A 142,334-nucleotide genomic window follows, 5' to 3' on the forward strand; every position below is an offset into this window, starting at 1 on the left:
ATACGACATACGTTATTGTTTTAATAATTTAAATAATACAATTATTATTTCTATGTATTTATTTATGGAAAGAATGATATGTGGATAACGAGCTGATTTGTGAATAAGGGTAGACCCCATAAAATTGGCAAAGAGAACTTGCAATGCTGGGTCAAACAAAACTTCCTTTTGGATTCCTTTGGAGGCCCGAAGCGTTTAATATAGTCAAAATTAAGAGAGAAAACCTATTAAAAAATTTAATATCTGTTCTAGAATTCCTTGCATAAATATAAAGAGAACGCGTCATGGACTGTGGCAAATGGGAGAAAAAAAGAGAGAAATAAAAAAAGTGTAATTTTCTGTCGTGCTTGATTTCTTTTAAATATTCTCACTTTTTTTTAAAATTTATGATTTAGTCAATTACATTAACTCACATTAATTTGCGTTAATTTTAGGTCTTTATTTTAAAGTTGAGTGTAACTAATATTTAATAAAATTAATCTTAAACCACTAAATATAGTTAAATTTAATTTAAACCATAAATCAACATTAAGATGTTACTTTCTTATTATAAAGTACACTTTTCAATTATAATTATTTTTGCTAAATCCTTTTGTAACGCAACGATTTTGGAGATAAAAGAAATTCATTTAATCTATCCTTTTGTAAGAAAAGCATGTGCGTCCCTTATTTTGTTCAATACGGAAAATTTTCTGTCCACTATCTTCACTAGAATTTTAAGGATTTTTCTTTTCATTACGTGGTTATTGTTCAATTTTCCTTTCTTTATGGTTAAATAATATATATATATATATATATATATAATCATATTTAAATAAAAGAAATATTTATAACTTCAATTTATAATTTAAAGTGTATTCACTTCACTTCAAAGTTTTTACAATTAAAAAAAACTTATTTTAAAGATTAAAAGAATGGTGACAAATATAATTAAGATTTGAGTAGAAGTGTTATTAATTTGTAGAATGAAGTGAAGATAATTTTTATGAAATAATTAAGAATGATTTTATTAAACTGTATTTAAAGTTTGTCGTGTGTAATTTTTTCTTGAATTAACAATGGTATGAATTGCGAGAAAATTTTTCTAAAGAAAGACGATTTCAAATACATATTTGACAGTGAATAAATTTTTTTAATGAATTAAAAATTCTCAAAAAAATAATTAAATGCCTTATAAAAATTATGAATCTCATTTGTTTAAATAATCACAGAAAAATGGAATTACAATATTGCATATCATGTATCAGTAAAATCACAATTGGGTCCACTGATGTGGAGGCAATGACAAATTTAATAATATACGAATATACATTCTTTAAAAAATTGATATTTATCAAACTTTAATGTATCAAGTTAAATTTTCTATAAAGTTAATATTATTTTTTGAAAAAAGAAAAACCAGTTTTTTTTTATAGAAAGTATATTATTAATGCAAAAGACACGAGGGTATTTTGGGATGGTAAAAAGTTGCTTTTGTAAAAAGTAAAACATGTAATAAGATAGATACCTTGTTCTCTGTCCCTCTTTTCGAAATTGCCCTTTCCAAGTTTTCAGATTTAAATATGGGACCTGCGATCCTTCCCCAACGGTAACAAAACAATCATCACAAACTGAAATTTGAAATCGTGGGTCCCACTTTTTTGATTAATTGAAACGCGTTCACCCAAATGCACATTCACCGTGATTCGGCGGGCCCTCCTTTCCATGCGAAAGCACTTACCAAAAAATATTATTTTTGTTTATGAAAATTAAATATGGATTTGCTCCCCTAATAAAATTGATTTCAAATTCGTTTGCTATGTAAATAATACAAATCTAGTTCCGCATGCTACTTTTTTCATATTAAACTGACGAATGTACTCGTGCTTCCTCTGGATCGATTTATCCAATAATTACGAGCAATCCTTGCCATTTGGAAGCTTCACAAGTGGAGGAAATAACCTTGCTACATTATTAAAGTGGCCCTTACTCATCCATACTAAAATCTTAATTTTAAGCTGTTAGCTAACCAGCAAATTAAACGCTAATCCTCCTGCCTCCTCCTGCTACTTGCTACCCACGATTTCACGAAGAGAATTTGAGATCATTAACGAAAATAAATATATGGGGTTGGAGAAAAGATAAAATTTAGACAAATTTTTTATAGTTTTACCATAAGTTCACAAATAAAATAATTGCAGGTGGATATATTTTTTAAGAAGTGTATAACATTTTTAAATTAGGAGGTTTGATATTAATTGGGAAAAAAACCATTTAACGATGGGAAAAGAATACTCACACCTCATCATTTGATTTGAAGAACTGATTATTAGGACAAAAATTTGAATTAAGTTTTATAATTATGGAAATTAATTATAAAGGTGTCGTTTGATGGTGGTGGGATTATTTTAAACCATGGTATTTGGTGGGGGTTGATAAGGAAGTTATTCGGTTAGATATATCAAGGAAATTCTATCCAAGTTGAGTTTGGTTTAAGCTATGGCTTATTATATTAACCCCAAAAAGTGCTCCGATTGAGAAGGGAGCAAAGCATTCATCCCCTGTGAATTTAACTGTTTTGATTATGAGTGAGAATTGGAAGGTATCCTAATTGAATATTGACGTCTTACCTTCAAAGTTCATGCAAATATCACTCAGGTTAAGGTCACAAAATATAGATGTAGGAAAAAATATAACTTTTCAGGTAAGGTGGACCATATATAACATAAGCATAATGCTCTTTAAAATAACACTTGGATATAACTCCCATTTCGAAAGGAGCATATAGGCTAATGTATCATAGTTTGATTGTTAATTGATGTCTGGGCTGGTGTTGGGTGCTTTCTCTCCCAATCATCCAAAACTTGAAGCAGCTTCATGTGGGTTAGGTCTCATTCAGTTGCTTTAGATTAATTGAATGTCCATTAGAAGCCATTTCTATTTGCCCGGGCTTCACGCACCATCATCATCTTCAGCCGTTGTTCCACTAGTGAAGAGTTTTTGACACGGAGATATCAAAGGAATCAAGGTAATTAATATTCCTTAAAGCCCAATTTTCTAACTAAAATTGAATCTCAAATCTCATTTCATTTCAACAACTGGTAAGTTCCCCAGCCCCAACCCTTCATTTCTCAAAGCCTTTTTGCTTAAGCTAATAATTAAATTTAATTTAAAAAATCTAAGTTAATAGTTCAAAAAACCAAATTAAGTAACTCAAAGATGCTCAGATTATCTGGTGGTTGCATTGTTCTTTCTCTTCCAACGTTTCTGGCATTTGATTGGTAGAAGTTCCATGTTTAGGTGTACATATTGGTAGCAATGCAACTATCAACGAATATTTGACACCACACTCCCAAGGAATACCTGTTTGTATTATTAATTATTATTTTCCAAACAGAAAAACCAGGTTACACTATTTAAGTTACTGTTTATTGACAAATCATATATGGTGAGCAAGTCCTCTCTATCCGGATAAGAACAGCAATAAATAATAAGGATCAGCTTAAATTACATTGTGTCGTCCATGCATTGAAAAAAAAGCAGATACTATATAATGATCATTCTATAATTCCTTTTTATTCTTTATTTTTTTAATATTATCTTCTTTGTTTCTTTGTTTCAAAGAAGGGTAACTTCCGCAAGCAAAATTAATTGGGGTGATTGTCCATTTTGATGGGTTTAGATTCTCCCAATTCATTAAGCAGACAAGAAAATATGGTTCTTTCTCACTGAAATAGACACCGCCGTCCCACTCAAGTTGACAGACAAATACGCATAAGACAATGGCAGACGGCAGAATTGTATGCATAATTACGTTGTATTGACTATTGAGCCACATATATACAAAGAAAACGACTATTTAATAAGGATAATTGAACTAATTTCTTTTGAAGAAAATATTAATTATACTTATGTTTTATTTTAAATTATATTTAATTTTCTTACATTATTATTTTAAAAAATACTATGTGTAAGAATCAAATATATATAAAAAAGATGTATATAATTTTTTTTAAATAACGATTATCTAACATACAATAATAACATAAGAAAACTAAAAGAGAAAAAGTATAATTTTCAAGCAAATAAATATAAATATAATTAATGTTAACTTCAGGATAAATGGAAATAATTAATAAGTATGTTCAATATATAAAAGGAATCTTCACAAATAATGTGAATGAATGTTTTTTTTTAGTCTTAGATCACGACATATATTAAAGTCTAAAGACTCAATATTAATATTTGCTCACAATTTATAGTTGTTGTTGATTAAAAAAAATTATACACACGGTGAAATATAGGATAAAAAAACACATGCAAGATCTCCTGGTGAATTTTTGTTTGAATAACACACTTATTTTTAAAGATATATTAATAATTACGATTGAGTGCAATAACAAACAACTTGTATTTTTAAAAGGAGAATTATTATTTAAATAACAAAAAATGTATTTATTAAAAGACTAAACCTTTCACGACGAGTTACTGATATGACAATGATGCAGAGGAGAGTTTTTGTTATCTGGTTTGTGAGCATGAGCATGACACCATTGGTTCTTTATTTTTCTGCATCTTAGCCAACATTATTCAGATATTTGTATTCCCATGCCAAAACAAACAGATATTTGTGTTGAAAATCTCCTTTTTTCTATTTTCTTTTACAACAAATGAAAAATACATTATCCAACAAAAATATATAATTAAAATTAACATATATCAATTATATTTATCAATTAAAATTATTTTTTATTAAAATTAATTATATTCAATTCTAAATGAAATAGACATAAAAGATATTAATTGATTGATTATTGTAGATTAAATTGTATGGATAAAATTTATAAAAAAACATCTTGTGATATCTTTTCAATTATTTTTGTAAAATTAAACATTAATTTAGCCATTAATGCATTTTTTTACAAGTATAAATAAATAAAAATGTTTGTCCACAATTCAGAGAGATAGGGTCCAAGTGAAAGTTACTCCTAGGATATTTCAGAGAATGTTGAAGAGAGAGAGAGAGAGAGAGACTAATATATTTTAATAGTCTCCGAAAGATATTTACAAGATATTTTCAACACATTTTTTAAAATTTTCTTTTATCATTAGATAAATTTAATTAAATAATTAATAAAAATTTATTAAAAAATAATATTTCTGTAACTTTTATTTAACAGTATAAGTAATTTATATTATAAATTTGATTATAAACTTTATTAATATAAATTAAAAAAATATAAAAGTGACAAATTATTTGCATAAATTTTATAAAAAAGTGAATGCAATCATAACTTTAATACATAATTTTTCAGTAATTAATATCAATTTAATATATAGGTGTCGTGCTGATTTGATTATTTGACAATGACATTCAGCTGCAGTTTGAAAACAAGGATAAAGGAACAATGGGTACTGTTTGTTTACATGGTTCAGAAGAATCCACGGGTTTATAATACCAGTTGGAATTATCCTAGGATCAAGTACATGATTGAGCTTCTACAAATATATAATCCCAGTTGCTTCCGTGATCTGTTATTGAAAATTCTGGAGGCATGGAAAAGAGAGAGCAAAAGATTGTAGTGGCTATAGATGAGAGCAAAGAGAGCATGTATGCTCTGTCATGGTGTATCACAAATCTCATTTCCGACACCACCAACAAGCTTCTGCTTCTTTATGTTCGTCCACCCTCTGCTTTCTACTCATTGGATGCTGCAGGTTTCACTTTATCACTCTTGTTATTTTATTTTTATACATTTTTTAATTCTTCCTTTAATTAGACTAAAGTTTGTAACCGTGGTATGATATTTTACAGGGTATATATTTTCCACTGACGTTGTTGATGCTATGGAGAAGTATAATATGCACTTGGCTAATTCTGTCATGGAGAGAGCCGAAGCTATTTTCAGAAACTTGAACGCTACTGATGTAGGCCACCTTATCTTAGTCCCTTTCTTCTATTTTTCATTCTTTGAAATTGAATGTGCGGGACTGACTAGGAATTTGCAGATCAATATTGAGAGGGTTGTTGGTATAGGAGATGCCAAGGATGTAATATGCAGCGCAGTGAAGAAATTAGAAGCTGATACCTTGGTCATGGGAAGTCATGGCTATGGATTCTTTAAGAGGTAACTTTAACAGAGTTTTGATTTTTATTTCTGAAGTTGAGTCTGGATATGTTAATTGGAAAGGTTAAAAATTTAAAATTTTGTTAGATATAAGATTTTAGTTTTAAGAAAACATAAATCAAATTTTCGATTTTTTTTGTAAATACGTACAAATTTGGAAGATTAAATTTTTAGGATCAATATTAATGTAATTAAAAAAAGCTTACAAGTCATGTTACAGTATAAAATGAAGTATGTAATAATAGAACTATGATTTGGAGGCAGCTGTTATATATGAAAAGAAGTATGTAATAATTGAACTATAGCTAAATTGCTTTCTTCGTTCCAACACGCAGGGCACTCCTTGGAAGTGTGAGTGATCATTGTGCCAAGCATGCAGAATGTCCTGTTGTAATCGTGAAGCACCCATAAGAGAATTAAGTACCATTTTATCATATCTCTTTCTCACTGATGTTCTGCTGATTTGCTTTTCGTATGATCTTCTTTCTTAGTGGTTGATTCTCAAGAAGCATGTTCGAGGGCATAGTTTCACCAGTTACATGCACCCTGTTGTTGCCTTGCCTACTATTTGTGTATCTTGCATTTTGTATATATAAAGTAGAAAAAAAATTACAATTGCTCAGTGCTTTGAGGAGTTGATAAAGTAGTCCTTGGTTACATATTTTCCACGGTGCGTAATCGATTTATTCAATTGGTTAAGAAAAAATAGTAGAAATGAACTAAAGTGTGAGAATGATAGAACTTGAACTCTTTCAATAATTTATATACAAGGGATCAGAATCTATGAAGTAATGCCAATTAATAAACAAAGTGTCTGTAAAGTAAATCAAACTCATCTCCCTACAATGCAAATGCATGATATCAGAAGCTTCACAACCCACCGAAAAACCGAAGCCGCACTGTTTCTTATAAGCACACACAAGTCCAGATATTGCTGATTTGGTGGAAGCACATATTCATATAATTTAACGATTTCCTTCATTTTGGACACTTCCCTTATCTTTGGAGACTCACACAGGCTCGTACCATTCGAAAGCAATTTGTACCAAATAGAGAACATTACAAATATTTTAGTAGTTGTGAAATAAGAGAGGATTTATGAAGTGAAGAGATAACATGCCCAAGGGAAATGGGACAAATTTTCACTAGCTCATGTATAATAAACAAGCACTAGGTGTTCCTAATTGGCTGCTGATGATGAGTAAACAACCTAATTCCGTAAATCAACAGATATAAACTAGATTTGCTGGATAAGCATTGAGCTTGAGAAGACCTTTGAAATTTTATGATTGCTATCTAGCCAGATATATACAAGGTTGAATTTCACTCTGAGATCAAATCCAGTCCAACATAAATCAATTTTAAAAGTCAGTTGAAAGATTACACAACAATTCTGTATTTTATTCTCTAAAATATATCTCCCAATTTATATGAGCTAATCACTCATGGATTAAAATATAAACTTGATTCTTTACTGAAATTTCTTCCGATTCAACTCTGCGATGGAATCAAACAAAGTGAACTTGAGGGATACCAACAGGCAGCATAGTGCCACCACAGTTGAGTATTCTTTGGAATTTGGATTTTATCCATTTTGGAAAGCAGTACTTGTCAACTAGGGATCCTTTACTCATATACTTATTCATCAGACATATTCAGGAATCTAAAAGCAATATAATATGATTACTTTGACTTGTGTTTTTTCTCCTTAAATAACTTCAAAAATATTGCAATTTTTACCCCAAAAAATACTTTAGATCGTGTAATGCTATATTACGTGGGATTGTGTCAACATAAATAATTCAATATTTGCGTGGACCACAGACGGAAAATCAACTTAGTCTCAGTCAAAAAAGCGTGTCACTCTTATTTAGTGTGATGTAATTCATGTGCATTATTAGGTGAGAAAAATGTAAACAATTTATATTTTAAAAAAATATGAGTTATTGTACTTTAATAAATAAGGAAAAACATCATCAGAAGACTAATTACTCATTAGGTAGTACTTTCACTCTCTTCTGCCACCTATCGTTTTTTAATTTTAGTTTTGAAAAGTATTTACTTTTGAATAAAAAATCATTATCTAATTAGTGAATTAACATTTAATTAAGACAAAATGAAACAAATAAAAAATTCAAGAATTATTAATAGTCAAAATTATGGGTTAAGATATGACGCTCGAAACTTGAAAAAGGGATATTTATTAGACATACAATTAATAAATGTCTAAAATTAATTATTATAATATTACCATATTATATATACATACATCAAAGTAAGTTTCTATCTTTATTTTACAGTTATAAAAATTAATTTTCAATTTTGACTTTAATTTTGTTTATTGCTTAGCACTTTTCTCCCTAATTATTAAATATGTTATTCAATTATTATTCATATAATTAAATAGGGAGCATATTTACGGAAAATACTTTTTAAATATGAGAATGAAGAAAAAGAGTAAATCTTGACTATACAATCATACTATTTATTTATATTTTTATTTAATTTTTTAATGCAAAACAAAAGATATTTTTTTAGACACATTAAACACATTTTTCCACGTTTAATATAATTTTACATTATAAAGTCAATATCATGACAATTTAAAATTAAATATTAAATAATTTAATGATTACATAATTTTTTAATAAAATTGCTACCAATACTTATATTTTAGTTTTATATAATTAAAGTTTTCAAAGAAAAATTAATTTATGTAATTTTTAAGCATAAAAAAGATATTAAATTTTTGAGAATAATATATGAAACAATATATATAAATTTATCTTTTCAAACAAAGAGTAATATTTAGGATAATAAACACTGGCTCTCAGTAAATGAAACAGTTTTTCTTTGCAAAAAATTAATTTTTATAATATACATTTAAAGACAAATAATAATTTTTACTATGTACTATCTTTTAATAGAATGACGGCACTACTTCTACTTGGAAGATGAAGGGGGAAAAAACGAGTTGGGTGCGCTTTTTGTTTTACTGATGAAAGCTGGCAAAGCCAAAGTGGCGAATAACCAAACTCTCACGTCATTCCAAAATCGCGTCCTTTGCACAGTCCTTTGACTCAACTTTACCTCGTCACTTGTGTGCTATATAAACCCTCACACATACCCTTCCAATCGCACACATCAACCATAACCACCACCTTCATATATATAATATCCTCTTTGATTCACGTCACGCACATGGGCAACACTGCTTCTCATTCTTGTTTCTCTCTTTGTATTGGTCGGACACAGAAGAGTAGTGGTGGAAGTAGAAAAACGGCGACGCTTTTGGACACACGAGGCAACGTTAGGGAGATCAAGTTACCTGTGAGATCCGGGGAGCTCATGATCGAAGAACTCGGCCACGTCATCACGCCCGTCGAGGATCTCCGCCGAACACGGCGGATTTCGGCCTTACCGGCCGATCAGGAGCTTGTGGCTGGGAAGGTTTACCTGGTGGCACCGGCAAGCAGGCTCCACTGCAAGGCTTCGGAGTTTGAGATGGCGATTGCGGAAAGAAAAAAGAAAAATTGGAATATGACGAGCAAGGTTTCGCCGTTTAGTGGAACTGACGGAGAAATTGAGGTTTGCAGTTTCCCAGAAAAAGGGAAACTTGTCGGAATACACTGTCATCATTTACCGACCCAACGACGATGGAACCCTGTTCTCCACACTATTCTAGAATCACCCTGAGATTCATTTCACCCGTCAATTCTAATCTAACACTCCAACTTACATTTCGTTTTTTTTTTCCCTTCATTTTAATCTTGTACGCTAAAATGGATGAAATTCATTGCGTAGGAAGGTAGATGAGGAAACAATCGTTCTTATTGCCAAATTTTTCCCTTTCACAAATTTTGTAGTCGACAGAAGACACTTAAATTACTTGTGTTTCGATGAAATATAATGAGTCTAAAACAATGTTATTAAATTTTGCCTTCCTCCTTATCTCCATCGAAGCACTAGATCAAAATTTAATTTACGAGTGATTTTGATTAAATAGATCGGTTTAATTGGATACACATATTATTGTCAAATTTGCCAGTTGATTTGTAAACTCATTCGGGTTTGTATGATTCTAATCTGAAAAAGCATATGGTAACTCACAATATACAGCAAACGTACGTTCAACTAAATACAACATATATAGCTTATGAGTTAACGTGAAAATAGAACGTGGAAATCGCGCACACACACAAGCTAATGCCAAGAACAGAAACAAGGTCCCAAAATGCCTAAACAGCGCCGTTGTGTGGGGATTTCTCTAATTTTTCCTTCTATTCGGTGTTTTTTTCTGTCCACTTTATGACACTTCTGTCATATGCCTTTTTCATAATGAGCTCTTACATCACTCTTTTGCATCTGCTAATTGCTACCTACTCCAACCAGCCTCTATTGATTAGCCTCCAAAATTGGTTAACTGACATTGATATAGATCAAATTTCGTTTTAGTTAAGGTGTAAAAGGTTAAATAAGGATAAGAAATATGCTGGTTGTATGGTAAGTTTGTACAATTTTTGTGTACAAATCAAAAAGAGAATAAAGAAAATTATATAATAAAGTATATTACGTGACGAAAAGAGTTGGATAATATTTTATATTATAAAAACATACAGTAACGATAATATAACTCATAGAATGATTGCGAGTAAAATAGAAAACAAAGTACTAAGACACAAACCAAGAGTAGAAGAGTCTGGTTATTGGAAGGAAGCATTAGAGAAATCTTTCTGGCACACTATTTCTTCATCATCCACTGTTGAAGGGACTGTTCATGCAATGACGGGTTTAAGACAACCAGAAAACACTTGTGCCATTTCATTTTTATTTAAAAAAAAGAGGAAATTTATTTAAATTATAAAAATAACATGGTTATTAAAATATTGTTTTACTTATTTAAAAAAGTAATTAAGCCTTGTATAATAAAAATTTGTTGAATAAATATTTAATAAGTTTATTTGAACTATATATCAGCCCAATTCTCACATGGACACAAGTCACATCTCTTATAAGCTATTTTACAAGTTAAAAACTCGTTGACCAAAAAAATATAATACAAGTTTAAAACTCAAATGTAAATATGTAAACACTTTATGACCTCTAATTAAATATACTCTGGATATTAAAAACATAACTAGAAGCCTAGACAATGCGTGACTTGTTCCTTCAGAAACTCTTAATTTTGAAAGACTTCCAATTTAATATATAACTTATTCTTAAAAGAATTTATTGTTGACAACTTTAGTCTTCATAAAATAATTAGTCTTGCACATGTAAAGGGTTTAAAGAGTCATATTTTTCACATAAATTTTTTCAGGTACTTTAAAATAGTCTTTTTTTTTTTTTTTTTGGTCTTTTCCTGTCAAATGATTTGGATACAATAAATAGTGTGTAAGGGTTAAAGGGTTTAAACTAAATTTTGATGTGAACTTTATGTTTCAGATTGTGTATGTTACTTCATATAAAATGTAAAAGTTAGATGTCGCGTTTCAAGAAGATAAAAATTCTCATTTTTAATTTCGTCAAAAGCAAATAATAACCATCGTTAAAACTGCACGCGTCATGTGATATAGCCAAATTAATTATGAAATGGACATTTATTTAAACATAATTTATTTTTAAATGTTAAATTGACAGTCAGCATGAGCATATCACTTTGATCTAATTAAGATTCAGTTGAATTGATCACAGTAATGGTTTAAACCAATTAATAATGAAATTATTTTTTAATATTTTTATATTTCATAAAATAATTTAAATTTTATCCTATTAATTGCATGAATTTGAAATGTAATTTTATGACGTCACTTGATTGGAGCAATTAGTTTAAATGGTTATAATCCATCCAGAAAATTTTTCAGTGTTCTTAGAATACATACTCCTTTTTTATATAATATCTACTTACGAATGGATTTTTTTTTATCTATTTCTTTAAATTAAAAAATGTAGTTCAAATCTTATATTAAAGACTAAAATCATATAATCAGTGTAATTTTTAAAGTTTAAATATAATCGTATTTTTAGTGACAAAAATACATTTAAACCTTATAATTCATTATGTTAGGATGAGTATAAGTAGAGTTGCAGACAAACAAAAATTAAATGCGTGATAAATAGACACGTTGATAATACATATAGATTAGAGATAAGTCAATTAACTAAAAAAAAGAGTCTTTTTCTAAATTTATGTTGTAAATCTTTATGATTCATTGACCAACGAAATCTAAATATCACCGTAATCTTATCTTCTTCTTCTTCTTTTCTTTTAATTTTTCTTATCTAACTATTGTCTATTATTACGATTTGCGCGTTAAGTTTGCCTTGAATTATGGCACATATCTGGTGCTTCCATCCAGGAGGTCAAGGTCATGACCAAACTCATTCCTCATAATTCACGTCGTTGATGGCTCATCAGATTAATTATAGCGTACAACATAGGGTATCCATTTTAATAGATGCTGTGCACGCATGTACGTTAGCTGTTGACTACTACCTCTCGACAGAAAAAGGTTACAAGGTTGCAATTATAGTACCCGCAAGCAACAAAAACTTCATTTTAATAAAGTAGAACGTCACTAGCATTAGAAGGTAACACAATCTGAAAGAGAGAGAATTTGGAGTGCTCAATAAAATTTTACTACATCACATACCTGTTCACACACCACACCCCCAATAATCTTATCCAGTTAGTAAATGAGTTACATCTCAATATATGTTTCTTTCTTTTCATTGTAAATTGACTCCTGATAGAACAAATCTAATTGGGTATCCATCAGTTTTAACACTTGTTTAATATAAAAATATATTTTATTAAAAACAGGTCAAATATACATATTTTAAGTAGATTTAATTTTTAAAATTAATTTAATGAAACTTTAAATTAAATGTTGTTTAACTTTTAAGGTCTTGCTAACTAATATCTTCAGGATATTCATTAAAAAATGATATTTTTAAATTACACAAAATTAAGTTAAAAATATAAAAATTCTACTGCTAAATACATAAATTATTTTAATTTAACGTGTAATCTTGAATTTAAATTTGTGTGGCTTGTTATGTTTTTTAATTAAAAAAAATAGAATGGCGAATTAGCATTTGGCTAACTTTGATGTCAATCCGAATCGCCATCCCCGGCTAGAATTAACAGTGTGGCATTGATTCTTTTAAGGAAATAAATAAATGTGGCAGACATCCTATGCCCCAAGTCAAAGTCTGAAGTAACGTTGTAACTGACATAAAAGTTAACGACTCAGCTAAATCCAAACTACCGAGTCCCCCATTATGTGCGTCACAAGATGGTGCGGTTTAACAAACATCAAAAAGCCTGTTACGTACTTTTCCAAACCCCAATATAACACAACTCAAACCCAAGCTTCTTTTTATAGTTCCACTCAGTTCAAAATCACATTTTACTCACAAAAAGTCTCAGATGGGAAACCAAATCTCACTTCGTCCTTCAGACACCACAGGCAAAATAGTTTTCTGGGATGGGTCGGTTCAGCAATTTGAGCAACCGCTAACGGTGGCAGAGGTGATGTTGGAGCACCCAGAACAAGTAGTTGTTGAGTTCAATGCAGCAGTGAAACAGAAAAGGCCAATTCCATTACCTGCTGACAAGAAGCTAGAGATGAACAAAGTGTATTTGATGCTTCCAGTGAGGCGAGGGAAGCCCCTTGGTTTGAGCGGCGAAGAAAGTAGACGCATTCTCTTGATGGTTAATTCTGCTTTGCAATCAAAGTATCTTGTGTGCTCTCCAAGGTTTCTTCCTTGGCTTACACGTCTATGCCAAACCACTACCATTGTGGAGCCTCAGAGAAAGGAAGAGGAAATGGGCAAGAAGGAAGAGAGGTGCGATTTTTCTGAGTTTTTGCCTGAATTGTTAGAAGGAAGACCAGAGTATTTGAATAGGCAATTATCAGGGAAAGGGTGGAAACCTAGCTTGGACACCATTAAGGAGAAGCATATTGAGAAAAAGCTCACTCACTGGTTGTTCCTCAAGAATTTTTAGTTCTACTTATCTTAATTATGGTTATTAAATCGGTGAAGATGTTTTGGCTTTGTGTGGGCTTTATACGTAACAACGTAAAAACAGAGTTGTGGTAGTGGCATGCCTGTTGAATGCATGTATATCATAGGTAAAAGATTCTCGTTTTATTCAGAGCAGTCATATCTTTACACTCACCTCATATTTATTCTCTATTTTTTCTTTCTTTCTTTTTCAATATTTCTCTTTGTTTTCTGTTACATTATATTATTTATATATATATATAGGTTCTCTCTTTCCCTGTCCAAATCGCACCTCATTCTATGGGTGTCAAGAAAACACTTCAGTGATTGGATAGTAAAGACTGTAAAGCTGCCCGAACGAAATCGCGCACTAATTTCTTCAGTTTGTTCATTTTCGCTACTTTAGTTGTTTTTATAACGTATCTTTAATTAAATTATATAGATTGATAAAAATAATTAAAATTAATTTTCTTGACTATTTTAACAAAATTATACTTTATCTTTATTTGATACCGTCAAATTTAATCTCGATCACTTTCTGCATTTTAATTTTAAAATTCACTTTTTTCTTGCTATTTTCAAAATAATAGCTTATAATATGAACTAGACAGAGTAAAGTGTAATTTAACAGACTCAAAAGCTTCCAGCGGAAATCGCGCTTCCCTTAGTTGTAACTCACTTACATTATAACTTTATATTGCCTCACCTAAGCTAGGCTTGTGTTCTATTTGGTATCGATAGTGTTTTCTGCAGTTATTTACTCCCATACTTCATGGCCATAGAAAGGAATGGTACCATTGTAGGGACGAGATTCCACCTAAATAAAGTAGTTCAGCTTGTAGCACCCATGTTAGATATAACAAAAAGAAAAGTCAACCCACAACTCTTAGTTCATACTTGTGCCCATATTCTCTCTTCTTTTTAACTTTTAATTTATGTTTCAATTGATAAATAAAACTAAATTATGTTATATTTTGTTATTAATGAATTTTCTATCACACTAATTTAAGGGATATGAGATAAAATTAACCCCCTTTTTTTTGTAAAAATATTCAAATATACAATATAGGTTAAATATTTAAGAGTACGTACAAAATTTGTATGTAAATTCTTTTTTTTAAAAAATAAATTTATCATTGAACTCGGAGCACAGCTCAACAACAAAAGAAAGGGAGGAGAAAGCTCCAATGTTCAAGCATTATGTTCTTCATCATCTTCAAATTGTTTGAGTAACTCATGATATGTTGATTATGATGAATTTAACTTGCTTCGTATTGTATTATAGTTATCTTCATTAACTGTTCATGATTAATTTGCTAGAGGCTTACAATACTTCTAAGGGACATCTATGTTAATTAAAATTGAAGAAATCGAAAACCTCTTAATTGTCTTGTATATTAACTTGTAAGTATCCTCCTCTCCTCTATACCTACTTTAATTTCTTATTATTATAATATTTATTTCCCACCATTCTTGTTTGAACTAATGAAGTAATCTCTCCTTGTAAGTGCATTCTCCCGTACTTGAACTCTTCGTTCTACCTCCATGAAGCAAGGTAGTTTACCCACAAGTTGCAGGGTTTTAATTTGTTCTCATATATTGTTGTCAATGTTATTAATTTCTTTTTGAATTTAATATTAATATACTAGCAGTGTTAAAAAAAAAGTATAATGTATTAACATTAAAAAAAAGGTTAACCCTCCTACACAAACAATTAATCATTAGATAATGCAAGATTCAGTGATAGCATATTCTTTTCCCATTAAAAATACATCAAACTTACTTCATAATTTATCTGATAGTGCGAGCATGATTGAGTGCAATTTTATTTTTTTTTACTTTGACTCTTTATAAAAAATTTAAACAATTTTAATATTTATTTAGATGGTATGTCTTTATAGTTGTTTATTTTATCGTCCGAATAATACCTATAACAATATAATTTGGACAAAAAAATATCACGAATTCTTATTTAATCTCATGCTTTATAAAAATTATAATGTAATAGTTATATATATTTTTCTCATATAATATCCTCAATAAGTCTTTTATTTATTTTTCTATCCAGTAATTTTTTCCTCACTTTTTCGTCCCTTTACATATTATTAATTTTTCATATAATTTTGTATTTCTATTGTCGCATGAGCACCTAACAAACAAAATAAAATGAAGACAAGCATAAAATTTACATAAAAAGAAAAGGTATATATTTTTAAAGAAACAGGAGATAAAAAAAAATCATCATATTTATGTGTAAGAGAGCTTATGTAAATTTTTTTGCCATGTTTCAACCATTACAAGCGACTAAGTTCCCTGTCACGAAACCATTTGCCACTTTCTCTATGGAGATTAGTTATGTGTCTCTTGGAAGCATAATAAAACTTCATTCTCCCTGTGATGTGTGACATGTGTCGACGCTCAACCCTTGATCGAGACTCTCTGAAGTGAATACAGTTCACCCAACTTGCTCAACTGATCCATATTTTCAAGTATACTTTGAAAATTCCATGCTATTATGATCATCCCCAAACTACAGGTTGATAGCTCAACCATTTGTTGTTATCTTTAGTTTTGTATTCATCTTAAGCATCAGAAAAACTAACTCATATTAATGATTATAGATAAATAAGCTAATCTATCTTTGATTTTGGTCCTCAATTATATATTTTTTTTAAAAAATTAATTATAAATGAAAAGTCTAACTTCACTTGTAATTAAAGAATGCTAAATAATAAGAATATTATTTTAATGCACAATATAAATAAATAAATAAATGTGTATATATATTACCTATTACACATGCTTAAAACTAAATATAAATTAATTTTATGAACTTTAAAATAACAAAATAAAAATTATATCATTCTTCTTTAACAAATAATCCAACAACAAAAAATTATCCGAGTTACATATGACTAATTGATTTGAGATAGTGATGTTGAATTTGACATTGTGGTGTGGTGGAGCTCAAGCAGCTTCAACAAAATTTGACTGTAAAGAAGAAAGGAGTCAGTAATTTAAAATAAATAAATAAATAAATAAAGCTACAGAAAGAAAAAAAGGAAAAGTAAAAAAAAAAACTCTAAAGAGAGAAGAAAACTTACTAGATAAAAAAATTATAAAAAAAAAAGAAAGAGAAAAACCTTAAGAGTTTTGAGAAAAGGTGAGGTGTTTCTTTTTTTAATCATTATAGGAGCTTCTTTCTTTTTTTGTCGGGGTAACTGGAATGAGCTTCCCTAGTAGTTTAGCTTACTTTGATAGCCCAATTCTATAAGCAAGACCTACCTACTACATACCAAACATGTTAGCCCAAAATCTCCAACATTTGAGAGAAACTGTTTATTCTGGTCCAATGGTGGAAGCTGTTCAACGACAAGTCGACGAGACCCGACAAGAGTGTGCTTAACGTGTACTTCAAGTTGCTGTTTTCATTCAAAATTATTAAAATTGTATGAAAGACAAAGTAATTCGAACCAATAAAACATAAGATTAAGTCAAATTTTAACTCCTAGAAAAGTCTTGAAATGAAATTGATGCTTGTAGTTGTAGAAAAGGAACCTTCAAAACCTTAAAATTTTATAGTTCTATAAATATAGTAAAATCCAATTTAAGATTTTTTTAAAATATTAATTTTTGTCTTTATAATTATATTATTTTAAGTAGTACTCTTACTACTTATTAATGACATAATATGCACATGCTACTTTTTAAATAGTCCCTGACATTATATGATATAACTAAATATGCATGTCAACTAGAAATAGATTTTATAAGAAAAATTATGCAGACTAAAACTATTTAAAATAAAATAAAATAAAAACTAATCATAATCACATTAACTAAAAGCATAGTTTAAGTAAAGTATGAATAAATGCTGTATTATTGATTGAATTTCATGCATGTCCAATTCATATTTATTAAGTCTCATTTTTTAGTATTAAGTTTCTTAACTAGGTTGTGAATCCATGCTTATTATCGATGTGAAGAAATTATAGAAATGATAATCCAGAAAGATGCATGAATATATATATATGTGTGTGTGTGACTACAACTGTACACAGACGCAACCTGAACCTGCCCTTCCCAATCTCAAAAGCCACAGTGAAGAGGATCCATATAACTTGCTTTGCTTCATTAATTCTCATCAATGAGACGTCCACATCCAACATATTACAATTAGGTATAAGCTATCCCATGTCAACTATGCCACCCCAAAATCAGTCACCTCATTATTTCCAAACCACCACCACGCCCCTCTCTCCTCTTGATGACGTGAAGAGGAATAAGGGAGTGAAATTATAATCAACAAGGTTGTGTTTGGAACTATTAGAAATAAAAATAATTTGAGCTGATTTGCAAATTAATTTTCATCCTGTTTTTTTGTTATAAGTTTTCAATCTTTACAAATCAAAGTTTATGTTTCACGTACACAAAAGAAGAATCAAATTAGTTTCGTACAAGTATTTTATTTTATTACTCTTATAATAAGTTGAGTGACTTTATTAATAAAATTAAAAGTGCCAAATTTCAATAAATAAAATTTAAATAAAAAATTGAGTAAAATATTCATCTTTACACATGTAAAAATAAATAAATAAATTCTTATGCTATAATTATATCTTATATGGTGCATCAAAGTTATGTCTTATCAAAATTACAGCTGTGCTATTGGTCATTTCAATATTTCAACCATTTTGCTTAAATTTGAAGCTCTGGGTATGTTAATATATACTTAAAGTGATTATGATTGCAGCTGCAAAAGGAGAAGTGGAACATAGAGCACGTGCTGAGGAGTCCACAATGTGCTCTGAGTATGGGCTGGCAACCTCACTTTGCCATATCATCTATCTGATCAACACATAACAGGAAGAAGTATAATGGTCGTCCCAAAAGACAAAATAAATAATGCCAAAACACAGCCACCCTGTAATAATAAGAGAATTTTTTCTGATTCTTTTCTCAGGAACCTGGAACATGGCTTATAATGCACTTCTTAAACTATATATTTGATTCTTTGTAAGATGCACTTGTTCTGAGTCACTCCTTTCTTTCTAATTTTCTAGGACAAAAATTATAAAATTTTATTAGTGTTTTTATTTAAGTAAATTTTATTTAAAATTTTATCTCCATCAATAAATTAATAATTATAATATATTTAAGCAAAAAAATTTTGAAATAGTTAAATACACAAGAACTATACTAGCTATTTTTAAAAAAATTATTTATTTACTTACTGTTTAAAATTTGCTAACTATTTGATGAGAATACTTGTGTTGAAACTTTGATTGAGTTACTACATAGTTTTAAAAAATATATTATTAATATTAAACATTGTATTTTATATATAAAAAATTGCTATTAAATATTTCGAGTCAATGTTATCAGAATATTGATTAATAGTCTCCAAAATTTAATGAATAATTAATTGAGATGAAGTTAAACTTTACTGTACCTGTCGCAGAATATATAATAAAAATCAAAAGGCACGGAAACTTGTTCTCAATAATAATAATGCCAAACAAAGAAAACAAACAATAAGAAATAATTGAAAAAAAGGGGACAGAAAAATTGTCATATATTAACAGTGTGGCTTCGTATTAATTTTTGTGGGAATAATTCTTGTTTAATAAAATTAAAGGTACTAACTAGTATAAAAATTTGATATATATTATTAGCACATCAAATACTAGTATAATTTGTCACACCATTATTAATGTAAATACATAATCATCACACTAATAATTTAACATGTTAGATAAAAGTTATATTAATAAAGACAATTTTAACGTTTAAGATCTTTTTGTCTTTTAGTGAATATAAAAAAATATTTTAAATACCAATTGGATTGTTGTTTGAGACCTAAAAATAAACAAAATATGTTAAGTTTGACAAAAGGTTTTTCTCTTTTTATGGAGGCAAAACTCTAGTCTCTAACCAATAAGAGATTCTTAGTAGGTTTTGGAATAGAAAATGCAATTAATTAAGAAACCTTGGACCTCGTCAGCAAAATGCATTAAAATGCGGAAGCTTTGATACTTTTGTCCCTAATAATAATAACACCGAAAGAATACAATAAAAAAGAGTGAAGGGAATAGTGTATTTATTGTCCGCTTGCTTGTTAATTGGGACCTGGTTATACCAACATTAAACCAATTTTAACGTATAAATAAAGTTATGATAACTATCTTTTAGTTTAGTTCAGGCAAATGATGTGTGATATAGTAAGAAAGTTTCTTATGAATTAAAAAATCTATTTCCAGTATTGACTTATTACTTTGGAATAGGAAATGCTCTTAAAGTGTGTTTTGAATTTTAAAATAATTAAGAGACATTATAGTTATTAGAAGCTTGACATAATTAAATTTCGCGGTGTTTAATATGATGGCAATCTAAAGACACTCTTGATTGCCTTATCTATATATCTGATATCACTCTTAAAATATCTTAAACCAAAATTGAACTTAGATCTCTTCGAGGGCTTTAACCTTTGTTAATTAATACTTAGCATTGGCTAAAGCATATAATTCAACTTGTCATCTACAACCTTAAGCATTATGAACCTCGTCTATAACATTATAAATTAGAATTTGATATTAATGTCTTTTTGTCATATTCTCACCACAAGATTCATATATATGTATAATTATATTGCATTACTCTACATAATGACTAAAGGATATTTATAGAACGAGTTTAATTTACTGCAAGATTAGCTTGACATTTTGATATATAAACTTAACTCGAGGAAACGAGATAAAATAGTTTATATAGTGTACAATTTTATGTTATATATGATTAAATCATAGTATCAAACAAGCATCATATTAAAATATAATCTGAATGGTATTTTAAATGTCAAGCTAATCTTGCAACTGTGTTACCAACTTGGCACGGCGTTTCAAAGGTTGTTAATGGCAACATCCTCAAACTGGTTCAAAGGTCCTAACAAAGATCTTGTGCCCTCAATTACCCTGTTTGGTTACTTGGCTTGCGTAGGCATAGAAAAATCTTTGAAAACGAAAAAAAATTACAGTTAAGCGCATGACAACTAATGTATGAAATGTTATACATTTAAACGTAGCGCTCAAGTATAATGTAAATTTCAATTGCAAGCGTTGTCTTAAATCATATGTGTGTGATTTTGCCTTTATGATGAAATTCTTGAGGTGGATTTTCATTTTAGGTACACTTTGTAGGCCACTAGTAACAACTAACAGATCCAAAAGTCAATGCTACGGACTTTTGTATGTATTTCTATGTTGCTTAAAGCTATACGAACTTAACCAAATGAATATGAATCATTGAAGCTTATGCTAAAGAGGTTGATCTACCCAATCATTAATTAAGCATTTAGCTTTTTGTTTCTGTTAGCTGACCTTTTGTTTTTATTTTAGCTTGCCAGATAAACAATGTTTGTACTCACTATTTATTTATTTTTTTCAATAAACTACTTTGATTAGAAATAAAGTGATAAAAGAAATATAAAGAAGTTTAATAAATAAAATTTAAAACAGAAAACTACAATAACATATATAAAACATAATTTGGAATCTATTGATATCCAAACCACAAAATGTATAATATACAATTTTTTGGCAAAACATTTAAGAAGGAATGAATACTGTTATAATAAATTGGTACGAACACTATAAAGCTATTCGAGTCGGCGCCTGACAACAGTACTGTATTCAATTCCCACTTTCCCAGGGATTCTCTTTTTGTATTTTTTTGTTCTTTTTTTGTCTTTCATTTATTTAATTTTTTTGCTTTCATTTTCATTTTGAATTCACGTCTAAATTGTAATTAGGGTTGTTTAAGACTCCACTACTTCCATTAATTCATCTTGGCCTGGAGTTAATTTAAAAATATTTAAAATTTAAACTTATTTATTTTGAAAATAAATTTTAATTATACTTGAATCATCTGAATTAAGGTCCGATAATTATTTATTATAATAATAGGACGTAGTAATTTGATAGTAAAATATTATATTTATATTATATAATTTGTTTTACCAATTATATTATAAAATACATGTTAATTTTAGTTTTAATTTTTTATTTTATAATCTAGTAATATAAAATATTAAAATGAAGATATTATATCGAGTTAATTTTATCTAATACATTATCAAATTTTGACCATGTTAAATTCTAATTGTACTAAAACATTGAATCGGATAAAACATAAGACAAATCAATCTTAGACTGTTCTATAAACACCCCTGTCTACAACTAGCCCGATTAAATAGTATAGGCAAGTTACTGTGTAATTTAATTGCTATTTAACAGAGAAGATCCCTGTACAATAAGAATCCAATACTACAAAATGTAATTGGAGTAAGTTCTAATATTTTTTATACGAATCTTAATTCTGTCAGCAATTTAACTAGATAAAGGCATTTTATACCTCACATACCATATAGTAAAAACATTATTTTTTTCAATTCTGCCTCCATGTATTGAGTCTTAATAAGCCAAAACGAGGAAAAGAGGTGAGGTCATATGCTAGATTTGGAGCAAAGATAAGAACAAAATGAACACATTATGGGTGTCTTCATTAATGCTCTTTCAACACTAAAACTGATCACAAACTCAAGTGGATACTTTGTCCTGTGTCCATCCACGTGCAGATGCTACAATTATCCATATCCAAATATGTAAAAATAAGGCCATTGTTTTCCTTTGAACTTTGATACTAATACTGCACCCCGTTTTTTTTCCACATTATTTCCCTTCCTTAGATTTGAAAAAACATCACCCCCCAAGAAAAAAGAAAAAAGTTATGTTTTTTCAATTCATAGCGTGTAAAATATGTAATGTTCTCCACCTAGTTGTAGTTGCAAAGTAATGCTTTCCTCTCTTCTTTTTCGGTTTTTCTTATCTTTCGGTTATGCAATTATATTGATAAGAGATATCCACCACAATGGCTGGCTATTGTTTTGAAATAAGTTATATGTTCAGAGCCATAAGCTCTGTCCAAGATCCGAACCTCACTTGTAAGCGAAGCTATTCTCAACCAACAAGCACTTCTGTAAATATTAAATTCAAATTGGAGAAGGGTCAATATTTTATTGAATTTTAACCTCTGCTTTATTGATCTCTATTTTCCGTTGGATCAACCTGATTCCACTTTGTTTTGATGTCTCTGATTTTTCAATCAACTCCCTTTGAATAATGTGTGTGATATACTCAAGCTAGTTCAGTTTTAGTCCATTCTATAAAATTAACAGCTCAACTAAGAGTAAAAACCACTGACCAACTTATGCATTCATGATTAAATATCGTAGCAAACTACCAATATCGGCAACAATTAATTATAGTAAATTTACATATTATATAACAAAATTAGTAAATTCCAATCCAAGTCATCCCACTTATTTTGAAAATTGGTACATTTGATATATGGATTGGTACTACACCAAGAAAATCAAATACTTTCTTTGTATTATAGATATTTACTAAAGGGGAAAAGAATTAACATTAAGAACGCCTACCAATTGTCATGAGTTGCCTCATGCATTAGTTGATAAATGATGTTTCTTTATTCCGGCGAAAGCTTCTTTAGCTTCTAATAAACCAGATATAACAAGAAATTTTGGACCACCTAATCATTTAATTGGCCAAGATAAGTTATGCTTGACAGATAAACATTTGAAAATGCTTCCATCAAAATAAAGAAAGTCAATTGCACGTACTCTATCTAACAATACGTCCTAATTATTAATGTCTAACGAGGGCCAACCACACACCAGGAATAGGATATCCAATGCCCATCCAAATGTTGGACCAGTGATCGCCAATCCTCCCTAAAACTATCAATATTTATTATCTTTTATATTATTTCCAATCTTACGTGAAAATTGAGCACATTACGTGTGAATCGATTATTGTAGTAAAATGTCGTCAAAATTAGCATTAACTAAAACTGTGTAAAACAAACATTAGAAACATACCCCATGGTTGTAAATTTGTTAAATTCACTTTCGTGATGAATAAGAAAGTAATAATATATACTTAGGGTTCAAAAACGGCATACGGCAGGTGGATTCCCACACTTGCTAATTTGATAAATTGGGTCTTTTTTTTTATTTTTTTTGTTAGTCACCAACTTGTATTGAAATCTCACCAGCCAAGTTGCTTCATTTTGCTAAAAACTTTTTTAAAAAGAGACATAATGGAAAATCCAATCACCCAAGGGCCAGCTAATAGTTAGCTCAATCCATTGCAACATGGCATTGGATATGTCCCCTCACCTATATATATTGTTCTCTTCATCCCAAAACTTCTCAAACCACCAACGCCTACGGCTACACTTACACAATTTTTTCTCCTTTCCCAAATGGCTTCCATCTTCTCACCCCTCATCACAATCTTCCTCTTCCTTCTCATTTTGGGTGGTGAGGCACGTGACCCCTTTGCATGTGACCCAAAAGACCCCGCCACAAAGAACTTGGCATTTTGCAAGGCTTCGCTGCCAATAGGAGCAAGGGTGAAGGATCTAATTGGAAGGTTGACACTAGAAGAAAAGGTTAACTTGCTAGTGAACAATGCAGGAGCAGTTCCAAGGCTTGGAATAAAAGGGTATGAATGGTGGTCTGAGGCACTTCATGGGGTTTCAAATGTGGGTCCTGGAACCAAGTTCGGTGGCCAATTCCCTGCCGCCACTAGCTTCCCTCAAGTCATCACTACCGCTTCTTCTTTTAACGCGTCTTTGTGGGAAGCAATTGGACGGGTGAGGATTTCTTTTACCTACAATATTCAATAAAAACTATAAGCTCTTAGCAATTATATTTTTTGTTAGCAATTAATAATGTTATAAAATCTATTAAAACTGGTTTAAAGTAAATTTAATATGCATAATATATTATTGTCACTCCAGTTTTGCTTTGTTCTGTTATCTGCTGAGATTTTGTTGTTTTTTTGTTTGGTTAAAAATATTATCACATTAGCCAAAGTAAAAGAAAAAAATTATTTTTTAACATCTTATTTAAATATTTAATTAATTGATAATTTTATTTTTATTAAAAATATTTTATTATATTAATTTGTGCAATTAATTTTTATTAAAATATCTGCATTATGTTTGGGTGATGTAAAAAATGTACGTGGAGGAAAGAAATTGAAAAAAAAAATCCAGTGATTGGTTTACCAAAAATAAAAAATAAAAAAAGAAAGAAAGAATGTACACCCAAGACAACTTTCTTTTTAAATCTTATCTCATTAGCCAAAGTAACTGGAAACCTCTTACCCTTTTCTATTTTCTATTAATATCGTTTACCGATCTTTTTTTCACTAATATAATATAACTCCCTTTTTTTAAGAGTATAATTGTTTACTAAAATAGTTTCTAATTTATTTTACTATAATTACAATCAAAGAAAGAAAGAAAATAATTATTATCCCTTTTTTTCTATCATGCTAATATTGATTCATTTTTCTCCAAATTTTTTCTTCCTTTTCTTTTTCCTATACTTCTCTCCTACATTAATCATAATTCTCTTCTCAATCATTCATAGTATAAAAGATAAATAATATGATACAAGGAAAATACTTAATAGTAACACCAGTAGCATTATCACTCTATGTACAGTATGCATGCAAAGTTTTGTCAGACATTGATTTAATTCTCTAGCTTGACTTTTATGCTCAACGTCGAGAACGGACTCGCTTTCTTTGCCTAAGACATCTCCTTTTAAGGCTGTTTCCTTGCAGCAATACTGAATTTGAATGAAATTTCTGAACAGAAAGCGACCTATATTACCACTAAAATTAATTTATTTTGATATAGATTTTTAAAAAATTACTAACTTTTTTTCATAAGTAAATTGGTAGCATTTTTTTTATGAGAATATACTTGTTTAGAAAAAAAATTTACTTTTTAAGTTATTATAAACATTTATCATTTCCTTCCCACAACATATCATTTTATAATGGTTTTGTCAATCTTAATTTTCCAAACTAATTTTACGAATCTAAAAGTAATCATTTTTATAAAAAAAAAAAACTATAATATTTATCACAAACATATATTTTAATAACTTAAAATTAGCTCTAATACTTTTCTATCTGAGCAATAAATTAAATTAGACGAACTCGTACCCCATAAAAAGGGTAGCTTTAAATCAAATCCATGATTAGTTCGCCATTTTTTGAAAAAGAAAAAACAGTTAAGCTTGGTGATATTGGTTCACTTCTCAAGTTGGATATCATTGTGACTGTGGCATGCCAGCTACCATTTTACTCAAGTTTGTCCCCTAACAACTTGATAATCATGCAAGTGGCAGTGACCGTTCAGCAAGTTTGTAAGCCATTTGGTTTGAGTGGCTGAGATAATCTCCACGAACCCTTTTAAGAACATGTTTGACGTATACAAATGCAAAAAATAATCGTTAAATTTTTTTCAAAAAGAAAAGTTGTTCGAAACACTCGTTCATATTATAAAGAAAAGATGAAACTGACGCCGGCACTACGCAGGTTGCCTCGGACGAAGCAAGGGCAATGTACAATGGAGGAACGGCTGGGCTTACGTATTGGAGCCCAAATGTTAACATCTTTAGGGACCCACGGTGGGGCCGTGGACAGGAGACTCCCGGTGAAGACCCCGTGCTAGCCGGTAGATATGCAGCCAGTTATGTTAGGGGACTACAGGGAACAGACGGTAACCGGTTGAAGGTGGCTGCTTCTTGCAAACACTTTACAGCTTATGACCTTGATAATTGGAACGGTATGGATCGCTTTCACTTTAATGCACAGGTACGCCTCATTTAATGGTATGTGAAAATTTTGATTAGGGTATGGGAATCTTCTTCTTAGTGCACCACTCATGTTCATATTATCCACTGCTGAAGTAGTTTGGTCACTTTGTGTGCGCCAAATTTCCCACTTCAGCACTTTCAAATAATACAAGATGATGTGATTCGTACGATACGTGGGTCACTGAATGTATTCCTTTTTAATTTTTAATTCTTTAGTGACTTTGCAAATACTCTTCCCAATTTCGGTAAGACATTAGCAATCAGGTATATATGATTATGGTATAAATTGTCACCGGCAAAAATACAATATTATTGTATTCATTTAAATAAATAGGGAATCACTCGGGTTACATGTTAAATTATTGTGTTCAATTTTTCAGTTCAATTCTAGCTGCATCAATTTCTGTATGTAGAATGTCAGAACTTAAAGGTTCAGTGTGTAACCTTGAAAATCTAAAGAACACGCTAAGGAAAAAGTGTAACAAATGAATGATAGTTTCTATTAAAATAACAATACGATAGGTACGTTTGAATTGTTTTGTGCGCAATAATGTTTATGATTGATGATGTTGTCGGGGCATGGATGACTTTTGTTGTTTTGTTTAAAACTTTTGACAAGCCTTATCGAAACAAGGATGAGAAGAAGAGGACATGTATGTAATATTATTTTGAGTAGCAGCTTGCTATGAACTTGATGGGCAGGTTAGCAAGCAAGACATTGAGGACACATTCAACGTGCCATTCAGGATGTGTGTGAAGGAAGGGAAAGTGGCGAGTGTGATGTGTTCTTACAATCAGGTTAATGGTGTCCCCACCTGTGCCGACCCCAACCTCCTAAAACGAACAGTTCGTGGCCAATGGGGTCTAGATGGGTAAGCTTACAAACAATGCCAATTGCCAAATACTCTTTGGGTGGTCTTCATCTTCAAAACAAATTATCCCAAACTAATAAATATTATCGTTTGTTTTCCAATGATTCAGCTACATTGTATCAGACTGTGACTCTGTTGGGGTGTTTTACTCTAGCCAACACTACACATCTACGCCAGAAGAAGCTGCTGCCGATGCCATTAGAGCAGGCTAGTTATTATACCATAGAAGAACTTTAACTCTTTTATATGCACTTGTTAATACAACTTTTGTAATTGATCAGTTTTTAGAAAAGTTAAGATAATTTTTAAAATGTAATTAATTTATGAAATGGGTATCTTAATCTTTTAAAAAATTGGACTGCTAATAGAAAATATCTTTAGGAGAACGTGTTGCTAACGTTACTTTTAACCAAGTTCAACTAATGAGGTTCACTTTTTGGGCTTTAACTGTGGAGCCCAATGATAAATGGGAAGACGAAATGGCTTGACATTTCACATATTACAGGTTTGGATTTGGATTGTGGGCCTTTTCTAGCATTGCATACACAAAATGCCGTTAAAAAGGGTTTGGTAAGTGAAGCTGATGTAAATGGGGCATTATCCAACACACTAACGGTCCAAATGAGGTTAGGGATGTTTGATGGGGAGCTTTCGGCCCAGCCATATGGCAACCTTGGCCCAAGGGATGTGTGCAGCCCAGCCCACCAAGAGCTCGCCCTTGAAGCCGCAAGACAAGGGATTGTGCTTCTTAAGAACACTGGCCTTTCTTTGCCTCTCTCCACGCAACGTCACCGGACGGTGGCTGTTATTGGGCCCAATTCTAATGTCACCGTCACAATGATCGGCAACTATGCTGGTATGCTTTGATTCCCTTAAAAATTTTAAACTAAATTAGGCCCATTAAGGAACTCACTCTTTACTTTTACCTTTTTTTCAGGTATTGCTTGTGGATACACAAGCCCATTAAAAGGAATAGGGAGATACGCCAAGACTATTCACGAATTGGGCTGTTCAAATGTAGCTTGTACTGATGACAAGCAATTCTCGAGGGCTATAAATGCAGCCCAAGAAGCAGATGCAACGGTTCTAGTAATGGGCCTAGACCAGTCCATTGAGGCTGAAACCGTGGACAGAACTGGCCTGCTTCTTCCTGGGCGTCAACAAGACCTTGTGTCAAAAGTAGCAGCTGCCTCGAAGGGTCCAATCATTTTGGTAATAATGTCTGGTGGGCCTGTGGATATAACTTTCGCCAAAAATGATGCTCGAATCAAAGGCATCTTGTGGGCTGGTTATCCGGGCCAAGCTGGTGGCGCTGCCATCGCAGACATCCTGTTTGGAACTGCTAACCCTGGTATGTCTTTTAATGGCCCATCGTAGGCCCAAATATGCTATACGAAAATGCCCACGTAATAAAAACGGTTTTTCTAACATAATACATCTTATTAAATGCTTTAAATCATCATAAAAATATAAACTGAATACTTATTATGATTTTGAGATAATAAATTTCTTATTGGACACACGTTAAAAATACCAAAAAGTAAATTTACATTACAACCTAGAACATATAAAAAAGAGAACATAATGTTATGTTTGAATTTCAGGAGGCAAACTACCTATGACATGGTACCCACAAGGGTACCTTGAAAACTTGCCAATGACAAATATGGCAATGCGAGCAAGCAGATCCAAAGGGTATCCTGGAAGAACCTATAGATTTTACAATGGGGCAGTGGTGTATCCATTTGGTTACGGATTGTCATACACCCACTTTGTTCACACATTAGCAAGTGCACCCAAGGTAGTTTCGGTTCCCGTGGATGGTCACCGCCACGGCAATAGCTCCAACATTGCAAACAAAGCAATTAAAGTGACGCATGCACGATGTGGAAAGCTTTCCATCAGCCTTGACGTCGACGTTAAGAATGTTGGATCCAAAGATGGCACTCACACGTTGTTAGTGTTCTCAGCACCGCCATCAGGCAATGGCCATTGGGCCCCACACAAGCAATTAGTGGCCTTCGAGAAAGTCCATGTTGCTGCCAAGGCTCAGCAGCGTGTGAGACTGAATATTCATGTTTGCAAGCTCCTCAGTGTGGTTGATAGGTCAGGAACTAGGAGAATTCCAATGGGTGTACACAGTCTTCACATTGGTGATGTTAAGCACTCTCTATCACTTCAAGCACAGACACTTGGAATTATCAAGTCCTGAATTTTTGGGGTGACATCTACTCTATCTACTTTCCAATCACTCAAGGTTCATTCCATTTGATTCCTTGCAAAATCTTAATAGATTACTTGCTATGTAACCTCAACCTCCGCATGAAGTGTATGATATATATATAGATAGATATTAGTATGGCAGGGACACATGAAGTTTTACCTTTAAACTTCATGGTGTTTTTGGTTCTAAGGAACCATCAATTAATTCAAACCGCAAGTTGTTGATATGTTATGGCTTCGAAGAGAGGACAAAGATTGATTGATTCTTCAATCACAGTCAATAAAGTAATAGGGTTGAATGCAATTCTTGGAGGAGAGATTAAGGAAATGCACTGTTCTCTATCCGAATTCCTTTCGACTTTGTTTACCATTCTTTTTGGCTGTATTTTTATTGATACAGGACATTAAGTATACACTTTTCTTAATGTAATTGTAAGATTTGTAATAAGAATGAGCTTCGCACCACGATGTGCAGATGACACAATTCTTCTGCTTCTTACCGATACCTACCCTGTTATTGCAAGGACCAAACTGGGTCTTTCCTTTTTCTTCTTCCATTTGACTACTATTGCGGGGTGTATTTGTGGACATATTATTCATATAGAAAATAATTTTACTGTAATGAAATATATCTTACTATTATTGATGATATTTTTTTTAATAAAAACATCTTTTGTATCCTTTTGTAATATACTTTTAGTAATTTTTTATATTCTATAATGAAAATGTTAACTAAAATGTATATTTAATATCCAAAAAGCACAAAGAATATTTAATATTTGTTTTTAGTAATAAACACATTATTGGGATGATATTGTAAAAAAGATTTAAAATTTTCCCTTTAATTTAAATAATCCCCATTACTATCAGTCTGCCTTGAAGTCTGTAACGGGTTCGTAAAAAAAATATTTTTTTTACTTTATTAGTTTATTTATATTTACGCTGTGAGTCTCTATCCGGTTAGGTTCATTTATATAAAACTATACCATCGTACACAAAATTTATTGATCATACTAAATTTACTGATCATAATGTGATCCAAAATACTCCCCTCGTCTCATATTATATTATGGTCATATAAAGTTTTTTTTTTACATAAATTAAAAAATATAATTAATTTCTTTATTTTTATTTCTAACTTTCTATTGTTTCCTTATTTTATAGAAAAAAAATTTAAGTATACCAAAGCATGTAAGAAAAAAGACGTTATTTTCTCCAATAAACAAAACACATGAATATATAAAATAATTAAAGAATATTAATAAAATAAAATATCAAAAGTTTTTTTTATTAATTGAGCTCGTACTAGGACTATACATTAAAAATTTTTAACTGCTATTATTAAGAATTATTATTATACAACAATTAATGAAATACAAAAATTACTTAAAAACAAATGGAGTAATTTGTAACAATAATTTCACCTTCTATAACGAGTTCATTTTTATAATTATATATATTCCTTGTGAATATTTCTAGCAATCACCCTTTTCCACACTAATTGATGTCCATGAATTTGAGTTACACATTTATTAAAATCAAGGGTATCAATGTGTTAAAGTGCGCTAACAAGTCATGTATATATATATATATATATATATCAAATGTGCAAATTATATAACTCCATTCTGCTTTAAACGGGCTTAAGGAATCGAAAACCTTATTCTAAAAATTCTGTTATAGAGGAATTTTTTAGGCTTTTTGAAAATGAGTTTTGGGCTTCCTAAATATAAACCAAACATTGCATTGAAGTCTATGCTTAATATACTGCAATTTTATTTTGGGCCATGAAATTTGCACCTTTCACTTGGGACAAGCGGATTATTTAAATGGAACGTTGCACGATCCGTCAAGAGATTCAGGACGTGGTTGACCCAAAAAAGTAACAAAATACAAACGTGAATAGCATTGCAGTGGTTCCAGTTGGCAATGCAAAAAAGTTCAAAACTCAAAAGGACTTTTACAAGTTACCTCACAGAGTAAATAACTCTATATTAAGTTGATTAAAGAAATTTTATCTATGAAAAGTTAAATAAAAAATTGATACAATTTTCAACCTAATGCTCAAACTTCAGTAGTTCGCTTAAAATGAAGTTATTTATCGCATGGAATAATTTAAGCAAACACTTCTTTTAAAGATACAAAATATAGTCAAAAGTTATATTAAAACTTAAATTTATATGCATTTGAGACAAAGTGTTTTACAATCTTGATTGATGTAACCAGCGGCGAATCTTGAGAATGTAAAACCACAGAAGGGACGAATGATGTGGTGAGGTTTTGGGCAAGTGAAAAGTCGGTAATGTTTTGATATTCAACAATTCTCAATGCAGGGTTTAGGACATTCATATGTTCAATGTTGAAAGACATGAATGAGTATATATATATAAATAACCCTTCCTTGTTTGATGATTGGGTGACGAATATGTTCACCTTGAGCTAATGATCCGTCCCTGGATTCATGCTCAAGTTATCAGATGCATGATGCATATTGCATTTGTTTAAGATTTCGGACGAATTCCTTGCGATTACATTCTCTTATTTTTTGTCTTTCCATGAATTGGGGCGTGCTATTCGCAAGTTTGCGTCAATTGGAATTCCAAACTTAGTTCCAATAACCTAATGCATGTACTTACGTCATGTTTTGTTGAGCAACCGAGGAACGAACTAAGGTGATTGTGTGAACAAAGTCATAATATAAATATAAGTCTCTTACTATGAATGCAATGCAAGAAAGCCGTATCCAATCCCAACGTTTTCACATTTTCTAGACAGATTTTAATATGATATTATAATTATATATGCATACAAATTCTTGATGGTATTGGTTTTTTTTTTCTCAAGTGAAATGTTAGCAAAGCATAATTTGTATTGCTTTTGATGGCCAATTTATCAAAAATGTCACCCCTTCGCTATTGTGGTTGGAATGCAAGAAAACCGAAAAGCATATTCGAATTTGTTTGGTATTAAAAAATAAAAATACAACTCCATAGACAGATTATTATTATTATTTTTAACATCTTTAATGTAAATTTTACTTACTTTAATAAAGTCTTTTTCTATGCTTGCCTAAATTTAACGTATAAAAAAAATAAAAATAGTTAAAGTAAGGCACAAGAGAAATTATATATATGAATTATTGAATAGGTAAAACAATTTCCTAATCGGGAAAGAATAACCAGTTTGCAAAGCAGATTGCCAGGGCTTGGCTTTCTATAAGGTGAGCCTCCTATCATTTTAGAGATGGAGAACAACTATTGTGGCAATCATGTGACATGTAAACCAATAATGAATCAAATTGATGAAGAAGCTGGCATAAGCTGGACCAATAAAAGCTTAGTCTTAAAACTACAAGAAAATAAAGAATTAAAAAGGGTTGGCTTTGATAATCGAAATGGCCTTGATGTTGACATGTAGATACTTGATAGTATAGAAGTTAAGAGAACAGAACAAAGCATTTAATTCAAGTTCCCATGTTCCGAAAATATGGAGTAAAAAAGTCCACACTCTCATCTGATTATTCAGCTGAAATAACGAAGGAGTTTCACCATTCAAGATGGCTTTCAGTTATATAGCATCATTGCAATAAAAAAAAGAATTTAAAAGAAAAAACCATCGAATCAGTCTATAGCCACAGATTCAAAATAAAGTTGTAAGTTTTTAGCTGATTGAAAAACTTGGCTTATTTCAGTTACTTCCTGCCAACAGAAGTATGTGCAATGCAATATGTCAATATAGTATTAACATTAACAACAAGTAATATTTTTTATTTCATTGTTTTGTGGAAATATTGTTATCGTTACAAAGTAGTGCATGAATATCGTTGATCGGCAAGCACAATGTTTAACCAATCACATACATTCTAAATGGATGCTTGACTTGGAATTCAAGCTTCTATTTTAACGTTTATACTTCAAGCTCCATCAAACCATTGGTATAGTATTGGTGATGGCTTTAAGAGGGGATTGCTTTGGTGGGGAATATATTTCTTCCGGTAAATAAAGGAATAAACAAAGAATAGAACAAGCGAGCTAGCTTCTTGGGAAGAACTTTTCCTTTTCCATCCCAAAACTATTCATTATTTGAAGGACAAACTTTGGCAAAGGCTGACTTATAACATGGGGGGTTTGAAACAATCACGAGAAAAAAGTGGTACACCCCACGAGGCATAGCATATCTTCAAGTCTACTTTTCTACTTCTATTTAATCTTAAATGTTTCCAATTATTAGGGAGACATCTATGGTCTTTCCTCTATGTTATGTACCAATCCCTGGAAGAGGTAAGACTAATAACATATTTTTGGTACTTCCTTTGTGTGTTGAATTCAGTGGTCCTATTGAAAAGGCTTTTACCTTTGGTGCAGCTAATATAAAAGCTATGACACAATAGATTGCGAAAGAGGACCATAATAACCCACAAGGCTGGTTAAATTTTTGTGTTAGTACAAAATGTTGAACTTTTTAGAAGAGTTTGATTGCTGAATTGCTGGTGATGAGGACGAGGCCTAAGAATTGTCAAATGTCAAACAGCTCGAAAAATGAGTTGAATCGGCCCACTTGGCTGGCCTGCCATCAACCATCTTGAATTTTGACTTTATCTGTGGTCCTTTGTAGACAATCTGAAAGCATTCACACCACATGAAAAATTGAATCCATCAAATAGCATATGGTGTTCCTTTTGTATACGTAATATATTTTCAATTAATGTTCTGGCGAGTGGTTAGCTTTAATTTTCAGTGCGGTTTGTAAGCACCTTTCAGATATTGGCTTGCCAGCATCTTAATTTCTTTCTCTTTGTTCCTTTTATCTTTATTATGTGTCTACCAGAGGAGAAACTATTAGTATAATTCTCATTTGTCAAGAACCTTAGTATGATATGATAGAAGAATCCTTCTCCAGGGGCCGCCTGTCATTTTTTATACCCTCATCTAAGTCTTCTACTCATTCACCCATTTATTATTATTCATCAAGGTCTAAGGCTTTTTAGTTTTACATGTATATTTTTCTTTTGTAACTTCTAACTTTCTTGTTGAAACATATGTTACCCGTGTGTTAATCTATTGATTTATTTTCATCATGGGCTTTTTATTTCATTGACTGTGAAGAGGCTTTAAACCAATTCTTAAAATGACAACTTAACTACGATCTGATTCATATATTTAATACGTATTCATCTTTTGCTTGGCTACTTATTCGTACAAGCAAATGGCCACTATTTTTTCCAACAGATTATTGTTAAATCTAATGTTTAGCTGACAGATTCAGAGAATTAATAGGCACGATAGAACATAATGTTAGTATTTAAAAAGATCAAATGATTAGTAACGGATAAATAAATATTTATAAACAAAGAAAATTAATAAAGAACAGCATTAAATTAAGAGAACAGGTGGAGCATGATGTGTTTCTGAAATTTGAATTTGAATTTGGTGAGTGAGATGCATTATTGTGAAACCTGATTAAGCTGGCATTGTTGGCCAAATATCCATTGAAGCTACAGAATGTGCAAAGCAGTGTGTATATATTATTACTGTTTGCTCGCAAAGCCAAAGCTGCACATGGGTCACCATCTCCACGTGAAATTCCATCCACAAGACACGTGCTTCCCACAGAGGTTCCCTGTGCTTTTGCAGAGAACCCTTTGGAAAGACCACCACATTGGGTAAACCATCTGGCGAATACGAGGCAAATCAAATGGCTGCAGATAAGGGTTATACGTCATGCTTTTACCAATCACTAGTATAGGTTAAGGATATATATCTTTTAAGGAACTGAGAGTGCAACTATCAATACAACTCGAATATTTAAATAACTTTCAGAACTCTAAATGAACACAGATTTTGATAATAAAAAGATTATAAATTCATTGATGTCTTTACTTCATTTTGCCGTCAAAGATATTAAGGAAATGTGTGTTTAGGTTAGTGTTTGTAAACTTAAATATGACTACGAATGAAATTGATTTTATAGAACTATTTTTATTTAAAAATAAGTTTAAATTAATGTAATGTATGCTAGAAATATTTTTTAAAATTAAAATTTAATATAAAATTTTCAACTTAATGTAAAGTTACAATTTATCACATTTACATATATATGTTTAGAATGTTCAAACATATCAAATATTTTGGCAAAATAATTAAAGCATACTTATATTGATTCAATATAGTTTTTAAGATACAAAATGTATTCAAACACACATTTAAATGCATTTTGTGTCTTTACCTTGTAAAAAAAAACAAGCTTTTAATGTAATAAGAAAATATGCTAACAAATATCTTAATGATGCAAGTTAAATATTTAATAAATAAAAATTCATTAAAATTAGTTTATAAATACATTAAAAATTATTAATAATTTTTATCTTCATAAAAAATATCTTAAGGACATTTGTTAATATTTATCGTAAAAATTATTATATACGTACTGTTTCCTAGGAAATAGAGCATATGCAGACGCAAATCGTGCAAATGAAATATATGGAAAAACCTTATCCATAATCGGTAGTTTAAAGGGAATCTTTAGTACTGTGTGTCACACTTTGCCTCCTTGTATATATACAAGTCTTTGAGGAATAAACTTTTACACTCTTATAATACTTATTTCTTTTGTTATATATTTAATAAAATTTTATTTGAAAATTTATAAATATAACCATGTACATACAAAGATGTATCATATTTTAGAAATACTGAATTTTTTTTTATCTTTGACAATGGAAAGTGTTTCCCATAAACAGTGAATATTTAATCTTCAAGTTATTTGTTTAATTGATATTCAAATTTACGATTACTAATTGAGGATGTGATCCCTTTAATGATTATATTTATACCTAAATGATCTTATTGAATAAGGCTATAAGCAATAAATGGCCACCCTCAATAAAGTGGGAACATTGTGGGAATCCTAAGTTTCCCCTAGCTATATGTCAGCATAGTAGGTTCTCAAATATTGATTGGGTTTCAGCTATTGGGCCGTTTTTCTGGTGTAACTAATTAAGCAATAATTAAGAAATTCAGTTTGTTGTTTTTTTCGCTAATTAGCAAGAAGAATGTTTGGCCATTGTTGGAATTGCACATAAATTAAATCTGTCTTCCTTACACCAATAATATTGAGGGTTTCTTAAACTTCTAATGACAAGTTAGGTACATAATTCAACTATATCAGCATACCCCATCAATAACAGGAATGGTCCCCTACAACATTAACATAAACATACAATTACAACCCATTTTTTTCTTATTTTAGGTAAGGAAATTTTTTAAAATACTTATCATCTGAGATATAATTTCATGCCTTCTAGCTAGGTAAGCGATGTATATTTAATTCCCAAGTAAGTAAGTTATTGGAAAATAAAGAAAAATATACTTGAATAATAACTTAGGCATCCAACATAAGAACCTAAATTTTTGCTTGGTTGTTGGAACCCAACAATCATGCCCTGTGAACGCACAAGGATTCAAGTTTGTGGTTCTTTTTATTCACATTTTCTTACAGTAAAAACTTTCTAGTAAAATTTAGGTGCATGTGCTTAAGTGTTCACTAATTAAATTTAAAATTCATCTCAATGATTTACAATAATATTAAATTAAAATATTTTATTAAAATTAAATTCTAATTTTAGTTTAGATGTAATACTTGGTCTCTTCACTGTGAACTTTTTTTATATATACTGTGCTGTGAATATTTACATTGCGTGTTGACATAGATTTGATACCACTCATTGACATAGTGGGTCATTGGAGACATATTTTTCTCCATTCAAGTCAACAATGCTTATAAGCATATGATATGCATATTGGAAAACAAACAAGGAGCGGGGAGAAAGAAAAAGGATTCGAAGACTAATTGGTTGGTATCGAGACAGTTGCAGCAGAAGGACCATGGACCTTACTTGTTGAATTGTGGATAAAAAACAATAATTGGCAATAATAGGATGCGAATGAAAACGAAACAAGGGTAGATCCAAAAGTAAAGGAAAGAAAATGAGCAATAATGGCTGCACACTCATCAAACAGTGCCCAAGAACATTAGACTCTGTGATGGGTAGTGATGATGCCACCTTGTAAAACTTGTCATTTCATTAATAATAGAAGGCTGAGACACAGCATGTGTAATATGCAGAAGCAGAACTAAGCTTAAATGGGAACTTTACATTGTTAGCCAGTTTTGTAAATCTAAATCTTCCTCTTAATAATTCCTGGCCCCCATTGTCATACAAACTAGCAAACAAAGACTTCATAACAGACCTACCAAAGAAATTACTACAAGCATCCCTCTTACAAAAATGTCTCTACTACACTATAAGTTATACATATACCCCTTCTTAGGGAAAAAGATAAAAAAAACGAACAAGTTCACATTGTAACTTAGGAATAGCTAGTGCTAGCGGATAGAGTAGGGTGGGACTTCAAAATGAAGGGAGTAGCACATAAAAATGACTTTTGAGATATGGGGTTGGCAAATAGCATCACACAAAACAAGTGGACCCTTGGATCGCCCATGCCTTAGTTTCCTCCATTGATGATTTCTACCAATAAAAAGGAACATCCCATCACAGTGATGGACCCCAACTCCTTACAACCTGGATCGCCTTAGCTGTTCCAGCGTAGCAGAGTAGCAGCCATGTGTATGGAAGATAACAAACTATGTAGACCCACATCTGTCCTTCACTCTCGAGCCTCCAATGGTCCCAAACCTCTGGGAACAACACCCATACAAACCCTGCTTTCGGTTATAGATTCTTCTGTAATCTCTCTTGTTAAGTTCTATGTACATGTGTATTTTAATGCTTCAAATTATTTGCTTCCACAAACTTTTTTTACGACAATTTTCTTTTCTGTGAAAAATATTCCAAATCTTTTAAAATTAACTAAAATTAAATTTTGCTTAAAAATCTGAAATTTTCATCTATATTGCTTTGTTGCTTAATATTTTTTTTCTTTTATTAAATTAGTTTAATTTTTTAAACACTTGAGTCCTACTTCTTTAAGTTTTTTTCTTTCTGTATTTTTATTCATCCAAATAATAAAAAAATTATCATCTCTCTTCTTTTTTTCTTACTTATACTCGTTCACAGCCATTCTAATAACAGCCTCACCGAATATCTCATGATGAGAAGACTTGTCATTTTTACTTGTAAGTTAATTACTATATAAATATGTAAATATTTTATTACATAGATGAATTCAAATACTGGTATACATTTACATTATTTATTTAATACTTTTATGAACATTAAGTACATTTCATTATTCATTTTTAAACTTTTTAATTTTATGGCGTACTTTAAAAACATTGTCTAAAAAGAATTAATGCAAGAATGAGATTTAAATGCACATAAATATAACCCAAATGCAACGTATTTAGATGCATTTCAAATAGAATAATTATTTTTAATTTTCATACAAACTACCTGATACCCAGGCATTGACATTAAAAAAAAAAAAAAGAGTTGGTATACTTGAGATGAATCCTCAAATTGTGAATTAAGAAAGCACTTTTTTCCTTAAGTAAATTGTATTATTTAATTACCTTGCTTTTAGGTGGACAAACTTTGTCTCTTTTGTGAACTATTCTACCAAGGAGATTAGAATTTTTTTTACTTAACATGCATGTGTGTGAATCTTTTAGTGTGTCTCATTATTTTTTTACTCCTTTCTTGTTAAAGATGGTAATTTGAATATAACCTAAATAGGCAATCGTAACATGTGTGCGTGGGATGACAAAATTATTTACATAATAAATTTGAGAGTTTAAGACCTTTGTCAATACAAATTTATAATAATAAATTTGGGTTTAAATACTTTATTAATCCTGTTTCGTACTTATATAGTATTAAAAAATATTAAATTGAAAATTTAACATTACAGTAATAATTTCCATACTCTACTGTCAGAAATCATATTAATCTGGTTGATAAATTTAAACTCTCACTTCATGAAAGCTAAAAATATATGTTTTCGGATAATTTTTTCATGAAAAAGTGTGTAGCCCTAGTCTTCAATGTCAATCAAACAGACATATAATGTTGTAAATTTGAATACTAAAACCAAAAATTTAAAGAATTGTATATTATCAATCTCTTATTGTTATTTTCACTGAAGTGAATTTTATTTAAAGTATATCTATTACTAATATGGTAATAAAAATAAAAAATTAAATTAAATAAAAACTACTTAAATAAAAGTTATAATAAATACGTATACGTGTAAGAATAAATATACTAAAAATTGAAAGAAGTTCAATATTAATTACCAACGCTGGCACAAACCCGCATCATTATTTGAACGACGCAAGAGCCGGCATGCGTTGTCCTTGGCAGTGTTGAATTGTGTTGTACCTTTCCTGTAGCAACTGGTACGCTCTTTTACTGCAAACAACAAAAAGTCTGTTGTTCAATATTTATGACATAAGGATGATCAACAAAGTTACGAAGACAGTATTTTATGTTGTTCCAGGACAAATCACTCAAGCAATTTGTTTTAAATATCAAATTTCGATGAATTTATAATATCAGTCTTTTTACCCAACATTTTGAGGCAATTGATTAAAGAGTTAATAATATTTTATTTTTTTTGTAAATTACTATAATGAGTGCAAAGTTTATACGCAGGACTCAAATCATTGACCATGTTATCATATATACATTAACCTCTTCATAATAATAATTAATTTATTATAATTCATAATATGGTTTTAAAAACAAAAATTATCAATTATCAGGACACAGATTAAAAGGACAGAGTTCCAAAACTAAAGGCTTATCCGGATATATCTGGCATGGGAAAGTACCCTAAGGGAGGATTGTGGGACCGAAATCCAGAATGCCACGTGGAGTCACGCTAGCAATAAAGAGGGACGTGGCAAACGGGGGTAGAGGGAAGATAGCAATGACAATGCCCGATATTGCATGAACTATAATAGAATAATTTTTAAATAAAAGTTATCTGATTTTATCATGCAATTTTCTATTATAGTTTAATTTAGATTTATTAGAATAAATTTTGAAAAAAATACTAAATTAAACTCAACGAAAAAATCATTTTAAAATTTCAATTACGTTGGATTAGATGCATGTTTTGGCTAACGGAAACTGGATCCTTTTATAATGAGATTGTGGGGGAAAGGAAGGCAGTGGAATGGAAGTTAGAGAACCTTTAAGACAAACCCTTCTGGCTCTGTATCCATATTCACGTGCATTCATTAATCAATGTGGGTGAAATAGAAAGCAAAGCAAACTCTTCCAAAAGAAAAAGCATGATTCCTGTGACTTGCGAGAGAAGAGTCTCTTTCTCATCTCCCCTAAATATGCTCTTCATTATTACTAACTCCTCTTCACACTCTTCCCATTATCACCAATTTACCCTCCCCATTTCTTTCTCCAACTAAGGACATGGTGCCACATTTCTTCAATCTTGTGTTATTATTACAATCAGTTTATCAAGGGATGCCAAATTATGCTTTACTTTCTTCCAACAAGGAAAAAGAAAGTATGAGATTTGCCAAGCTAACTTTTAAGTGCTAGATCAAAGACAAAATATAAAAGGTTTGATTTGGTTCTATTGCTCATAATCTCTCTCGTGTATCGATAATTTCTATCCATTTATCAAATCATGGCATGCCGATAACTGCGGTAACTCCAAAAGTTGTAAAATCAGTATCATCATTGCTTAGCACAAGAGAATACACTATTCAACACAATTTATATAATTAATTATTTTTTAAAAATGATCACGGCCTGCTTTACTATGTGGACATAGATATTTGCAAGGTTTGTTTCATTAATTAAACTCAAAGATCACATGTGGAGATCCAGTTTTTTCCACTTTTCTCTAGTATCATCATCCGTGTTGGATAATTTTGAGTTAATGATGGGCGTTACGCAAAAGAGACAGAAAAGAAGAGTCAATTATCTTTGATCACTGATCAGCCATCGGATACAAAAGTATAAGTCAACCGTACACAAGGGTAAAACCGTAAATTCGAGGTGATCTGAAATAAGTAACCGGTGGAGCTTCTTACCCACTTCGCATATTTTTCGGGGAATTTGCTTGACTTATCTTTTTCCGGTAGTTGAACCCAAGGACCCGTGATGGCTCACCTTCTATATCAAGCCATAATTGTCAACACATCCACAGGTCACAAACTAAACCGTTTTCCTGGGGTGAGTCTATTTTTATTTTTAAATATTTATTGTCACTTTTTTAAAATAATTTTGATATAAAATATTTTTATTGATTAATTAAATTTATAATAATAATAATATTTAAATATAAAAATTTTAAATTGAAAAATTATAAACATATAAAAATGAAAATAGACACTTTTAGTTTTTAAAATTATTTTATATTAAGAAAAAATAGAAGTCATTATTTTAAAGTCAAAAACCTACAGACTACAGCAAGGTCACAATAATGGTATTGAGAGAGAATCTAAATCCGTGGTGTGTTGCCAGCCATGAAGTTGAAGGATGAAAGCTTTTACATTGGGTCAAGGTTGTTAATATCTCTTTCAATCCAAGCCATTTATTTTTCAACTTTGACTCTCTCTTTTTTTTTCTCTTCTTATTTATGTTCTCTTTTCACTTTTATTTGTTTATTTTAATATAATTTTCCTTTTCTTTAATCTTATTTTCTTCAGTTACTATCTCCCAGTACATCAAGGCATGTGAATCAAACATTATTTTTATTCTTTTTCCCACAGTTTTATTTTTCTTCCGCTTATACATATACACACATTCACATTCCGTGAATTTCACACTGGATATGCTTATTTAAAATTCCCCATTTGTTCCTCACTAGTCCATTGCCGTATTCTCTCTCTAACCCCGCTTTCTTTCTCACCCACTCCACCCCCTATATATTTCTCTTCCATTCATTATTAAAAGGGGCAGAGAGAGAGATTATGTGTATCCTTTAGCTGGTGGGAGAAGGAGGAGTGGGGTGTGATATTTTGATGGTCCAAGGTTGAATCTTCTGCTCCAACACCATCATCCACCATCAATGGCTGTCACCTCTCCCTCTCTCAATGCTACAGAGAAGAAGTACTGGTGGCTAACCAACCGGAAGGTAACAATATTTCAATACCTTTTACTCCTATTTTAATGTATATCTACTCAATAACTCTGCTTTCAACAGCATTGCAAGAAATTTTTCAAAAGATTTCACCTTTTTTTAATTATTTTTTTCATTTCCAAATATGGAAAAATCTCACGTTAATATGCGTGTGTCATTGCAGATTGTTGAGAAGTACATAAAAGACGCACGTAGCCTCATTGCAACTCACGAACAGAGTGAGATCGCTTCGGCTGTGAATCTTCTAGACGCAGCTTTGGCTATATCTCCACGCCTAGACGAAGCGCTTGAGCTGAGAGCGAGGTCTCTCATCTATTTACGAAGGTTCAAAGACGTGGCTGATATGCTTCAAGACTACATTCCCAGTCTGAGAATAGCGAACGAAGATTCTAACTCTATTTCTTCGGATAACTCGTCTCAGCAGCTTTCAAGGGAGGGTGTAAAGCTTCTATCTTCCGCGGATTCTACGGTTTCAGATCAAAGTTTCAAGTGCTTCTCTATTTCTGATTTGAAGAAGAAACTCATGGCAGGACTGTGTAAAAATTGCGACAAAGAAGGATATTGGAGGTAAGTAAAAAAATAATAATTTAATTAAATGCGGATATGAATATATCTGATGCATTGGTTTTGCAATCTGTCCACTGTGCACTGTCATTCATTTAAAACATATTTTCTTTATTTTGGAGTTTAGTTTTGAGTAACTTCTCTTCCAAGTTTTGAGACTAGATCGGTCCTACTCTTACTTTGGAGTAAATGCTCCAGCTACGATGAAATGTTTCCAGACTCTTTAAATAATCCAAGTAAATTGAATGCACCATTAAGAGCATAACATGGAGATATAATGTAATATTAAATATTTGGTGTAATGGGGTTATCAATTTTCAACCGTTTTGGAGGTCTTCTTTCAGCGGTGATGTTATTTTCGCATCTCTCGGTGGGAAATGCATGTGACACCGAAACAGATTGAACAAATATAAGATACTATAGGAATATATAGATTATGAGATAAAAAATATTCTTATTTTTTATATTAAAAAAATTTATCAAAAAATTACTTATATATTTTACTTGATAAGTTAACAATAAAATAAATTTAAAAGGCTAACTTATTAGAGTTTTAGCAATTAAACGAAAATAAATACAGACGAACGAATTAATGAATAATTTATTTACTGAAATTGTATTTCGTTCCTAACTAGGTTTGCAAACATGAATTACAGATACTTGGTTTTGGGGAAAGCATGCTGCCATCTAGGCCTAATGGAAGACGCAATGGTTCTTCTCCAAACCGGAAAACGCCTAGCAAGCGCCGCATTCCGCCGCCAGAGCGTGTGTTGGACTGACGACAGCTTCTCCCTCTCCCTCTCAAACCCACCCTTCTCCGCCGACACCACCCAATCCGAAACCCTCACGCAACTCCTCTCCCACATCAAGCTCCTCCTCCGCCGACGCGCCGCTGCACTCGCAGCCCTCGACGCTGGCCTCCATTCCGAGGCCATCCGCCACTTCTCCAAAATCGTCGACGGCCGCCGCGCCGCCCCTCAAGGCTTCCTCGCCGAATGCTACATGCACAGAGCCTCCGCGTTCCGCTCGGCGGGTCGAATCGCCGATTCAATCGCTGACTGTAACCGCACACTGGCCCTCGACCCCACTTGCATCCAAGCACTCCACACCAGAGCCTCACTCCTCGAAACCATTCGTTGCTTCCCCGATTCCCTTCACGACCTCGAACATCTCAAACTCCTCTACAACACCATCTTACGCGACCGCAAACTAGCCGGTCCCGCTTGGAAGCGCCAGCACGTGCGTTACAGCGAAATCCCCGGTAAACTCTGCGCCCTCACCACCAAGATTCAAGAACTCAAGCAAAGGGTGGCTTCCGGTGACACGGGTAATGTGGATTACCACGCTTTGATCGGGTTGAGACGTGGGTGTTGTCGTTCCGAGTTGCAGAGGGCTCATTTGTTGCTGTGTTTGAAACATAAGCCTGATAAGGCTACGAGCTTCATCGAACGGTGCGAACTCGCGGACGAGCGTGATCTCGAGTCGGTTAAGGAAAGGGCGAAGATGTCGTCGTTGTTGCTGTATAGGTTGGTTCAGAAGGGTTATGCGAACGTGATGGGTAGCGTTATGGAGGAGGAAGCTGCAGAGAAGCAGAGGAAGAAGGCTTTGGAAGATCAAGTGAAGAATAACTGTAAGGTGGAGAATCAGAAATTGGAAAACAAAAAGTGCACGGTGTCGTCTCCTTCGACAGCGAATCCCTCGGTTTTTCAAGGCGTGTTTTGCCGCGATCTTGCGGTGGTTGGGAACTTGCTTTCGCAAGTGGGGTTCAACCGTTCCATGCCGGTCAAGTACGAGGCGTTGAGTTGCTGATTCATTCGTTTTTGCCAGCGGAAAGAATCTCTGCTTTGTACAAATGGATAATGTTTTTTAGGCTGCCGGAAAATTTTGTCACCTTCTGTTTTTTTTAAATTTTTTATTTTAAAATTTGCTTTTATGTTCATTTATTATATGCGATGTACAGAGTATCAATTTGAAAGTACTTAACGTATGTTTTAAATCCTGGTTGCTTAGTTTTTCTAAAATGTTTCTGTATCACGCTGATCACTTGAAAAAGAAATTAAATGAGGTATAAATTGTTAATAGAAATAATTTAAGGGATGAAAGGAATAAGGGTAATTGACAAATTAGGCTTTTAGTAAAAGGCCCGGAAGAGAAACACTAGTTGCGTGCCTCGTCTTTTTCCAATGTCTTGTCGCTTTGCATTCAATTTTCCTGGGTTAATGCACCAAGAGCATTTGAATCCTTTTAGTTAGTCAAATTAAAAAGAAAAATGTTTAAAAAGTAAAAATAAATAAATTTTCTTTAAAAAAGTATTAAAATAATTTATTTGTATATTCTTTTTACTCAAATTTGATAAGTAAAATATTTATTCTAGGATAATTATGTTATAATACTTGATAATGTTAGGGAATCCTGATTTCTCTGACATTCCAATAGATTTTCTTCAAATCTGTAGATCCTCCAAAAAATTTGCTCCTTCCCAGTATATACGGTGTGTACCGGTTGGTGTCTGAGCTTTGAACCTGTGGCCATGTTAAATCTGCTTCACGCTTATTGCTTCTAGGGAAGTTACTGTGAACGATAAGAATAGGGTAAAAATAAGATATTAAAAATGTGTTGCTTAAAAAGAGAAAAGTAGAAGGTAGATAGAGTTAGTCATGGTTAGGTTGGGGAGACAAAATACAGAATAACAATAATAATAAATAAATAGAAGGTAAGACATGGATTAAAAATAAGTTATAAGAATATATTGCTTGAAAAATTAGAAATAAGAGAAGTTTAGAGTCTTTTCAATTTATTTTATTAAGTAAAAAATATAATAAAAGAATAATAATTTCATATAAGCTTATTTTTTATAATAATATATTCAGTTTAACTAAATAATATAAACTCTTACTTTTGTTTCTTCCTTGATAATCTATTATTTCATTATTATATAAAATGTTTAATATTAAAATAAAAAAATTAAAAAAACAATTCCTTTCCCCTACATTGAGATGGATATGTTTTCTACACCCTACAAAATTTCTTCTCTTGTTTATAAGATTTTTTGTATTTATTTATTTATCACTTAAAATTTTAAAATAATATTATTTATTTTTATCAATTATATCTTTAACTTAAAATAAAAAAGATAAAAGATATACCAAAAAAATATGATAATTTTAATTAAAATGAGAACATTAAAGTTATTTTTTAATTTTTGTGTCAAAACATTAAAGTGTCAGGTAAGAAAATAAATTGAGTATTTTCGGAAGTAATACTAACAAAAGTCGTATATTAAAGATCTTGGGGTATTATTATTTAAAAACTAGTTTTTAAGTAACAAATATCTTCATAAGTAAGTAAAATACTTAAAACACAATTTTTTTATATTTTTATAACTTTTTAAAAAAAATTATTAACTTTCAGTCTTTAAGACTGAATTTAAGTATCAATAAATAAAAAATTATAAAAAAATACATAATTATTATATTAAAGTTATAAAAATATAATAAAAATTTTTTAATAAATTTCTATTATTCTTAGTTATTTATTCTTTGTCCGTCCTGAGTTTAACAAATTTTTCTTTAAAATACCATATTTTAAGAAATTTTTCATTTTTTACTGGGATGGTAAAGCTACTGTTCCATTTCCAGCACGAGGTTATTTGGATTTTGAGCAGGGCTGAAAACAGTGGCAGGAATCTACATAAGAGAATCCACAGTGGTGCATAGGACAAAGGGTAAAAGGTAATGTCAGTTTCAAATTATAAAATTGGCACACATCAACATAAACAACAAAAGCAAAGCGTCTAATCTGCACTCAATACATGAAAACAAAGGATTAGAGAGGAAACGTCAAATCAACTTTTTACGTTCCCATGACCATTATTGTTCCGTACTGTCAATTCTGGTTTTGTTAGTACTATTTTTCACATAGATGGAAGTGCTCTTTGTATTAGAGGCGAGTTAAGAAAGATGTGAAGTGACGGTGCAATGCAATGGTATTCACTGTTTACTTGTGTGCAGTTTTAAGAGGCTCGATGGGAATCAATGAAAAAGCTTCAACGTCCAAAGCCTAATAATGGTATATCTTGTTTGAGGCGTGCCCTCTCATACACGCAATACCCTCACTACTTCTTCTTCCTTATGTAAAGCACCATTATTGCGTCTCTATGTCATTCCCTGCTCTTCACCCTCCAAGAAGGATCCAACTGTAGCCAAATTATAATTTGAAGGAAAAGAAAATTAAAAGATTAAATTGCTTCTGTCAAATGCGACATGATCAAACTGTTTGGCGCTTGAGCATTTCCGAGATAGAGAGGAGACACCACGAAGCCTTTCAAAATCAGTAACAGTTGGAGTAGCGAGGGTTGTTGTTAAATGCAAATGCATATGGTCCCCTCTTTCAAAGTGTTTAACGACCACATTTGTTTTCACAACGATTGTTTCACAATGTTTGGAATAATTCATCAAAATTTCTTAAAATTATAAGGAATCATTAAGTTATAACATAAAATTATTAAACATTAGTTATTTTAACTTTAGTTGTTATAGTTTTAAAGACTAATGACTTTTCATCAGTAATATTAGAGATTTAAATGAATATGCTGAATAATTTTAAAGATTACATTGGTTATATTCAAAGTATAAGAACTAATATTATTTATCATTGCAATTCTTTTTATTCCCTCAAATATTAATTTATTATTATTTATTATTTCTTTCAAATATTTAATTGTCTCGTTTATATAATTTTATTGGAAAATAAGTATTCACAATATTTAAATAAAACCTCATCTTGATAAAATTTAATATTAAAATGAATTTCATTCATGTACAAATTAAATAGCATTTTTTACTTGAAAAGAGAGAGGGAAAAAAAAATATTAGTTTACTTTACCATTAGGATTAGGTCGCAAATTCAAATATGTTTGGTGTCACAAAGGGATGGTAATGAGTAGGCATGGGTGGGGTATTATTTACACATTTCTATACCCGCGATTTAAAAAAATACTCGTAGTCAATCTCATATCTGCGTGAGTATGAATATTATTCTCCATACCTGCATACTTATCTTGTATCCATTACTCGCACTTGTTCGAAGAAAAAAAAATATTTATAAAAAATATATTTATATAACTTCACATAAGTAGTATAATAATACAAAAAATTAATATGTAGTTGCTGAATAGGGTACAAACATAGATAAAAAAATAAATATTCAAATATCATAGGTGCTAAATATATTTTAATATAATAATTTTTTAAACTAAAATTCTTAGAAACAATAAGCGAAACTAAACACACAAGCTAGTTATTTGTCGGCGATAACCCTATCTTGTGTGAGATTCAATCGATCGGCAACGTTAAAGCGACAACGAAATAAATATGCACAGTGAGTAACCTTTTATTTGGAATTACTTGGAGACCTCTTATGGCGGCATTGACAACTAACTCTAATGAATAACGTTTCATAATTGTTAAGTTTTAATGAGACAGACATTGAGAATGAGAGTAGAGTTAGAATAGAGAAGTTCAAGTATTAACAACGAACAGTGAATACATAAAATATTTTTTTTTTAACTTTTGAATTTGAAATTATAAGAAAAATAATATGTTTAATTAAAATAATATAATATAATTTATATATATATTAATACTAATATTTTTAACTCATACCATACGAAAGTATTTTGTCAAAAATACAAATTTTTGAAAAATTATTTTAATGAATTAAATGTTTATGATATATACAAATTTTAAAAGAAAGAATTTGAATAAAAGATAAATGGTCACAATAAAATTTTATAATAAAGAAATATATGTATATATTAAAAATTATACTTTTTTATCCAAAGAAAAAATTAACAATAATTTTTTTATATTTTATATCTTTTCAAAAACTTTTTTAAACGTAAATAAATAGTAAGAATAATATTATTTAGATTTAATAATTATAGTTGTGCTTGTAATACATATGTTGCATAGAAAAATATTATTTTAAATTAAAATATAAAATTTAAATATTATCAATAAATAATAAGTTTACTATAATAGTATGTGATTGTAAAATTTATAAAATATTTACAATATGTTTATTATTTACCATTCACTTTATGATTTAAATATCAATATAATTTTATTAACAAAAATATTTTATGTTTATCATATATAAATAATATTTTATAAAAAATCAATCTCATATCAACTGTGTAATAATTAAATTGTATTAACCTAATTAAATGATATAAAATAGTAAATAATTTTTTTTATTAAAAATATAAATCAAAATAATTTTTTGTTTATTTTATTATTAAATATATTTTTATATTAATCTTATTTAACTTCATATAAGTAATATAATAATACAAAAATTTAATGCATAGTTGTAAAAGAAAATTCAAATATATATATATATATGCAAGTATGAGGTGGGATGGGTACTTATATATTCATACTCACACTCATCCTTATTAAAATTTGTGAATTTTTACCTATACATATACCAATACTCATATAATGAATAAATACCCTATTTATTATGGGTAAATTTTGCGAGTATCCATTGAATATTTTACCCATTACCATCTCTAGTGTCACATAATAATATACTACCCACGTATCCTTCTTATTAGCTACCTGTAGTAAGTGCTTCCCATCATTCGTATATAAACAACAAAATATTACTAATTCTGCAAAAGCATGGATTATATAGACGTTAAGCTTTAACGAGTGTTCTTGAAGTGTTCCTCTGAATGTGTTATGTGTATTATTTGTTAATTTAAATTAATCTTTAATATTCGCATTGAAAGCATAATTTAATATCGTGTGCCGAAAGAAAAGGTGCATCTCACGAGGGCACCATTTATGTTCTTCTTTATGCGTAAGCCCATCTAATGGTACATCAACGGCTGTGTTCCATGACTTCCATCTTGGAATAACCTCCAATATCATTTTTTTTATAGGACCTGTTCTAGTTCTTTTGTATGAGATATAAAAGTAGGAAAATGTAATTGATTTTAAGCGACTAAAATGTGTTTTTTCAATTGAAAATTATAATTATTATATAAAAATATAAACATATACTAAATAATTTTGAATAAAAATATTATATTTAAAATACTTCAAATTATTTTTAAAAGTAAAAATTAATAAAATTGATAAAGTTATCAAAAATTGAGAAATACTATCAATGTTAAGAGTTAATTTAATTCAATACAAAATGAAAACAATATTTTAAATTAGCTTGAATTAGATTTTAAATCCATTTTTAATATCAACCCTATTCAATCTAAATTAAGCTTAGGAACACATACATGTATACAATTTTAAGTATCATGTCTCTTACACTTATTTGAATACATATTAATGAAATTATAACATTAATTTTATTTTTATATTGTATAAGAAAATTATTAAACGAATTGAAGTATCATGTTTCTTTTAAATTCTTTATTCTTTTAAATTTTTTTGCTAATTAAGTATCTTTAAAACTTACTGAGTATATGTAAACTTATAAAAAAAATATTTATTTTTCATATTAATTACTTTTATATAAGAACGTTATACAAATCTTGGTTTAGTTATCTTTTGTATATAAAAAATATATATATAACATATTAATATATAGCTTAGAAGAAAAGAAAAAGTGGAAGGGCAAGCCCCATGTTTCTCCCTCAATCCATACCTAGAGAAAGGCACAAACATAAGAGGTGTTTGGGGGAAAAGAATAACACGTGATGTTTGAATGAAGGGAACATTGAAAAGAGAAGAAGTCGTGGCCAGATATATAATAATGCCAGTGGCACCATGTGCTGCTTTCATGTGTCTTCTTCTCTGTCCAAATAATCATGCAAATATAGGCTCTTTTCTTCAGCTCTTGTCAAAACTGGGTGGCATTGCCATAATGTGCTGGATGAATTATCCAACAGATTCTTTTTACATTATCTATTTTAGTTATGAAAAGGGTTAATCTAATTTTTAAGATTGAGTTTAAATTTCTAGTAATTTTTTAATATTTTTAACATAATATATATATATATATATATATATATATTAAAATTATTATTTTTATATGCTTAGATTCAGTTTTATAACATTAGATAAATAAAAATATTTAATTATTTATTCTGCCCAATAATATAATCGAAAAAGCCACAAAGGAAAAGGTAAAAAAGAAAATATGTGTTTTTTTCTGAGTAGACAAGGGGAATCGAATTTCATTGCAAGTTAGAAAAAGTGTATTGAGATCTGAGTCTGCAGTGAACAATCTCTCTTTACAACTCATGCTCAGTGTTTTTGATGTCAGTATATGCTAACTTACTTATATCTGAAAGGTAATTGGTAATGGCTTTGAATCCTCTTTAAGCTGAAGGACAGGTGTGAAAAATAACCAATAATTGCTTTGAAGTCAGATTCCATTTAATAGAATCTCAGGATATGGCCATATCATAATCATAATGTATTGCTATATACTTCCTATTAATCTATCTGTTACATTATTTAAGGGCAAGTAGACCACAACACATGCATTCAAATTACTTATAGATGTTATTATTTGAAATTTCCGTTAAGGATGGAGAATAGGTTGGACTTTAATCTCTCAAATCCTACGCACTGTAATTGACAGACACATGAGATGTGCCATGTGTCTGAACCTCAAAGTCTCAAAAATAATAGAATTATTGTACCATCTAATTAGCTATGGTTACTTTGTGGGACGAGAATGGAAGCAAATCATAGCTTTTTGGAATTTCCATCTGCTTCTGTTGTATGTAGCACGCCTTTGTACTGGAGATTGATTGGTCACTTACTTGCTCATGTTAATGTACTTTCCACTTAAAATTTGTGGGAAAAAGAATAAATAATTGTACAATGATGGGGTTGTGTGATCCCACGTACTCGTTTTAGGTTGAAAAGGTAAGGCCAACAACATTTCCTCCTCTTATTTTACTCATATATATATATATATATATATATATATATATAAGAGTAAAAGTAAATCTGCCTCTCGAGTGGGACTTGTCTTCTTTAATAATTAAAATGAAGAGATATATAAAATAATAAATAAATATTTATTTAGTGTTGATTAAATTAAGTTGTTTTATAAATATAATTAATTTTTAATCAATTATATATAGATATAAGTTTTTTGCTTTAATAAAAGAGAGAAGCCTCAAATTAAAAAAAAACTACTATTGATATGCTATTCATCGGGTGGCAGTGTTAAAGAATTTTCCTTTTGTTTAATTTCTTTTAGACCAAACAATGAAATTGAACATTCACATAAACAGTCTAGATATCATCTTTTGTTTAATAAATTCATGATCATTATTTGATACTAACGTAATTCTCGTACTTGACTACTTCGTTTAAGGATAAAACTTAAAATTAAATTCATGCATATTATTGCTAGTTTATAGCAACAATTTATTTTGCGGACAATTAATTCTGTAAATGTAACTATGAGCCACTGTTAGCATGCTATATCTTTGAAATGAGGCAATCTGTCCTCCATAACAGTATAAGTTAAAATATAAATTATAGTTTAGAGTAGTAGTTTTTCTTTCTTTACCATAATAGTATGAAGTGATATATTTTGAGAAAAGGCAGATGGTTCTTTCTTTGCTTTCATTTTGGGGGGGGCTTTTAAACAAGGCTCATAGAAGGCTAAGGGAAGGTGTGTTTTTTAAAAATAATCTAATGCTATAAAAAGTAAATACAGAGCTTGACATGTTTTTTCGTTTCTGCTGTTAGCACGTGGAACAGTAGAAGTGAATTGGGTGAATCGGTTGATAAACAATCGCTTTTGCCCTTGTTAATTATTGGGCTTGATGGTGACTGAACTTAGTCATCCCCAAAGGACTTCTGCAATCATATGGCCCAAAAATTAGAGTAGTGTTGGGCCATTGTCTGTATTGCAGGATTTATTTTCTTTTTTTTTCATTTTTCTTTTTAAACCTCTAGTTATCAAAATTTATGTTTAGTTAAGGGATAAAAATTAAAAATACATCAAGCCAATTTTTAAATACAAATTTTTAAAAGTCATTTCAAACCTTTAATGATTATCTATATTTAGATAAATAAGTTAAATTTAAAATTAAAAAATTAAATAAAATTCATGTTACAAAACCTAAATTAATTAATGACATTTTTACTTCTACCCATATAACACAACTCAAAAGGTTTAAACTTTGAAACACGTTCTTTTCCTTTTCTTTTTGCATGTTTGCATTTTAAACCAATTGGATATATAATTTTGGTTTTAATATAGGAGTAATAATTACATATACAATCTTCTCGTGTGCATGCACATACAAGCACCGTTTTGATATTACTTATGAAGATTACATGAAAAGTCCCAGTCTTGTCAAACACGTTTTTGTCAAAAACGCTGAAATTCAGACAGTTTGGCAATCTCTTTTGCCATTAACCATCGAATCAATAAATACCGTACTGAAACATATCTTAAGTCACAATAATTTGTTAATCACTAAGGATGGTACAAAATTATTTGGACAACTATAATCCAGAGACCAAGGTTGGTACAATTCACGGAAGTTTTCTATACGATGACTGGCTCGAAAGGGGGAGAGAAAATCACTTACTTTTAGATAAAGACAAGGTGCCCTTTTTCCTTTTATTAGAATTGTTGGAGCAGTTTCGCGAGCTACAACATTTTGGACAAAACCAATCCTCCTCAGGAATATGTGTGAGTGAAGGATCGCAGCAATCAATATGGGTACCGACCCCACAGCCGATGGAACCACTTTCATCACCACAAATTAGCATTACATCACCTCTATCCCGAGATCCACATACTTGACAAAGTATATCATCATCATTAGAATCCTCAGGAGCAGCGAACTCTTCAATAATCTCTTCTGCCCTACTTTGAAGTTTTGCGTATGACCTCTCTGCCCAAGCATGAGTGCCATATAATACATGTCTCTCAAGGGAGAACCCTGGCTTGCAAACATACTCGACCAAGTAGTCCGCCAAAACACAAGGTATCTCATGTTTTAAGAACTCTTGGACCCACAAATCAACACGTGGCATACCAGGGCTAACTATAGCATAGTCAATTTCGGTACCAAAGAAACGGGTATAAGGAGGAGAAGTTGCTAATATTGTTCCATCTCCAGCTTTGATCGCGCGTTTCAGAGTATCCTGTAAAACAATTAAGTCGGATCACAAACATACGTCATAGTTAACAAAAAAGCGCAGATGAAATGGTTGGAAACTTATTGTCGTTAATAACCACATAACTTATGTTTGGACCAACAAACTGCATCACAATATAAAGACATGTCGTAAAGCCTATATATAACATTTCAGATGAAGGTCATTGTAGTATTGGCACGTAGGAAAAGAATATTTAAACGAAATGAAAATTCAATAAAAAACATACCAAAGGCGGGGCAATGCAATCGCCATATATTATGATGCGCATTCCATAGAAGGTGCCATGACCTGTTCTTTCTTTCAACAGCCGCCATTTTCTTGGAGCCTCCATATTGATTGCGCCATCCTCACTGAGGCCATTCTTGTGCCACTCATAAGGCTCCTCTGAAAGGAACTTCCCTGCCTCGCTACTAGCAGTTAAGAAATCAGTTTTGAGAATCCACCTGCATTCAACCAGAGATTAACTACATGGAGAATGAATAGTAACACCTTAATCCATTATATACATAACCAAAGAAAGCCAAACTACATTGCGGGGAATATGAATATGGAGAATGAATAGTAACACCCTAAATTCCCTCCATTCTACGAAACTCTCGTGTAAGGGAAAGGTTACAACAAAATTTTCCCTTTCCGATTGCCCTAAGTTTGAACACTCATTAGCAGGGGACGTGCTATACGATCATAGTTTTCTTTACCTTCCTGATGCAGCAGCAGCAAAAAATTTCTCTGTCCTACGTATAGGGTCTGGGGATATGAAGTGAGTCGCCTGATATGACCACTGATGAGAATCCCGGCAAACCCTTCCTTTTAAACGCTTGATTACATGTTGAAACTCCTTTCTCTGTAGGCGATGCCCACTTAATATAAAACATACGGCTTCAGTTTTTGCTCTTGCATTCGATTCTGATCTAGATGGATTCAGCCCCAATTTGCTAGAGTTGATCTTACCAGGCTTTACACTAGATTTAATAGTTCGATTGCCCTCACTTCTGCCCTGCCATATATCTTGCTCTCCATCAATTGGTCTATTCTCCTTCTCCTCTTCAATAAAATTCTTCGACTTATTTTTTGGTACAGCTGAGGTGTCATTTTTATCAGCAGGAAGGGACATTTCTACCACGATTTCTATTTCTGGCTTATGTACCGTCTCATTAGGAATATTCTCCCCAGATACTGCCTCCTCAGACTTCGATAATTCCTTGGAAACTGTGGTCGTCTTGCCTCTACCAGCAGGACGTTTTTTTGCTTGATGCTTTAGTATTAATTTTGAGGATGAGTCTACAACTGAAGGTAGCTTCTGTTTTTCAGTTTTATTTGTGCCTTTCTGAAAAGGCATTGCTTCTTCGCATTTTGTCACATGGCAAATAACTTTTGACCCCTCTTCTGTTGCTGTGTTTCTTTTTTTCGAAAGAGGAATTGAATCCTCATCAAAGGCCATTCCTAACTCATATTCACATTTGTCATCAGGAGCTTCGGTTTCATCATCCAAAATGTCAGTACTGCCGCCAGCATCTTCTGCATATTTACTAACTTTTTCTTGCTCTGTTGTTTTATTAACCCCAAGGATTTGGGGAGAACCTTGATTCTTCGTGGCATCACAAGTTGCAATCTCTTTGCTTCCACTGGAAAAACTAACGGCTTCAACTAGCGGGATAGTTTTATTCAAGGAAACTGATATTTTTGGTCCAACAGTGGCACCTGCTCTAGGTTTAGAACCCAAAATTTTCTTGCAAACTGACTTCTTTCGAGGCGGTTTTCTAATTAGTTTAACACCTTTGCCTAAATTCAAATTAGTATGGCTAGCAGATTCCTCATTCTGTGACTTGTTTCCTGGTGATGAACAATCGAGATTTCTAGCGACATTGTGTTGCTCTGCTTCATTATCATCAATCTTTTGCATTGCAGAACCCGTGATATCAAGCTTGCCGTTAGTTTTAGACTCACTTAAACTCTGAATAGCTATTTGTGGTGAAGTCTGATAGACATTATCACGCTGAGCAGATTCTGAGCTAGCATTTCTTGAGAATGGCTCGTCAAATGCCGGTGAGTTGGAGGTAAAAGCTGCAGGTTTGGAAATTAAGCACGTGTTTGAGTTATTAATACAATCTTCTTCAACGGGAAAATAATCGTCAGCTTCCGGTGGGTCATCAGCCTGTGGTGTCACATTTAATCCCTGAGATTTAGCATTTGCTGATGAAACTCTTTCAATGGACAATCTTGCATTAGCAGTCATCTTCCTTGATTTTAACTTAGTAGAAGAAGAAGCTTTATTTGTCCTCTTCTGAGGCAATAAACTAAACGGATCATCTCCTTTAAAAAAATCATTTCCATTCCCAGAATTTTCTGCTCTAGATTTTATTCCCTTGCTAGCCTTTTCTACCTTACTAGAAGAGTTTACACTGTTGTTGCCTCCTCTGCCTGAGCATTCATCTAAGATTCTTGGAAGAGTAAATTCCCTTTGGTTCTTTCTAGGATAACACATAGCTCTAGGCTTTTCATTTGAATTTGCTACTCCTGAAGCACTTGCCGAAGTTGACCGCAAGTCACTTGCCAACTGCTTAGACTCCAAAGAATTGTCAGGCAGATCATGTTGCTGCTCGGATGAATTTGCATTTCTAGTAATGCCAAGATCCTGGCAGCCAAGTTCCTTGGGAAAATCAGCATTCTTGGATTCACTGGTCTTAACATATGTGTCAGGTAACTGACATGAACTAGAATGCCTAGAAACATTAGGAACATGACTGTTTATCTTTGCATCATCAACATTATGAAAGCTCAAGTCTTGATCAGATCCATTCTTATTTCCTGGAATGGTTAGAGAGTCTTCGCCATGCTTGACTTCTGGCAAATCCTGTGGACCCGTAGAATCTGGGAAGGCAGTTGATGCTTCTCGTGCTGATCTTGACAATCCATGGGTTGTAGCTATACCACATTTCAAACTAAGGGGATTTTGGTTTCCACTTCTTCCCCCTGATTGCCCAAGCTTGGAATCTTCAGCCTCTTCCTCAGAATCCTTAGCCTCCTCCCCCGTCATCTCTAGTTCAAAACCACTGATTAAAAAAGAACAAAAGTTGAGTAGTCAGTTGAAATCAATGAGAACTTTCAAAAGCTAACGGACATAAACTTGTAATGATTACATATCTACGGCCAAAAGAAAAGAGCAACTTCATCACACATCTTCAAATACAATATGAAATGCCTATTACAGTAATCTGCATTTTCGATTTTCATATTTTATGCCTGTTATAATTATTCACCCAGATGACATTATGTCAGTGAGTTTAAATTGAAACTTTATAAATTCCCCAATTTAGCAAGTGCATAAATGTAAATCATCTTCAAATCCCAAAGAATGTCAGAAAGGATGAGCACAAGGTGCATTATGCATAATGACATCATCACATAAAAATGTTGGGAAAAGCAAATGTCATTCTATATTCCACTCAAATACAGTTAAGCTATCATTTCTTGACACAAGATTATTTACTGCAATCATTATCAAGTTCATCCAATAACATGAAACAAACCGTAGACAATCTCCAATTATACAGCAAGAGTATGATAAATATACAGGCAGAGAGAAGAATACTCCCCCCATTCAGCAACTACGAACATAGCAGGAGAAATACCACATTTGCCATGCTAGGATGTGGATAAAAATGTATTCTAAATTTTATTTGTACTTTCACATGGTACAACGCCTAACCTCTTGTTATATTTGTCTTCAGGAAGAAGCATCCATTCCTTCAAGCTGAAGAAGAAAACATTCACTTTAGATTTAGAGAACTCCAGTTTTTTTTTAATTCCAACAAGTCAATTGAAGAAGCTTAAATAGACGAGATTCATTCATATCCATTTCAAGTTAACAGGAAAAAGACGTACATACCAATCTTCCAACCAACGATGATTGACTAGCTTTATTGTGCCCAATCTCTTGGCAAGCTCATACTTCTCACCTATATATACTTTGATGTTGACGTCAAATTTCAAAAGGAAAAAAAAAAGATAATGAAATGAACGAAATGAGATACATCATAAAACAAAAGCGGAATAAACGTGCAGGTTACTGTGTCTGAATGTCAGAAAATTTTAGAAGATTAAACAAACCTTCAAATTTATAGCATATGAGGTGAGTAACCTTGTTTGCCACCAAAGGCTTCGAAAACTCTGCACCCATCAGACCGACCATTGTCTGAAGAGGAAAAATAAGGTAAAGTAAAGTATGGTTACATAACAATGTGCACAAACTCCTTGAAGAAATCAATACAATAAAGTATAACAAATGCTCACCATAATGTCATCCCTATCCTGGCGAAGATACCCGGTCAAGCACACTATCAAATTTTTTGCACCCGGTATTCCATTTAAATCTTTAAGAGGTCTGTACATAACCTGCCCAGTGGAAAACATAATTTTCTGTTAGAGAGTAAAATTTCTAGAAATTCATCCTACAAAGAAGCACAAGCATGAAACCAGTCACTGGTTTTCAAAATATCTAGTAGAAGTTCATACGATTTATGGACACTAAATATGAAAACAAAATTACTTGTTTCTCTCATGTTTTGATCCATACTTCCATTCAAGCATAAACAATTTCAATCGTTTCTAATCTTTTCAATGTGGAATGTGAAAAAAAAAAGTGTAAATAAAAGTATATTAGCTACTAATCAAGCTTATTCCTCTAGGGGAGTTTGCCACATGAACCAAACAATGAAATCGACCCCTTCTTTTTAGTTTGATATAAAACACAGGTATTTTCTATTGTAAACAATAATGTTTAAGCCGGATAGAACTATTAGGGGCGGTAAAATTCTTCCTCTAAATATTTAACTCAATTCAATTCACTATAACTTCAACTCGAAACCATAGGTTAAACTGAAACAACTCACTTTTAGTTGATCCACATGCTCAATGACAATGCAATCGACCTTTATCAAAACTAAAACTAGATATTCAACAAATCTATTTAGAGTAAAGGATTTACTGTCCCAAAGTTCTCTTCGGTTTTTCTATACCTCTTTTATTTATAATATCTTCCAATTGAACCACTGTTTTCATTAAAGCCTTCAATATCCCACTAGTTTGTTAAATGTAAGCAAGACACCTAAACCATGCAACTTATGAGCAACGGAACGATGTAAAATTAAAACATTAAACAAAAAAATAAAATAAAAGGAATGCACAGTACTTGAAGGCATTCCAATAAAACAGGAATTAAGATAATAGAATAACAAACTAACCGAGGCAGCATCAACGGGCATTCCAATATCGGCACTATGATCAACCCACAATGCAGTGACGAGTGTCTTCCCATCATTTCTAGCAGAAACACACACAGGATCATCCTACACACACAACACAAAGTTCTCTCCCTTCAAGTCAAGACCAAGGATAGGGTTAAAGAAGGAGGAAATCGAATTCAACTCACATTTACAATCTTATCAACAATAACATGCGTGCAACTCCCACCGTACTGCCCTACATCAACTCCACCGCCATTCACAAGCTTAAACCGGATCTAAACAATCACAAATTGAAATTCATCAAACAAATAAACCTTCCACGTCAGAAAATAAACAAAAATAGGAAAGGGAAGAGAAATAGAGAGAGAGGTACCTTGGTTTCAGTGGCAGGATTAAAGCCAAAGAGAACGAAACGAACACCGCGAAAAACTCGCGAAGAATAACTCGTTTCCAACATTTGAAGAGAACGAAGAAGTGAAGAAGGAAAACAAACTTGTCGAGGAAGACTTGAAATGGTAACCAGTTAGAGAGAAGAAGGTGAAAGCTGTTTTTAATTTATTTATCTTTTTGCGAAAAATAAAGCGAGGGAACTTTTGATTTTGGTTAGCGGGACAATGAAATCCAACGTGAAATGGGCTCTCCGGCCCATTAAAGTTGGGCCGGACCGAACATTCCAGAAAAAATCTTGTAAACAAAACCAGTTATCTATTTCTATGAGCGCTTGTTGGTTAGGTTGGTAGGTATAAGAATTAAATGTAACGATTTAGTATAGTACAAAGTATCTGGTTTCCTTCAATCCTTCAACAACCTCTCACCATTAACACTCACTGAGTTCAGTGCAGCGATCCATGGGTTGGCTCACTCGGTTCATAACCGCCGTGGCTTTCTTAGCCATGGGAGTGATATTCTCACCGGAGACATTGGGATCAAAATCACCCGCACTATCCACCTACCTCAAACTGGCTCACCTCCTTAGCTTCTCCACCGCGTTCGGCGCTGCTCTATGGGTCACCTTCATCGGCGGCATCATCATGTTCAAGTAAGCGTCTTTGTCACCCTTGTACTGTGCCCTAAATTGTGTTTGATTATTGAATTGTTTGTTTCAGGAATCTTCCGCGGCATCAGTTTGGTAACCTGCAAAGCAAGATGTTTCCGGCGTATTTCTCGATGGTGGGTGTATGTTGCGCTATATCAGTGGCTTCCTTTGGCTATCTCCACCCGTGGAAAACTTCCTCCACTACTGAAAGATACCAACTTGGCTTCTTGCTCTCTTCCTTTGCTTTCAATCTTACCAACTTGTTTGTCTTCACGCCCATGACCATTGAGGTAATTTGTTCATTGACATTTCTGAATTTCCCTTTTGTTGGGTGCAATGTGCACTTGTTTGGAATGAAAACTTTGGATGCTACTCAAATCAAGTGTATATATGTCAGCTTCCTATGTCAAATTCTATTTGCATGTCGCTCCTGATTAGTAACATATAGTAGGATTGAAATGTTTTGGATAATTAGTATTAGAGGGATGAAGATGATTATCTTAGGTTGGGTTCTATAGGTGGTTTATTTTGTGGTGAAGCTTGATGCATTTAATGGCAGATTGGTCGAGAGATACCTATCACTTGGGTCACATTTGAAGCTAGTGAAGACCAAAGTGGCACATGTCTGTTTTCTTATGCGTGCTTAGGAAAGCCGATATGGCAAAATCATAATGAATTCCTTAGTCGAAATTTTGTGCAAGTGCAACTAATTAGTTGTTCACTAAAAAATCTAAAACCTTAAGTGGTTTATCTTAGAAGCTTGATTAATTTTGATATTTGCCAGAATATTGAATATGCATAGGTAGACCATCCAAATCTATAATTTCTGCTCATCTTAAATTCTAGGTAAGTTGGCTGATGGTTTCTTACCTTTAAATCTAGGAGTTCTTTCCCTTTTACATTAAAAAGGGAAGACCTATAATCAAACTCAATAGTCATTATGTTGATTCTGGCTTTTATAAATTTTTAACTCATTATTTTTTTTATCATATTGTCATTACCAGTTTAGCACTGTGTTTCTGCTCTTTCCACTTGTTGTTGTCTGGAAACTTGAGGATTTTGGATTGCTCACGAGTATATTTATAACATTTTATATACTGATCATCGTCCCCATATTTAAAAGAAACAGCTATTATCCAATCATCAGTAAATTTCACAATTTGGAGAGATAACATAAGTCTCCTATCTGCTCCCTTGTTTCCTCTACCGCCTCACATGAATCATATTTTCAATCAAATATCTGAGTTATGACAACATTGTACGCCGATAAGCTGCCAACACTTACAGTACCTTTTTATAGTGTATAACACAGCCATTTATTTGTTCTGATGCAGATGATGAAGCAAAGGCACAAAGTGGAGAGAGAAAATAATATTGGGGAGGAAGTTGGGTGGTCCAAAAATGTGCAAGTTGCAAAGTCAAACCCCAAGCTTGCAGCCATGAATAAGAAGTTTGGTATGATTCATGGATTATCTTCCCTTGCCAATATAATGTCGTTTGGAAGTCTTGCCATCCACTCATGGTACTTGGCAGGTAAAATTGATCTCTGATTCAGTGTCTACTTCCCATTCTATTTAAGATGGTTGACCTCGTTGTGAAGAACTATATTAAGTCAGGATCCCAGTGTTCTCTTTATTGGAACCAGTTACTTGTTTTCTTGGCAAGTAAAAGAAGTCTGGAATGTCTATGCAATTTATGAAATGTACTGTTAAAGTATTACACTATATCGATTGGTCAAGAGAGTCTCATGGGTTGCCATGGAAACATAATGTAATCACCCTACCTTGCAAGAATAAATTAAGTAGTCTCTGCACCTTGCTGTAGGCAAAGGTAACAAAGATAATCGTCTACAGCTGCCCCAAGTTAAATACATTTACACATTTTGCATTTACTTAATTGACCTTCCTTTTTGCTACCTCATTGTGGGAGGGATTACATTTTGCTACTTTCAGTTCAAATCCACAAATTACCAAGCTACTTGTACTTGACCATTGAGTGGCAATGCTGTGGCCTATTTTAAGGTTCTCTCAAAACGCGAGGATTCACCTTCCGTCTTCCCTGGTGAAATGCTTTAGTTGTTAGGGCATGTTCATAATATTTAAAGTGTTGTGCATGTGAGTGTATGTGCACGTGCTTGAATACAGTAGAGTGAATAGTAATGCTAGCTTAATGGCCATTGACCCATGTATGAGTTTTGTCAAGTTTTATGTTGACTACCTAACTTAACCCTCCTCCTTTATCTGGGATTAGGACAGGCTATGACATCATAGGCAGAGTTAACGGCCATCCACCCAAAGAAAAAAATAAAAAATCAGTAACTTAGCTTTAGCGTTTGTTTGTTTCTCCATTTGCAATGAGTTAGGGAGCAGCAACTTTGTTTTGCTTTGAAAAAACTGAGTCTTGACGAAGTCTTCATGCATTAGGTGTTTAACCTTCATTTCGTTGAAAATTACAAGCCATTAATCACCTTTTTTTCAAATTAATTGCCAGTTGAGCTTGGCTGTGAATTGTGATGTCTTGTTGATCTATGATTGTGGGCACAGTACACATTCAATATCGTATGAGTACTTGTTTGTGATGGGCAGATGATAGCTTTGTTTCAGTGAGTATAATAACGAAGTAGAAAGTTATTGTCCGCATTACGAGAGAGAAAATTATGAAGTAGAAAATTCTCACGTTCGTTCAAACGTTCATTTATCTTATTTCAATGAAAATTCAACACATACCAAAAGAAGCCAGGGGATGTAAGAGATCCATCTTAAAGAAAATGCTTATATTTATTTTTGAAGATATAATTCGCAACTTTATGCTTTCTGTGTAAACATTTCTTTCTAAAACTACACATTTTATAGTCTAAAATAAGTTGGAGTTTAATGGGCCATTTGAGTTAGTTTTAAAACATTAATCACGGGATTTCATGATCCAGCATCTTTTAGAAGAAATTGTTTTAACTTATGTGAATTGAAAAAAACATTTGTTCTTATTATCAAACAAATCGCAAATTCGGAATAATTTTGCTGTATGACAAAGCTTTACGCATACGTTCAATGATATGTCGATACTTCATTTATCCTTGGTTTGGTGCTCGGTACCCAGTTTTACTTGCTTCTTAGCACTTGTAATTTAGCAAGTTTCTCTCTGAATCAAGTTTAGCCATGAGCACGGATTTGGAGAGAAACATATGCTTTATCCTTGGGGTTTGGAATTTCAAAGAGAAATATTAATTTACAAATAGATTGTTATATTTTATTGACGAAGGTATCTAATTTTAAACAGTTACTCAAATTAACTTTTAAACAAAGGTATCTTATTATAAATTATTATATTTTAATTTTATATTTAATTGAAATTATTTTTATAAATTAAGATTTTTTTGGTCCAAGTAAATATTTTTTAAAAATGCTTATATAAACGCACGCTTAAAGAATCTGATTATTTAAATAATTATGCAAAATGTCTTATTCAACAAATGCTTTGTGTACTACTTTGGAAATAAAATGAACTTGATGGGCTATTTCCATGATTGTTACTAATTGATCATCTCGTAGTTATTGGGTTTTGCTTTTCAATTGAAATTTTTTCAATAGAATCTCTTGCTTGTTTGTATCTTCAACACAGTTTTAAGACACTGAAGCGTAGTCCTCCGATATAGACCAAGATTAATCGTTATTCCGAATGTATCTACTACAAGATTAATTATCAACAAACAGATTTGGACTGCATACCAACGAAATCATCAATGTTTTGAATCTTTACAACTATTTGCATGACGCTACTAATAAAAATATCCAACTGTCATCGATACTACGAACCTTTACAACAAATAACAAGTGTGTAGTGACCCACCATCCGCATCAATCAATCAAGAACAATAAAAATGTTGCCTTGTGCTGAGATAACATCTAGTCTATCCATCCAAAATACTATTGAAAAGCAAATTATTATTATCATCATTATTATTAAGTTGAACTATTAAAGGGGTATGGTTGGCTATTTGCTCTTGACCCTTCAATAGCAAGTTAAAAAAAATTTCCATGTATGCTAATTCCATATATTTGCTCACCACTTTGTACCAAAAAATGGTAAGAAGGAAAAGTGGTTGGCTTAACCATATCCAAATCGACGCGTAGTCAAGTAACGCCGCCAAAAGCGCAAAAATTGGAAAATTAGAGGTGTAGGACGTAGAGAGAATAATGCTTTGTTGGATGGATAGACAATGGAAAGAGGCAATTGGACTTGGTGGGGGGGACTCGTCCTTTTTTGTCTGAGTGTGAAAATATTAGCCGTATAATTCAGACTAGAACTTGTTGAGTAGACGAAAGAATCTGGTTCCAAGCTTGTCGGCTATTTTTGGTGTGGCATGTGAATCAGCATGTGCATAAAATGGATTAACCGAGTCCAAACAATAGAATCTGGCTCGTTTTCATGAATTGGCAGTGTCTTTCATTTTCTACCTATCTTGTAAAGTAACGATTTCTTCGTCCACTCTTTCAAGTTACAACTACCAACGCCTTTTCTGAATACGCACGTAATGCATGGGGACTAATTTCTTGGGCTAACGCATTATTGCTGATCACGATGTTTATTGACGAGACCCAGTTTATGGTGTGTCCACAAATAACGAGTTTAATATCTTCCTCACAAAGGTCAAGCATGAGTAAATAACTATTTTAATTTCTCAAATTACTACAAATGACATTTACTTCAATTTTTTTAGATAACTTTGATGGTAAAAATAGTATTTACTCGGCAAGCAAAATTATGCCTTTCCTTCCCTAATTTGCCATGCCCACAACTACCTAAAAAATCGAATAAAGCCTCACCTAATTTTTGTTGGTCCAACCAAACACTCAAGTCATTTTACTAAAGTACTGGACCAATAAAAGCATAAATTGAACGCAAAATCAATTGGATTTGTAAATGTTAATTTGAGCAATATTACAGTACAAGGACCAATCATGGGAGACACTCAATTTTGAAATCAATGAATAAAGAATCATCTAATGACCTACTTACCATGTGCTCTTGCCCTATACGACTGTCCCCCATGATAAATAATGAATCATCTTATATTCAATTGAGGTTAATTACGCTGTATGTCCCCAAGAATAACAATCTAGCAGGGAATAAGAGCAACACAAACAAATGCATATGTTGGGATGCAACAAGCCTACTGAACCTTTTCAAGGACTCTCTCCCCGTTTGTATCATGCCAGAGAAGGGGGACTGGCGTTGACCCATATTGACCGATATCATGGACCTCCCAACAACAATGCTGGCATCAATTCCACGTGGTAATACAAGAGGCCACCACACCTTGCGCCGTTGCTCTCTCTTTGTTTTACGGATCTGGTTTAGTTCTTGGCGAATCACAGTTCTCACAGACCTTAAGTAGGAATTCATGTCATGATCTCTTTGTATACTTCCTCCAGATCCATAAGAAGACCGGTCACTTAATATCTCAAGTGGATGGGGTGAGTTCAAGAAGCCCATCTGAGCAGCTCGGAGCTGCTTGTCTGTGTCATTTGATTCTGACAAAGGACCACACAAAAGATATAGACCACTCCCTGATGGCAAGAGATGATGGCTAGGTGAAAATTTCTCATCTGGCTGTAGAATCAGCAGATTACCCATTGGTGCATATAGTAGCTTCTGCAATAAATTTACAAATAAGAAATTCGGAGGCTTATATATATAAGAAATTGTTTATCTACTGCAGTACAGAAAATTGGATAAGCAGGACTTCACCTGGTTACTGAGACAAGGATGATTACGGAAGTTCCCATTGACAGCCTTCAATAGTTCTGCGACATGGTTAGGATAATTACACGAAAATGCTCGTGGTACAATGTCTCTGTGCATTGTGATTGCCTGAACATGACTCCGAGGCAAGCCAAGCTTTTCTAGCAGACTATCACCTCCACACATGATGGATGGGGAACCGAATGTTACCACAGGAAGTAGAGAGGAGATTGGCACTTCGTGCCTTATTAACAGCATGAGATTTACAAGTAATGCCAAGCTTCCACCAAGAGAATGCCCGGTGAATCGGAAAGTCGCACGGGAACCTCGAGATTTTAGGTGAGCATGAACTTCTGGCAACATCTGTTGATATATCCCTTTAGCAGCCTCGTATATACCTCTGTGCACAAGGACATCCAAATCCTGGGAAAAAAGTATGTACATCATCATCTCAATTTCAGGATAGAGTTAGGTACACGTTAAGAAAGATTCAAAACTATTTATTTATAAACATAAAAAGAATGAAATTTCCCTTTGAGAAGAAGGATGTCATGTGATCAAACTGCTTTGGGCTGCAGCATTAACAATTACCTCAAATTTAATCGGCTCAAAAAGTAGGTTTGCTTGCCATGAAGCCAGTGTCTCAGAACCCTACATATTTATTTAGAAAACAAAAGTGAGAAAGAGCACATAAAAAATTGGCAGTGAACACTCGCATATATCACCATCTAAATAGCATAACACAACTAAATATTGCGAGCAACAATAATAACTATTTTATCATATGTTAAGTTCTAACATATTACAGCTAACTTGGTAGCTGTAACCAAGAAATACAATTCACACAGCCTAATGCAATAAAATGTCCCCAATTAATTTCTCCTACCTGAATAACAAAAAATCTAGTACCACTCTGGTCATCATCACAGACAAACCATTCGCAGGGTGTTGAATGTGCAGAGTTTAGATCATCTGCAACAGCCTGCTTTACTTCCTCCTTTGCTGCAACCACTGCTGTCACCGAGTCAGTAGTCGCCATCAAAGATGCCACCTCTGTGTTTATCATGTTAGCACTGTCAGGGCTCTCATTGCTTCCTTCATGCGAAGCTTCACCAGCTGTGGCATTTGAGGATTTGAATGGAAGTATGCTCCTCGTCTGAGTATGCAGATAAGAGGCAGCAGACGCAGCAATATTATAAGCAGCATTTGCACTTATCTTGTATCCACTGTTCTTCGGCTCCTCTCTTTCTTCTTCTTCCTTCTCATCATTTTCAACTTTATGGGGATTTTTTTCAGCTGTTGCTGCCAATTCCTTCTTCTCTATTGATGAAGTCACAAAACGCAGACCATAATGTTTTAAGAGTTTCCCTGGCTACATTATCAGAGCCAAAATATATATCAGCCTTTCACATGCATTTTGTTAAAATCAGATGCCAAGATCTGTAAATCCATTTCAGAATTTATCATATGAACAAAAATCAATAAGAGGTTTGCAAAAATATGTTCTAACTGTAAAATGTAGTTGAATCCTAAGTACATGATAGAAAGAAACAACCCCACCTACATATTCTCCTTGCAAAACTATTCGCTAAACATCAATCAGATCATATAAGTGATGAGTAATCCAAAGTAGTTAATTTGTTATAAATTACCCTCGCTAATGACAAAGTACTAAGATTTTGTCCGAGTTAAATGAAGAAACTTAGACACAAATGAAACAAGTGTCATGGCAAGGCATTTCCACCAAAACATTATGATTTAAAACCTAAACCTTCCACGGGCTTTTAAGAAGTTAGACGTAATTAAGACATAATGAATCTCCAAGCATTCAATGGGTTTTCGGAACAAATCATCCAGATCAGTTGACAACAAGGTAGATCTGAGGTCCCAACATTTTATGAATCAAAGTTTAAAACCTAGCCAGGTCACGCACTCACAAATAACAAGAAAGCAAAATAGAAGAAACATGAAACAGATTAGGCAACTACCAAAGCAAAAGCAAAATCGGAAATAGACAATAAAAGAAAGATCTCAGTGCAACTCAGACTCATACATTGATTTTGGGTATAGAATAAGCCAAGTTCCCCAAGTGTGACATCTGAGCATACAGTCTTGCTTCAGCTAAAGACACCCTCCGTAGCATTCTGGAAAACGAGTCTCTATCGAATTGAACCTCTTCTTTGCCACAGTCACCTTCATCTTCATCAACCCTGCAACCATCACACGCCTCCTCTTCATCCTCATTCGTTTCATGAAATTCATCATTAGCCGCAACATCCTCTTTGTTTCCCTGCTTCCCCTTCCACGTAGACCTCACATGCAAAATCTTCAAAACCCAGTTTCCTCTCTGCTGTTCCATTCCGTCACCCTCTCCGTCATCTCTAACGGCCTTCCCTTCGCCGTTCTCAACCAAAACGGCGTCGTCAAGGGCCAGCCCTTTGTATCTGCTATTCCCAGCTCCCCGAGGCCAGAGAGATTCCAAAGGATATCTAAAAGAAAATCTCGAAAACACCGACTTCTGCGGCGGTTTCTCCGCCACGGAACGCCCCACCGTGCTCACTTGAGAAGGATTCGCACGTGCGTCCAGAGATCCACTGATAGGGATCGTGGGAACTATCCCACTTTTTAAACACATAGTTTCCATTTTCCTTCTTGGTTTTCAGACAACACAAACTTAACAGTGTTCACAACGATGATGTTTCTGCTTTAGCGTTGAGTGTTGAGCGTTGAGCGGTGAGCAGTTGGCTTCAATCGTGTTTAAAACGAATAGCAGAGACAGAGAAAGAAAGAGGAGGGAGCATTTAAAGAGATCTTAACCCGAAAAAATCACTTAAAAAATAAGACACAGGTGACCGAATTTATCACAATTACGTGATTATTGGGTTAAAAGGCCCGATTTGGGGAGAAAACGACGGCGTTTGTTCGAGTCAAATAGTGTTTAGACGCGACGGCGTCGTTTGGAAATAGTGGGACTTTACGTGTTTGGTTTGAGAATTGCGATTTGCGAGCAGGGCTCTGTATTGGTCTCCGTCACGTGTATGTGGCCAATGTGTCGGGTAGTGAGAGCGTGTGTGTGTGCGCTTTGCATTTTCGAAGAAAAAGCGCGTGATTCTCTTGCATCTACCAGAGTTTCAGATCCAAGTGCCACGTCATATGGTTCAGATGAAGTACACGTGTACATCTAGTGACGTGTCCGTAAGGTTTGGGCTTCCTAAGCTCGTATCTTTCTGTTCCGGAAGATCGCCCCGTGCGTGTCACCGTTATCATCTGCTGCCACAGAAAACGCCACCCCCTTCACGCCGACGGATCAGAACAAAACTAAGACAGAATAAGTAAGAAAAATATGTTATTTAGGTCAATCAATTTTAACATATTACTTGTTTCAATTAATAAAATATTACAATAAATAAATATGAAAATACCTCTATTAAAAATACTATAACTCTTACGATAATTAAGTGATAGTTTATGTACTTTCAATAAAACTATTCTTTTCCTTGATCTGTATTTATATCGTTAGACACATATAAAAATATATATGATTAATGATGAGTTATATGAAAAATATTTTCCAATTATATTTCGTTAAGGAATGTCATAAAAGTGTTGTTTGGAAACAAAATTAAATAATACTAAGAAGTCTTTCATTTGTTTTATTTTCTTTCAGGGATCTCCATTTTTAGAAATGTAGGAAGTTTAATTTCCTTTTTAAGATACCTGCTTTTATACTAGGTTGCAAAAAGTCCACGAAAAGCAAAGCATTGAATATAATTAATAATCTAGTTATGAAGTTAGGTTATGCAGTTAAGAAAACGGTGGTCACTGTATTTATGCCAACTAAAACCTATTGTCAACCCAACTACGACCTATAATAGTTATGATCGTGTAAATTTTTTGGGTTTAACTATCTGTTTAGGTGAAAGTATGGGAAATGTTATTCTTTTTTGTATTCTTTATTTTATGCACTCAATTAAAAAATAAAAAAATATATAATATCAAATTAATTACAAAAATATATAAAGTAGGATGTTCATGACATTTTTTATTGACGCTTTCTTTCAAATTAAATTAAACAAACAATATAATAAAAGATCTAACGCCTCTATATAACACATTGTTATTAATTGAAATTCAGTGGAACTCTTATTTAATCAATTTTAATCAAGTTGATGATAAAAAGTATATTGTTAATATTATTTATGTCAACGAAATTTATAATAGAATTTTTTTAAAATGAGATAATATTTTTTTGTTTATACAATTGAGCACTTTTTGCATTTTTGAGAAACGTGTATCTTAAGCACTTATATTAAATTAAATTTTAAAAAATAATTATTCAATTAACTGTTTGACCAAAATAGATGTATTTTTTTAGATGAATTTATCTTGCTTATTTTGTAACATTTTGTTTTCAGACAAACATATTTTAAACTGATAATTTATTATATTTTATTTTTATCCTTGGCATTTGAATAAAATTTCTTACTTACTTCCCTGTAATTCCAGAAAAGTTCTCACCTTCATAATACCTATTTTTCTTTCTAGACATTATTGTATACCTACTTTCACTTTTGCCAAGATTGTGTATATGAACTTTGACAAGATTACATGATTTGTCGCCGTTGGTTTGTTGTAGAATGAAAAATATATAGTTCTGACTTAGCAAAAACAACATATAATAAGAGTGTTTTTAAAATAGAAACCAAACATAGTCTTATTATTTTACAATTTTGTATTTTGATCACAGTTCTTTTAAGAAAGCTTTGTGGATTAAGAGTAAAGTAAAAGAGTGAGATTAAGAGAGTGTTTGTTTTTCTTTTTAAAAATATTTTTCTGTTTTTAAAAATAAAATTTAATATAAATTTATATTATACCTACCCTAATACTTCCTACTATCAATTATTAGTTTATCATATCTCCTGTTACATGATCTTAACATCACTTACGGTTAAATTAAAGAGAAAATATTTTTTTGTGATTAATTAGTGTGCTTTGTACGTTTGTAATTCTTTTAAGTAGTAATTTTGTTCGTACACTGTAAAAGTATTATTAAATTAAATATTGAAAAAAATAATTAAAATATATCATTTAATTACTTTTGAAAATTATAAATTTTGCAAATTAAAAATAAATAAATATTATAATTTTTAATAAAAACTATATTATTTAATAATTAATAGTCACAACTTATATATAAAAATTGATTAAAAAATTTAATAATGTTTGGAAGGAGTTTTATTCAAACTGTGTAAGATTATAGCAGATGATAATTTTTTTTCTTCGAGTATTTAATATATATTTTATTATTAATTAAAATAATAAAATATATGCAAATTATATTTTTAATCTAATAATTTTCATTCGCAGGCTTTTTTTTAATTCAGCCAATAATAAAATATAAAATATGCATTAAAAGACTCTGCCTATTATCTTCCTTCTCTTCACTTTTCCCACTCCTGCACGGTTCGCAACTTAGAACTTCAATGTTGCTTCGCTTTTGGCTCTCAGGTGACTGAAAAATTCGCGAGTTCTCATTCTCATTGAGGCAAGGTTTCATTTCCTCTCCGATTTTGTTTTCTTCAATTTCTCTTTTATTCTCTCTCAAGATTCCAAGGTTTTACTCACCTTCCAGAATCCCTAAGTAGCATTCTTATTGTGTGAGATTGATTCGTTTATAGTTTCTTCCCTTTCAAAATCCTTATTATGACTATGTTTATTACTCGTGGATTATTGTTGCTTTGAATAATTGTTTTCATCTGACATCCAAACCAAAAAGTCGCTTGGTTTAAAACCTTTACATTAGGGATTGTAGTGCCGAGTTTTCAGTGTAGAAAATTCAACTGTTACCACTGTGAGTTTTATTCACAAAAGTTTTAAGTTGAACAATTTGTTGCGGCTTTATTTAATTGTGCTCTATTTGGTTAATTGGGTCGCGTCATTCAGAAGCCTCATGGTCCTGCTTGTCATGATATTAAACATATGGAGTTATTTTGTTCAGTATAATTCTTGCCTTCCTGTGGAGAAAAAATGATAACTGCAGTTTTGGTGTGGGTTTTTATCCCCAAATCAAGGGCTTGGTTGTGGTGGGTTGGAAGTTCATTTGAGGGGTATGGGGTTGCCTAGTCTAGTGTCTCTGGCATGCTTTCCTCATGGTGGAAAATGTCATTGTTTCATTTTTCATTCTCTGGGATTCTGTGTGCAGAGCAGAATCCTCGCATGCGGCACTGGAAGATGCAAACTTTGTGTATTTTCTGTTAGTTTCTCCTTTTCACTAATTCCATCTACTCACTGAAGATAACAGTGTAAGCATTGTGCAGCAACAATGAGCAACACCTCTGCCGGAACCTCGTCAAAAACAAAAGCATCATCCTCACAACCATCAGAAACTTCATCCAAGCGCAAAAGAGGAGTTTTCCAAAAAGAATGTTAGATTTTTTTTATTCCAATGTTAATATTTTAGTCTAGTCATCTCAATGTTTCTTACTAATCTTTTTCTTGCGTTGCTGTAGTGCAGCACATGATGTATGGCTTTGGAGATGATCCTAATGTAAGAACTATTCCATCCTTTCTTCTCTCTTATGTACTCATTATTTTTGTTTGCCTGGTTACGTAATCATTTAACTACCGGATTTTTTTCCATGTAAATTTTTAATAGTAGTGTCCATTAACTTGAACCTTTTATCTTGTTTGCCATTGCAATTAGCCACTTCCTGAAAGTGTAGCGCTTATGGAGGACATTGTTGTAGAATATGTCACAGAACTGGTAATAATCTTACCTTTTAATTGTTCAACTAAGTCTAAGTCTGTATGATCTGGAGTGGTTAGCTTTGTTAGCCTTATGCAAATGTTTCTGACTAGGTACATAAAGCCCAAGATATTGGATCTCAGAGGGGGAAGCTATCAGTTGAAGATTTCCTCTATTTGATTCGCAAGGTATTCCTTTCTTTATGAAAATGGTGAATAATTATTATGAAGATTAAGAATCTGGAAAATCGTGAATTCTCTGTATCTCTTCTCGAATACTGCATTAGATCCAACATTACTCCCCTACATCATTAAAACACATTTAAAAACTTTTTATCTTTTTTGTCCCTTTAAACCCTTTTCTTAAAATGTGCAAAAAGTTATGTGTTAGAAGAGAAACACAACTGAATAAATGAATTAAACAGGAATCTTGCACAAAATACTTGAAAATTCCTCTAAAAACACTTGCATGTGCTGGAAGTAATCTTTTGAGTTGAACCATTTTTTTTATAAGTACTTATATCCTAACTTATTCAGCATCAGAATTTCCCAACACAATTGTAATCGAACACTTCCAGTCTGAAACTGCTTGTTCTCATATGCTTTTATGAGCATTTTGATTTCAATTGCTTTTAGGCATTAGGCATGATATACAAAAGCCTGCTGTGATGGATTAAGCTCGTACTTGGGAACTTGTTACAAATATCAATAACAAGTATCAATCAATCTTTATCCAATTTAAATTTTATTGTCTGTTTTTAAAAGTCTTATGTGGAGAGCACATTCTGAAGCAGGACAATCATTAACTTCTACTAGCCAAACTCTGTTAATTGTCTTAAACTTATAACCTGTAAACACTCAGAACAAGGGTTGTCCGAAACAGCTTGTTTGGTCAGTTCTGATTTTCTAATTTTATGTCTAATCTGAGTTAGGAACTATAATCTCGCCTTGAATCATTCCACTCACTGCTGCAACAATGCAACTGTGTAGTACTTAACTATTCCAAGTTTCTAACGATGAATATTAGCATTATAAACTCTATATTTGGACAAGCCGAGAAATCTGATATTTTTGGTGAATATATACTACCAATAAATTAAACAATAGGATCACACTACCATCATATTTGTTTGCAGATTGTAATCTGGGGTCCAATAAATTATTCTATATAATGCAGGATATGCCAAAACTTAACCGATGCACAGAATTGCTGTCTATGAATGAAGAGCTGAAACAAGCAAGAAAGGTTTTTGAATCAGACGAGGAGAAACTGAGGAAGGTTTTTGAGGTTGATGACACAGCTGAAGGATGAACTATGAAGATTGTTGAAATGCTCCATTGCTGCATTCTCGATTGGTGCCGACTGCCGAGCTGGTCTCACTTTGTTGGTTATAATATTCATGTTTTGAGGATGCTCTAGATATGAAACTATACCCGAAGGCCATGATTGAATTGAAACTGTTTTATCTTCATACGTGAATATGACGTGTACATAATAATGTGATAGAAGTTTCATGAGAAAATATAACTACCAACTCGTTCCAGCAATTTACTGGAATTTAAAGCATACGTTATGCTGCCTTCAATGCTCAGGACCAAACGCAGCAATTCACAAAGATGAGCCAGTGATAGAGTTATAACTATATTAGGTTAGAGATTAGCTTGGAGTATATAGGACATATCTTCTCGGCCGAAGGTGTCTCAGCAGACCCAAAAATATTAGATATGTGGTTATGGTCAACTCCAAAGGGCATAAAAGGCTTGCGTGGATTTGTGGGATTGACGGGTGATTATAGGCGTTTTGTAAAAGGTTAGGGTGAAATCATTATGCCCTTAACCCAGCTATTGAAAAAAGAATCTCGGTGTAATATTGAAGCACAACTTGCATTTGATAAGCTGAAAGGTGCTATCACAGCTTTGCCAATTTTTGCTGTTCCTGATTTTTCATGTTAGAAACTAATGCTTCGGGCAAAGATAAATTTATAATTAGTTAACGTAATAATCTATATCTCAATTTTATATATGAATATTTGTTTAAAAGTTCTTACCTAGTTGTAGTTGATTTTTCTACTGAGTTTTTGATCCATTGGTTTTGGAAGTTGTTTAAATTGGTAACGTAAACTGATTCTTGGTCAAATTAGTTGAATTGATCGGTGTAATTTGATTTTCAAAACCATAATGTTTACAAACACTCTTGCATCCTGAATGTGGGGTGGGCGGCTATGAGAATTAAGTTATGTTCACTTTAAGGAGTCATTTGAAGTCTGGGTATTCATTGTTGACGGTAATCATTACAAAGGAGTAAATAACAAGTTATTGGTTCTTTAGCAGCTTGAAGTTCTTAATATGCAAGTTATCTGTCTTTTTTGTTTTCACGTTTTAGTAGTATTTTATTTTAAATAAACGCATGTTTTGAAAGAAATTTGATCATTTGTTCAAAATATTTATTTAAATTAAACTAAAAATAAAAGTTACTTTTAAATGATATATATTTATCACACTAGAACTTTGAGTCGTTCTCTGCATGGAAAGAAAGTCCACAAATCATCGATTTAAATATGTTCACCATTCTGAAGGAAATAATCAAAAATCTATTTGGAGGAGAAAAAGTTAGAAAAAAAAAATATTATGCTTTATTGGACAGTTTTATTATATCTATTTGATCAAAACCAAAAGAATTAAGGTTGTGTTGAGAAAAGAAAAGAATCCCTCGCCGGCTAAGTGTGTTGATTGACGACTCTTGCTAAATGAACCTAGAATGACTGACCATTCCTTGACTTTCGCTATACAGAACAAAGTAATACTCATTCCCATCGAATAAAGTCACATAAAATCACAATTCCGGCATGTAAAGTCTACTCTTTTTCCAAGTTACACCCACAACAAATAGCAATTACAGTGACACAACCGTAGGTTTGATTTCATTATCAAAGAGAAAACTTATTTATTGCAAACCACTAGCATCTCCTTACTACTCATTTTAAGAGATTGATCAACCATTACCGAAGGCTAAAGGAGGCATGAAGAAAGGGACTTGCAATTGAGCAGAGCACTACTGAATGAGTACTATTCGCTCTATAATCATTTCCGATATGGCATAAATTCAATCCAATGTAAGCATGTCTTCTCAGCTCGTGTTACAATTTAATTTTCATTGCATCGTTACTAAAAAGAATAGCGTGCCATGAAGGCACTGGAATTCACAGGGTCGAGGATTAGCTTCCTCATCTTTGTGTGAGGAAAACCTACCTATTTGTTAACTAACAAAATCGGGGGACAGGCCTGGATAATCAAGGTTTACTTATACCGAAGCACCTAATCATGTTACATTGAGGACATAATAGGAGAAATAAAATGTATCCTATATTCTAATCAAGAATGGCTTTTATATTCGTTTTCTGCTCCTCCGTTAGTGAGGTGGGGAATAGAACCTCAAATGTGACATAAAGATCTCCTTTCTTTGTGCTCATATGCAGTAGCATGCCCTCGCTTTTGAACTTCCTCACTTGCTTTGGGTTTGTGATTCCCTAATGGTCAAAAAAATTGTCAGATACGTGCCTTTTCTTATGCATGCAGTTATATATCATATTAATGCCAATTACGAGCTGCAACAAGGATGCTTCATGCTCACCTTCGAGCTTATGTCCACCAGATGCTCATCTAGGTGTTTAATAGTCTTTTCAAAGCCAACAAGTGCTTGAACCTGAACATAAAGTTTTAAAAATAAACTTTACAAGGCAAGTAGAATTTTAAGGAGACCAATAACAGACAAGTTAACGGTTTGCAAAGTCACAAAAACATTATAATTCAACGTGTTATGCTAGTCAGTAGAATAAAAGTATACTGTTATTACATGTCTTGAACATGTTCAATATAGCTAAGGAAAAAAGTATAGATCAATTAATCGATAAGCATACAAAATTACAAATTATTGCAGTATTTACCAGAGTTATAGTGACAGTGGTGTGCAAGTCATTGCCTTCCCTTCTGAAGAGCTCATGTGGTGCTGTACGGATACGAAACTGCTCATATATTGTCAGCAAACTGCACATCGTAACATGCAAACAAAACAGCTATTGAGTAAACATGAGAAATAAGTTACTTACCCTTAGATCTCCGGACTCTCCATCAATTATGGGCTCACCATCCTCATAAAATCGCACTTCCTGTGAAAGGATAAAACCGATAACTGTATCATGTGAGTGCGTTTTCAGCAAGCTTCCTTGGGGCGTGTAGTTTTTTCTTTCAATTGTATATTTTATTAACAATTACAAAAATCGCACATGTATTTGTTTATACAACACTCTAGTGTTTTCATCGTTTCCTTCAAACACCACCTTAATTTGTGTATTTTCAGCTTAATCTAGAACACCCTTCAAATTGGAAATTGGTCTTCTACATCTAATGTTTGGCATTTCTTCTAAAAATAGAATTTTGATGAACTTAGAACAATCCCATGAATTCTGTTTCTATCTAGATCTCTCTATTTTAGGCAAAAAGAACTTTTGTTGGACAACTAATCAGCTTGACACTTTGTTTGAGTTCCTTGATGAATAGGACTAAAAAATAGTACCAAAAGGCTCCACTAGTTGACTTAGAATGAAAGATAACATCATTCAGTCAGGTTTGATACATGTACTTAACTGTGTTTAAGCAATTAAAAAGTTACATTTATTTCTTCATGCAAGATGAGCCGGTACTTTTCAAGAGTGAAATCCAAAATTATTTTAATTTTCTTGTGGTAGCCTAAATTGAACCACTGACCTGTTTTTGTTCTTATGGTCATCAGAAAATTCAGAAAAAATGTGTTTGAAGGTCTTTTCCCCTTATTTTTAGTGCTGATAAATAGATAAATGTACAAACTTGTAAGCTAAGTAATTTTTACCAGAAAATGTAAGATGGAATTTTAAAATTTAGTATACAATTCAAAAAACAATGGATTGATTTTGAATCAATTCCAATTCTAATATAATTAAAATCAGGCTCATTAATTATATTTTAATTCCACTTTTGTCATCTAATTAGTGTATTTAGAATATAGAAGAAATGTGATTTGACATACCTTATGAATTATGATAGGAACCTGAACTAGCTGTGTAGACCAAAAATTGAAGAGAGTGATAAAGAAAGTTAGAGATGAAGTTGTGTTATTTCTGCTATGTGGAGATGCAAGGAGATAATTCCATTACAAGCAGTGGCCCCTTACCGCCGAGTAACTCAATGAACAATTATTTCAACCGTTCCTGCTTTTGACAACTCCTGCTATCTAAACATAAACTCCTAACTAACTACTCCCGCGACCCATTATGTTAACTAACTAACTAGCTGTCCTAGCGTTTATTCTTTTGTGTATTCATCTTCCAAACCTTAGATCCATGATAACACCTTATAGAGCAGAGCTTATATAGAAAGGGATGTAAGACATGATATATTCATAATTACATATTGCTTAAAGCCTTTATATATAAACCTTAAAGGATTACCTGTCCATCTTCCATGCCTTTCTCAATATCAACAGTGATGAAATAACCATCTCTTTCATACTTAACATTGGGACATTGCTCACAGACCTGGACAGGTAAACTAATAAATAAGAGTGAAAATTTCCAGATATTTTAACAATAGGAATGAATGTGCACATATCCCCTCCCCAGAATAAAAGAGAAGAAAATTGTCTGAGCTTGAAAATTAACTAAAAATTTCAGGTAGGAAAAATGTCCTCAAGCATGAAAAGATCGAAAACAAGAAAAAGATCTATTCTTTCAACATTTTTAAAGATGTTTACCTGCTCTGTCATCTGTTGAAACATCCCGGGACCTATTTGCTTGTGATAAACCTCATTTCTACAGTTACAGCGTCTCTTTCCAGGTGCGGGCTTTAAAACATTTTTCTCCCTCCAAACCTGATAATTACAACGCAAGAGCCAAGGGTCACAGAGACACTTAGAAGTAATCACTACTACCTGAGAAACTTTATACTGCTAACAGAGCAGAGTGCTTGATAAATAGATGATAACTATGAGATAGTTTACAACTATGCCTTACTAGTGGTAAAGTATGTGCTCGGTGAATGTACTTCAAATATGAATTGAGATGCCCGAGATAGAACAGAACAGGTAATACGGGACATGCTCCAGTTATTATGTGGAATATGTGTATGACATGACTCAGGCTGAGTTTGATGAACACACAAGTTCTGCTTAGCAGCTCCAAAATGAATTCTGCTCTGCATCTAATATTTTGTTTCTGATTTTCTGTATTGGCTGATCTAGCCAGACAAAATGGGTACTTTGCTCTTACCCTTTTTTAGTTCGTCCAAGGAGAGGCTCAAAATAGGCCCTACAGGGGAAGGGGAGAGGAGATAAAAGATTGGGAAAAGGATGGAGGCGCGCACACAATTCATGTTTTGCAACTTAACCAACTGACCCAACTCGAGGAGACACTTTGCCATTACCATATAAACCATGTACATCGTCAAAGTTAATTTCATTTCCATCTATAACCAACGCACAAAATGTTACAGAAGTTGAAAAATTGTATGACATGCATATCAGCCTAACATTATCTTAACGCTGAATGTATCTCATTAACAGATACACAAATTTAATGCACAGAAATGCAATCAAAAGACTAGCTAGATATGAACACACCTTCAAGGAACCTCCCATGTACAAATCTTCCAGTGTCGCATCCAATTCAACAACCACGTCATCACCTTTCACAATTCTCTCTTCCTCTTCCACTGGACCTCCCCCGAAGAAACTGAAACAAAGAAACATAAATTCAATACTCAAAATCAGCGCGTCTCACACACACTCACTACCCACGTGCAATGCTATTGATGAAACAGTTACACGTTGAAACCTTCAATTCTATAGGAAACAAAGCACAAAATTAAAGTTAATGCGACTCACGAACTGAAAATATCTTGGAAGTTCATTCCCATTCCACCGCCTCCTCCAGCAGCATGCTGTTTCAAACCTTCTTCCCCATACTTATCGTAAATGCTTCTCTTCTCGCTATCGGAGAGAACTTCATACGCTGATATACGATGACAATTAATTCAACAATTAAAACATTAACAGGCTAGATTGATTAAATAAATAAAATCATAGTTTAATTAATTAATAGCAATATACCATTGTTAATTTCCGCAAATCTCTTATTAGCTTCTTGATTGCCAGGGTTCTTATCGGGATGGTACTTCAACGCGAGTTTCCTATACGCCCTCTTTATCTGCTCGTCCGAAGCGCTTTTCGGGACTTGAAGTACGTCGTAATAGCTCTTTCTGTCGAAAATATTCAAAAATTAACGAGGAAACATACATTAAAATTCGTGAGCATCGTTTGTCAAATTGGATCATTCTGGAGAGAGAACAAACAGAGAGAGAGAGAGAGAGAGAGATAGAATATAAATACCCCGCAATGGCGTAGAGAGAATAGCAAATAATAAGGCATAGGAGGAAGAAGAGGTTGACTCTTGGATGAGCCATTGGGTCTTGTTTGAAAAGAAATCAAATGTGTACAGTTATGAATGTCTTTGTTTTGGTGCAGTGAGAGTGAGAATCCTGAAAGTGATTCCGCAAAATGAAATCGAGATTTGCAAGTGCAGCGTTCTCCTGTCCAAACTCTCCAATCCATGGTTACCCTTTCTGTGTTCCAACCAATCCTACATTTACACGTTGCACATTCTCTATGCTCTCTCCCACTTTTTCCCACTTCACATCTACTAACACCTTTCATCATGCTCAATTCGCAGGAGAACACACTCTTTGTTGCATTAACTCAATTTTTGTATACTTCAAAGTATTTTTAAAATTGATAAGTGAAGATCAATCACTTTATTTCTAAGTGTACTATGTATTTGTTCATGTTTTTATTTCTTATAGCATTTGATTTATTCATGTTTTGAAAAAACAAAAGGTGAATAAAAAATTAGTTATACGGTTTTTTTACTATTAACTACTATTCTTTGAAAGAAGATCCTTTGCACTTATTTTTAAGCAACTAGAGATTTCATTCCTAAAATTATTTTATTTCATAATAAATATTTTTAAATAACCACAGTTTCATAAAAACCTCAATTCATTTTATGAAACCCCTAGTACTGCCGCGGATTCCCCCCTTATTCTTTTTATACACTTTTTTTTTTTGGTTAAACTTATTCCCTTTTATAAACTAGCACTGGGCTTGAAAGCTAGCCTAAGCCCAAGTCTGACCCGTTTAGCAATACTCACTGACACAAAAATGTAAAGATGTTGACCAAATAATAATAATAATAATGTAAAGACAAGTTTGAAAGAAAAAAAGTAAAGACAAGTCGACCAAATACAAAAACTGTAAAATCTCAAGCATTTGAGTTGAGGAAAGTGTCTAACCGAATTTGGTCATCATACCTTAGCCCTAATCAACTTAGTTCGCTACACAAACATGCTTGAAAAAGAAATGGAGCAAAATAAATAAATTATTGAAAACAAAAAGCTGTTTTTTAGGCAAAGTAAGTTTGCATAGAGTAAGTTAGTGGCCGTAATGCATAAGCTTCTATATCATTATTATTATTAAAAGAATATAACACAACTTGTTTATATATTCAATTCTCAGTTTCAACATCAAATTGGAGATGGTTGGTTGGCTTCAAGGGGGAGGCTGGTTAATTAGTTAAGGTCGATACGGGTCCAGAGTAGTGTTGCTCCATTCACTTAATGCATGCCTTGCCTTTGTTATGATACTATTTATGTGACTTTCCCATTATTTTCATTAACGATGGATTTGTATAGGCAAGTAAATGAGTAATAAGGGTGGAGGCTAATGGAGCATAAAGTAATGAGATGCAATAAGAAATGAAGAATGACAAGGGAATGAGGAAGATTCCTTCGTTATCTATGTAAGAATGTCATTGTAAGTGTAGTAGTATTATTGAAGAATTACTAACTAAATCACGGCTTCAAATTGCCTGAGGCAATATATAAAATAATCCTAGGGGTTCCGGAATTCATGAAGAGATAAAGGATAAACTATATATCTCATACATTACAAAGTTGAGTTTTAAAGGGGATCTTTTAGCCCTTAGATACACATATACAATTGGTTGATATATTCAGTGATGGAGTAAAAGGTGATCCACACCATGGAATTTAATCGTAGTCGTCTAAATGCAGCAATTGGGATAATCATACAAAGCCTTAAAGGAGAAAGTTGGGACAATTGTGGGAAGGATTCATGATGATATCTTAGTTTCCCAAGGGAACCACGAAAATTGTGAGTAAGTGCACATGTACATATACATCGGAATTCTAAGGTCTTTGAAGATTGGAGTGAGCGCTAGCTAGGAATAGGAAGGACGTAGTTACTTTGTTGGATACATATCCAAATAAAATATTACCACAATTCTCCACTGCACGAGAAAAAGATTACATGAGATTGCAATAGAATATTAGAAAAGGACTCTGATAGACTAAAAAAGAACATATGTAGTTAAAATCATGTTGTCATGGTGGGGTTCAGTGAACGATAGTAGATAAACAGGAAGAAAATATTTTTACAATAACTCTTTCACAAAGCTGTAGCAAGGAAATGCAAAGCAAAAAAACAAATTGTAAATCCGATCATGATATGATTATGGGTCCACTGCTAATTTAAGAGAAGGACGGAAGATAATAAGAAAATAACAAATAAGAATATCATGGCTGGAGTGTTGAAGCATATATCATGATGTGCATTCTTCTTGGAGTCGATGAAAAGGACACAAATGGCACTAAGAGGCAAGCTCCATAGAAGTCATCATAGGGAGGATGAAGTGGCTTAATTTGTTAATATTTTCTTATATCTTGTAGAAAACAATTTCATGGGGAAACATCCCAGTAGTTGTCAAGGAAAATTTAGTATCCTTTCATGCTAGAAGTCCACATCCATGTTAAAGTATACGACAAACACCCAACATTTCGATACTAATTTTATTTGTAAGAAACATCTTGATTGACTTTAGCGCAAGAAGTAGCATTTGCGTCTCAAATAAAAAGCATAGCACTTAATTCTATATTATGCGTGTTTCCAAAGTCGTAGGAATTACTTCGATAACGAGTTTCTGTCGAATGGATTGAAGTTTTTTATCCTATACTTTATTAATTTGACAAGATGGTGATCCTGTTTTGACCAAAAATGCTACTCAGTGCAACCATTAATGGATATATGAAAACTAATTTATTTAAATATTTATTTAAAAAATTATCAAATAAAAGTTTGTTCACAAGCTAAAAGATAATAAGTATGAATTATACTAATGGTTACGGTCTTTTAGGATTTTAAAGAATATAAAAAAGTAAAAAAAAAATTCACTCGTAATAATTTATACTATGCTTTGATGAATATTCATTATTTAAGAATATATTTTGTTAAAAAATTTCTAAGAAAAGTTTATTGGATAGAAACTTTAAAAAAAGTATATTATTTTTAAATTAAAAATAGATTTTATAAGTTATTTACATGCTCTTTTAAATAAGTTCTTATATTATTTAATACTTTTTTTATGTGAATTTTACTCTAAATTTAGTAATTGAATGCTTTATTATATAAATTATGTCTATAAATTTGTATAACGTATATTTTTTGAATAATTAAAAATAAGAGTATTTTGATTATATTTGTAGAATTATCTAATCTTTATAAAATTAAAAATTATATATATATATCACATTGTTGTTGATAAATTGATAGCACGTGGTTTATGTGAGAAAAATCGTGAGACATCAATACAGCGATGACATACGGTAGGAAATAGGAAAGGTTTACAAAATACTCGTCTTTATATATTTTGTTAAGTATGAAATTTTTGTCAGACTTATTTATATTAAATATTTTTTTATAATTATAAAATTTATTAATCTAATTAAATAGGGTGATATTGACACCTTGATTATATATATTAATTTTTAGATAAATTAAAAGGTTACATACATGTAATTTTACAAATTAATATTTTAAAAATATGTTATATATAGAAATAAAATAATCTAACAAAGTATGAATTATTTGTATTTGTATAAATTTTTATAAATTTAATCTAATTAATTAAAAAAATTTAATATAACAATCAAGATAATAAAATATAATTTTTACCCAGAATCATTAAAAATAACAGTGGAGTTAACCCTTTGGTATTATGTTGATTTGTTGAACAAATTTGGTTACATTTAACATTTTTCTTAATAGAAAGCTGCTGAAAAGAAGTTTGTGGGGAGCGAGCATTTAAGAATTTGCATGAGTAATTGAGGATTTTTGTAACAGTAGCATCCACGTGGGTGATGGAAGCCCCGTCACGAGGTTGGGGATGGTTAAGCCACGACTGTAGCATTCCTACAAAGCCAACGTGGCACAATCTGCCACCACAAATACGTCAAATTCAACAGCCCCACCTCTGTGCCCCTTTTCCAGTTCTATAAATTCCCCACATTATTTTCACCTTGTAACACTTCACCCAGCACGAGTAGCTCGTTCGCAAGTTGCAGCAACAAAACATGCACTTGCCCTTCTCCCACTTCTCTCTGCAGTCTACAGATTAACGAGTGAGACATCCACATGTACCAAAAAATTCCCCATTTATTTTATTATTTTTCTTTGGTAAAAGTTTTACTGTTTGTGCTTTTTTTTCTACTCCAGCTATGGGAAGAGCTCCTTGTTGTGAGAAAGTGGGGTTGAAGAAGGGGAGATGGACAGCAGAGGAAGATGAGATCTTGGCCAAATATATTGAGGCCAATGGGGAAGGTTCATGGAGGTCATTGCCCAAGAATGCAGGTAACAATTGTTCTCACTTTGCTTCTTAGTTAATAGTATTATTTTTAGCTTGCGTAATTATAATTAAGTAGGTAATTTTTCGGGGACCATTTTCCAATTTGATCTTGACTATTAGGTTTGAACTTCCAACTACAATTTTGTTGCTGTATATTCTTTGTTGAAGAAATTATTCGTGCTATTAATTAATTGTGTTCTTTCTTACTGTTATTTTGGGGTTTGGAAGGATTATTAAGGTGCGGGAAAAGTTGCAGACTAAGATGGATTAACTACTTGAGAGCTGACCTTAAAAGAGGGAACATTTCTGCTGAAGAGGAACACACCATCGTAAAGTTGCACGCTTCTTTTGGCAACAGGTTAGTGCCCGTGGCATATAATTGAATATGTTACTGAAACAAAAAAGTATATATACTGGATCACATGCAGAAAACTGATAAGTGACGAAATGGACCAAATATGCACCCTAGAGTAGTAGTATTCGGTATTACCGCAACTTCTTTTCACAAAATATTAATTTCCATGTTAATTGCCTTAATTCAGTTCATTTACTTAGATTTTGGATTTTTTTTCACATTTGTTTATTTATTTTAGATAAATTTATTATTTTTATCACATTATTTTTATATTCTTTCTTTGTTTATTCATCATAAATCCTATAAAACTTCCGCAGATATTTTTAATTACAAACTAAACCTCAGTTGCCAACATTGACGCTGCAGATATTTTTACAATTATGTTGTTTCAAAATTAATAAAAAACTAAAAAATTGACCTCTGTGTGTGTTTGTCTTTATCATTTATTATAGAGATCGAGAGAGCTCTATTGACAATCTCTGTCTTTAAATTAAAGAGTACGTACTTATATATATATATATATACCAGAGTTTAAGATGTAAAAAGACAGTGAAACGCTCTTACTTGTCGTAGACTCACTTGTTAAGCTGTCAATATATGTCTATTACGTGTGCGTAAAACTAATTTATTTTCAATAACTTGACATCATTTGTCTTAAATCGAAATTAAAGCGAGAATTGTGAGAAGACATTCAACAGTGTTTCGTTTGATGTTTATGGGACAAATTAAATAGACATATAAAGATCTAGAAATATGTGTTTAAAACGGTAGTTTTTAGAGTTAAAAAAATACATGTTTTACATTATTGAATTTATTTATTCTTTTTGAAAATATAATTTTCTATAATTTAAAAGTTACTCAGGTGAAAGTAAAAAATATCTGTCTAAAAAAATGACTGAATCTGTTTTTTTTATTGACAAATAATATTTAATAAGTTTAAAATGCATGTGTAATTTTTATTAAAATAGAATTTAACACATGTTTGAAAAAAAAAGTTACTTATTATTTTTTATATGTTTGGAAAAAACCAAAAACTTTATATCCTTTCATTATGATATTTAGTATTTTTGTTTGATTGATTATGTTTTAAATTTATAATCATAAAATATCATTAAGTCAATTCTTTAATAACTTAATAATTTACAATAAAATATAAAATTAATCAATTCAGCTATTGAATTATTTTATATTATCTTCAACAATTATGTATATTAAATTTTATATAATTTAAATATACTATCTAAATTTTAATATCTATCTATATTTTAAAAGATACTACACATTAAAATAAAGTGTAATAAAATATAGTTATTTTATTTTATTATAAAATTAGCATAATGAATAAAAAATTTAAATTTTATAAAAAATTATTAAATAATATAAATGTTCAATTTTTCTCTGTGTGTGTCATATTAAATAATGGCTAATTATTATTTCTTTGTCATTCGAAAACCTACCACGAGTTTCACCTTAAATCACATGATTGGATTGATTGCATATATAAACACTCCAATAATACGATCACTTACTTAACACCATATCTGTTTAGCTCTCTCTTTGCATTACATTACATCATCTATAATATTTTTCCCTGTACCTCTTAAATGTCTACCAAATATTCTCCTTTAAAACTATTAACATGTCTCTAGTTTTTGACTTTTGCCGTTCTCCAAAACCTTTACATGCTTTCACCTTTTTTTAATTATATCATGTAATAAAATATTTGAACATACGTGGAAAGACATACCATAAAAAAAAACATAAATATAATAAATTTTGAATGATAAAGGGTAACAAGAAGACTGTTACGTTACGTGGAGGCATACAAATCCGTACGTTTGCGTTACCGCCGTTATGATTGAATACGACAGCTAAGACCTTTTTTTCATACCATGCATACTGTCGGCATTTTCCACGCATTCTCGCAACATTAATAATAATAATAATAATATATTACTTTTAATACAGATAATAAAAGTTTATTTAAAATTAAAAATACAACATGATATAATATATTAATAATATTAAATATTATATTTTTTTATAAAAAATTAATTTATTACTTTTGGATTGTGCATCAGTTAAACACATAATGAAAAAGTTATAATTAACAACAACAACAATAATAATAATTATCCCCTGCATGCATGAGTCTAGTTGTCTAGGGGAAAGTTAATTGGGTTGATGGTAAGCCTTTCTCGATTGGAATGGATTAATTTATATTGGACATTATTTTTTAAGGTTAATTATATTGATATCCTTACGTTATTATTATATATCTTTTTAAAAATACATGCTTTTCTTATTTATCTGTCAAGAAAATATAAATTTTAATTTCATTTATTCATGTTAAAATTTAAAATTATATCAAGTGTTAATTTTTCATTAACATTTTTATTAATAATGTAACAATAAATAAAGTTTTGTATCAATTGAATAACTCAAAATTTTGAAAAAGATATAATAAGAAATTTAAAAATTAATAAAAAAATAAATGTATTAAATTCTTTATATTATATAATTTTTTAAAGCAAATAAATTAAAACAGAAACATTAACATACATATATCATACCCTACTTTGATGCAAGAACCGTTCATAAAGTTTTCTTAAATTATTTTTTAAAAAAATGATAGGAACACTAACGACAACCCCCTCATGTTTGCATTTTCAAATATTTATTCACAAAAATAATAAAAAAGGTTACATAACAGTGACGGGAATGACGACATTTTTTTGGCATTGATGATTTTAGGTGGTCATTGATAGCAAGTCACTTGCCAGGAAGAACCGACAATGAGATAAAAAACTACTGGAACTCTCACCTCAGCAGGAGAATTTACAGTTTCCCCAATACCCAACCAGATTCTGGGGTCATGCTCCCCACACCCAAACGTAAAGGTGGTAGAACCAGTCGTTGGGCCATGAAGAAGAACAAAAGCAACCCTCAAAAGGGTACCCAAAGACCTAAACAAAGTGTCACCCAACAGAATATCGAAAGTGAAGTTCCACCGCCATCCACACCATCACTAGAGAGAGAGGGTTTAATGGAAATGGAAGATGTTGGTGAGGAAATACGGGAAGAGGTGGAGGTACATGGAACATACGAGAAGTACCTTAACGGTGTGAAAGAAAGCGGCGATGATGACGTTTTAGGACTGTGCCAATTGGAAGGCATTAATGGTGTTAGTGGGGAGTTGAGTTTTAGTGACATATTGGACAGTTGTGTTGAGGAAGAAACGTGTGGGGTTTTGACTTTAAGTGAAGAGAGAGAATGCAATGACGTGGTGGGTGTTGGTGTGGAAAATGAAAGACACAATGATGATGATGCGTGTCACAACAAAATGGCTTCGAGTGAGAGTAGTGCGAATCTTAGTTGCAATGGGGATATTGGAGAATGGAATTCTTCCTCTTCTGTGACTTTGGGTTTGGAGGATCGATGGGATTGGGAAAGCGTCATAGAGTTTAATAATATTGAGTCCCATATCGCTTATGATTGGGAGCAAAAAGAAAACTTGCTGACTTGGCTGTGGGAAGACGATGATTGGGAAAGCGATGGAAAAAATTTGGGAGAGACAGATCCTCAGATACAAAACGACGTGGTTGCTTGGTTTCTCTCTTGAAGAAATAATAGAATAGACCTTTATTTAGTACTTTCCCCCCCTTTTTCTTTTGGACAAAATTTATGTTTTTTTTATTAGAACTAGAGTTTGGTATTAATATTTTGTGATTATTAACCGTAAATACCGATGTTTATTTGAAATACATTTTTCATTTGAATTATAAAATAGTATGAAAAATATCTAATTAAACTAAAAACAGTATAAAAAATGTAATAGATTTGGAGTAGATATCAGATATGTAATTAGACATAAGTAAGTAATTGCAGTCACTTTCTTGTTGTTAACATTGAAATATCGCCACGCACCGATTATAATGTGTTTTTGTATAATTAATTTAAATTTAACTAATACACAACTCAAATACAAGTTTTATTTCATCATTTAAATATTAATATATTTTACACACATAGAATCTTTTAAAATAATAAAATAAGAATTGTATCAGCAAACTGAACTAAATGGTAAACAATTTAGTATTATTTAAAGAATGTCTCGAGTTTAAGTTTTTGTATGTGAAAAAATCTTAAGTAATAACCTTATTTATCACATCTATATATGTGATTAAGTCAATTTCAAATTAAACTAGATAAGATACAAAAGAAAAAGTAAGAATTATACGAAAAAAATTAATGTAATTGTCTCACATTTTAATCATTTTGAAATTTAAAAAGTTATCTTATATTTTAAATGTTGATATGCTTTTATATAAAGTGTTCAACTTAGGTGATATACATTTACCATTGAATTACTATTTAAATATTATTTTATAATTTATATTTTATTATATTTTAACAGATAATATATTATTTAAAATGTAAGTAAATAACTATCTTAAATTATATATAATATTTGAATTATGAATATGATATAATTTATGTAATTTTTTACCTAGACAATCTTTATAATGATGTTACAAAAAATATTAATAGTTTGCTAAATAATTTTTTTTAATAAAAAAAATATTATTTTATTAAATTTCATACTTGATAATATTTAATTTTGGCCCTATAATATTTATTTACCATTTTTCAAAATAATACGCTTTAGTGAAATATGTCTACACGTACATGTTTATTTTTCTACAATTTGATATGAGTACATTTAATGTAAATTTTTCGTGTTTATATGATGAGAATATTATATGATTTAAACAATAAAATATTTTATCCGGTGCATTTTTTATACTATTTTAATACAGGTAATAGTAATAAATTTTTAAAATTAAAAAATTATGTAAATTTAAAATTTAAATTAATATCAAATTAAAATTTAATACATGATGTAGAAAAAAATTAGCTTAATAAAAAAGTTAATTCTTTTTTTAAATACTCTTAAAATTCTCTATTTTAAGAATAATTTTAAAAAATATTTTGTTTAAAAATTAATACTCACAAATTATATGAAAAATTGATTAAATTAGATTAATTTTAAATTGTCATTACATACAAATAGAATGTATGATAAACTTATTTTAGTTATAATTTTTTATTAAAAAAATATAAGCTTGCAAGTGTCGAACATTGCCATCAATACCTACTGGATACATGTTTTTGTTTCTATTATTAATTTGTTTGAATCGTTACTGACTGATTTATTTGTCAGTGTTTTTCCGTGGGGGCCTTCTTCTCTGAATCATGATGACTAAAAGGATGTATTCTAAATTAAATATTTATTTAATGATTTTACTGCATAAAATTTTATAAAATAATTTTTATTATATATAAATAAAACTATTTTAATAAAATATTATAAGATATATCTTAAAATAAACTAAAAGATTTTTTATAAATTATAAATTATTTTATCATGTTTCATTAAATTCTTTAATCTCTCCGTAAAAAACTAATTTGTCGAACAAGTGATATCCATTGACATTACATCTTTAAAAATGAATCTCCATTTTGTCTTAAAAAAAAGTATTATTTGATGGAGTTTATAGTCGAGATTATCAAACAAGCTTCAATTGTATAAAAAATCATAAGACAACATTTCTTGTTTTTCTTTTCAACAAATCCTTATACGAAGCTTAAATACATTTATGATTTTTTTATTTGTGTAAAAGTTTAATCTTATCCTTTTAATTTATTTTTAAAAAGCTAACACTTTTAAATTTTAATAATAACATAATCAATTAAAAATTTATGACGTTTCAATTTTTGTTATCATTAAAATTCAAAAGCTTATACCGCAACAAATTAGAGAATACACTAAAAATATATTAAATTTCTCTTACAACAACAAACCATCATAAGACCTAAATTAACCAAAAGCCATGAATACATCAAAGCAAAAAAATAAAATAAAAAAATAGATCCAATGATAACCCCTACAAAAAAATTAAATATTTAAGAAAAAAGTGCAAAGGCATTAACTTCTATTAGACTTCATAGTAGAGATTCTAGTATCTTAAAATGGTCCGCTCATCCTTATACACGTCATAAGCAGGCTCCATGGAGAAAATCATTTTCCCTTTCTTCATCGGATTAGGTATGCTTTGAAAGAATAGTTTTATATAATATTATTATTATTTTAAAATAAGTCAGCTTATTGAACTTAAAAAATTTATTATCAGCTCAATTTTTCACTTTTTAATTAAATAAAATAAATTTAACCTACTGTAAATTTAGTATACCACATGAGAACATCTAGACATAATGACGAAGAATCTGACTAATTTTTCGTTCCCATTTGCAAACGTAGTCAAGCAGAGTAGGTCTCTTACAAACTCAGATATTATGACTAACATAAATGTACATGTCCTTGCGTCTGGTTAGGTCCTCGGATGTTGGAGTACCCTATTTATTTTTGTACAATTAAAACAATGGTCCAGACTGTGACAACAAGGCAATCATGACACCAATTTGTTTTCATATAAATAATGACATGAAAAGTTATAAACCTAATTTAAATATTACAAACTGCATTAAACAAACTTATAATCTAAATATGCAATATTTTAATTTTTAATATACTTTTATACCCTTGAAAAAAAATTATTGACACTATCACACACATAATATCTCAATTTTGATAATTTTTAATAAATATTTATAAAAGAAAATATTTTTACAAATTAAATTAACTTATATTTTTAAATTTTAATTTTTTTCAAATTTAGGATATATAAAATAATTTTAACGTATAAAAAAATTATTTTCTTATAAATATTTTCTATAGAGCTACTTAAATTAGGCCCACCTCCATGAGCTTAAGAATTATTATGTGATGTGTACTATCACTATTTGCTTACAGGTAATGCGGCCGGCTACATATATATATATATATATATATATATATATATAATTCATCGGAACTAATTATTAAATAAAAATATTTTTTATTATTCTAAGTAATTTTTTTATTATATTTTAATAAGTTATTAATTTAAAATTAAAAATCTTTCATATTTGATTATAAAATAGTCATAAAAGTATTTTTTATTATTTATTTTAAAAGTTTTAACAATGCTAGGGGAGTTCTTACATTGGCGTGTGCATTAATGAGTTGGCTTCCTTTAGTCCCTTTCCTAGTTTAAGGAACAGGACCACTTCACAAATGCAAACTATACTCCAAGTATTCCTTTCTAGAAATGTCCCATTTTGTGCTGATTACATTTTTGCCACGTAAATTATAAAAAGAAAATCATTAACTGTTCAAGTAGGACCATAAATAAAAATAATTCAAACGATAATTGACTTGGTTAGCAGAACACCTAATTTAATGTTTCCCTTGAAAATGTTAATTTGTAGGAACAAAAGAAGGATGGATGGAATTTGGTCTGAAAATGCTCCAAAAATATATGCATATGGGAGAGTCTATACACAAAAACTGTTGAAGGAAAACCCATTTGCTGGAAGATAATATTAATAGAATTCCAATCAAGCTTCAAAAGTTTTTGATGTAACAGTCGGCAAATCTTGTGTGGCTGTTAGAAAACAAGTGATATGTTGCGTCCTATGCATGACAACAGGAAACTTTTCAGCTGTAGATTTTTCAGTCAGGGTGTGGCAACGAGCAATATATTTTTTTTTGGCTGGGATTAGTTGGCCCTCAAGGTTGAGTGATGCATAAGAAATAAGGATACCAGGTGTATTTTGATGCAACAAATGATGTGTCTCCAACATAAAGTCAATTTGGAGGATGCTGTGGTTGTATTAAGAGTTCTATATAGGGAAGGGCAACTGGAAATTGATGATACAGTGTTGGAGGAAATTTAAATCATGGATATTCAAGGCAAAATTTGTACTAGTAATACTTTATTTTTTTTTCTGATTGACAATTATAATTAAATTTACAATAATTAAGTTTGTATTGTTGACGGTATATTGATGGAATATGTTGTAATTTAGACTGTATAACAAGTACTTTTTTTTATTCTAGTTAATATATTCCTCTGACTGATAAAAAGCGAAAAGAGAATTGAGTCTTATTTCATTCAAACAACCATACGCAATGTTTCAAAATCTAAATAATGACAAATTACCAAATGAAATTTTAATAATTAACAAATAACTTCTTTGTGTTCTAAACATTAAGTTGGTAATTTATTATTTTTATCGGCCATCTTTGTTAAATGTCAAACATGCACGTCATATATAATTTTCCTTTTCCTAGTCAAGTTAAACATATCTTGATCACCGTTAATCCCCAGTCAAGGTATGTGTATCTATATTTTATTGTATTGTGGATATACTTAATTTACTATAGCTAACACATCAAAGTATACTAGATGATAATAAATAAACTTAACTTCAACATAATTATTGTTGCTTATGCTTTCATAAACCAAATTCTGATAAAAAAAAAAAACTAAAATTGAAACTTGATGGGGCCTTATAAATATGAATTCAAAAGCAACCCTTAAGTTTTAAACTATGTTAGAAAAAACTTTTTTATCATGCTTCTTTTCATCATTTTACAGTACTTGTAAGCATTATATATTTTACTGCTTTAATGTGTTGATATACTTGTTAAAGTGTCGTGATTCATTTTACACTGCTTGTTGTATAAAACTCTAATAAGTAACTATTTTACCGTGCTTTAGTAGGTGTTGTTACTACAATAATGCTTATTGAAACGAGTGTTGTAACAGGTTTTATATTATGACAGTTCTTCTACTATAATACTTGCTTCAACAAGGTGCAGTAAAAAGCACTTTTATATTTTTCATTATTTTTCCTATTAGACGATCAATATTCAACATAAATATTAAATAAATAATTAATTCCTTTAGAATCTTAGATGCTGTTCATTTTTCTCAAAGCATTGTAAACTAAATTTAAAGCGCTTAACTAAGCAAGTGCGTATAATTAAATATAAAAAATAAATTATATCTGCTTATAGATTAGTACAATTGGCTTCGGTGATTTTGTAGGTTGTTAATTTAGTTTGCCTTTATTTGATAGAATACGTTTCGTTGGAAAAAAGGTCTCTGGAAAGTGTGTGATGGGATGGCTCTAATTGTTGGAATAAAAAGAAATGAAAAGTAGATGGTCTTAAATACATCCTATCGGTACCGTAAAAAGCTCTCGTTAACAACCATGAAAAGTCCTAAAAAGGTTAAATGAGCGGCAAAAGTAGCTTCATCAAAGTAGAAAACACACGTTACTTTTTTAGTCAAATACTTTGGGAGTTTTAATGCAGTTGGGCTATCATTCTTCTGCTACCAAATTGCAACATGAATTTATGTGGGCTGCATATGCCACCCAATGTCAGAACAGAAGATGGAATGACAAAAAAAAAAATAAAATCAGAAAATGGGCATCAACATATGTACGTTAGTGCGTTTATTCATTCGTATTGGATGATGCATTCAGCTTATGCTCTTCCTTTTAAATTTTTTTACTCTTTAAAACAACGGTTTGTCTAAAAGCAACGTTCTATATAGTAAATAAAACATAAAATTTTATTAAATTTTATAGTATTATATATATAGAATGACTTTTTTTTTATGTTAAATCAATAGCTTCTACAAATTTAAAATCTTAATAATATAATTGTCACTTTCTCTGAGTTTATTAAACCAACTTTAACGTCACCAAATGCTATATGGGGCAATTTTATCTTTCACTTGAAACTTGCACCCTCAGCATAGGTGGGGAGGGATCGGGCACACCAAACTTGAATTCGTGTTATTATTTAAGCTGTGACTCATTGCTTGAATAGAATCAATTAATATATTTCATTTGTCCTCAAACTTTGTGTAGAACATGTATTCAAGTTAATTCGTTGTTTAACAATAAAGAGTGCATCATATATGTATAAGAATATTAACATTTATGTTTTGTATAACAAATAAATTACAGTCAATTATGTTTTTTATGTGTGTATATATACATATGTTTACTTGATATGTCGTTAATTATGTAAAATTAAATATTTTTAGAAACAATATTAATTTTATTCAGTTTTTTATAACACTATTTTAATTATTTTTCTCTTTATCACATTTTAAATTTTATCTTTTTTTTCTGACTACAAGTATGAAGTATGGTGTGAGAAAATGCGATTAAATCAATATTATTTTTCCAAAAAAATTCACGTAAAAATAAATGCATCATCCGTACACAACATAAAAATCTCACATGTCTAAACTTTACACGTGGCTCAGATAATTTGGACAATGACACGGTGTTCCTCTCATCGGATGCCACATCAACAACAAAACGTCATAGGTGGGAAGCAAGCTTGATGTGCTAGTACCGGAGAAATGCATAGACGCTATGATTTTATCGAGAAGAGACGCAACAAAACAATGCCACGTGACTGAAACGGTGCGCATTAAGCTATTGCATCGGAAGGGGTTTCCTATAAAACCCTGCACGTGCCGTAGCAGTTGAGTTGAAGTCCAAGAGAAAGAACAGGGAAGAAGATGGAGAAGAATAACCAGATCTGGAGCAGGAGCATCGCTTTGGGAGCGTTCGCGTTTGCCTTGCTGTTCCTATCGGTCTCAGCAGACGACGTCGTTGTGCTCTCTGAAGAGAACTTCGAGAAGGAGATTGGTCAGGACAGAGGAGCTCTCGTGGAGTTCTACGCCCCTTGGTAACTCACTAAACTCCTCGATCCATTCTTCTCTGTTTCTTTCAACTATTGCTTGTTCCATCATTACTTTGAATTTTTAATATTATCAGTGTAGGGTTTCTTACTTTGCTTCGGCTTCTTTATTAGATGATTCGGATGTTATTGTTATTATTTTGTTTCGTTTCGTTTCGATCGCATGTGTTACTTGCTTTGAGCGGTTCAACTTGTCGTTGTTTTACCATCAGTTGATTTGCAGTTAATGATGGTGCGATGCGATGCCGTTTTCGCGTTTGGTGCAATTTAGCTCCGCTGGAATCAATTTGAAGCATTGTTTGTTTATTAGGGTGGCGATTTAGTGTACTAGTTTAGTTTGTTCCTCTCAATCTCATTGTTAGCTTTCTAAAAATAAGTTAATTGAATTAGAACCAGTACTATCTTCATTTATTTTCAGATTCAGTACGGCTCGATTTCAATCTTTCTTTCCTTTAATAAAATAAATGGAGGATTGTATTCCTCTAATTAAAAACCGAGGGACTAAGGGTGAAATTAAGCTTACGATAATTAGACTGTCATCCTTTTAAGCATTGAAAGAGGAAAAGAAACACACAAGGTGTGACGATGGATATTTTTAGGATTCTTTTTTGCACATCAAATTAAATTGATTCTTATTCATAATTCTTATGTTTGGGTTATGCAAAGAATTGGAGTGTAGAATTACAATTCTAAGTGGAATTTTATTTTCATTTTAACACCTCTAATTATTTATGAGTATTAGAGTAAATAAATGATCCAAAGGTGGTGGCGATGTTGATGGCGGAGAGGTAAGGAGATGGTGGTGGTTGAAGTGGCGGTGATGGCTGTGAGGGCAACGAAAATAGGGAAAGTAATTGCACCTTCGAGGGTGAGGTAAGGAACTATGATTCAGAGGGCAGGGATTAAGATTTTGGAAAGGGTTAATTTTATTTGAATTATAATCCGTGGAATTGGGCATCTTGGATTGTGGTTTCAATTCGAAGGTCAATTCTAATTTGTAGTTCCAATTGCATGCCCTATTCAGAGTACGAACAGACAGTAATAAGCCCCTGTACTTTGGTGTACATAAATTGGCTGGTAGCTGATGACTAGTCAGTGACTTTATAGTTTACAGTAAAGATTATATATCTCAATGTGAATTTTCTTGGGTTAAATAAAGGCTATTTGATTTGTATTCTTTTGATTGAATATAAAAAAACATGTTGAATAGAATGGAAGGGGAAATATACAGGGAAGAGGCAAAGGTATCTTCCATAAACAGAAAGGGTTAAAAAGAAAATAGAGAAAACAACTAATTACTACTCCTCTAAACAAGTAAAGCATCATTGCTCCCAAACAACATATACAACAAAAATATTTCATTTGTAGGAACTGTACCCAAAACTCCAAAAATGTTAATCAATCATTCTATGTTTAAAAAACTTCTTGCGCATAACTCTTCATTGTACATACTACAAAGTATTTTCCTTGTGTAATTTACTGCAAGCATTACTTCATAATTGGGATTTTTTAGAAGTTTTTTCTGTGGTTTTGTCATTTGCTATCCAAAAATTTAAGATGCATGCTAATATGTCATTATGTGTACGATCCCTCCCTCTGTTGTCATAATAGGTGTGGACACTGCAAAAAGCTTGCTCCAGAATATGAAAAGCTTGGTAGCAGCTTCAAGAAAGCTAAATCCGTTTTAATTGGCAAGGTCAGCATCCTAGTGTTTCTCAGCATTGAAACCTTTTAACTGAATAATTTGTTTTGTATTATTTTTAAAATTTTAGGCATTTTATCTGTTTATGGATGTCTTTATATTATATTTTATTGGTAATCCACTCTTATTGTGGAGCATGTTGATGTTATGTACCTGTCCTCATAAAGTCATATCCACGAAGTCTAAGCTACAGCTTAAACATTTACTAAGTAATCCCTTGGATTTTCTAGCTCCACTGTTCAACTCTTAGTTGTCTTCTTACAAAATGAAATCTCCTCTCATGGTTTCACTTCTCACAACATATGCACCTCTGTAGACCTATATTTAGTCTACAGTAATCTTAAGCTAGAAGACATACTTTGTGAATGTCCTCACATTTCTTGTGCTTGTATGTTTCTATGGTTTCTTTTTTGCCTTTCTCATTGATAATTCAATAATTTCATTACCCATTAAATTGACAATGTTTACTTTTTAATGTGATGTAGGTTGACTGTGATGAGCAAAAGAGTTTGTGCAGCAAATATGGAGTCACTGGGTACCCAACGATTCAGTGGTTTCCTAAAGGATCTCTGGAACCGAAAAAGTGAGGATATTTTGGCTATTTTGAACATAATGTTGATATGATTTTATATCTCAATTCATAGTTATTTATCTTACATTTTCTCATCTATCATTCCTTTTGCATTTAATTTTTGATTCTGGAAATTTGTCATAGGTATGAAGGGCCACGCACTGCAGAATCACTTGCTGAGTTTGTCAATACAGAAGGAGGTACTGCTTGAGCCTTTGAAGCCATGTGTTTTAATATCTATGAAGGAAAAGGCATTGAGATATTAACCCATTACTTCTACGAAATGTAGTATCTTGATTCAGACATATCACACATTTTGCACCAGCATTTTTTGACAAATAAAAAAAAATTATTTTCTGTATGATAGAATATCAAGCTACTAAAATTTAGGTTTCATATCTCAGAACATTACTGTCTCCCTAGATTTTGTAGCTTTTATTATTTTGGATAGGCATAAGCACAATCTGGTTTTCCCTTTGTCATCTACTGTACGATTCTGGCATGTAATTATAATTGCATTTTCTAATCAGGGATTTGTTTGCAGGAACAAATGTGAAGATTGCTACAGTTCCTTCCAATGTAGTGGTGCTAACACCTGAAAATTTTGATGAGGTTGTCTTGGATGAAACCAAAGATGTCTTGGTTGAGTTTTATGCACCATGGTACTCCCCAAGAATTCTTGTGTTTTTTCTACTTTTATATTTAATTCACATTTTTTGTTTTGGACTAAATTTGGTAACTTAGTTTGTGTTACTCAGCGTGTTGTGAAAACTCTCATTCTCTATACTGCTAAATTTGTTAAACTTTTGTGATTCTGCCAGGTGTGGACATTGCAAAAATCTTGCTCCTGTAAGTGGATCTTTGAAGATTCCTATTTTTCACTTTTAAGGTTGGGGTCTTCAACTTCTGTAAAATCAATCACGTAAAAACCTGACTATGCTATTTATTCCTTCAGACTTACGAGAAAGTCGCCACTGCATTTAAATTGGAGGAAGGTGTAGTTATTGCAAATCTGGATGCTGATAAATATAGGGATCTTGCTGAGAAGTAAGTTTTATCTACCTGATCTGTTGCATGTTGCATTGAGTTCATTCATGTTTGTCTTTTCTATCAAGTCATAATGTGATGGGATATATGAATCTATACCTGTTCATGGTCTACATTCAGCATAGGTAAGATATGGACTATAATATAGAATAGCAGGAAAATATACACATAGGAACTGAAACAGGTGGACAATGTATTATTCCTGCTGATAAGATGACACGAAACTAATGTGGTTACTCTGATTAAGAAAATGAAAACATTCAACGAAAACTATGGAGGTGGAAGACTATAATATGATAAATAATTGATGTTTACTGGAATAATATTTATGCAGGTATGATGTGAGTGGATTTCCCACCTTGAAGTTCTTCCCAAGGGGTAACAAAGCTGGTGAAGAGTATGGAGGTGGAAGAGACTTGGATGACTTTGTGGCTTTTATCAATGAGAAATCTGGAACGAGTCGAGATGGAAAAGGACAGCTTACTCCCAAAGTCAGTGATTCACATCAAAGAGTAGAAAAGCTAGATTTTTTTTTATATAAAAAAGAAAACATTTTGGTGGTGGACCTAGTGGTTTTGGCAGGGGGATGAAAGGTGGAAATTGTTGCATTTGGTATCTTGCTCATACATTTGATATTTCTGTGTAGGCTGGTGTAGTAGAAAGTTTGGATGTCTTGGTAAAGGAGTTTGTTGCTGCCAGTGAAGAAGAGAAGAAGGCTGTCTTTACCCGAATGGAAGAGGAAATCGAGAAGCTTAAGGGTTCTGCCTCAAGGTAACCTGAACATCATTCTTCATGAATATATCTTTAGGTGCATTTGATTTTAATAATTAGCTTAATGTTTGCTTTATTGTATTGCATATAAGAAGTAATACGCAATCATGCAACTATTCTTTTTATCATTAGGTACGGGAAGATTTACTTGAAAGCTGCCAAGAATTCTATGGAAAAAGGTTCTGATTATGCTAAGAATGAAATCCAGCGCCTACAGCGCATACTTGACAAGGTAATATTCCCTTTCTGTCGAACCGAACCTTGAAGTTTTATTCGTAAAATAATTTTTATCACGGTTGAACTATCAAGTCTTACGGGAAACTTTGGTTGCTTGAAATATTATTCCAACAAATTATGATTATTTTATGATAAATTTAATTATTTATATATAAAGTGAGATTAAGAAGTGAATGTATAATCACCTTACTCCTTTGCCCGTTTCGATTGGTGCAGTCTGTTAGCCCTGCGAAGGCCGACGAGTTAACTCTTAAGAAAAATATCTTGTCAACATATGCTGCTGCTTGATTTATTGGTGCCATTGTTAAACATATCGTCTGGAAGCTAGCCATGATCCCCCGTAGATCCTGCTCATGACTGTTTCACTTTGATATTGGTAGATTTTCAACAGTGCTTAATTTGAGTCCGTATTAATTACCCTATCTTGCATGGCGATTTTGGGGTAAAGAAGATTACCATGTTTTTCCCCCATTGTAGTCTCTACTTGGGCGATTTTGGGAAAGACGATTACTTTTGCCATATGTTTCTTTCGTCGGCTGATGATGATAGCTATAAATTTGTCACGTGACTTTAGTTGAATTTATTACATGACACAATTATCTATCAATACTTGTTCTAATTTGGTTTATATAAAATGATCACAAATATCTTAAATAAAATAGATGAAAACCAATAAATGAATTCAAAGAAAAATTTTGAAGCCAGAGGACTGCATGGAATATTTACTAGAGTGGTCAGGCACAAGATTGGGGTATACATAAAGCTGGAAAAATTCTCATAACACAAAAAACGACACTTTCTTGTGGGCTAAAACTATCACAAGTGACCATCTCACAGTGTAAACCAACCATTCTCCAACACAGCAATTAGCCTTTACAATCAGCTGCTTTCCCGCTGGAGACCTGCCAGGCTTAAACCATCCTTAAGGAATACCCCTTGACGAACCCTCTTCAATATTCTCTCTCGTCAACCAGGGATTTCATAAATGAGCATGACCTTTCCTCGGGATCGATGTTGGGAGCAGGCTCTTGGCTGGAGCCAAATGGAAGGTCCAAAGATGCAGAACCAGGAGGCTGTGTTCTCATTTGCACAGATCTTAGAAGTGCTGCTCTTCTTAAATCAGCTGAGTGGCATATGTCACTCGGAGATGATGGAAAGCGGCCTTCAGAATCTGATCCTCGCTGACGGGGTTGGGAGCAAGTAACCGCGGAGACTGTAGAGCCATGAGAAGCATTTGAGCTTGAAGAAGGTGCTGACGATAATGCATTCTGTGGTCTTTGGTACCTGTATGGGGAAACTGGACTGCTGGGAAGACTGTCGGGCTGGGATGAGCAACTGTGCACGGGGGTCTCGCAAAACCTTGAGTCGTCTGAGTCTTCTGACATAGGTGAATATTGTAAAGACATATCATCCCTGAAAATAAATTCAACAAAAAAAGTATATTCGAAACATTTGCTAATTATCGGAGAACAGATACGAATTTATTTCAACAAAGATTATTTGAAGTTCACTGTTGGTGCTGGCAAATTACCACATTCTATAAAGAGAAAATGTTTACTTATAAATCTCCTAATTCAGAATAAAATACAGTGAACAAAAATAAACACAACAGCGACAGCACTAGAAAATAGTAAGATGGGGTTAATAACATCATGAAAATCGGTTCCTTCTTTTGTTTATTTGATGTCATAATTTAAATGCCGTCCGCGGTCTGTCATTAATAGAACCATAAACTCAGACATCTACCATATGAAAACACGTATAGGATGATCTTATACGTATGGGATCATAGCAAATTTTCAAACACAGGATACGAAAAAACAAATAGGTAGAGTATTTAACAACAAAAATGTTTTTTTTATCATACATGTGTGTTTTACGTGTATACATTTGAATTTTAAATTATATCAATACAGGAAAAATATGCATATGGTATATATAATATAACTGCAAGAGAAATCAAGCAATATGCCTACGGACCAAAATCACTTAACACACATCTGGAAGAATTCTAGTCAAGACTCTGCAGATTACGTTTTTTGCTTGTTCAATCTTTGTCTTCCCTCTCCTACAAAATAAAAACAATCTCCCAGCTCTATTTGTAGCTTTTTATTTTTGAATCAAAGATCCACTTGTTTGAGTCTGGCGATTTTTGAAAAAAAACAAACACAATCACGTGTGCATCTGAATCTAGACTGCATGCATCAGCTTTTGTCTATCCAAGACTGATAATAGCGGCTATGGCCAAAAAGTAACTGGTTGAGAATTCTAATTCATACTTCTACCCATTAGTGAGGGGGAGCATTTGTCAATGAAAATGATGGAATTCCCGTGGTTTTCGAGGTTATGCTTAAAGAGAATCAAGAGATTAATATTACCAAACTATATGCTGTGACAGTCTAAATCCCCAAAAAACAGGGTAGAAGAATTATTCAGGTGCTAAGGCATACATAACAGGTTTGCTTGAAAGAAAAACCGGAGAATGGATCTGTCAGTATGAAAATATCGATTATGGGCATTGACTACACACAAATAAAGGCTTTCTACCCACCCTAAGTTTGGAGTTTCTTTGCAACCAAAACCATAATGAGGAAACCTTCAGTAATGCTCTTTTATTCTAGAATACAACATCCTCAACACTTATGCACATCAAAACAAATAGATCCATCCCCTCCACCCCAGTAAAAGTATACAACAAAGCATAATGCCTACAGTTAAAATAATTTTTAGACTCTGCAGCTGCAATTAGAGCTACCAACAGAACTATTTGCCGTATCTTAGCTCAACACATACTGCTAGAATGTTACAAAATAAACCTCATGCACGGAAATAGCTGTTCATAAACATCCAAACTAGGAATAATACTTGCACAATAAAAGTGGCCATGATTTTACCTGAAAGAGAACATGTTTTCGGACCTAGCTGGAGATTCCATGAGATTATCAGGAAGTGAGTCTCCAACTGTCAATCCGTTGAGACTGGATGCCATTATCTGGGCAGAGGGAAACAAAGAATTAAGTTACTCTAGTTCAATTATACTTCATCTCATCTGATTGCAGCATAACATACATGAAAAACTTAATACCACACGGTCTCAATTTAAACAAGTATGTAAATGATCATAGCCAGCATATCATTCTAACAAAAAGCACCTTTTGAAATTTTGTTTCAGCTTCGACCTTAAAAAAATTGGGTTTCAGCTCAGTTATGTTATGCAAACAAGCAATGTGAAATTTATAAAAAGCCGCCCAAGCCAAGTCTCTCAAATTGAATAATACAATAATAAAACAACCAGTTATTCACAAATTAATAATAAGATTCACAATTATAAATTAGTTTATTGAAAAAAAAAAGATAATATAAACGCCAAAACATGGAAATCCCATGACAGGCCATTTCACAAGAATAACCACAAAAGGAGTAAAAATTATAGCTTTGCAAAGGAAAAAACAATTCAGAAGTTAAGTTACAGTTAAAAACATTAGAATAAACAAAACAATAATAAAACGACAAAAAAGGATGACAAATTAGATAACGATGTAAGTGACCTCGCTAAGGTAACGTTTGTGAGAGCGAAGATTATCGAGGTAAACTTCCTCTTCCGGATCTCTGGTGCGCTTTCCACTGGGCGAAGATGCTGAGGGTGAGCCTCCCAAATTGGAATCAGAACCCATAGTTTGGGGGTATTCAATGTCGCAACCCTAATTGAATGTGGAAAGCGAGAGGAGAAGGTTTAGGCTTGCGCTTCCGTCTTCCGCCATAGACGACACTGTGAAACATAGCAGTATCAGAGTTAGTTTGGCCTCAGAAAAACGATCGGAGGGAAATGTAGCGTGTTCTCGCCGGTGCACTTTATGATCGTAGACCCGCACCTTGTTTCTGACACGTGTTCCCAACCGGAAACTAATCCTTATGAAATACTATAAATTTAAAACGGGCGTCAACTAGTGTCATTTTCACCTTTTTTTCTAATAGGAGTAAGATTCTACGTAATAAAAATTAATAATTACAATGTCATTTTAATGAATTTATCATTTCAAAATATTACACTTAAGAGAGGGTTAAGTTATTTTTTAAAATAAAAATAATATATTTGTATATTCATTATTAACAATTACAAGTAGAGTTAGTAAAATGCTCAAATCCAACAAATTTTAAATCTGAATTAAATATAAGCTTTTTAATTCGATGTAATAAGTTCGATGCAAATTAAGTAAGTTTTTAAAAACTAAAAAAAATTGAGCTTTACTTGTTTTAATTACTGAACTTAATTTATATTTGAACTTTTTAAGTTTAACCCACTAAAATCAATCCAAACAGAAGATGTAGCCCATTTTGCTAGTTTTTATTATAAATTTATGAAAATTTTTGAATAATATTGTGTCAAAATAATAGATTTTTATAAATAAATAATTTATAAAATTAGTTTATAACTCCGACAAATTTTTAACTTATTTAATAAATTCATAGTGTGTCTAAATAACTACTTATTTAAGTACTTGTGAAATAGAAAATTTTTAAAATTATAATTTATGTAATAAATTTAACAATAAATTTTATTAGGATAAGTTAAAAGCCTTTTATTTGATAAGTTATGTTAAAAATATTATTGAAATAAGTTAATAATAATTTATAAAAATTATGAATTATTTTTATAGTTATTTATGAGTTATTTCTAACAATCTCTTATCGATATATTTTGTTTTTAAATTTTTATCATTAATTTTATAATATATTTGATCATTCTAAAAAATTAAAAAAATTCTTAAATAAATAATTATCCAAATACACCACTAATCTAATATTTGAATGAAGAAGAAGAAAAAAACTATGGGAAGACCCCACATTGAATATGATTCCCTTGAAAACAAACAGATAGAGGAAAAAGTTGATAATAAAATAACTTTTCTTGGGAGAAAAGTAGCATGTAAATATGAAATATAATGAATGGCCATCAATCATGATTCTCGTTAAAAATGCACGAACACGTTTTTTCCTCCAATAAGCACTTAGGGGATCTTAGGATACAAAGCGAATATATTGACCCCTCCCTAAAAAATCTCCGTCGGACAAAATAAAGTAAGCGAATCGTTCTAAAACATTTCTTTTGATTCATTGCCAATCTCATTGGAAATTAAAGCAAATTTGCTACCCATTTATAATAAGAACTAATTGTTTCGTTACTCAAAGGAAAATTGACTTAAAAGACTTCCTACCCTTTTCCCAGAAGAACTTGTTACATAAAGCTACCACGTGTCAATATCACTACAAGACCAGGCTGTTTCGGAATAAAATCAAACACTTGTTTCTCATAATAAATAAATTAAAGTCATAATTTTTTACTAGATAAGAATTAAGCCTCTTATGCTACAATTTTTAATAATATTTTATTATCTGAAAAACAAATTTAAATGTATTTGGTTTTTTATATACATTTTACAATCATGATTTTAAAAATTATTAAATCATAAATTTAATAATTTTAATTATAAAATCAATGCATATATTTTATCAGAATAATTTAAACAATAACAAAAAAAAATGTTCTTACTAAAAGAAAAAAGATTAGTTATGTGCAAAAAGTAGGGAGCGAGGTGGACAGTTGTAGGCGCAAAGAGGGTATAAGTATTGGCGTTGGAGGCACAGAAGAAGTGAGAGCTTAGGTTTTTTAAAATTGGCTTTGGAAAGGGACTGCTAGCATCAGCTACCTCACACACAGTACTCAACAAACTCCATAACCGTATAAACCTTCCCGCTCTCACATAAACCCAAACACTTAACACTCATTTCCCCAAATCACAATCACAGAACCAAATGAAATACGTTTTGATCAGCGGCGGAGTGGTGAGTGGCCTCGGCAAAGGCGTTACCGCCAGCAGCATCGGCGTTGTGCTCAAAGCTTGTGGCCTTCGCGTTACTTCCATCAAAATTGGTTATCTCTTTGCTTCAATTTCTTTTCCGTTATTCGTTTTTCTGTAACCGAATAGTAACTTGCAACTGCTTCATGCAGATCCGTACTTGAACATCGACGCTGGCACCATGTCTCCTTTCGAGCATGGAGAGGTTTTCGTTCTCGACGACGGTGGAGAGGTTTTCTTCTTTCCGTGTTTGTATCTCTGCATGCTTTGATTTTAACGTGTTATGGTCTCTGAGGTGGTGAATCGAATTTTTCGTGTGTTTTGGGTTTTGACTTTTGAAAAGGTGGATTTGGATTTGGGAAATTATGAGCGCTTCCTCGATGTTACGCTTACGAAGAACAACAATATTACCACTGGAAAAATATACCAGGTGCATGCTTGCTTTGCTTTGTGTATGGAAGTGTTTTTTTTTTTAACTTCCGTGGCTAAATTGTTGTGTTTGGTTTCGTTTCGTATGATCATCAGTCTGTACTTGAGAAGGAACGTAAAGGGGATTATCTTGGGAAAACTGTTCAGGTGATACACCACACGTATGCGATTTATCTCTTGCTTGTTACTGGATGTTTACTTTACTTGTGTGAAACTGTGGATAATAAAGACCGGTTTACTGAGTTATTGGTGTTTTAAACTAGGTGGTTCCACACATCACTGATGCCATTAAAGACTGGATTGAAACAGTTGCTGTGATTCCCGTAGATGGAAAGGAGGGCCCTGCAGATGTTTGCGTGATTGAGCTGGGGGGCACTGTGGGTAAGATTTTTATTTAGGAATGATACCTTGTTGAAGTTGCGTTGTCCACTTCAATCAATAATGTGAGAGCATATTTGTCTTTCTACAGGCGACATTGAATCTATGCCATTTATCGAGGCTCTACGGCAATTGTCCTTTCAAGTAGGTATGGCATTAGCATATTTTGTTATGAAGCTAACAGTAGTCAATATAGTTTTCCCCCTTTTGTATAATGCTGCTGTGTGGTTCAATGAAGTTGTTAATTGATAGTTTCTTTGGCTCTTAAATTTCTTGTCATTGTTTTTCTGTATGGCAATGAAATGTTATCTTGATACATAATAGTAATTTAATTATAATACAACTTTTACAATTTTATTCTCATGATTTCTTGTCAGGGCGTGATAACTTCTGTCTCATCCATGTTAGCCTGATACCAGTGTTGGGTGTAGTGGGAGAGCAAGTACTACTTAATTACTTGTGCATTACTGTTGCATACTTTTAGTTTAGATTGATTTATTTTATTTTTCTCATGTTGAGTGCAACATTATGCTTCCAGAAAACAAAGCCCACACAACATAGTGTCAGGGAACTGCGAGCATTGGGATTGACACCTCATCTTTTAGCAAGTCGCTCTGCTGAGGTATATCAGTCCACCATTTGGCACCTGGATGCACTTAAAAAATGTTAATTTGTTAGCAATGTTTGCTCCAGTGTTTCTAGGTAGTAGTAGTACACAAAATATCTAGCTTGCTCACTTAGTCTTAGAATGCACACTGTATTACCATTTTCTTATTTTATAGCCAAGAGAATTTTTTATGTGAACTTTGGTTACAAAATTCAGGTTCTTCTTTTATCAATGAATACAATTACGATCATTCTTTTCCATCTGGTTATCATTTAATATTTGCTGTATTTTTCATCTGAATTGACCTTTACATTTGGTTCTTTCATTCTGCAGTAAATGTATGTGTACATGTTATCAGAAAATGCTCTAGTGATGTATGATAACCTACCAAATCAATGATGATGTTTACAATGTTGTTGAATATTGTTGACCTTATTATCCTTTTATGTGTTTTGGTTTTATACATACTGGAAATTATTCATATTATTTTGTTTTTATCAATTCATTAATCTATTATTCAGGGGATGGGGAACTGTAATGACATTTTTATTTCAGATTGACCTTTTATTCAATCTTAATGAAGGTCTAATTAGCACACAGGTGCATGTGCACACACATTAACAAACTTTTTATTTTGGTTTTCAAAATTGTTTATACAGAGTTTAGATATTGATAAGAAGGTGGTGACTGTACTGCAGCAAAGTATGCTTTAGTGATGAGGGCAATACAGTGATGGGTACAGTGAAAATAAGTATATGTGATATTGGGCTTGATCATAAACATACTTGCATCCCTCACATTGCACATATAAATATAGCAACATGAAGCCCGATTCTCATGCTTTCTCAAGCCCCTTCTCTCTCACCTTCTATTCTTTCATGCCACAGGGTGTGTGTCTTTGTGGTTTCCAAGATCAAGTGCTGAAGCTGAGTGCCATACAAAAGCTACATATGATTATGAGCTAATGTGGCTTTCACATTTATTATGCGTTATGTGATTTGTCATTTATCATGTGACATTGGTTTTTATCACGCTTCACCAGTTGGCTATTTTAAAAAGCATTCTTGCCTCAGTAATTCTATATTTAGGAAAATGTGGTTATTACTTTAATTTCCTTATGTCCATCTTTACTTCTCACCAAAGTAACTTGAAATTTGGTGTTTTTCAAATGATTCCTTCTGTTTTGATTTTTGACAGTTGTGTCTTTGACGCTTGCTTGGTTATATTAGTTGCTGACATACTTTGTTATTGAATATGGCAGCCTCTTTTAGAAAGTACCAAGGAAAAACTCTCAAAATTTTGCCATGTTCCTGTAAGTTGTTGGTGAACTGAGCTTAGTTGTTTTCCAATGCAAGTTTTATTTTATTAGTGATTGATCTATATTTTGTGCATGGTTTTTCAAGGTTGATAACATTCTGAATATCCATGATGTACCAAACATTTGGCACATTCCCCTGCTACTAAGAGTGGGTCTCTAATAAATCCTTGGTTCCATTAAAGCTTGTGTTCTTTGGTTATGTGTTGTGTAACTTTTTTTCTTTATGATTGGTTGCTCTTTTCAGAACCAAAATGCTCACCATTCAATTCTGCAGCAGCTAAACTTACTTAGGTGAGTTCTTGATTTTTCCTTTATTTTTATCAATGGCAAAAGCTAAGCAGTATCACTTGTAAAATTTGCCATGAATACACTTTGATGTAGGATAAAGCCCAAGCATAAAATCTGTAACACTCCATATATATTGGCTGAGAAAAGGATGGCCAAGAGATATGAAACACATCCTCGAAAGGGATGTTTTCCAGTTAACAATAAAGGAAAAATAGAAGAAAATTAGAAGCTGTTATATCAATTAATGAATTGATTCTGTTACAGTCTTCAAACTCAGAGTGGGATGAACCATAGTTAAAAAAATCAATGCCCCCTTTTTTTAATAAAATAATCATTGCCCATAGAAGTCTAATTGTTGAAAGGTACCTTGAACAAAAAGAAACTAAGGGAATTTAAAATAATGCTGTATTGTACCATATCAGAGTACCTGAACAGTACTTATGCTACAATTATCTAGACAGTAACACTTGCTCTAGAATTTGTCTTATTCTTTTTTTAAATTATTGTTCAAGTCCCTTGGATGTGACATAACAATGTTGTGTTGAAAAGGATGCTGGAAAAAACATGTTGGTAGCATTCCTCAAAAGTGCAACAAATAATTGTAATTTACTGCATTTGTTCTCCATCTGTTTCCTTTGGCTTGATAATCACTTGGTATTGTGGTTTTCTGGTTGATGTTAAAATGGTCCACTCCTTATAAAAGATATTTTGAAAATATGAAGATCTTGAAATTCTTTAGCTTGATACCTATGTTTTTTTTTTGGAGAAATTTCAGCTCATATTGTTGACATCTTTTAATGTCTTGAACTAATGAATAATGATTAAATTTTGTGCAAATTATGAATGCAACTGATCAAACCCATGCTATCAGTATCCTGAAATATCTTCAATCTTCAAAATAATTGCTTCACTTTGAAAGCATCCATTCCATAGATCTTTTGGAATATCAGGAACTTTCTCTCTTGTTCTAACAAAACCAGTTCTGTCAATCAGGTAATGTCTTCAATGTCCAAATGAGGGTAACTGTCTTCATTATGATCTTCAACTAGTAAAGATGAATCAGCCTGAATATCTTCATTTTTTTTCCTTATTCAATAGTGTGTACTAGAATGTTATCTGGTTGCCCATCATGGATTGGAGGAGAATTCCAATCTACAATGGTTTTATCCTCTAGACCTCATTACCTATTGGTTATAGAAATGGGACTGCCTTTTGGAATCTTTACATGAGCTCTGACTTTATCACTATACAAGTTTCTACCTCTTGGGTAAGCAGCTCCATCATTCTTTGTATTTAGGCTACCTCTTGAGTTTGAGTAAGTCCATGAACACATGCACTTAGTGCTGCCATAACTGATATGGATTGGATCTAGCCCTGGCCCAACATTTGGACAAAATCCCTCAGTTAAAACCTGTAAAGCTCAAGATATTGAGAGAGAGCATGAGCAAAAAAGATCAGAAACATTGTGAAAAGTTCTTCACTTTTGTGGCCTTCAAAGTCAAACCTTCTCAAAGAAATGCTACAGTAGCATGGAGTGTTAACGGCCATTGTGCTTTGGTTGCGTGAGCAATTGCACTGCAATCTTACATATGATTAAGTAACACCTCCTGCTGTCCTCCATCATAACTTGAGTGGGACCAGACATATCTTGGCATTCTGAATATAATTGATCATACTTGGGCATGCTGGATTTGTTGTACTTATTTTTCATTTTATTTTATTTTTTGAAAAGTAGTCATAATTGGAAAGATGAAGGTACTTCATTTTTTTTTCAGTCAAGCTACGCCTCCTGATTTACAACAATGGACAGAGATGGCTGAGACCTATGATAATCTTACTGAATCTGTTAGTACTTTACTTCTAGTTTACAATGCTTTTTCTAAATTTATTATAATATATAGTGCATGAGAGTGAGATCACTTTGAAATTTACAGGTTAGGATTGCAATGGTGGGAAAGTATGTTGGTCTAACAGATTCATATTTATCTGTTGTGAAGGTGAGTTATATTATAAAGAAAAATTGAGTAAAAGATTGGTATATTACCGTGTAGCTTTCAACTTGGTTTTGAAAATGAGGAATCTGCAGACAACATGAAAATAGCATTTAATTTTTTTGTTGTATATATATCTGGTTCTTTACATAAATCTGATGCCATTTTCACTTGCAATAATCTGAATTTCATTCTTACTATAGCCTTAAAACTTCTATTTCCTATTAGTAGCATGCTTTATTGTTTTACATAATCTAAAGTGTAACACCGACCCACTTGGATTGTAGCATGGTGGTTTTTTATTTAACCAAGGAGTTTTTGGTTTTGTTAGCCATGTATTATGAGTCAATGAATGGGACTGACTGCTTCTGTTATATGATTATGTCATTGAAACGCACTGAATAATTTTGTTATTTATTTATCTGTTTATAATGCCTGATTTTTTACAGGCCCTTCTGCATGCTTGTGTTGCTCGCTCTTTGAAACCATCAATTGACTGGATTGCAGCTTCTGACCTTGAAGATGACAGTGCACAATCTGTAATAATTTATTTTAATTTGCATGCAAATTACAATGAAAGTTGGTTAGTTCACTATGAAGGTAAGTCAAGCTTATTGTATTTTGCGGTTTTACTCTTTCAGACACCAGAAGCACATGCTGTGGCCTGGACGACTTTGAAAGTAAGTGCACAGCACATGCAATTTATGGAAATTTAGTCTATTATATGTGACAAGCATGATGGGCAAATGCTGGGGCATTTGATTTTTACATTATGTGATCCTGCTAGACTTTCTTTTTCAGTTGGGGAAAAAGTAATGACATGCTTTATCTATGATGGAACTGTTGGACCATCTTTGAAATTGGATTCATGTAATAAAAGGAAAGATGTTTTGCTTTTGAATCTAACCACGGCCATATTTTGGAAATCAACACATGTAGAATGCAGCTTGTGTGTTGGTTCCTGGGGGATTTGGAGATCGTGGTGTGAGAGGTATGATGCTAGCTGCCAAATATGCCAGAGAGAACAATGTTCCTTACCTGGGGATTTGCTTGGGAATGCAAATTTCTGTAATTGAGTTTGCTCGATCAGTAAGTAACATTTCTGTCTATGGCATGTTTGGTTCTTATAACTAAATATATTTTTGTAATATAACATTCATTTCATAGGTTTTGGGTTTGGAAAGAGCAAACAGTGTAGAGTTTGATGCTCAAACACCAAATCCAGTTGTGGTTTTCATGCCGGAGGTATACATGTCTGACCCCTCCCTACTTTTCCCTATTTTTGTGTGTTTGTAATGTGTCCATGTCATAAACAGGGTTCACGAACGCATATGGGGAGTACCATGAGGCTTGGATCTCGAAGAACACTCTTACAAACACCTGATTGTATCACTTCCAAGCTGTATGTGATGTAGCTATCCCACTAGGTAGTATTTTAATGATAAATGAAATAATAAATAAAAAGCAGGTTACATATCACTTAAATGAAATAGCCCATCTTTTTCCCTCCATTATACTGCTTTTTTACAGTAGTATCAGCATATATCAAACCATAGGCTCCTAGTTTCGGGGCCTGCTGTTAGTTCTGAAGGAATGTGCCAACGAGGTCTGGTTGTTGATAAAGTATTCAAGTGCTTGATCATTAGAGGATAGTTTGAATTCAGTGGAAATTTGGACTGGTTCACAATTTTTTGTGATATCCTAATTTCAAAGGGCTTGGGATTCAAATCTATGGTGTTCTACCTTCAATGTTAAGGGGTTTCCAAGGGGAGGGGGTAGCTCATATTGCATACCCATTGGTCTATGCATACAGTCTCCCCCCACACTTCCCTTTCCCCACAAAAGGGGGGAAAAGGAAAAAGAATAAGAGAATCTACAGCAAATGAAGGACTATAACTTTTTTTGAATATCTTGCTGCAGGAATATATATTGTTTCCCTTTGTAGCCATTAAGAATATCTATCTCTGTGTTGTGGAAAATTTTAATACCCTAGTCTTCACTTTATTCTTACTTTGAGCCATAGCCTTTTCGATTTGTTGATCCTTCCTTCTGTATGTTGGATTTTGCTGTTCGGTTGGAATCAGACTCCAACTTGCAGCTGCTTATATGATCAGATGTTCTCAGCACTCATTTTTCTATTTTCCTAATTGCTAGGTATGGTAATTCAGAGTATGTGGATGAAAGGCATCGGCATAGATATGAGGTTTGGCTGTGAACCTTTTTGGTGACTGCAGGATTATTTTTTTTTGGGAGACAGGTGTGGTACATTTGTTATTTAGCATTGACATTATGCAGGTAAATCCAGATGTTATTGGAACTATAGAAGAAGCTGGGCTAAAATTTGTTGGAAAGGATGAAAGTGGAAAACGAATGGAGGTAAGTTTTGCGCTTGGGTATTGTTTTGGTGTGAATCAATATTAACTAGAACCAAGGTTGAGAATCTCTCAGTTTCAATTGAATGTGTTGCCTTTGTTATCCTGCTTTTGTGTTTTTATTTTATTGCTACACAGAATTCACTCCTTTTATCACTTGTATGTTTTCCTTCATCGAGACTGCAACTATTTTCTGGATTTTGAGAAATTCTCTCTTCTGCAGATCTTAGAGCTTCCAAGTCATCCATTCTACGTAGGTGTGCAATTCCATCCAGAATTCAAATCCCGGCCAGGGAGACCATCCGCTTTGTTTTTAGGTACTCCTGACTCACATGTTAGCCTTTCATATCTTGTAAACATATAATGAATGAACCAAGAGTCATTTACAACTGTATATTGTTCCTGTTTTGGTTATGTCTATACACTATTAAACATTTTATGATGCTGCACCTGTAGGTCTAATATTGGCAGCAACAGGGAAGTTGGAAACGTATATTAGTAGGCATCAGAATGGAAGTTGATTTATGATTCGTTACTAGAGGACTCCTATAATATTTTTCTAAGGTAAACTGGTTCTCCAAAGGGAAAATAATTAGGGAGAGGAAACGGAGTGAGAACTAAAGGAAGAGATAAGGGAAATCCTGAAGTATGGTGTTTTGTCCAATTGCCCCAAGCTTCTCTAGGTTGGTTGCTAAGTAATATGGTTTCCACCTCCACATTCGTTGTTTAATCGTCAGAACACCTTATATAATTTTTTTATATTAAATTAACTGAATGGTAAGAAGATGCTCAAAGGAGGTTGCAAATACTAGTATATCTGCGGCTATGACTTATGAAATGAGGCATGGCTTCTAGAATAGTAACTTTGTTAAGGGCTCAGAAGGTCATTTCTTTCCTTTGTCGATATAAACAAGTGTTGGTCACGCTCTGTTAAATAAATTTGGGGTATGTTCAAACCTTTCCCGGTAGGTGTAGCTTGCCGTGGACGTAATGCCATGCTTCTAATATAAACATTTCATTCTTTTTATCTTTTTCGACCTTTATTGCAGAACCAAAAAGTATTGATGATTATTCAATATGCAGAGGTCTGAAGCACAGCTCATTTTTTTCTACAATATAAGCAGTCACTTTCCATTTCAAAGCTGACCGTTAACCTAATCTTTACGGACTTCTGTATTACAGATTATGCTACCTAGTTGAGTTCACCATACCCCAAATATACCTGATGCTTTTCATTACTTAGGTTCTATACTCTTTTTCAACAGTTGTAAGTAGAACTAAAGAGGTGATATATGTGCGTCTGTTTTTTTGTCGGGGACTCGCGCTATCCACATGTTCTATTATTTTGAAGCTTTGTTAATGATAACTTTTGAAAAGGATGAAATCATTAAGGATAACATTGCAACTATGGGTTATGACAAGATGGTAAATTTGTATTAGTTTTAAAATTCTGTCAGAAATTTTGGCCGATACTAAAATCGATCATATGGTCCTTACACGTTCCATTTTTTTATACATTTATCTATGTGAAGCCTGCAGAAGAAGAAACATTTAAAAAAACCCGATGACTGAAAATTTGGGGTTTAGCATCTAGGGCAAGTTTTTTATTTTAAAAATTGGTGCCAACCAAAAAACTCCAGTTAATTTGTTGTCATTATTCTTATTATAACAATGCTATTATCTCTGTATAGTTTGGGTACTCGTGGATGAAGAAATTTTTGAACTCCCTATCATCGCTATTTTCTTATCTAATGAAAGTTTACATTATAAATTTAATCATAAGATTTATTAAAATAAAATTAAAAAAATTGATAATTTTTCCGACTTTTTTAATAATAATTTAAAAAGAACTTATTAAATATAACTCAATTTATAAGTTCAAATAAACTCCATAATAACTCTTTCAACTTAGTAAACATGTATTGACTGTAGTAACAGCACATTCTTTTTATTTCAACAATGTGTAGTAGGCCTGTAGTATTTATTGAAAATATATCTAGAAAAAAAATGTAAATACAAGAACTCAAGGATAGCTTCCGGTATTTACAGTCCCGCAGTATATATTGATCTCTCTCTCACGACATCTCATGAATTAAAGGGGTTCTACCAGTGACCATTGCATCAAAACTCCACAGAAAGAGAAGAAAAAATGAAGTTGATTGCAGAAAACAAACAAAATTAAAAAACTAAAAAAAATTAATGAAGCCGCGCTGCAAATATTGTAACCATGCTCAACACCTTCTGTCTCTGTTGTGTGTTTCATTGTATTGCAAAAGAGAAATCTGGCGCTGTAGTTTCATTTGCTGATGGAATTTAGCAATGAACTCCTCGGCTCGCTCATCTATCCCTTGTGCATCTGCTTCTTCTTCTTCACCACCATAAGCCGTTTCTTGCCATCCTTCATAACCATGATTAAATTCTTGGTCTATGAGGGCACTCTTTCTTCCGTTATCATACCCATATTCAACATTGTCGTCGTTATCATCGTTAAAATCATAGTCAAAATCAACATGTGGGTTTATACAGGGAATGTGAGGCAAGTGGAAGCGCATGGAGGATGGACGATACATCTTTACATGGAAAATGGGGGTCTTGTCGAATGAGAGCTCGCGCTCAAAGTAGTGAATGTGGGTGGGTTGCGTTGTGTGTCCAAGGCGCTTCAAGTACTTTGGTACCAGACGCAGCTCCATCGCCACCCTGCGCCTCAACACTCCTCCTTTACGTGCCCACAGCAATGAGACCCGAAGAAGGTTCCACGCCCTATGACCAACGCCACGGTTCTTCAAAGACATTATCTTCAATTTATGTTGCTGAAACACAAACGTGAGGAAAAGTGTATGTAGTAGCTTTAGCAAGTAATATGAAAACTCTTTTCGTAGATGCTTAATAATGCTGATGATGGAAGATAGTGGTTGTTCTTTCCATATATATATATATATATATATATATATATATATATATATATATGTGGCTATGTTGTGGGAATTTTGGACGCGTAGCGTGGTTGGAGAAAGCGACAGATGTTATTCAGTTTTCACTTTCAAAGTTTCAACATCCAATGTGAAGTGTGAACTGTGACCTGTGGGCGGTGCCAAGTGCCAACTCGTTAAGGACACGTCTGTACTGTACGCGGTTGGAATCAAGCTGGGTACACTGCGCATTTACCATTCTACCCTTTACCTTTATCACTTACATGGATTTACCAAACCCTACCCACCAATGTGTACTGATTTTTAAAAGCAATTGAAAGAGTTTGTCCATCATAATGATTAAGAGGTCATATCAATTATATATTAACATATTATAAAAAATTTAGATTGATAATGTAAGGCAATTAAATTTTATCTTTGCTTCATAACAAATGGAGCGTACGATTTAAATATTCTTACATTGGAAGTAAAGTTTGTATTAGTTTTAACGGATTTCACTTTGAGCAACCGCTGTTATGATTAGTCCCTCCTTTCACTTTTGCAGAAAAACTTTCGAAATCTGAAGTTTTTAGCTTTTTAAGGTGGAAAAATTGATTTGGTATGGCTGCTGGGTGGAAGCTTCGCAACTTTACATGACTGAAAAATGATAATTGATATCCACTGGCTTGAAAAGAAACATTTTTGGGAAGTCAGTAACCCATTAGCAAAGGTCACTTTGGTCATTTGACATGATATGCAAAATTAAAATTGAGAGGGGACCCACGGCCACATGAAATTTTAGTTGGAGCATACCTGAATGCCGCTTGTGATTGCTTACAAATTGAAGTCACAAGATTATAAATATTTATATTTTAGAATTTAGACTCAAAAGATTGGGCACTTTGTGCAAGCAAACGATTGCTTAATTAATGTTCTTTATTAACTATTTTCCCAATAGCTCCAACCACTATTTGTTCGTTGAATCTTTTAAAGGAACTTTCTGTCGCATTGCGCTCGCGTTCATCGTTTACCTAATGATATTCTATTCCCTCAACATCTTGTTTTACACCCCTTTCAAAGTCTTACAAATTATTTTGTATGAAAAATGTGACTTTTGAGTTGCTCGAGTTACCAACAGGAAAATCATCTCTAAATTTTAAAATTCGTCATGACAACAATTTCTTTTGGTTGGGTAACTAACAAAATTACAATGATTTCGCATTCCTTCAGAAGGAAGTGATAGCTAATTGGCAATCATGCATATAGAAGACGTTGACTTTGCCAAGTCAACGACAGAAAACTAGCTTAGGAGGGTGATTGAACTAGTAGTATTAGGTACATTTAGCCATAATTAACCAGACTATTATACCGCTCCTCACTATTAATATGATTTTTGTAGGTTCAGGCAATGACAACATTAATTAACGATACATAATCAAAATTATAATTTGTGGATAAAAAATATTTAGAATAATATAGGGATGACAAATACGTGGGGGGAGGGACGATACTTCCAATCTCGACGTCTTTTATGTTCCTCCTTTCTTATTGCCATTTAATAGTTCTCGTAGAGGTTCCTACATAACGAAAACAAAATATCATATCAAATAATGTTATTCCCACTAATTTTTTTAGAATGTTCTTTATAACTTATTTTTTTATGTCATTTGTTTTATCACATTGTTCATCTTATTTCATAATTATTCTTTTCTTTCTATTTATTTTCTTACCGCGGGTAGACATTATTTTAGAATCTTCAAGTGGGAATAAGTCAAACATTCATGTTAGTTAAACTATCCTCAGAGGGCAAAGCCATGTATCTATCTACTTTGGGTATCTTTGATTAAAATTTTGGAAACATATATTATTAGACTAATGATAATATATCACACAAACACTTTCCTTTTTTCTCTTGAAAATCAACTGTTACCATATCATTATTATTTAGAGGGTCATATGCAATTTGTTGTAGGCATGATAGTTACTGGTAAGTCTGTTTGATAAAGTTTATTTTAAAAAAAAAAAACAAGTTATAAAATCTGTTTTTATAAAATGCAAAACAAAAATTAGTTTAAGATATTTAAAAAAAAAAACAATTTTTTAAGAATGATTGAATGAGCTTAGTGGGAAAGCGGTACAAGCGCAAGTTTAAAAAAAAAAAAAACAGTTTTCTCAAATTGTTTAGCTAAACAATTTTTTTCTTAAAAAAAAACTGTTTACTACTAAAATTGTTTTACAAAACAAATTTTGAAAACCAAAAACTAAAATAGAACCAAACAATTTAGCCTTAAAACTTGCTTTACCATATTGTATTGGTAAAATTAAAAAATAGCAATTCTATTGAATTTAGAGGAAGGTTTTAAAATCCTTTTTATCTGCGAGACATGCATGCATAAGAGCCCCACAAAAAATGCAATGCAAGAAATATTATGTGTTGTCAATCATTGAGAGACCCTCTGCTCCATTTATAACTGTGTGAAACTCTAATATATATCATAGTCATAAGCACGCTCAACGTACAATGGTTTTGAAGCTAAAGTCATGGAACTTTCAAACTTTCCAGCTAGCCGTTGCTCTCATGAGATGGAAATAGTGAAATTGCAAATGATGTGGAGGGACTGAACACTCGAATGAAACAAAATGCGAAAGAAACACCGCACCAAGTAGTAGTAAGATAATCAAACACCAGCTGGCATGAAGCTTCATGTTTTTTTCAGTTCACATTTGGATATTATTTTATAACTTTTTTATTTGCATATTAAATTTACTTTGAGTAAAATTACTTATGAGAAGAACATAAATTTTCCTTTTTCATTGAAATAAATCAATTCTGAATATGAGACTAATCAAATATATTTATATTTATACTTCAAAAATTCATTGTTATTATTTCAATAAATTAACTCGATCAATTTCAAAAATATCATCATTTCTAGATATAATATACGGAAAATGATTTTTTCACATTAGTATATTTTTATGTTTGATTTGAATTTTTTATTTAACTTACATTTAACAGTTAGTTAATAATAAATTATAATCGGTTAAATATAAATTAAATAAAAAATTTAGATCAAATGTAAAATTTTTTAAACTTATACTAATACGAAAATCTACCTTGCATACATTATTAACTTTAATTTCTTTAAATTTAATTTTATAAAAATTTAAAACAAGCAGATTATAATTTGTTAGGTGAAATTACATACGAATGGATTTTATTTTAGGTGATGATGATGATTACTGACGATTTAAATTCGTATAAAATTTAAATGAAAAATATTATTGACATTATATTACCCAAGTTTTTTTCAAACTGTTTAATGCTAGTTGCGTACAATGTGTATGCATATTTCCAGCTGTGGTCAAATTGATGCTCAAGTCCCAACAATTATTTTGCAGGTGTCCAGCTGCGTTACTAGTGTAGACAATGGCCTTACTACGAACTTACCAGCAGCAATTTACATATCATGCTCTCTTTTTTCACAAAAATTTTTAGAAATAAAAAATGGTTCACAATTTTAAAGAGAGAAAGTTACGTACTGAGTTTAAAAGTATTTATAAAAACATATGCTTATTTTACTTTAAAAAGGTATCTCAAAATTCAATTTTATAATCTATCAAATACGTAATTTATCTTACTCCATTCAACTCACTGACGGAGTTAATCCATATCATACTTTGTTTGTTTATGCTGATTTTAAGGAAATGCGATCGAAACATTGAGCAAGAGACATGTAGATATGGGAAACTTGTTAGGAACAACTCTTGTCTATAAATATTAATGTTTATGATAAATAAGCAAAGAGAAAACTTTGTTTTTTAATTTATTTTTCAATTCAAATAACTTTAAAATTTATTTATTTTTCTTACTTATTATTACGTACTGCTTTAAATTAACTATGACCCTAAAATAAAATCTAGTAGTTTTATTATTTGAACATTAAATATTTAATATTATATGTATTTAATAACTTTACATGTAATAATAATAATAATAATTTAATAATAATAATAATAATAATAATAATAATAATATGTTTCTTTTATTAAAAATAACGATGGGATTGTGTTAAAAGTTATAGAAAAATATATTAGTAACATTTTCATAAAATATTTTTAATTTTATTCTTTAATTAATATTTTAATGACATTTATTAATTTCTTATATATACATTTCAAAAATAGTTTTTAACTTAAAAAAAGCGACAAAAATCACCCCACTTTATTGATAATAAAAATCTGAAATTCTTGTGCAGTGGACATTGAGTACTGCCAATGCTAAATGGACTCAAACTTAATAGTATTTCTAATTTTTTTGGACACAAAATATAATTTTATTTATTAAATAAGACAGTTTAGATTTGGTTATTCACAAAATTTTATAAGGATGAGAGCAAATGGGAGCATTATAATTCTCATAATTCATAGATTATTGTTAATTTCTTATTATATCAATTTCTTGGCAGCCTAGTTGTTGTTGGGTGTAGGAGAGCGAGGAACAATGTCTTTCTTCGGTCAACGAAAGTTTAATAAGAGAGCAAACAAAAATGAACGGTAGCAGTTATAGTATCCCCAAACAGAAACCCTTACTCCGAATCCTTTGCCTCAAAATGCTCCATTCTTTTGTGATTACCATTCACTCTTCTCACTCTCTCCTATCCTAATATTAGAATTCTCCCCAACAACACTGTCCCCACATTTCTTTCTTCAATTTATTGTACCTCACACGATTCAATTGCTACGCTGGCACCCTTCATTTCTACGCACAATTCACCTGAATTTCTTAGTACTATTTAAACATGTTCCTTTCCTAAGTTTCCCACAACACGCTCTCATTTCCCCTGCTTGTATAGCAAGCAGCGGGGTGGTGAGATATATAATATAATATAATATAATATATCAAACTCACGTTCATTATATTAATTAATTCCTCCTTCTCCGTTCCTAACCAATTCATAACACCTATTATATATTTTATGGAGCAAAAGGCTGCAAACTCTATGATCATTAGCATTAATCCAGAAGCAATTAGGCTTGATCATGAATCTAATAAAACTAAAACCACTCAGCAGCATGGTTCTAATTCCCTTAAGAAGAAGGGTAAAGGATCGAAGAACATTTTCAAGGTGGCGCTGTTCATGATGCGAGGGCGTTCTCGAAAATCAAAAGTGCTCCCAGCAGTGAACGAAGAGTCCAAGAGCGTGTGGAGGAAACTTGTAGGGTCCATGAGACCATTGCACCTACAAAGCAACGAATCTCTACAGCACAATGCTATTACTTCTCAACCAAAAGAGATGATAACCTCATCGCCGTCTGAAAACGGCGAGGACGGGTTTGAATCGTCATCGGAGTTTGGATGCTCGCCTTCTCCGTCTAGTAGCCGTTACGCTTCGGCTGTTGGGCTAAACGAAATGGTGTCGGAGGAGGAGAGTGATCAGAAGGAGAAGGAGGAATTAGAGGTTGTGAAGGACAATGATAATGATGGGGATGACATGATAGATGCAAAGGCTGAAGAATTCATTGCTCAGTTTTACCAACAAATGAGGTTGCAGAATTTGGATATCGTAGATAATCATTACAGAGAGATAAGTATGAGGTCATTAGGCTTACCATTATGACCTTCTAACACGTGCGCTTCCTTCGTCATGTGACGTCTTATTGCACCGAATGCATGCATGCATGCATGGATATTCTACGAGAATTTTCTTTTTTTCTCGTTTTTGTTTCCCATTTTCTAGAAATACGGAGCTTCAAATTAATGCTCCTCTCAAAACATATAAAAAAAAGTATAGATTTATTATTTAATTATATAAAATAGCTAAGAAGGACAACTGATGAAGGAAGTACGGATGAGAAGATGCTGAAAAGATGAAGAGATTTAAGGTGATTTCATAGACTTATTGGCATGTTCGGCAGAAAAATGAAGTTGTATGTGATAACTATTTGTTTCTTTTAGGTTATTTTTTCATGTGCAATAAATTCATTTTTTATGCCTTGTTAATTTCTTCCTTAATTTCGTTTGTTTTATAGTGTTTTGTGTGAATTCAACTTGAAGACCTTTAGTTGTTCGCTCAATATATTTATTTTAACGTCCCCAGATTTGAAAATAAATAATTAAAAAAGATTTTTTATTGAATAAAAAAATCGTAAATGTTGATTTTTTTTTTTAATAAAATGACTATTTCTAATATTTAAACTCAATCTTAAAAAACTTAATTTAATAAAATAATTATTTTAATAATGTTTCAAACTTTAATTTTTAGAATTATATTTAAATAATTCATTATAGTAAAGTTTTATTAAAATTATTTACTATAATTTTATATTTTTAATATAATAAATGTTTTTGATAAAAATATGACTTTAGTTGAATATTTAAACTTAGAATTAAAGACGAAAATTAACATAATTGTTATTTTAATCATCTATTGTTCGTGGAAGGCCGAGGTTGTGGGCGTGAATAGTCTACCCATTTCATCTTATGGTGTTTGTTAAATTGGGTTTCATCTTTTAGCTGCAACTTAAAATTTTCTGTGGTAAACTTGCCTAATTTTTTACTTGGTCAACCATATGTGCGAATCGTTTTAAATGGCTTGAATGTACTTTCACTAACTGAGATTTAAGACAATGATAATATTAATTTGTCTCGCTACAACTTCATGTGATTTATATTCAAATTTTTTTAAGACCATAAAGTGTTTTGAAACTTCACATTACAAATAATTTTATTTACACAGCTCAATTATATGTAGTAATAAAATTACTACTATACGCCAAAATATTTTCTATCCTATTCTAATCTAAATATAATCATGTTTAGCTTCAAATAGTAAAATACAACGAAATAAGAAATTAATTAGTGGGATTTCACGAGTTCAAATTTGAAACTGCTAGCACAAAAACTAATGGTTATGATTTCATGGATCCCTTGATACAAGCAAAAACCATAATCAAACGCAACATATAATGCTCATAAAAAAGCCATTAAATTAACATTTCTGGAAGAAAAGGAAAGAAAAAAAATGATATTGGATGTCACACAACAAAGTGGAAGAGTGAGATTAATTGATATATAAAATGGGTGCAGCTAGTAGCCATGGACGAGCCGAGAACATGTGTGTTTGACCCATCGGATTCCATTTCTGAGCGTAGTCTTAACCTTACCCTCAACGGCGTAAACCTTATACCTTGCAATCCTTTTCCTCCGCTTTGTTTCCGGGTCCCCGAAACTCCAAGGCTTAGCCACCGACGCTGCCCCACTGTGACTCGCCCGGGTCGACTCACCCGGAAGCGCCGCCGCATAGCTCTGACTACAACTGTAGCTTTTCCCGCTCACAATCTCGAGCCTCCTGTCACCGCCGTACGGGCGTTGACCCGACCCGTATCCGTACCCGTCCATTGTGAGGAGCTTTTCAAAGAAGTGGAGGTTTGAAGATAGGGTTTCGAGAAGGAATTGAAGTATGAAATTATGCGTGGGGGGTATATATATGCAGCGAAGCACGGAAACGTGTCTTTGGCGAGGAGTATTTATCAAAATTAGTTAATGGAATAATAATTTTATCTTAGAAAGATTTATATAATTTTATTTACAAAAGTTGATGTAATGTTTTAATTTTATTAGTTTATTTAAGATGGAGTTAAAAAATCCCGACGAGAAATGTGCAATGTTTTGATCTTGGTGAAATGGTCTCTGAGCTGGGGCTTTGTCTGATTAAACTAATACAGAACTTGTTAAATTATTATTGTTATTGAAACTTGAGAGAAATCAGAAGTTAAGAGATAATCAATTTTCTAATGCCTCACATTTGTTTAAGGATTGTTTCCTGCTTATGATGATGATAAAGTAGTAATTCACCAGAAAGAAAAAAAGGAAGCTTGCATATACTTTCTAATTGGAAGTAAATAAAATACACAGAATGTGTGTTTGGATTAGTTATTATCATTGTATTAATTGTAGGTAGGCCAAAGTTTTGTGTAGACAGCCAAGAGACACTGGAAAGTGGAAAGTATGATCATGAGATGTAATGATAAGTTCAAATGGAGGTTTTGGGAGAGAAAAGAAAGGGACAACTAAAAGCTACATTTTGTTTAATGTTCCATGGAGAATAAATATTAATTTCTTTAACTTTGTAATTATATATAAGATTTTATATTAGACTTCTTTACAGTCAGTTTATTTTTAAAGATTGTGTTTATTTCTAAATTTTTAATAAATTATAATCACAATTTACTTTAATTAAATAAATATGAATATTTATGCATGCATTTTAAATTACATCAGGTATTTTGATATCTACGTAACTTTTTATAGTATGAAACTTTATTGAATCTGCATAAATTTTTTTTTTTTGGTATAATGTAGATATTTTTATAATTACAATAAAAAGCTAATCACTTTTAAAAATAAGAATTATTTAATTAAATACAACTTATCCCAATAGAAGAAATATTTTAATCTTTTTCATATTGTTGATATTCAAAAGAAAAAGTGTAATTCACTAAGAATTTAACGTTAGATTGGTCTTTATTAGGACAAGTTTAATTTAATAAAAACTAAGCTATTAGTATATATATTATTTGTTTATATTAATACTAATATTATAGTATACAACAAATAATTTTGTTAGTAAAAGTATTAATATATATTATCTATATATTAAATGTTATATTATTATTACTATTTGTTTGTATAAACATTTAAAGTCTATATTAATGATTTATTTTTAATTAGACAAAAATTATACTAACAAAGATTATCATAATATTTGACATTTCTTATTTGACAGTAAATGACAGTTTTTTTTTTTTTTGGTAGTAGTGAGAATAACACAATATCATCATATTAAAGAGAACAACAGCACTTTATTTTATATAATTTAATAATTAGGAGAACCTACAATAAATTGCAATAAGTTGTTATTTAATAAAAAAAATGTATTTCATTGAAAAAAGAAATTCATAAATATCAGCAATTCCTTATCCCGTTTCTTACGGCTTCATATATTGTTATCAAAGACACGTTTTATAAGGAACATGTCTTAGTATGTTTAGTAAAATCATGTTAAATCACGTTTCAACTTGAAAGCTATGACTAAACGCTGAATTGAATTCACCTAAAACACCATTAATTAGCTAGCAAAATCAACAGGAATAAGATGGGCCGTGCTACAGATTTCTGGGCTACATTGCACTGTTGAAGCCCAAAATAAAATCGTTTGTCTTTGCACATGCATATCGATTCAGATAGCAAATAGCCCAGTCTAAGGGTAAAGGTTAAAAAGCCCAACTTGCAACCTGACACACAAATGGTGAAGCAGTGCCAATAGCAAGTTCAATTGGATTTCAACTCAGAGACCCAACTTTGATTTAGTTCCAAACCCATAAAGGCTTTCAAGATAACTAACGCACTGTGATGAAGTAATGTAATCAAAATTGTTTAATGAATTGTTAAAATGAACAAGACACGTATACTAAATCTGCCATATGTGAAACAAAGGACCCTTGTTTCTCTGCCTCCAACTTTAGAGATATAATACTAGGTTCATTTCAGTTTCAGTAGACAGGAGAAAATGAAAATTACGTACTAATTTCATTACAACAGAATTTGAATAAATCATGACTCGAGTTCAACAAATCGAACGAAACATTGTTACTGATAATTTGGAATAGCCATGTATAAGTAAAACTCTGGCAATCGTCTAAAGTTGGAAATGACCATTGACCAGGCTAAGCTCTCTATTATTTAGCCCTACGTTTCATGATGATCAATTATTCAGCTTCAATTTCATAGCATCGATGATCAATTATTAAACGCTGTATACTGCAAGTTGGATGGATAACATGGAACATATGACAGTCAATTTACTAACTATACTTTGTCTCCTTTCAGTTCTTTAAGGTACATGTACCACTTTTAAACGAGTTAAACGAAAATGATTGCATTAAAAAAGATGAGAAGGTAAATTAAGAAACTTAAGAAGAAAACATTAAATGTACAAGCATTAGCAGAAAGATAGATGTTATTTTAACCACAATATGTCACCTAAGCCAAAATGCTACAATAACGAAATAATATAACAAAACTCCTTACATGACAGAGATACAAATCAGGCTTTAAATTTAATAGATTATAATAGATAACACATAAATTCCATGCACTAAAAGTAGAAAGGTTCATAGGAACATATTTGGAGGTAGTTAATTATCTCTGTTATCAGCAGCCACTGAGACCTTGCTGAGCCTGCTTGGTGATGATGTCTTGGCATCATTACTTTTGGCTTTTCTGCTTCCACTGCGTTGAAAACCAATAGAACCGTAAACTGCTCTGTATGCCAATGCTTTTCCAAAGTGATAGTTTTCAAGATGTTTAGAACTTGATGATGATTGAACTGAATCATCTGAAGTCTCAGCATTGCCTTTCTCAGAAGCCATTTTTACTTTTCTTAATCCTGAATAATTGGAGAAGAGGAAACGGGCTTTTACAGGGTAGTGGATGCATGCCATTATCTTATATAGTTTCTAAAAGAAGAAACCAGAAACAAAATTATTGGGGCAAATTAAGTGTTTCTTTGATGAGTGTTTACTTTTGGAAACGACAAGGCCAGAGTTAAAGTGCCAAAAGAGCCAAAGAAAGAAACAGAACTAATACTTATAGGGAGCTCTTTACTACTTGTAACACTCTTTTACCATCCTGTCTTCTAGTAGAAGTAACCAAATATAGTATAACATATTAGGTCCTTACCAAATATGAACATGTTATTTATATCCTGATTTTTTATTTTATTTTTTTGGTCAACATTATACCCTGAAATTGTATAGCACACAAAGCAGTAGACAAGATTGGATTGCTTTGTTTGTTTCTTTTTATTTGAGCCTGTCTTTTTTTTTTTAATGTTTTTACTATATTGGACTAAGTGTTGTAAAATCAGATTCAAGTATTCAGCATAGCATGAGTTAGAAGTTTGTGCACTTTAGTCTTAAAAGATGAACAAAGCTTAAGTATGATAGATACTTTTAGATTCACTTTTTAATCAAAATCAAAGTTTTATTTTGATAATAAATATTAATCTTTAATTATTTTTCATGTGCAAATTATTGAGATAAATTTTAATTTTAATTTTAAAAACAATACTAAAAATACTTAAAATACTACATTTATAGTTTTGTCCCTTAAATATTATTTTGCCGTAGTGATAATTTGCTAAACAAAACAGAATCTTTCATGACACTATTTTAAGAATTATTATGCCATAAATTTGTTTAAAAATTTCCAAGAATACAAAGTAATTCATCAAATTTGAACCCAACTAGTCTAACTCTTATAAGTCCAAATTAAAACATTAATTTTTTTTTATTATTATTTAATATCTCATTGCCTGCTTATTCCATTTGAAATATTAACGGGATGAAATCTCCGAGAAGGGAGGAATTAAGTTTGCGGTAATCAATATGTTTATTTTTTCTGCTTTTTGGGAAGGAAAGAATTTTAAGAATGTGTGCCACTTTTTCTTTTCTTTTTTTATTCCTTTTCATTTTGGATAAGAGACGATTGACAAGGGGTTATTTTATTTTAAAGTTTTTTATTTTTGTAAATGATTTAAAATCACTATCCTATTTTTACTTTATTTATTATTTTAAAAAATTGCACTATAAATAGTAAAACCATTTTTTTAATTTTACAATTACCTATGTAAGTATTTAAAATAGGAAATAAAGTAAAGAAAATTAGTTACATTTTTATAATTATTTTTAATGCAAAAAATAAAACAAAAATTTATTTTATTAATATAAATCAAACAAATGTTAATGTTTCAAGGGCATTCGAAAGTTAAAACTCATTTCCTTAAAGTTTTGAATGTAATTCACACATGTTCTTACGTGTTCTTCTCTCATCTAATTATGTTTTATACTTTAATCTGGCAAGACGCAAGCATACATTCAATTACTATTTTAGTGTACATGAAAAAAAAAAAATCTCTTTCAACAAAGTTTTCTTATTACACAATTAAAAATTAAACTCTAATCAACACCATAAATATCTCTCAACCAGTCAACCAGCAACCAAAAACTATTTCCTTTCAAAACGTAAAAATTACCGAAATAAACTATTTTTTTTCAACAAAATATTATAAAATATGTTAACCTTTATAAGTATACATTCACATATCAATTTATGTGCTCAATGTAATTTATTATTTTATAAGCGATATTTCTAACGTGTTTAAAGACATATAATAAGAATTTTCATGTTAAATCATTATTATGTTATTAGATACATGTTTAAAAAAATTATTCTAAAGATAATCTCAAATAATAATGATTTTAATAATAGAAAAACCATATTGATCGAAGGATCCCAAACCTTTTAACCCTTCCACCTTTTTCACACCTTGATTTTCGATTGTTGTGCAACTCATTCTGTATTACATAGCATTACTTAATCACAAAGCCAAAATGTTAAGATTCTATCGGTGAAAATTTTCGTGAAATAAATTTGGATAACATATACACTTGATGTGCTTTTTAGTAAAAAATAAAATAAAATACTACACTTTAATACTTTTTATCTACCAATCAATCAAACGGCTTTTAAGAGATCCATAACTTCTTTTCATATGATATAAATAACTTTTTATACAAGATTTTGAATGATTATAAACAAAATTTGCTAATTCGTTAAACTGATTGATTGAGATTGCCACCACTAATCTTTAGTCGTTTCGAGAAAGACTTCCTACAGAGACTTTATTGTATTGTCTCTGTCTTAAAACACATTTTTCAGTGAAAGCGAATGATGAGATTCAAAGATAAAGAAAGAATGCTTGGTGCAGAAACAATGTTATCTCAACTCCTGTCACAATTCTGTACAGCTTGAATGCAACTTTGGGTTCATCAATGAAAAAAATCTAAGCAGAATAAATGTTGATTTTTATTTTCATGAATTTGTCACCTCGCACTTGCAGGGGGGAACCCCTTGCACCTTTATGTAACTCCCCACTAATGGCATATAGTTCTGCAGTAATTTATTTTCATGCAGGATCCTGTTCGCCTTAAGATTGACAAGACACAAATAGTGGAAATGCCTTTCAGAAGTTCCGTAGGTAAAGGTGAGAAAGATAACTTTGGCAGGCTATAGGAAAAAGCATTGCTGGATTCTAATGGAAGATATCTACAAGGAATGTTTTACATATGTACATGTCATTGTCTTTTACATGCTTGCATCATCCATTACAATTTTATATATATCCCTTTCTTGTGAAGGAAACCAGCAAAAAGACCCCAGAATAAAATCTCAATTATTACAAAGGCCATTGTACCCCACTTCTCGGACTGAAACATGGTCTGTATGAAAGCTTCACTGGCGTCAACCTGCATATTAAATTACCTATTGACATCAACTCCCCCCAAAAAAATGAATTCAAGTACCAAAGACAGTGGCGCGGGCAACTCAATACTTGTAACCTTTTAATTTTCACTATTCTCGCCCGTATGAAATCAAATCATGGCTACGTTTGTTCGTAAATGTGAAGACGAATGTATATGAGGCACACTCTACTTTCAGCCTTACCACAATTTTTGTAGTATGAAGCAATAGGGAAGCAATTTTTTATTCCAAATTTTCCACGTACTTAAAAGTATAATCTACTTTGTGGAGAGTAGAATCTACTTATCTTCCATTAAGAAGGTGGCAAACAGTTGATTTAGGTTTAGTTTGGATAAGTTTCTAAATAAATCTTTATAGGTGAAGAAAATCAATATGTTCAAAATAATAAAATTTCTCTCATAAGTTAAAAGTAACATATATTCCTTAAGTTTTAAAGAAGTTAACTGAAAGAGTTTTTAAAAAAATAGAGAAACAAAAATTGATTAACTTATGAGAGGAGATTAATTCATTTTACTACTTAATTTTGTACTCATATAAATACTTATTGATAAGTTTATACAAACTGAGTCTTAACTCTTTACTTGGCAAAACCCCTAGTAGCAGCCTGCCAGGGCCATAGCAATTTAATTCTTAGTTCCAAAGAATAGTTTATAAAAATCAAGGAATGGGAATGATAACTCCTATTCGGTAATAGATTAATCTAATAATCTATAATGCTAAAGGAGATATACAGAACCATTGCAAAAGAAAACATTACCAAGTTATTTTCAGGAGAATGCCAATAGAAACCCTGGATAACTGCTGGAAAAATGTCGCAAGCAGCCAAGGCATATACAACAAGAGCATTCATTCCCATCCATTGTAGTAAGACTGTAGGCTTTCTGAGATGTTCTATGTCAACCTGCAAGAAAATATGTTTGAGGAAATTGCAGGTTTTTAATCAATTTTCAGGAGTTACGGTCACTAACTTGATCAATTAAAAATAGAGCCAGGCAATACATGCAGGCCAACCTATATATATGACCACAGTGATCTCTTTTCATAGAAAACCAGCACAGTAATTTACAAACATGGAAGCACTTTTAACTAGCATATACACCTTAAAGAAGAAATGAGACAAATACCAAAGAAAATAAATCATCATTGTCTAAAAACTAAAAAGTCTATTATAGAATATATGAAAATATCTTATTTTAGTTATCCTCCAAGATTAGTTTTCTTATTTCATCATTATCTCTTGGGACTGGTTACCATATTTCTTTATCTTATCATGATTTGTTTCCTTAATCAATTAGGAACATAATAAGTATAAATAAGAGTTACTGTTCTAGATTTCAAAATAACATCAATATATTGTAATAAATCACAATTAATATCAATTAGTGTCTCATTCTCTTTTTCTCTCAATACCTAAAATCCCATAATTTCCACATCGTATTAGAGTGGTATCATCCTCTGTAACATGTCACTATTATGTTGTCAAGCTCCACATAATGCAAAGCTCCACTTTATTTCTAGAATTGTTTTTCTTCTTTTAAATTAATTGTCTCTCCTGCGAATCAACCCTCTAGCATCTTCCATTTTTTGTGCTCCTTTACTCTGTTTTTTTAATCGAGTAACTCTGGAACTGCCAAGAAGTTGCAGCTCTAAATTCAATCAGCACATAGCTACCATTATCCAATTAACTAGTATTACAATTATGCTCAAGCTCAGGTATTGAGAAGAAAAAAAGTCACCATTGTTTTTCTTTTTTTGTGTTGAGTGGGTTAACAAAGGGGCACCAACGATTGGTGTTTGGCTTCCTATAGGGGCACATTAACTCCCCCTTTCTTTCCCAACATGTTGACTATGTGAGTGCACCAGAGAAGTCTAATTTGGGCTGACAGGGTGATCCCAAAGTATGGCTTCAAATCATATACATTTATCCTTTTGGACCAGGTGATTAACCACCCAAGTTACCACATTTTGCTGATCATGGGAATGCTTATCTTCCTATTATCTATTTCTTTCCTTAGGATATAAATTATGCTTATGAAACAAGGATGAACTTACAATGTAATAGATAGCAATCAATGCCAAGCCTGATGCCCCTGCAGTAATGCACGTGTAGCTTAATGTGTACAGTGCCTTCGATAAAGGAATTCCTGAAAAACATACAGTTATTAGTTAAAGAATGAAATGTATAAATCTTAAAAAATTTAAAATTAGATAGTACCTAAAATCTCTAGAATGTATCCTATTAGCAATAGAGAGAAGGAAAACACAGACCAAAGAAGTACTCTCTGCTTGTGGCCCTGAATGGAGAAGACAGAAGTTGAATCATTAAAAAAAGACACACATGCTTGAGACAAATTTCACACCTTCCACCTCAATATATAAGATAGGTACAAGTATTGGATTCTTATACATCATAAAAGAATCATAATTCAGACCTGCAAAAGTACAATTATGTGCCCATATTGCAAGCCCAAGAAACAAGTAATAGCTGCCATCAGTGAACTGGAAGAATTAAAAAAAAAATGAATTAGCAAACAATGTATTAAAAAAATTATAATGCTGTCAATGTCATTCTAATCTCAAACATGAATATATCCACATGAGAGAACAGTGAAAAAAAATAACGTAACATAAACCAAGTACTCTGTGCCACCCAAAAAAAAAATATCCATACATTAGAGAACAGTGAAAAAAAATAACATGACATAAACCAAGCACTCTGTACAACCACCCAAAAAAAAAAAAAAGAGAAAATATCTACATTATTGGAAATTCAAATTATAAGATGTAATCACAGTTCTCAATGCCACTACAATAATTATAAAAGAAAAGATAAAACAATAGAACAGGGAATGATTTTTTACCTCAAAATACCCTCTGGGTCAAATGGTGCTAGGCACCATCCAGGTGAATCTAGAGGCAGCGGCCCATAATCAGGAGAATTCACACTACACTCCTGAAAATAAAATGACAGTCAAGAATAAGATCATTTAATAGATAAATCAATGAAGTTTGAGGTGGCAGTAGATCCGTGAAGGTAACTAGCCTTTGTTCTTCTGTACACAGGACGCTGGTACATATGATCTTCACCAAGAATTAATCTATCCATAAATCCCACAGCATTGCAAGGAGGCTCAAGACTGCCTCTCACTTCACAATGAACCTTGCAAACAAACATTGTATGTTGAGTTTATTCTCCAAGAAAAATAAAATACAAAAACAACAACCAATGCCTTTTTCCCACTAGGTAGAGAGAAACATTAAAATAAAAATAGAAACATAAAATAATAATAAACAGGAAAAATTAACCCATCATAATAAATGAAGCATGAAATGGAATACCAATCATTATAATGTGTATCACAGGATACATCTATGCCCTGTTACATTTGTCTATGCATATTACTCCATTATTTTCTCAGTTCAGTAAATACAAGTCACCAACCCAATATAGCATGATGCTTTGGTCCTGTTCTATGAAGGTCATCATGTTATGAAATGCAAACCAAAAGCTTAACTTTTGAAAACAGAAAAGTGTTGGATTAGTTGAAGATATTTTATAAGTGAAGCTCACAGGCCATCCAACATTTCAGAACTACTTAATAGTGTAAGCAAACTGTGAATGTATGGTAAATATTTCAACAGTTCTAATGGAGTTTTTAGAATCTAGGATGCATCATGGTAATTAGGTTTTTTATTTTGTAGGAAGTTTTGTCTGGCATCCAGTTTAACTCTATGTAAGCACAGTGTAATCTTGTGAGAATTAACAAGGATTAAGATAATGTCCAATCCATATCCCTATTATTTTCTTTACAACAAAATAGGGGAAGGGGATTCATGAATTATATATTTGACACAGCTTCCGCAAAAGAAGGATTGACTATCAGCAATAGGAAACCAAATTACATGTTGACTTCATCTACTGGAGGTAATGAGTCATAAGTGAAGTCATGTGCACCGAAAATCACAAATCAAAATTTCAGCCAAAAAATTCATGATACATCTTTCAGCTTCAGTGATATGGAGTGACAAAACCATGCCAACTTACATTTTGAATAATTGATGGATGACTGGTCCAAAGCAAGTTAGGATGTTTGAACTTCCAATCTGGAACATAGAGACCATAAAGCAAGCAAAGGTATACTGAGCAAAGCAAGATAGAAAACATCCTGCATAAAGAAAAAAGCAGTTAGCACCAAAGAATATCACGAGGCAAGAATAAGTGGTACCCAAAGAATTTTAATTTTGACATTTAGATGTGGGGAGCTAGTATCTTAGATTTAATGAATTAAACTGACTTTTTTCAGTTTATCTTTTGCAAACAAAGTAGCTTGAAAAGTTTAAAAAGATAAATTTAGACTTCTGTCTATTGTAAAGGTTATGCAGTTGGCCTAACAGCATGAAGGAAAATTTCTTTTGAATCACAACTAGTCACATTACATCAATTTTTCATAACAAAGTTCAGCTGCAAGTTGTAACAGTATTTTATATTAAATTATAAGGTCCAAGTGATGGCAAGATGGGAATTTTGACTCATTTTCATAGAGATTATAATCCAATCAACAAAAGTTGAAACCTATTCAGAATACATTAAAAGAATACATATATCTTCAGGAAGTTTACATCTGAAAATCCATCATATGAACTGTACATCAAAAAGCCCATGACACGAGTGTCATTTCACAGGAGAATATCAAAACAAATTTAAGGGCATTATAGAACTCAAAATAAAATGCATCATTTCATTATTCAGGTCCAAGTAGTTTGGAAAGAATATACACCAATATGTAATGAGAATTGATACAAAATATCTCATCCAAAATACAAACTATGATATAAAAAAATGACAAAGAAACATGGCAATTTTATGTATATTTCATGGAGACAGTCAACATAGAAATTGAAATTTTTAATTGCCATGATCAGTCCCTTGAAAAAATTGAACACCAGACAAGTAAACTAACCATTGAATGGAGTATTTCCTCACAAAAGCTGCTGGTGAGTCAACCAAAATATTATTGTTCACAAGCCAAATCTCTGATATTGAGGCCAAGAAATATCCAATAGATATCCTCTGGATACCATACAAGGAAATTGTGAATCAAACTGTAAACACATTTATAAAACCAAAGCAATGAGTAATTGATTATTTTTTCAACAGCCACCTTTTTTTCTCAGTTGTGATATCAATGCCCTATCCATATTCCACAATGACACTACCACTACCAATGACTAAATCATATTTTAATAAAAAATTTCAATGACTAAATAACTTCTCTACTTGCTGCCAATCTATAACCATCCCTAAGTTAAAATATTAGTCAGAAAATTTTGTATTTACTTCCCCAACACCAAGCATTGACATTAACAGTCAAGAAGTGGCATTATAAAGATATTAAGTGTAAGTCACTTGATAGCCATAGATCAAAGTAAATGATAAAATAACATGTATAATGATAATATCTATTGAATTAGAAATAACCAAAAGAATAAAGTCTAATAAGTTAAACAGCAAGGATAACAACTAACAACTTTACTAGATGCAGTTACCTGGAGCACACCAAGCCAGCGTATCTTGCTCAAATCAACTCCATATGTTAAATTTCCGCGCCCATGGAAATATCCACCTATGAATAAGTTTCGGAAAGAAACATTAAAGCATGACTATCAATTGCATAACTTCAAAAAAATTTAAATATAGTAATGCCACGCTCTCAGCCCACTAACAAAGAACAAGTGAATTATCCATACTGCAGTTACATGGATAAAAACCCGGATTTAATTGCAATGAATGCAAAAGAATACAGGAGAATTTTGCCTCACAAGTTTTGGGGGTAGGTAATGAAATTAATGAATTGCAGGAGAACACACCTTGTAGTAACAGCCCCAGAAGGAAAAGCTTGATTGTCCTCATTATGACTTTTTTGGTTGCATTTGGTTTGCTAGAGACTTTCTGAAAGGTTATCCAAGAATTAGAACAGTGTTCAAAATTACAGTTTTTTCTTTATTCGTAATTCTAAACATACTGCCACTCTGCAATGTCCAAAGTCCAAAACAACACTCCATAAGCGATCGACACAATTGCAGCATAGAACAACATCCTAAAGGGGATGGGGCAGTTAAAAGAAAAGGCATGAATGAGGTTTGGAAGCTTTCATACCTTGAATACGAGACCGATTGAAACGCCAACCACAAAGAGAAAAAACGGCATTACAAAATCGGCAAGTGTCACCCCAAACCATGGAGAATGATTCAAGGATGGGAAAGCTCTTCCAACATTATCAACAAATATCATCAACTGTATCAAAATTAAGAGATTTTAATGCAAGGAGGAGCAACTAGATTCAGCTATTGCAGAGTAGCTTAACTAACACAGCAAAATCACAAACTGGATAAAAGTAACCAATTGACAGTTAAATTAAAAAGTATGTCCAAACATGGTCAAATGGCTAATTTGCTTCCCCTTGATTCGTCGATGGTATGCAATTAATGCTAAGTCATGGAATATTGTTATTTATTTACAACAAAAATGAAGAATTATCAATTAGTAACGGTTTTGAAATAATAAGCACGAAACGATTGAACAGATTCAGGAAACAGTTGAAAAGTGAGGACGAACCGCAACAGTTAGACCGCGGAAGACATCGAGAGAAGCAAGGCGTTGATTAGGAACAGAAGGAGAGGGTAAGGATTTATCTGTATGATTAGATGGTAAAGGAAAGATGGTGTCATCGTTTTGATGAGCGATGGGGATTGAGGAATCAAAATCATGGCCGAGAAGTGGTCTTCCCTGTTCTTCTGCAACCTGAATTGACATTTCCTTGTACACTGTCAACTCCGTTCTAGTCTCCGACGAGGATATTTTAGTATTTTCGTTACTTGCCGGCTGCTCCTGCTTTTGGGCTAAGCCCATTTTTAAGTTGAGTTATTAAGTACGGAAGGATATGTCCAGTACACTTGGCCCGTTTTGACAAAACAAAAAGTGTTTTTTATTTAATAAAAATTTGATTAAAAAAAAAGTCTCCCCCCCCCCCCCTAAAAAAATAAAATAAAATTTATTCCATTTTCTCATCAATTAGAGAATTTTTTATAATCTCCTACAATTGTTTTGCGGTTAATCCATCTTAATTCTTCCGTTGGGTGACCCTTTATTTGTAAACATTCACTAATGTGGTCATTGAACCAAATATTCGTCTCTTAATTTATGTTAGAAAACTGAACTTCAGGGTGCTCTATTGCTTCTCGGAAACTTGATTTATCTACAAAGAGGTGCCGATGAAATTTCACACGACGAAAAAATAGACATGCTTTTATCTCCCACGTTGATTCTTTAAATTGGACAGAAGAATTGCAATTGCATGATTTTGCTAGGATCCAGTCCAAGTGCATGACTTCCAAGGCTGGGTAAAAAGGAAAAAGGTTGAAAGGGGTGGACAAAGGGAATGCGTGGTTATTTATCTCTTGTTGACCAATGAATCAAATATAAACTAGCTTAATTCACAATCTTTGATCGAAGGAATCCGTAATACAAGCTTTATTTATTCTAACAAAATTGTGGTATCCTCAATCTTAGTTGTTCCAGTCATCCATTTTCAGCTAATCTAATGTAGCACAAGATGCCCTGCAGCATCCAAAAGCCTACCTAGTCTTTCTGCAACAGCAGTCAAGGTTGCATCACTCTTGCAGAACGCAAACCTGATGTATCTCTTCTGGTAACAATTTACGTCAGAAACTTCATTCGATGTTAAGTTTGTATGAAAAAATCCTTGTCCTGGAACAGCCACCACCCCTGCTTCTAGTATTAGTTTCTTAATAAATTCTACCTGTGAAAAAAATTATTTATTGTTAGAAAGCAATGGTAGAATAAGGGACATAAGTATTGCATAAAAATCTCAACTTAAATGGAATACTACCATTAAAATTATTTGAAGAGTGCACATACATCTGAAAGGGGGTAATTGTCGGGAAGCTCAGCAAATAAGAAGAACGAACCCTGAGGTATAAACCGTATCTTAAAACCTACTCCTGCAAGCAATTTGATGATAAAGTCCCTTTTTGATTGATAATCCTGCATAGATGGAAAAAACATCAGGAAAAAGACAAGAAACATAGCATTGTTATGACTTCTTTTGTTCTGAGGGAGGAGAGTGAACAATAACATTGAAGTTCTATTTTTACTAGTTGTACAGAAAAACCACTAGTATGATGTCTGCAAATATATTTTTGATCCCTTACTCTTCTCAGCGATTCAAAGTATTCAGGGGGGCTCCTCAAAGCAGTCAGGGCAGCTTCCTGAAAAGGTGCTGGAGCAGAGTCTGTAACTATTACGTGAATATTCCTGATAGCAGATGCAAGAAAAGCTGGTGCGATTGCCCATCCAACCCTCCAACCTGATTATAAAAGACCAACTGAGAGTTAAAGCCCTTCTTTAAAAAAAATAATGAGAAAGATAAAAACAAAACTTCCAGTGTAGCTTGGCTCGTGCAGCTTTGACCTGTTACCTGTGACACTAAATGATTTAGACAAAGAAGATGTCATAATAGTCCGCTCTTGCATTCCAGGAAATGAGGCAAGGGATATATGTTTTAAGTTGTCATATGTTATATGCTCATATACCTGCATAAAGAATCCAAAAGAAGGCAAAACATTATACTATTTAAATACTTCCCTAAAACCACATATATGGCCTCTGGCTTCTAGAGCATATTTCATTTAATTAACCAAATAGCAGCGGCAGAAGAAAATTCATACAAAACATGAGTATTTATTTTCATGGATCCACAGAGATCAAGTTTGGATCCTGAAACTGAAGTTCTAACGGTACGAAGTTAAGGAGTGTCGTACTTCATCTGTTATAGCCAAGCAATTATGGCTGCAGCATGCTCCAGCAATAATCTCAAGTTCCTCTTTTGTGAAAACTTTGCCAGTTGGATTGTGAGGACTGTTTAAACTTTATGTCAGCATTTTGTATTTCATATCATGAGACTAAGCATCTTTTTTCAAACATCTTGATGCATAAAAAAATAGCCGTAGTAAGTGATTGCGAGCATCCAAAACAACGAGACAAAACGATCTCCATTGAAAGAGAATTTTTGAACCGCGGAAAAAATGAAAGATAAACAAAACACATTAAATTCTTCAAGGATTGCAAGTTTCCCTCACCAAATTTGGGCATATCATACGCATAAGCGTAACCCTTGGGAATACCTGACAGCAGAATACACAGAATGGATAATCTGAAACATTTGTAATACACATAATTTCAAACGATTATGAGCTTAAACCATAAATTGATAATACCAGCAATTCTTATTCACATTATTATTTATAAAAATTATTCATTCATCGCTATGCTATTGGTTGAAGGGTTGTCAAGTGAACAATCTGTGATATTCAAAGATGAAGTCTATCTAAAGTGGAGGGAATTATGAATTTGTGTAACTTCTGACCTGTTAAGTATTACGGCTTTAGTTCTCTCACTAAATGATCTCAGTAATTTGCTTGGATCCAGGGTCCATTGAGGCGGGTCAAGCGGCACATGAATCTGTCCAATTAAGTTTAAAAAAGGAAAAAGCAAGGGAACATTACATATATGATAAAATGAAATATCAATAACACTATAAGAGACAATAAACATGCAGGACTGAGATGCATTAAATTGCCAATTGTTGATCATTTTTTACTCAAAAATAGTTCAAAAACCAGAGAGCTAAAGGAATGAAAGCTTACTTCTAATCATTTTCCATAATGACAACATATGATACAAAATTAAACAAGGCTTAAGACGCTTACAGGGACTCCCCTAGCCATGGTAACACATCCTTCATATGTTTCATACGAAGGGTCAAACAATATGACTTCATCACCCGGGTCAATTGCTGTTAGAACGCACAATGTCAATCACACGTTCAGAGAGTACCATCATATATAATCATCTAAGCGTGAACCAACAAGAATAACCGAACATTACTTGCAAATATTGCAGCTGCAAATGCCTCAGTTTGACCACAGCAAATAGCTATGTCAGTGAGAGGATCGATGTCTAAGCCATGCATGTCCTTCACCATCTTGGTCAAGTGATCACACATACCTTGCACGTGCCTCCAATTACAAAATGTAGTTTGCATAAATCGCTGAAAAAACCTAAAGAAGGAGTTGAATTATGGAAGTAGCTGTGTGAAGTGAACACACCTGTACTGGTTGAAATCGGAATTGATTGCGGAAACGGCAGCGTTTTTTATGTGGAGAGGGGCAGGGAAATCGGGGAAGCCCTCGGCGAGGTTGATGGCGTTGGATCTCTGAGCAAGCTGGGAGAGTTCTTGAATGGGTGACGAGGTAAGCTTCTTTGCTGCACCTGACAACTTTTCTTCCATTGTTTTCTCTGTTTTTCTTTCTTCCTTCCTTCTTTCATGCCTTATCCTTGACTCCACGTCGCTGTCTGCAAAAGTAGATAATACACTGTTAAGTGTTGCCATAATCTTTTAAGCAAAATGTTAATGTTAATCAGAATATGCAATAAAAAAAATTATATTTTTATTAATAAGAATATAATAAATATCATATATTTAATAAAAATATTATTTTTATATAGTGAAATTAATAAAATTGATTTTTAAAATATATTTTTTATTATTGACTCTCATTACATATTTTATTTTTCCTTCGACTTTTTCTATCTCGCGCTAGTGTATCATACTTGTTTTTCTAACATGCTAACGGACACACCTACCTTGTTAATTAGCAAGGGTCGCTACTTAAATTTTGGTATCCCATCAAATTTTGTGATTCTCTAGATTTGCACGTGATCAAGACTGTACTATATCGATGCATGCAGCCAATAAAATCTATCTATACGCTTATCTTATGAAGCATAGATAAGCCTCATACATCTACCTTCAGTTTTGTCCATCTCTTGCTATAGAATCAGCTACCAGAAAATGAACACGAAACTATAAGAAACGATATATACAACAAATATCAAATAACATTAAAACAACTTATTCTAAATATTTTAACTGCTGTAATTTTTTTAAAAAATAATATCGTAGAAGATAAAACACCGACAAATGGTGCTGTCACCAATTCACTGCCACATCGTTCTCCCTCAAACCAAAAGAAAATCTTCATTTTCTTGTTCATTTTGCTTCGCGTAGCTTATCCTTTGCTTCGATCGTGGAACAAACGATATCCAACTCAAGAACATGGCTAATTTGTCTCAGCTAATCACCTTGTCCATTATTTTGCTCGTATCAACACTACCCTTCACTATCTCAACCATCACCGAAGCTACTTCAACAGGGACAAAAGACAAAGTTGCGTGCAGAATGTGTGTGGAGTGCGAGAATCCATGCCTACCCCTGCCACCCCCACCACCGCTCATAATAAAGTGTCCGCCGCCACCATCGCCTCCACCAGCGCCCGTAATAAAGTGCCCACCACCACCATCACCACCGCCACCGTCTCCACCGCCACCGCCTGAGGTTGTTAATCGTCCTCCGCCACCAAAACCACCTCCATGTAACCCTTGCGAGACGTTTCCACCACCAAAACCACCGTGTGAAGATTATACTTGTTTGCCATCACTAGAGCCACCTATGCCACCAGGTACACCTGGAGTACCCGGTATTGAAATCTTACCACCAGAAACACCTGATTTTCCACCAGGATCCGGAGCACCTGGCTCTCCAGGATTCTACTTTCTACCAAAAACACCGTTTCTTCCATATGGTGGTCGAAATAACAACTCTGGAAAGATTATGTCACTGCTCCACATTTCCAACCCCACTTCTTACTCCCTCTACTATCACTCATTGCAGTTCTTCACTTTTGTCACCCTTCTTTGCCTTCCCTATTACTTTTTCGTTTGATAGGTCCATTATTTCGCTAGTTCTTATAACGAAGAGAGATAGAGAGATAGTATGTGTTCATCGTAGCTAGGAAGAATAAGATTTCAGTGAAGGAGAAGAGGGAAGAAATTATAATGTTTCTGTTCAGCTCTTTGTGGTATTGTCTACTGCTAATTGTTGTTTAGCTTTGTGTCCTTGATTTTTGAATAAATTATCGATCAAATAATTGGTGAAATTTGTTCACACATTAACATGTATTTTAATTCCA

General features: G+C 32.2%; 18 protein-coding genes across 27 annotated transcripts; 10 read left to right on the plus strand and 8 right to left on the minus strand.

Moving 5' to 3' along the window:
• The first annotated feature begins 5,345 nt into the window (after positions 1–5,345).
• Positions 5,346–6,888, plus strand: LOC113873050 (universal stress protein A-like protein). 2 transcript variants are annotated; one of them, XM_027511014.1, is made up of 4 exons: positions 5,346–5,697; positions 5,795–5,907; positions 5,989–6,107; positions 6,443–6,888. In XM_027511014.1, exons 1-4 carry the CDS (start codon positions 5,535–5,537, stop codon positions 6,516–6,518), a joined length of 471 nt encoding a protein of 156 aa, XP_027366815.1. In that variant the 5' UTR covers positions 5,346–5,534; the 3' UTR covers positions 6,519–6,888. The 2 variants fall into 2 exon arrangements, with proteins under 2 accessions (XP_027366815.1, XP_027366814.1); XM_027511013.1 differs by having other exon boundaries at positions 5,407–5,697; positions 5,795–6,705.
• Positions 6,889–13,517: 6,629 nt separating this feature from the next.
• Positions 13,518–14,188, plus strand: LOC113873531. The gene has a single exon (XM_027511685.1). It carries the CDS (start codon positions 13,540–13,542, stop codon positions 14,116–14,118), a length of 579 nt encoding a protein of 192 aa, XP_027367486.1. The 5' UTR covers positions 13,518–13,539; the 3' UTR covers positions 14,119–14,188.
• A 10,270-nt stretch (positions 14,189–24,458) lies between these two features.
• On the plus strand, positions 24,459–29,958 carry LOC113873210 (probable beta-D-xylosidase 2). Its single transcript, XM_027511247.1, has 7 exons — positions 24,459–24,851; positions 26,594–26,872; positions 27,577–27,746; positions 27,856–27,953; positions 28,252–28,602; positions 28,684–29,097; positions 29,351–29,958. Exons 1-7 carry the CDS (start codon positions 24,459–24,461, stop codon positions 29,956–29,958), a joined length of 2,313 nt encoding a protein of 770 aa, XP_027367048.1.
• A 12,767-nt stretch (positions 29,959–42,725) lies between these two features.
• On the plus strand, positions 42,726–45,553 carry LOC113872764. Its single transcript, XM_027510565.1, has 3 exons — positions 42,726–43,039; positions 43,209–43,612; positions 44,266–45,553. The coding sequence occupies exons 1-3, from the start codon at positions 42,974–42,976 to the stop codon at positions 45,416–45,418; spliced, it is 1,623 nt and encodes a 540-aa protein (XP_027366366.1). The 5' UTR covers positions 42,726–42,973; the 3' UTR covers positions 45,419–45,553.
• An 8,591-nt stretch (positions 45,554–54,144) lies between these two features.
• Positions 54,145–60,480, minus strand: LOC113873803 (BRCT domain-containing protein At4g02110). The gene is given in 10 exon segments (XM_027512128.1): positions 54,145–54,762; positions 55,004–55,220; positions 55,476–57,830; positions 58,487–58,531; positions 58,667–58,736; positions 58,888–58,972; positions 59,071–59,172; positions 60,021–60,125; positions 60,209–60,298; positions 60,397–60,480. Coding segments are annotated over 10 exon segments (3,771 nt in total).
• Positions 60,481–60,744: 264 nt separating this feature from the next.
• Positions 60,745–63,257, plus strand: LOC113872858 (transmembrane protein 205). Its single transcript, XM_027510710.1, has 3 exons — positions 60,745–61,062; positions 61,130–61,349; positions 62,394–63,257. Exons 1-3 carry the CDS (start codon positions 60,872–60,874, stop codon positions 62,607–62,609), a joined length of 627 nt encoding a protein of 208 aa, XP_027366511.1. The 5' UTR covers positions 60,745–60,871; the 3' UTR covers positions 62,610–63,257.
• Positions 63,258–65,949: 2,692 nt separating this feature from the next.
• LOC113872602 (phospholipase A1 PLIP2, chloroplastic-like) lies at positions 65,950–69,661 on the minus strand. Its single transcript, XM_027510290.1, has 5 exons — positions 68,855–69,661; positions 67,688–68,173; positions 67,393–67,452; positions 66,808–67,224; positions 65,950–66,711 (listed from the first exon to the last, which is right to left on the minus strand). The coding sequence occupies exons 1-5, from the start codon at positions 69,443–69,445 to the stop codon at positions 66,133–66,135; spliced, it is 2,133 nt and encodes a 710-aa protein (XP_027366091.1). The 5' UTR covers positions 69,446–69,661; the 3' UTR covers positions 65,950–66,132.
• Positions 69,662–72,256: 2,595 nt separating this feature from the next.
• Positions 72,257–75,540, plus strand: LOC113873181 (transcription initiation factor TFIID subunit 13). Of its 2 annotated transcripts, none has more exons than XM_027511200.1 (6): positions 72,257–72,346; positions 73,103–73,226; positions 73,311–73,348; positions 73,505–73,564; positions 73,660–73,734; positions 74,723–75,163. In XM_027511200.1, the coding sequence occupies exons 2-6, from the start codon at positions 73,124–73,126 to the stop codon at positions 74,855–74,857; spliced, it is 411 nt and encodes a 136-aa protein (XP_027367001.1). In that variant the 5' UTR covers positions 72,257–72,346; positions 73,103–73,123; the 3' UTR covers positions 74,858–75,163. The 2 variants fall into 2 exon arrangements, with proteins under 2 accessions (XP_027367001.1, XP_027367002.1); XM_027511201.1 differs by having other exon boundaries at positions 72,262–72,346; positions 73,119–73,226; positions 74,723–75,540.
• A 1,078-nt stretch (positions 75,541–76,618) lies between these two features.
• On the minus strand, positions 76,619–81,290 carry LOC113872670 (dnaJ protein ERDJ3B-like). Its single transcript, XM_027510395.1, has 10 exons — positions 80,963–81,290; positions 80,684–80,832; positions 80,459–80,585; positions 80,195–80,306; positions 79,331–79,447; positions 79,029–79,115; positions 77,652–77,711; positions 77,490–77,567; positions 77,177–77,248; positions 76,619–77,072 (listed from the first exon to the last, which is right to left on the minus strand). The coding sequence occupies exons 1-10, from the start codon at positions 81,034–81,036 to the stop codon at positions 76,914–76,916; spliced, it is 1,035 nt and encodes a 344-aa protein (XP_027366196.1). The 5' UTR covers positions 81,037–81,290; the 3' UTR covers positions 76,619–76,913.
• A 3,730-nt stretch (positions 81,291–85,020) lies between these two features.
• Positions 85,021–89,446, plus strand: LOC113872552 (transcription factor MYB111-like). The gene is made up of 4 exons (XM_027510186.1): positions 85,021–85,104; positions 85,199–85,333; positions 85,557–85,686; positions 88,438–89,446. Exons 2-4 carry the CDS (start codon positions 85,201–85,203, stop codon positions 89,303–89,305), a joined length of 1,131 nt encoding a protein of 376 aa, XP_027365987.1. The 5' UTR covers positions 85,021–85,104; positions 85,199–85,200; the 3' UTR covers positions 89,306–89,446.
• Positions 89,447–96,046: 6,600 nt separating this feature from the next.
• LOC113870847 (probable protein disulfide-isomerase A6) lies at positions 96,047–101,425 on the plus strand. 2 transcript variants are annotated; one of them, XM_027507355.1, is made up of 11 exons: positions 96,047–96,346; positions 97,970–98,054; positions 98,546–98,643; positions 98,776–98,831; positions 99,176–99,293; positions 99,453–99,480; positions 99,587–99,678; positions 100,013–100,169; positions 100,325–100,449; positions 100,582–100,681; positions 100,903–101,425. In XM_027507355.1, the coding sequence occupies exons 1-11, from the start codon at positions 96,177–96,179 to the stop codon at positions 100,972–100,974; spliced, it is 1,101 nt and encodes a 366-aa protein (XP_027363156.1). In that variant the 5' UTR covers positions 96,047–96,176; the 3' UTR covers positions 100,975–101,425. The 2 variants fall into 2 exon arrangements, with proteins under 2 accessions (XP_027363156.1, XP_027363157.1); XM_027507356.1 differs by having other exon boundaries at positions 96,098–96,346; positions 100,325–100,436; positions 100,629–100,681; positions 100,903–101,274.
• LOC113870848 lies at positions 101,292–104,433 on the minus strand. The gene is made up of 3 exons (XM_027507357.1): positions 104,235–104,433; positions 103,581–103,678; positions 101,292–102,099 (listed from the first exon to the last, which is right to left on the minus strand). The coding sequence occupies exons 1-3, from the start codon at positions 104,358–104,360 to the stop codon at positions 101,637–101,639; spliced, it is 687 nt and encodes a 228-aa protein (XP_027363158.1). The 5' UTR covers positions 104,361–104,433; the 3' UTR covers positions 101,292–101,636.
• A 1,906-nt stretch (positions 104,434–106,339) lies between these two features.
• Positions 106,340–115,319, plus strand: LOC113870708 (CTP synthase). 5 transcript variants are annotated; one of them, XR_003505685.1, is made up of 22 exons: positions 106,340–106,618; positions 106,697–106,776; positions 106,888–106,974; positions 107,070–107,120; positions 107,237–107,354; positions 107,443–107,499; positions 107,729–107,793; positions 107,890–107,973; positions 109,220–109,270; positions 109,362–109,424; positions 109,521–109,567; positions 111,340–111,409; positions 111,499–111,561; positions 112,005–112,094; positions 112,197–112,235; positions 112,495–112,644; positions 112,723–112,800; positions 112,872–112,982; positions 113,710–113,758; positions 113,851–113,931; positions 114,151–114,244; positions 114,384–115,319. XR_003505685.1 is itself a non-coding variant. In XM_027507113.1 (22 exons), exons 1-22 carry the CDS (start codon positions 106,501–106,503, stop codon positions 114,446–114,448), a joined length of 1,686 nt encoding a protein of 561 aa, XP_027362914.1. In that variant the 5' UTR covers positions 106,340–106,500; the 3' UTR covers positions 114,449–114,911. The 5 variants fall into 5 exon arrangements, 3 of the variants coding, with proteins under 3 accessions (XP_027362914.1, XP_027362915.1, XP_027362916.1); XM_027507113.1 differs by having other exon boundaries at positions 112,872–112,957; positions 114,384–114,911; XR_003505684.1 differs by lacking the exon at positions 114,384–115,319 and having other exon boundaries at positions 106,358–106,618; positions 112,872–112,957; positions 113,861–113,931; positions 114,151–114,236.
• Positions 115,320–115,736: 417 nt separating this feature from the next.
• On the minus strand, positions 115,737–116,821 carry LOC113873702. Its single transcript, XM_027511960.1, has one exon. The coding sequence runs from the start codon at positions 116,717–116,719 to the stop codon at positions 116,159–116,161; it is 561 nt and encodes a 186-aa protein (XP_027367761.1). The 5' UTR covers positions 116,720–116,821; the 3' UTR covers positions 115,737–116,158.
• A 5,018-nt stretch (positions 116,822–121,839) lies between these two features.
• LOC113873804 lies at positions 121,840–122,457 on the plus strand. Its single transcript, XM_027512129.1, has one exon. The coding sequence runs from the start codon at positions 121,840–121,842 to the stop codon at positions 122,455–122,457; it is 618 nt and encodes a 205-aa protein (XP_027367930.1).
• A 1,469-nt stretch (positions 122,458–123,926) lies between these two features.
• On the minus strand, positions 123,927–124,238 carry LOC113873875. The gene has a single exon (XM_027512233.1). The coding sequence runs from the start codon at positions 124,236–124,238 to the stop codon at positions 123,927–123,929; it is 312 nt and encodes a 103-aa protein (XP_027368034.1).
• A 5,736-nt stretch (positions 124,239–129,974) lies between these two features.
• Positions 129,975–137,053, minus strand: LOC113872370 (heparan-alpha-glucosaminide N-acetyltransferase-like). Its single transcript, XM_027509876.1, has 13 exons — positions 136,840–137,053; positions 136,381–136,518; positions 136,092–136,173; positions 135,771–135,847; positions 135,185–135,294; positions 134,269–134,389; positions 133,267–133,383; positions 133,085–133,176; positions 132,656–132,722; positions 132,439–132,517; positions 132,276–132,367; positions 130,981–131,124; positions 129,975–130,207 (listed from the first exon to the last, which is right to left on the minus strand). The coding sequence occupies exons 1-13, from the start codon at positions 137,035–137,037 to the stop codon at positions 130,067–130,069; spliced, it is 1,458 nt and encodes a 485-aa protein (XP_027365677.1). The 5' UTR covers positions 137,038–137,053; the 3' UTR covers positions 129,975–130,066.
• A 592-nt stretch (positions 137,054–137,645) lies between these two features.
• LOC113872371 (methionine aminotransferase-like) lies at positions 137,646–140,729 on the minus strand. 3 transcript variants are annotated; one of them, XM_027509878.1, is made up of 9 exons: positions 140,412–140,729; positions 140,191–140,321; positions 140,013–140,098; positions 139,670–139,764; positions 139,065–139,161; positions 138,722–138,836; positions 138,456–138,610; positions 138,163–138,288; positions 137,646–138,043 (listed from the first exon to the last, which is right to left on the minus strand). In XM_027509878.1, the coding sequence occupies exons 1-9, from the start codon at positions 140,693–140,695 to the stop codon at positions 137,822–137,824; spliced, it is 1,311 nt and encodes a 436-aa protein (XP_027365679.1). In that variant the 5' UTR covers positions 140,696–140,729; the 3' UTR covers positions 137,646–137,821. The 3 variants fall into 3 exon arrangements, with proteins under 3 accessions (XP_027365679.1, XP_027365678.1, XP_027365680.1); XM_027509877.1 differs by having other exon boundaries at positions 140,191–140,336; XM_027509879.1 differs by having other exon boundaries at positions 137,822–138,043; positions 139,065–139,170.
• Positions 140,730–142,334: the final 1,605 nt, after the last annotated feature.

This window comes from Abrus precatorius, unplaced genomic scaffold, assembly GCF_003935025.1.
Source record: "Abrus precatorius isolate BTA unplaced genomic scaffold, Abrus_2018 Scaffold7, whole genome shotgun sequence".
Taxonomy (NCBI): domain Eukaryota; kingdom Viridiplantae; phylum Streptophyta; class Magnoliopsida; order Fabales; family Fabaceae; genus Abrus; species Abrus precatorius.

Bases quoted from the DNA above. Each gene is read 5' to 3' on its own strand.
- LOC113873050 (XM_027511013.1), top strand. From the start codon at position 5,535: ATGGAAAAGAGAGAGCAAAAGATTGTAGTGGCTATAGATGAGAGCAAA. The intron at 5,698-5,794 runs GTTTCACTTTAT...GATATTTTACAG, and splicing joins CTACTCATTGGATGCTGCAG to GGTATATATTTTCCACTGAC.
- LOC113873531 (XM_027511685.1), top strand. From the start codon at position 13,540: ATGGGAAACCAAATCTCACTTCGTCCTTCAGACACCACAGGCAAAATA.
- LOC113873210 (XM_027511247.1), top strand. From the start codon at position 24,459: ATGGCTTCCATCTTCTCACCCCTCATCACAATCTTCCTCTTCCTTCTC. The intron at 26,873-27,576 runs GTACGCCTCATT...CTTGATGGGCAG, and splicing joins GCTTTCACTTTAATGCACAG to GTTAGCAAGCAAGACATTGA. The intron at 28,603-28,683 runs GTATGCTTTGAT...CCTTTTTTTCAG, and splicing joins AATGATCGGCAACTATGCTG to GTATTGCTTGTGGATACACA.
- LOC113872764 (XM_027510565.1), top strand. From the start codon at position 42,974: ATGGCTGTCACCTCTCCCTCTCTCAATGCTACAGAGAAGAAGTACTGG. The intron at 43,040-43,208 runs GTAACAATATTT...GTGTCATTGCAG, and splicing joins GGTGGCTAACCAACCGGAAG to ATTGTTGAGAAGTACATAAA. The intron at 43,613-44,265 runs GTAAGTAAAAAA...CATGAATTACAG, and splicing joins GACAAAGAAGGATATTGGAG to ATACTTGGTTTTGGGGAAAG.
- LOC113872858 (XM_027510710.1), top strand. From the start codon at position 60,872: ATGGGTTGGCTCACTCGGTTCATAACCGCCGTGGCTTTCTTAGCCATG. The intron at 61,063-61,129 runs GTAAGCGTCTTT...TGTTTGTTTCAG, and splicing joins GGCGGCATCATCATGTTCAA to GAATCTTCCGCGGCATCAGT. The intron at 61,350-62,393 runs GTAATTTGTTCA...GTTCTGATGCAG, and splicing joins TCACGCCCATGACCATTGAG to ATGATGAAGCAAAGGCACAA.
- LOC113872602 (XM_027510290.1), bottom strand. From the start codon at position 69,445: ATGGAAACTATGTGTTTAAAAAGTGGGATAGTTCCCACGATCCCTATC. The intron at 68,174-68,854 runs GTATGAGTCTGA...CTGATAATGTAG, and splicing joins ATTCTATACCCAAAATCAAT to CCAGGGAAACTCTTAAAACA. The intron at 67,225-67,392 runs GTAATTGTTAAT...CTTTTTTCCCAG, and splicing joins TTGAGCCGATTAAATTTGAG to GATTTGGATGTCCTTGTGCA.
- LOC113873181 (XM_027511200.1), top strand. From the start codon at position 73,124: ATGAGCAACACCTCTGCCGGAACCTCGTCAAAAACAAAAGCATCATCC. The intron at 73,349-73,504 runs GTAAGAACTATT...CATTGCAATTAG, and splicing joins GCTTTGGAGATGATCCTAAT to CCACTTCCTGAAAGTGTAGC. The intron at 73,735-74,722 runs GTATTCCTTTCT...TATATAATGCAG, and splicing joins TCCTCTATTTGATTCGCAAG to GATATGCCAAAACTTAACCG.
- LOC113872670 (XM_027510395.1), bottom strand. From the start codon at position 81,036: ATGGCTCATCCAAGAGTCAACCTCTTCTTCCTCCTATGCCTTATTATT. The intron at 80,586-80,683 runs GTATATTGCTAT...ATCGTATATCAG, and splicing joins ATTTGCGGAAATTAACAATG to CGTATGAAGTTCTCTCCGAT. The intron at 77,073-77,176 runs GTGAGCATGAAG...TTTGACCATTAG, and splicing joins TGGTGGACATAAGCTCGAAG to GGAATCACAAACCCAAAGCA.
- LOC113872552 (XM_027510186.1), top strand. From the start codon at position 85,201: ATGGGAAGAGCTCCTTGTTGTGAGAAAGTGGGGTTGAAGAAGGGGAGA. The intron at 85,334-85,556 runs GTAACAATTGTT...GGGGTTTGGAAG, and splicing joins GTCATTGCCCAAGAATGCAG to GATTATTAAGGTGCGGGAAA. The intron at 85,687-88,437 runs GTTAGTGCCCGT...TGATGATTTTAG, and splicing joins CACGCTTCTTTTGGCAACAG to GTGGTCATTGATAGCAAGTC.
- LOC113870847 (XM_027507355.1), top strand. From the start codon at position 96,177: ATGGAGAAGAATAACCAGATCTGGAGCAGGAGCATCGCTTTGGGAGCG. The intron at 100,170-100,324 runs GTCAGTGATTCA...ATTTCTGTGTAG, and splicing joins AAGGACAGCTTACTCCCAAA to GCTGGTGTAGTAGAAAGTTT. The intron at 100,682-100,902 runs GTAATATTCCCT...CGATTGGTGCAG, and splicing joins TACAGCGCATACTTGACAAG to TCTGTTAGCCCTGCGAAGGC.
- LOC113870848 (XM_027507357.1), bottom strand. From the start codon at position 104,360: ATGGGTTCTGATTCCAATTTGGGAGGCTCACCCTCAGCATCTTCGCCC. The intron at 103,679-104,234 runs GTCACTTACATC...CCCTCTGCCCAG, and splicing joins ACAAACGTTACCTTAGCGAG to ATAATGGCATCCAGTCTCAA. The intron at 102,100-103,580 runs GTAAAATCATGG...ATTTATTTTCAG, and splicing joins GAAAACATGTTCTCTTTCAG to GGATGATATGTCTTTACAAT.
- LOC113870708 (XM_027507113.1), top strand. From the start codon at position 106,501: ATGAAATACGTTTTGATCAGCGGCGGAGTGGTGAGTGGCCTCGGCAAA. The intron at 109,568-111,339 runs GTGAGTTCTTGA...TTTTTTTTTCAG, and splicing joins CAGCAGCTAAACTTACTTAG to TCAAGCTACGCCTCCTGATT. The intron at 111,562-112,004 runs GTGAGTTATATT...GATTTTTTACAG, and splicing joins CATATTTATCTGTTGTGAAG to GCCCTTCTGCATGCTTGTGT.
- LOC113873702 (XM_027511960.1), bottom strand. From the start codon at position 116,719: ATGTCTTTGAAGAACCGTGGCGTTGGTCATAGGGCGTGGAACCTTCTT.
- LOC113873804 (XM_027512129.1), top strand. From the start codon at position 121,840: ATGATCATTAGCATTAATCCAGAAGCAATTAGGCTTGATCATGAATCT.
- LOC113873875 (XM_027512233.1), bottom strand. From the start codon at position 124,238: ATGGACGGGTACGGATACGGGTCGGGTCAACGCCCGTACGGCGGTGAC.
- LOC113872370 (XM_027509876.1), bottom strand. From the start codon at position 137,037: ATGTCAATTCAGGTTGCAGAAGAACAGGGAAGACCACTTCTCGGCCAT. The intron at 136,519-136,839 runs GTTCGTCCTCAC...ATTTTGATACAG, and splicing joins TCCGCGGTCTAACTGTTGCG to TTGATGATATTTGTTGATAA. The intron at 133,384-134,268 runs GTAAGTTGGCAT...TTTGTTTGCAAG, and splicing joins ATCCATCAATTATTCAAAAT to GTTCATTGTGAAGTGAGAGG.
- LOC113872371 (XM_027509877.1), bottom strand. From the start codon at position 140,695: ATGGCAACACTTAACAGTGTATTATCTACTTTTGCAGACAGCGACGTG. The intron at 140,099-140,190 runs GTAATGTTCGGT...GCGTTCTAACAG, and splicing joins TGCAGCTGCAATATTTGCAA to CAATTGACCCGGGTGATGAA. The intron at 138,044-138,162 runs GTATGTGCACTC...TTTTTTTCACAG, and splicing joins ACAATTACCCCCTTTCAGAT to GTAGAATTTATTAAGAAACT.